Below are 140494 nucleotides of genomic sequence, written 5' to 3'. Positions count from 1 at the left end.
GGCGGTGTTATGGAGGGCACGATTATATATTTGCAGCCAAAACATGTTAGTTCTAGAAAAGAGGTAGCAAACTAACGCCCCATGGCACAACGTGGCCAAACTCGCCACCTGTGCCTCTGTGCTTTACCAACCCGTTCACAGACATCAACAGCACCTACAGGCAGGCACCTACAGAGTACCACTGACTGCACACTCCTCGCTCTGTCTGTCTTTCGCTGTCCCTTCACAACAACTGAGATCAATATTACAACCCAAGAAAATGTTTTGGTTTTAAAACGTTTGTAACCTGATCACAAAGCACAAAAACACCCTGACTTGTGTAGCATGAGAAATACAGTACGTTTATAAAAAATACAAAAAAAGCACTTGTTTTTTTTTTTTTACCATCAAGAGAAGCATTTTATAGGGACAAGGAATGAATAAAAATAACAAAAAAGAAGTTGCATGTGTTTTTCAAAACTTTTTAAAGTGTAGAATCTATTTACAGTATCACGTGGAGAGCGGAGGGAATATGAAAGCACAAACACAGAGTTGGGGAGGAGGAAGTGACGAAAGATAAAGCAGGACAGTAAATTGTTCTTCATAAAAGAGGTGTTTTATTTAAGCCTACTGTCGGTCTTGAGTCAAAATGACAAGCTTTCAAAGAGTTCTCAGTCCTTCAGGAGACCGTGGGAGGGGTTAGTCTAGAGCGATGATGTCGTCGTCGTCATTGTCGGTGGCGGCAGCTGCTGCACTCGATTGCTCCGTACGTGGGCGCTTGGTGGAGGACTCGCCGGTTTCTGCGGCCGAGTGCTTCCTCTTGGTGCCGCTGCTCACCGCTGCTGCAGAGCTGGACGACACCGCTTCTTCCTCATCAGAGTCAACGATCATGAGATCATCGTCCTGTGCAGGAGCTGAAAGACGGTGGACAACAAGGTTTACGCTCACGTTAAAAAGCAGATACTGTTTCTACAAAAGACGGGAGCCCTAAGCCTTCGAAGAAAAGCGGCTCTGACTGCAATTGGAGCCTTTGTGTAGTTTAAAAAAAAACCTGCTGGTCCACAGGTCAGGTCAAAACATTCATACTGGGAAAACCTAACAAAAGAAGACCCAAACTGACACTGTGAAACAAATATTTTGGTGTTGTTGAGGTAACAACGATAAACACTTCTTGCGCAAATTAAGCCCAGTTAATATCCAGCTACAGAGCTACAGTTTGAAACCTCCAGCTCTTTAAATGCAGTTTCAGGCAAACCTACACCACCCACTGGGAAGAAGAATAACAGCAGCAACAGTTCAGAACAGCCGGTGTATTGCAGACATGCAGATGCACTTCTGCTACTGGCAGATAATGAATGTTACAAGAGCAATTTTTGTTGTTGTTGTATTATTTTACATTTAAAAAAATCTGTAAAATACCAGTACCTGTGTCACCTGGTACCCATCAACCTAGATCAAGAACGTCTTTCAAAATTTTTATTTTAAACCGCATTTGCATTAGGAGGCAACTGATTGCAAACAGTGTTCCATCTGAGAAACAGATCTATGAGTCTAAAAACCTTAAAAACACTTAACAACACATAATAAGGAAGGAATTTACAACTCTGAAAATTTATTGAAGCAACAATCATTGTCTCCTTGCAGGGTTGCTACATAGTGTTTGCCATAGTGTTACTACCTGTCTGAACACATTCCTCTCCTGCTGCATCTACTTTTCTTTTACATGGGAGAGGTGATGTACAACTGGCATGACAACTGCCCCTTCCACAGAACCTACAGCCTGTTAAACACGCTCGAGCTTGTGATACAAGCCTGTTCAGTCACATGTTTCACATGATACTTAGGAATCCAGATACCACCACAAATGATGAAAGCCAGCAAACAGACACTCCAGATCACTGACACAGTGCAGCACACACATCCCTGCTCGTCTCAATCACTCTCATTCAATAACTGGATCATTTAATACACAGACAGAACTAAATTAATGATGAGTCTAACTGCGGCTGACCTTTAGAGGAGGTGGACGGCTGGGCGGAGTCCTTGTTGCCGTTGGTGATGCTGTTAACCTCTTCCTGGTTACTCTGAGGGGGCGGGGCTTTGTCAGGGGCCTCACCTACTACCTCAAATTCCACGTCCCGCTCCAGTTCCTCGCTGCCAACGAAGACAGACGCCAAACACGTATCATTTTCAGGTTCACTCACCGGAGAGGCATCATCAAAACAAAACACACAGCCACATTCATGTGCACAGACCCATGTACGCAGAGGGACATACGTGTGCAGGACGTTAATGAGGAGTGTGTAGTCTTGCAGGAAGTCATCAGCTTGCAGACGGCTGCCGTTACGGATCCCAAAGTCAGAGAGAAATTTGCTGTTGTTGGCTGTAAAGACAGGATGAGTATTACACCCATGCGTAACAACAAGTATGTGCTTGTAGTAGAATACACGTGGGGACAATCTGTGCCTTTATTTCCACTCCCTGACACCCACGAATGTTTTAAAGATCGTAAACCATAAAACATAATAAGACTGTTAATATCTGATTTTTATAATAATTTTAATTTGTAAATTTAGGCTATACTTGAATGAATGAACTTGACTCCAGCCAACAACTATAGAATATGCACACACAAACATCCAATACATAATCTTCTTTTGATTTCATTACTCAAAAAATCCTCTGAAATATATTCCCCCCAATGTGTATCTCGCACATGTTGTGAGTGCTATGACAACTACCACAGCACCCTCTCCTGTCCAAATGGAGACTCACTGCACTTCAGTTTCCATTTTCACCAAACCACCAATGACCAAACATATATTTAATTAATATATATTTTCAAACGTCTTACAGAATGATGGCAAAGAGGTCAAAGTAAACATCTTGAAAGGTTTGTAAATTGTATTGATGACACACTGTCATTTTTGCCCTTACCTTCTGTCTCTCCCTCCTCAGAGGAGATGAGTATGGTCCCTTTTCCATCCTCTATCTGAACATCTGGAGCCACCATGCCGAACCTTTCCTTCAGGATCTGAACAAATATACAAAAACATTAAATCCACAACCGGTAAACATCTCACCCTAACATGACACCATTTAGGTCCACAGCAACATTTATAATACAACAACCCACCCCCTCCCATGTGAGCCACAGGGATGTAGATTATACACATCTTCAGGAACAGTTTTCTACTTGTATAACTTGTATTAACATGACTTTCACTGGGACAGAGGGATGAGAAGTACAGCTTATTATTATTATTACCCTGTCCTGCAGAGAGAGGACCATGGTTTTATGGACGTTGAGTTTAACTGTGACTTCGGGTTTGCTGACGCAGACGTAGCAGTTGGCGCTGGGTGGGTCCAGGATGCACGGAACCAGCAGCTTCTTCCTGAGGTTGGGACACTTGTTCAGGAAGATCTGGAGAGAAGACAAAGAACGGTTTAAAATGCTGGAGGGTAATGCAGCTGGCAGAAAGGACGCTGCTCTGGACCCCGTTACTCTGGTAACATGGTTTTTGTTGTCGACACGACTCGGCTAACATCGTGCTCTATTTATAACAAACCCTGTTGGCTTATTCTGATATTAACCAGGCTACTATGGCACATGGCAAAATCTCTCACCTTTCATTTTCCATTTTTACACTTACAAACGTCAGCTACTGGAGCATGACACTGGGATTATTTCACATTGATACTAAAAGTCAAAGAGAAGGCGTTGCACATTTTTTTCTGTTAAATGAAATTTTCATGAGTCTGATGCATTTTATGAAACATGACACCACAACCATCTGTGATCTGCATCTGAGCAGCGCTTACACATTGGTTTTAAGAAATGGAAATTTAATGCTGTTTTTCAAGACGGCTGTATGAGGAACACACAGGAAGAAATTGGCATTGCTTCTGACCAGGAATCTGTCTACAGTAAAACTGGAAAGCTGATAGTGACGCTGGGATCAATGATCAATCATTGGAGATACTGTTAATAAGTATGAATAACAGCTGTGTATGAGGATTATACTTTATTTAGGACTGACACAAAAAATGTGTGGCAGCAGAATTAACAGCTACATGGACCAGTTTAATCAGACAGTGGTTGAACTAACCGTGCGACAAGATTCCAGTTCCCCCGACAGGATCTTGAGCCCCTCCAGCACGATGAGTCCAGCAATGACAGCGTTGGTTGTGGCAATAGCTGGGATGATGTTTCCTGCCATGGCTGAAACAAATTAACAAATAAATACATTCATACTCTCGATTAGAGACATTCACACTTTTGGTGAAAAGTTTCAGAACACCCCGCGAGAGGGCCAACTTACACTTTACATCAAAGCGGCTCTTCATGTTCATGCTAAAGATGTGCATACGCAGGTTTGCTGCTGCCGTAACAAAGTCCATGGCTGGAGGATCATCCTGACAACAAGGGGAGCCAGTGAAGGCGTTAAACTCACACAAAACACATTCAAAACACAGCACGTGTATATGTGTGTCACTAACATTTCACTATTGTTGTGTATTTTATAGAAAGAAAACTGAAATCATCAACAACTCAGACTTGAAGTCTTTTCTTTCACAAACAAATGACAGATTTGTATGTATCTCTCAGTGTTTTATGGAATAACAATTTATTTATTTTTAACATTCCCTCCAGCTCTATATTAGTATGTGTTAGTGTGTTACCTTGTCCCAGACCAGCTCGGCACCTTCTCCCTTCTCCTGCAGCTGTGAGCGGAGAGTCTCCACGCTTTGCCGGAACAGCTGGCAGTAACCCCAAACACCCAGAACCTGCTGGTCCTTCAAACCAGAACCTGGACTCTCCTCCTGAGGACACGCTGGGACACACAGAAGTATGGATAAATATACCAACAAACAAATACACACAGTCAAGAGAGGCAGACACTCAATGGCTACGCTGAAATGTGGCTATAATAACATTGTACACACACTAACACTTTACTAACACAGATCAGCCATGACCCGTAAGTCCAGTAAGACAGCTGACGTAAATATTTAGCAGACATACCACTGTTCTCTAGCTGCTGCCAGTCCAGGGGTGTTGGTGCTTTCCTCTTCTTCCACAGTTTGTCCATGGTCAGCAGGTACATGATATCATCCTTGAACAGCTGGAGACGAAAGCCAATCATAACCATAAAAGGCAGCATCAGAAATGCAAAACACAACATTTAAAACAACCTGAAAACCTGATCTCAAGCTTTTCATTACAGAAAAAGTTTAACAATACTCTCAAGTTTCACAGGAAAGCTGTACATGAAGCGAGTTACAGAGTCTGCATCGGAAATAGCCCTACAAGTGTGACAGTCTGACTGATACCTTGTTGAAGAGTTTGACGGGGTCGTATCCAGTGGAGCGGGCCCATTCCTTGGTGGAGACGCGCTTGATGTCCCCGTCTTTTTCTGAGGCTGTGGCACGAGCCGCCGTCTCTTCAGGGTTCCCTGTGCACAGAAAACAAGTTTTAGACAGGATAGGGTGCTTGTGTATTTCTACCTGTATCACTAAACATCAAATTCTGTCACAAATGGCATGAAAAAAAGAGCTGAGGAAAAAAATCTCATCAGATGAAACAAACGTAATGACACTCTCACTCACATGCAGCCTCTGGGTCCGCTGTGTCAGGTGACACCTCTTGGTCTGCGTCCTCTTCTCCAAATAGCTGACTGTTGGTAACAGAGAAACAATGCAAGATGAACAATGGAACACAGCATATGCACCTCTGTTGTTTCTGAAATATTATGGCCCTTTTCCCCGTTTTAGCACCTTTGAAGAATAATTACAGATATTCTTCAGTACTAGTGATTGTTTTTAAAGTGCAGGGCCAATCTAGAGAAGGATTATTGTCCAATATGCCTGTGTTTGCATTGTAGTCCAATTAAACGGCGCTAGAACTTAGTTAAGCCTTACTTGAAGAGATACTTGGCCCAGACTATGCAGTGTATGGGCTCAGACGGCGTGTTTCTTATGGTACATCCTGGGAACGTCTTCTGGGAAGGCTTAGGTTGGCACTCATAGCACTCTGTCATTCCCTGGAGAAGGGAGGAAAGGAAGAAATAAAGGAAGGAGAAAAAAAGAGGAAAGATACAAACTAAAATGAGATATTCACTGATCTACTACCTCGCCTAAATATGTGCAGAGAAACAATATGTTTTCTGGACAGGATGGTATATCAAAAGGTTTTAGGCTAACCAAGATGTGCATGTCCTACCTTCTTGATGACTGTGACTTGTCCCAGGTAACCAGCTGTGCCGCTCTCTATCAGAGGAATATCAGCCGCCAAGCACATCCTGTTCACATGATTGCGGGCCGCTACAGAGACAAAGGTGTTTTATTTTTCCTCATAACTGAAAACGTTGGCAGTCAGGAGTAAAGAAAAGTTTAAATCATTGAGGTCAGGTGAGGATACCTCTGTTATCCAGAGCATTCATCACAAGCATGAACTTTCTGAAGAACTCCACATTGTAGTCAGGGCTGTTGGAAAAATAAAAGGGCTCACAATCATGGTGATCACTCAGGCTTCACCGCAAGAGTATAGATAAAATTGATTTGTTTATTAAATGAGTGAAAGGGACAAGAAAAAGGAAGAAACTCACTTCATGATGCTGTCATGGTAGGCAGTAATATTTGCACTGGGGCAGAACTGCAAGGCGCTCTCCTTGGCCACCTGCAAAACAAGAAAGAAACAGAGTAGTTGACTGAGGCAGAAATGCACAAACAGCCCACAGAAAATGGTTTAGTCTATGGTAAAGTGTTACAGAAAGCACACAGATTTCAAGGTGTTTTACAGAACACAGTGTCAGCTCAAAGGAGATTTTTAACAACCGGTGGCAGAGGTCAGTTTCCTCCTGTTTACATACCTGTGCTTTAGATTTGCCAACATGCTTCTTCTGAAAGAGGAACTGACGATTCAGGTTGCTGACATCAATTGTGTCCAAGTCAATCTGCCAAAATCAATAAGGTTGTAATGTCAGTTGTGTGTACATGTAACTGAATATATATGACACCAATCAAATTACCACACACAAACACAACTTCAGACAATGAAATTTTGCCTAGTCTAATTAGAACAAAGATATCTGCTGGTGCACATGATAACAAATATGGACAACTAGACGATTTAAGGATTCTGGACGAAGGCCGTCTGGTTATCTACTTGTAATATTTTCACCAGCTCGGTTGTATTTGCAAGTCCAGGTGGACTGTAAGTCCAAAATTTGTCTCAAACAGACTCATAGCTTTTGTTATGACTGAGGATTATAAAAACAACTACCCGTACAAAGTGAAGGTCAGCAGGGCGAAACTTAGGTCAACAGACCGGAATAATCGTCTCACGATATTCATCAGTAGAGCTCCACTACTGACGCTCCCAAACTACCTTACATCTCATACAAAAAAAGTATAAACTACAAACTGCCCTCAACCTACTGTACCTTCTTTCATTCAAGATTTTAAAGATTTCCTATCTGATATTTATTATGATCCCTTTATTAATTCTACTTGTCACTTGATTGTTGGTTGCACAGATGGGTTGTTCTTGTACATTGGCTGTGTGACTATAAATGTTTTTGTTTTCTATGCAAAAAATATTATTATAGTGACAATTAGTATATCTGAATATATATGTTCTCAGAGTCGCACATACATTCCCTGCTCGTTTTTATTAAAAAGGAATAAAGGTGAACATGAATCTGTCGCTGAGTTTAGCCTGAACCCCTGTCTGATACCCGGTGACAGTCACAAACGCTTAGCTCTAAACATCTGACTGTTGACCCTTGAAAACCAAAACAACCACTACTCTTACTGTTAGTACAAGTGCTGCACGAACAGGCGCAATTTTCGTCCAGTGTAACTATACCCTGCGACAGTATTAACTGTATAATATAACCTAACACAGCTAAACAAAGGGTTTTCCAAGTGTGTCTGTTTTGGCAGTTAGCCATGCACCCGGCTAGCTAGCCGTCACATTACAAAGAAGTTACCGAGCTAACTTAGCGGTGTTAATGGCGCCAAATGCTTCAGCTACATTGCTACGGCAGTGATCGTATTTTTTCTAAATCACGTCCGGGCCTGTCCATTTAACTATGCTCTCAGGGACAGAGAAGTTATCACCTCGTCCCCGAATACTTGTGTGTTTTACTACTTTGAATGCCACGTCTTAGGAATTAGTCCGAGCCCGCACACCTCCAAATGCAGTGTGTGCAGCACAAAGACCTAGCCTGATAGCCAGCTAGCTAACACACACACACATACACACAAACAAACATAAATGTGACGGACCACTTCGATGTTTTTGAAGCCGGTGAGGACGAGGTTCTTCAACAACTCGCAGCCAATCCCCCCCGCTCCCACCACCAGCACCTTGCAGGTGGAAAGGGAGTCGGCCAGCTCTTTTCGGAGGGCACCCACCAGTTGGACCATGTCGATCGGCTAGAGACAGAACCAGAGCCTGCAGCACCGGGAGGCTAGCGGGTACCTTCTTCTGCAACAGAACCGAAGTCCCGCCTACTTCCGGGTCACTCGACTTCTTCTCCTTTAGGATTCTGAGGCGTTTTTGACCAAAGTGTTGTCGTAGCGCCCTCTTCTTGATGGTTGGAAATTCAACTCGTAGATTTGAACCAATTTTGGTGGACTTTTCAAAACAGTTTCCCACTAATTAGCCTTCCCACAAATTAGCCTCCCACACTAATTTAGCTTGTTTACATAACCTTGGTAAAAAATCTTTTGTCGGTGTTGGCATCAAGACACATAAATGTAGCCACTTTGTCATGCGTTTTCTGTCCCAGTTGGCACTTGGCCTGGAAGAATAAATAATGTAAAGATGAAAAATACACAAGACTAAAATGCATGCAGCATCTCAACCTATGCAATCATATTTTTATAAAAAAGAGATTAAAAGTTGTCTCACATAAGTGCTACAGGAAGAGCGCAGCATGTTGAACATGGGAGCTGTCCCCAGATTCATTCCCTCCCAGGCATCCTTGAAAAATTCAGGCAACTTAAGAAGGACGCCTCCGTTGGAACTGTGGAAAAAGGTCTCTGCCTGTGAGTCTCTTTCAATTCTGTCTTGAAGTCGCCCATAATGCTGCAACCAGTCATACTTGTGGGGACAGCTACTAATTAAACAATAAATATACCTAAATATACCAACTAATTAAACAATTTTCTACAGTTTTTTGACTCAGTGGGTTTCTTCTTTTACAAACTATTTCCCCAGCCTTGGAAAAAAACAGTTCAGACGGCACAGATGAGGCTGGGGTGTGTGTGTGTGTGTGTGTATGTGTGTGTGTGTGTGTGTGTGTGTGTGTGTATGTATTTGAATCTATGTCTCATCTATATCTAATGTTTTTTAGATTATATATCTATATAACTCTTTATCTATATCTAATTTATATATTATATATCTATTGCTCTATATACACTGACTTATACGTTATCAACACTACTGACTCTCAAAACACCTAACAAACGCAACAAACCGACATACTCTGCAAAAAAAAAAAAAAATCAAATGACCGCGACTATACAGAGCTATTCTATCTCTGAACACACTCGATCCCGCCACGTGATGGCGAACCAATCGGGTGATTCCTATGACCTCCGAAGCACTCACGTGCTTCTAACCACACCTCGGTACAGTGGTTCAATACAACTGCCTCATGAGCTACCGCGCATGTGTCGGAGCCTCGAGTGTTAGAGGACCATGACAAGGGACGACTCCCACACTCTTCCAACCTAACCACCACCCTGAGTCAGGGTGCCGTTTCTACATGCATATGCTGGTGGTGCATGCTGGGAGATGGGGACGGCGCCAAATGGCCAATTTCCCCACACAGTAATATGATAGATAATAGAAAACAGCTTAGCGGCGCAGACGATTTTCTTTTTACGTGGTTGTGCCGCCCACCATGTGATGCCGCCCCGGGCGGCTGTCCGGTTCGCCCGTGCCAAAAACCGCCACTGGCAATGACCTTGTGCCCCACTTACAGTGGCCAAACATGTACCATGCTCTGTAGTAACCTCACAGTTGAACAAACAGAGTGAACAAACAGAGTGTATTCCTGTCAGGATGTTGTCATTCCCGCCGTCACTCTCAGCTAAAGTAGCTGCCATAAAATAATTTTTTAAATGTTCAATGTATTTTCTGTCCCCAGCCTCATGAAACAAACGCGACTTTGTGAGACGCGCCGGTTATAAAATGTCCTAATTAACAGAAAACGGTTGGAGCATCAGTTCGCTGATGAAGCCTCTGGCGTTGTCGCGACTCTGTATCCGTGGTAACCGCGAGATGTGGTGACGTTTCAACAAGTTACCTTCACGTGATGTTTCAAGTTTTGAAATTTTGTTTACAGAGTTGTGTTTAGTGCCTGTTGTGACCATAGACCCAGGCAGGTTTAATGGTACATGCAGGGGCCCACAGAGGATTAAGGTCTTATCAGCAATTCACTGTTTTAATCACTACGTATAAACATCAGTATTATCAGTATTGGCCATGAAGAGCAAACTAAGGTCCGTATATTGGTTTCTGAAACAAACTACCAAAAGCCGAAGATGTTATTCTATGTGAGAATGATGTGATAACTTCACCTGTGTTGTTGTTGTTGTTGTTAAGTGTTATTCATTTCACACAAAAGGTCTTGAAGTTCTGGAGTTTACGAGAAGCCTGAAGGGAGCACCAGCTGTCCGGAAACTTGTCGCTGCCCGGACACTCACAGCTGGATTCTGCTGAGTGTGAAGGGAAGAGGAGGCTTTGGCTTTGAAGTAAGTGTTTTTTCATGCTAATGTTTTTACTGCACGACGTCAGTTTATCATCTGTTTTACTGAACTCGGTTGTGTGGGGCTTAGTAGGCCTGTGAATGGAGCACTCACTGATAATCTGTTAACAATCTGATATATTCTTTTGTAATTGTGTGCGTTGCACGACGTATATATCAGGCACATATATTACCATTTTACTAACCTGTAGCTGCATCTTTTAACGTTTTATCAAGATCAACATGTTGATTACTGTGTCTTATTATTGCTTCTCCACGTCAGAGCCAATGAAACAAAACATGCTTGTGGCAAGTATTGCTTGCATGTCGAAATGGTTGCTGTATTACTGTAATATTGGTTTGCAGCTTGCACCTACATCATAACATTAAAGTAAATAATCATTAACAAAATATGATTGTATTAAATTGATTTAAAAAATGTTACTAAATAATTACTTGTTTTTTGAAGAAACACGTTTTTTGTGTGTCAGAAAATAAATCATTCACTCCTCAGTGCTCTTTGTTAATCATTTACATTCAGCTGTGTACACAAATACGTATGATTTGGAAGAATCAATAGGGGGCAATGGGTAACCTGGACACGTTTTATTTGTCCCTGCACGTGTACGTTTGTCCCCGTGAGTGTGCGCGCGTGGGCTGATAAATGTGTGATTCATCTTTCTCTGTGTAAACCAAGTGTTTCGGAGATTAAAAGTGGCCCATGGCGCTAACATGTTCATCTCCACTCTGCTGGTCAGGAGTGAATGTGGTTTTCCCGTAGAACAGGTAATAAAGCCAAACGTCGCCGCTGTTCTGACCTCACGTTTTCTGGCCGGCCCGCCTCTCCCTCCGCCTCCAGCAGCATTCAAACCGAGGCACAGCTCTGTCCCACAGCACAGCTGGTTGAAGGAAACATGGGGTCCGCTGGACATCTCTGCTCGGTGCTGCTGGTTGTATTTCTGCTGGGGCTCCATCACTCCTCAGGTTTCTGGGTCGTCAACGTTGTCTTCCCACCCAACGCCAAACCCAGAGTCCCAAGCAACAGCACTCCACCGCTCATCATCGGTAAGTGTAGCTGAGGAATCATAAAGTTGTGTTGTTGGAGAATCTTAGATGCCAGAGTAACACTCCTGCAGATATACCCGCATACTCAGAATCTAAAATCTGCCAGTCAGGACCAAGCCTTGATGTCCAGCTGGGCAAAAGGGACCTAAAACTCCATGGGTCCCCAAAAGCATCAGGCAAAATATGTGTCTCCTGGTTGGTGCTAATTTAATCATTTAAATTCATGTTCCCTCATCAGTCTACACTCAATACTCCATAATGACAGAGCAAAAGCAGAATTTTTGCACATTTTGTAAAAAGAAAAAAAATGAAATATCACATTGACATAAGTATTCAGACGCTTCACTCAGTACTCAGACCTTTAGAGTCTCGAGTCTTCTTGGGTGTGACGTGACAAGTTTTGCAGACCTGGATTTGGGGATTTTCCTTCCATCCCTCTGTGCAGATGCACTCTGTCTGGTCGGATGGGGACCGTCGGTGGTTTCAGGTGTTCGGCTGGGTTCAAGTCCGGGTTCTGGCTAAGCCACTTAAGGAAATTCATGGAGTTGTACCAAAGCCTCGCCTGTGTTGTCTTGACTGTGTGTGTTCAGGGTCATTGTCCTGTCGGAAGGTGAACCTTTGACCCAGTCTGAGGTCCTGAGTGTTCTGGACCAGGTTTCCCTGTCCTGTTTATCTAGGTCAAACTGAGGCTTTTTAGGCACAAAGGACCTCACTCTGTACTGGACCTCCACACTTCAGCCGTAGGGGTTTTACTCTGTCTGGTCTTGTAAAGACCATGAATTTCTCTTAAACAACATGTCATTGATGTTTTATTATAATATTATTTTGTGCAGTATGAGAAATGCTCTTTGTTATGAAACAGACTAAAAGAGTGATCCTCTAAAGCTTCACCACAGCTTTGTTCTCAGAGTCTTGGAGTACAGGCTTTAGCATAACTTGACATAATGATGCTCAAAACCTTCACTGACATGTAGCCCAACAAAATACAAGAAAAGCTGCTAAAGGCTATGTATGGTCTGTGCTTGGTGGTCTTTGTCTCTGTGTGGTAAGGGTTCTCCTGATCAATCTAGTTGCCCAATAATATGACTCCTCTGGGCCTAAAAGACCCAGCTACATCAGTCTCTACCTGAAGAAGAAACTCAAGGTTTTCTTTGGTTCTGATCACATGAACAGATGTGCTTGTCCAAGCTTCATGTTAGATCCATAAATATTATAAGTAAGTTTTATGTAAAAACTATAGAGCATTTAAAGCATGTGCACAAAGTGTATTAATTTCAGCCTAGATGAAAGTGGTCCAACACAGTTTACTGTCACACATTCTGTCAGATGTTGTGAAAAACACTTTTGAGCAGTAAAGTGTTTTAAACTGATTTCCACACTTATTTTCTGGGTCTTTTTGGCAGATGATGTGGTAACAATTGGCCAAAAAGTACAGATTCGGTCATGAAATCAAGGAAGGGAGCTGCTGATGGTGACAAACCCACAATTAATGCACAACTCTGCTGTTTTGGTATTGTGGCCAGGAAACCCCTCTCTCATCAACCTCTCCTCCAGCCAGCTGCTTTGAACAAACAAGAGCTAATAAACCAGCTGCACACGACCTACCCAGATGCCCCGAAGTGTTATTGAATATGTGTCTTTTATTTCCTCCTATTCCATTTATTATCTTGTGATTAATTGAATGTGTTGGGACACCTGTAGCTCATTTGAATGACCTATAGTACATTTGTACACATATGTACAGTATATATTGTTGCAAAGTGATTGACTGATGTGATGTGTATGTGTCTGTTTGTGCGTCCAGTACCCGGGAACTTGGGGAACCGTCTGGAGGCTAAGATAGACAAGCCGACGCTGGTCCACTGGATGTGCTACAAGAAAACTGAACACTGGTTCCCCCTGTGGCTTGACCTCAACATGTTCATGCCTATAGGTGTAGACTGCTGGATCGATAACATTAGGTAACACTGATCCACTATCTGTATTACCTTTCACAATCAAACAGCGTGATGACACCCCTTTCCCTTTGCTCCACATCTCCGCCTAACTACAGGTGTACAGCAGATGTTGCTACATATTTGGAAAATATTTCCTGATCCTTGGTCATAAGTTGAAGGTGTAACATTTTCATGCCATGTTCTCCCTGTTATATTTTGAATGGCGAATCCCAATTACAGTAATGTTCACACTTCATGTCATGTCATTACTGTACATGATGAGGAGCCTTGGATTATTTTTTTTACTCCGCTGTCATAAATCTCCCAGTCTGGTATGAGCAGACAATACCAGAAGGAAAAAGTTATCCTGGGGAGACCAAAATAATTTTGTTCTTTTTCAGATATTATTAGAGTCACATTAGAGAATGTTTTGATTAACGGGAATGTCCATGTTCGTGCCTCAGACTTGTTTACAACCGGACAACTCGGCGGTCATCCAACTCACCAGGGGTGCAGGTGCGAGTGCCAGGATTTGGGCAGACCTATCCCATTGAGTTTCTTGACAATAACAAACTGGCTGGTGAGAGAAATATTACCGTACCGGTGGACTGTGTAGTTGAGATTTATGGATTCTGTCATATTTCCATCCATTTCTTTGTTGAATGACAGAAATATCCAAACATTTCATGCAATGATACTACTGAATTTATCCAACATGCTGTACAGGTCTGTGCTCAATACCTGCCTGAGGCAGATGATGACATTACATGGACTTTGTAGCTCAGCAACTTGTTAACAGATAAAGCAGATCTGGACTCAGACATCTGGTATTGATTGAGTCTGCTGCTTCTTTCTTTCTTTCTTTTTTTTTGCAGGTTATTTTTACACTATGGTGCAACATCTGGTCAACATAGGCTACACCCGAAATGAGACTGTTCGAGGAGCACCGTACGATTGGAGATTAGCCCCTAGTAAGTAACATCAATACACCCTCACCCTCACATACACACTGACATTGTAACTGGTTGATTAAAAGAGCTTTGTGCAGTGTATCTATCACATGGTCATAACACACACTCACCGGTGGGATTTTTATCTTGAGAGAGTATGTAAAAGAATAGGTTTGGCACTTTGCATGTGTTGGCTTTGAAGTATGAACAGTACATCAGAAGGGAAAAGGAGCCTGCATCCCAATTCAGTTTGACCTTTTTAAATAATAATAATGTCCCGCGTAGTTGGTTTTCAGGGCCCCTTTCTCTATGATGGTACTGAAGAGTGAAACAACAGAATTAGAACAGAAGAAGAGTCGTTTTGGCCTCCAACAACTCCTGAGGGGAAACATTTGGCTGTGTAGTGGCAAAATGCCCCACTATGTTCACCAACTAGTTGCTAATGTTGTCTGCCTGTCATTTATTGCTGGAACAGTAGTGGGTTTATTAGAAAACAGCTGCCTTTTACGACTAGAAACAATGTTAATGAGAGTAGTAGGACTGAGCCAAACCAGTAAAGTTGCGGGCTATAAAATCTAAACAATGAGCTGAAAGAAGCTCAAGTGTTCTGTAACCTTAATTAGAGCTGATAATTCTCTGTAGGTTTGTAACGACAGGTGATACCATTCATGCTACAAAATGTTATCTGATGCATTAAAAATATGGAACTATTGATAGGTGAAGCTTGCAATGGGAACTGAAACGACTACACGTAAGGTGAAAAGGATCACTGTTGCTGAGAAACCCCCAGACAAATATCACCCAACTCAGCTCCATTGAGTTCTTTAGCCTCTTTTAGGTCATTGTTTTGTTTTGATTGCAGGCAGAAAAAGTAATTGGCTGGTAACTAAGGTCAAATGTGTTAAAGACAACAATATGGAGACCAAAACAGAGATAATGATTGTGACTGTACATTACATGCACGTATACAGACACTTATTAAAGCCCCTGCCTTTAGCGTGCAATTCTTCTGTCATCCCTCCTCCCATAGATGAGAATAAAGAGTATTTCACACAGCTGCAGGACCTGGTTGAAGAGATGTACAACCAGTACCAGCATCCTGTTTACCTGCTGGGACACAGCATGGGTTGCCATTACGTCCTCTATTTCCTCAACCACCAACCTCAGGCCTGGAAGGACAAGTACATCAGAGGCTTCATTTCCCTGGGAGCTCCATGGGGGGGTGCTGTTAAACCACTTAGAGTCCTGGCATCAGGTAATGCAAAGCACCTAGAGTGAACTACTCACTGGATCTGTACCTGACACTGTCAATATAACAAAATATATATATATATATATATATAAATTCCTCTTCACCCCCATATATTTTGTTATTAATAACAACATCAAAACAAAGGACCTGATTTGATCGAGTATTTCATATTTGATCCATTCAGTCAAGCATGTTCTGCAAAACCCTACATCCTTGCTTCTCATATTTGCACATGCAGGTGAAAATGACGGCATCCCGATGATTTCCAACATCAAGATCCGCGAGGAGCAGAGGATGACGACGACGAATCCCTGGATGCTGCCATCTGAAAAAACCTGGCCGAAGGATCACGCGTTCATCTCCACACCGACTTTTAACTACACCAACCAGGACTACCAGCGCTTCTTCAGAGACATCAGTTTTGAGGAGGGCTGGTAACTATCAGCTTTAATGTCATTACACAGCCTTGATTAACAAAAGACATGCCATTTCCCACTTGAACTCTAGCTCAAATGCTTTGTAAGTTTTAATTATTCGCAGAATAGTGACTATGTAGTATCAGCGGTCTCACCTCATAGCACATGAGAACCTGGACGGTTATGTAAATTACTGTTAAGTGTACAGAGTCTACATCATGTGTCTCATTTAATACTACCACTGGGGGTTGCTAAAGTGAGAAATTTTCAAGTCCACACTATAGTCATAACCCTCCAGGATAATCATCATTTTTTTGCCCTCTTGTTCGTTTCAGGTACATGTGGGAGGACACCAAGAACCTCACTGGTGATCTCCGCCCACCTGGTGTTGAGGTGTGGTGTATGTATGGCGTGGGGCTTCCAACTCCTATAACATACATTTACGATGAGGAGTTTCCCAATGTGGATCCGGTGGACTTTATTTACGCCGATGGGGACGACACGGTGGACAGCTTTAGCATGAGTCTTTGCAAACACTGGGCGGAGCAGCAGGAGCAGCCTGTCCATATAACGGAGTACAGAGGGCTGGCCCACCTGGACATAGTGTTCCACGAAAAGGTGCTCAACCAAATCCAGCATATCCTGGAAGGCAAATCAGAGACACCTCAAGAAGTTGATGTCAGATTTGGAAGCATTTAAGAGTTAAAAAAACATTGAGAGCTGGATTTTTACATAGTTGACTTTTGAGTCAGTTCAGGTGTTAAGCAAAAAACACATTCCACAAGGCTCCAACACTGACTAGCGCCCCCATCTGGACCCAACAAGTGTAACAGTTCCAAACCAATCTGGACTTGCAAGTAACCTAACCCTGAGCCCTCAGCCCGTAAACATGACCTTCTTATCAAAACTAAATGCTGATGACCTGCCTTATGGGTTAACCCCGATCTGTTTATTTATATTCTCGGGCTGTCTGTTTTGTTGTGTCTCCCTCTTATTTGATGGTGATCATGATGAGACATATGGTGGTAATCATGGCACACATCAATAGTTACAAACATAGTAATAGTGATTTTTATTATTATTATTATTATGATTCTTTTGATGTTGTAACCTGTGTAGTTTTATCACAGTTCATTCAGGAAACTTCAGTTCCTGTTACATACATCTTACAAAAAATATACAGTTCTGTTTTGGTTACTTTTGATGGATGATTAATTATCATCATTATTGTATGAAAATATACACATGCCCAGTGACAATATATTGTTATATTATGTGGGTGAGTGAACAGACAGCCTGTTCTTATTGTGTATGATATCACTGTAATATTTCTGGTACGATTTATATATTTTTAGATATCCGTAAAATACATTCTCTAAAAATGATCATTTTGCGTCAGGCACAGGTAGTAGCTTGCAGCTTGCAGCTTGCACATGAAACTAATGTTGTAAAATGATAAGGATATTTTATATATTGCTGTGTTAACATGCCATATTTGAATGTTTCCACGTATAATAAAAGCATCTATGGTAACAAAAGTCACGTGTCAAATGATTAGCCCAAGTCAAAGTTTATGTCTGTGGATCCGTTCCACTACATCTGAGCTCTATTACTTTTGACTTGATTGCGGAAGTAGCGTCGCCGGGTAGATTGCTCTGTTATCTGCTGGAGACCTCGTGATCATCACCGTCTTGTTCACCAATCAACGTCAACGGTTACATTGTGTTCAACGGCCAGAGGAGAAAAAAAACTGCAAACCGGACAAACTCCAACACAGAGCTACACACACCGCAGACACACAACATGACCGTTTGGCTATGAGACATCAGGAGCCATGGCGGGTTGGCACCGGATAACTGCATTGTCTTCGCTGCTCCAAGTCGGTTTGTTATTGTTGCTGTTGTCGGCTCGGAGCAGCGGGAGACCGCAGGGGAAATGTCTCGGCGACAAGTCTTGTCAGCCCGCAAGACCTCCCGTGGTCCTCAGTAAGTGTTTTCCTCTGTGTTTTACAGTGTTTCTAGGCTTGCTCACCTTGCCATCTGTTACCAAATAATTGCGCAACTTATTGTCACTCCTCAGTCACCTCAACAGCTAGCGACGGCGGCGATATTCAAGATAAGCCAAACTCTGTTCAAAATATAAACAATTAAACGTATCCTTGCTTGTCACAAATGTTATATAAAGCTTAAAGTAAAATCCGGAGCTTTTCGAATGACCCCTTGGTAAGTCTTCAATTCGGCTTTCGCATATCCGTCCAGTATGTATATACGTGAATTATATTTTAACTTTTTAAAATGTTTGGCCTCTCGGTCCCATTATCTTCCTCCATCAAAACACCCCGCGACTGATCGCAGACAGAGGCGTGTACCGGGGGTTACGTTGAATTGTAGTAGTAATTACTATATTTGCCATGTATCGAAAGCGTGTCTCCGCCGATTCCGAAAATATACTTAGTCATCGTCTGTCGAGGATTTACTTTCGGCTTCGGAGAAGGCGTCCTGTCGGCGTCCTTAGATCGCTGTGTTCTTGAACGGAGTTCAGCTGGAAGTCAGTTTGGAGGATTATCACAAACATAAAGCATTTACCACAACATTTACCTTACATTTGCGAGATAGAGTGCATATTTAACCACTGTGTCCGTAGACATGCTTCTCGTTTTTCTTTAGGTGTGTGTGTGTGTGTGTGTGTGTGTGTGTGTGTGTGTGTGTGTGTCTGTCTGTGTGTGTGTGTGTGTGTGTGTGTGTGTGTGTGTGTGTGTATGTGTGGGTGTTGAGGGTGATTGTTTACACTCAGAGCAGTCTCCTGATCATATGACTGAGTTGGAACAGAGTTTGACTTTCCAGCTCTACAGGCAGTTAAGTTCTTGGGATAGACTTTTCTTAAAAGAAAATGTGTGACTTTTATGTAAATGTAAATTTCAATTCGTGATCCATGTTAAGAGTAACAACACAACACCTATTGCCAGTGTAAATTTAAATTATAGGAATCTTACCTTTGTTTGGTTCCAACCACAGCCCGTCTGTCTGCATAAGTGTGATAAGTCTTTGTCACAGTGATCTCCTGCTGTTTGTTTGGGGTTGTAGTATAACAGCCAGTGTATCAATGGATGTACCATGTGTAAATTTATTCAATTATTAACATATATCACCACATTATAAAGTGATTCTCTACAAATTTTCACCAGTTCCCTACCTTCAGCCCGTTAATAACTCTTACTGAACAGCACACACCGTAGTGCTGCTGATGCAGATCCAAGTCCCTGTTATAACACACAAATCAGTGTGACCCTAGAAAAAAAAAATGTGTTTCCTTTCCTTCCATCTGTCCTTAGCAAGATACAACTGACTGTCTTCTGATTTTACATTGCTGATTTATTTCTACACACAAACTATGTAATATCACAGTTACAGACAAAGGCCTGTGTTGACTTTTTGTAAAGATGTTACACTGACAGTGAGGCAGCCAGAAGAGTCTGTTCAGCTCTGTAAGTATTTCAGAGTGGGACAGAAAACTAAACAAATAGCACGAAGAGGCCAAACACCGACCACTGCAACTTTTAATGTCTGTTCATAATTGAGTTGAGTTCACCACAATCAGAAAGACAGATCCCATGTTGTATAATATGTGAATCATGCTGATTCATTCTGCAAAGCCTGGTGCAGTTTTGTCAAAAAAGGAAGTAGCCAGGGAATCACCAAGTCAGTAAGATTCATCCTCTTTAACAGTCCAGAAGACCTTTAATAGCTGTTGAGATATTTCAGTGTGGACCAAAGTGGTTGATCAGCTGACTCACGCTGCCATCCCTAGAGCCACGCTGCTAGCATGACTAAAAAGCAAGAGGGCAAAACTTGCTTAGCCTAATTAGAAGATTACTTGTCTTTTTCTTCAGCTATCGGTAACTGTAAAGATCAGAAATGTTATAACATACTGGCAGTGTATCACAGGGACTTGGCAGTAACTCTTAGCTCTCATTGCTCGTTGCAGTTCCTGGGGATCTGGGAAACCAGTTGGAGGCAAAGCTGGATAAACCCAGTGTGGTCCATTACATCTGCTATAAGAAGACTGACTCCTTCTTCACTCTGTGGCTCAACCTGGAGCTGCTGGTCCCTGTAGCCATAGACTGTTGGATAGACAACATACGGTATGCGTATGACGTGGGTGTCTCTGTTTGCGTGGGTCTTTGTGGTTACATGCAGACATCAATAAATGGCGGTTTGTCGGTCACTGATGAATTTCTCCACCTCAGCAAATACACAAGATGAATTGTCTCTTGTAGATTTATTTTTTATTTAATGTCCCATTTCTCCAGTCTTATAGCATCATAGTAACAGGAACATCTGATGCCGCCATTTATAAGAATGTTTGAGTTTTGTGAAAACATGGCGTGGTCCAAACTCCAGATTTCATTAGGGAGTAGATAGACGGGTTCAGTGACCTGGCTGACTTTCTATGAACACTAATCAACCTACACTGGATAAACTGACCTTTGAACTGTCCATTTATGCACAAGGTATGGAAGGAGACAGAGGTTAAGACCACATTCGTTTAACATGTCCATCAGCTATCAACTAAAAAAAAAAAAAGAAGGAAAAAGAGTTGCATGACACAGCCTGTGAGCCTGTGTTTTCAATTTAGTGTGTTAATGTTTTACTTCAACAAAATCCTGTTTTCAGAAAATACATACTGAATATTTTGTTCATTTACAGATGACAACTCTAAACTGCACTAACTTGAAATGAGAACTTTGTCTTGATTCAATTAAACAGCGAAGTCAGAGGATTGATTTGTTAATCTTGAACAAAGCTATCTTCACTCATGGTGTGCTCTTATTTTGAAATGAAGGCAGCAGGAGTAGATAGTGGAAACCATCATCAACACTCACATAACTGATCATATGATTGCACTTGATTGGCTGACATCACTGTGACTATAAACAGCACTTTTTATTGAAGTTGCACAACAGTCACTTTAAAGCTGAATAACCACCATAAACATGTTCTGATATTTAGTTGAATTGATCTCTTTTTGCTAATAGTATCAAAAACTAAACTTGGACCAGATCAGCTAACCATTAATAAGTTTGGTCTTAAAGCTAGCTTAGGTAACTTTTTAATAAGTGGGCTCTATGTCTGGTGACTTTTAAAAGATAATGTCTAGATGTCTGAGATAATCTTTATACATCTCACCCAAAATCCGGGCTAGTGTCAAGACAAATCAAATCAGGATAACTGAGTTAGAGAGTCCTATGAAGAACAAAGCCCTACAGCTCTAATTCACGTATGTTAAATTACCTAGTACCTAAGCAACATGAATGACAGACTAAAAAGAAAATCTTGGTGAAACATGAGAGTTGTGCTACAGGTTCTTACTTGCTTAGGATTATAGAATGTAGAGTTTTAACCCTCATCGATTGAAAAAAATGATAAAGCTGAGTATCTTATCTAGCAACCATAGATTTATGTCTTTTTGAAAACGTGCCAAAAAGGTTTTTAAATGTTTTCTGTAAGTGTTCAGTTCTGCTTGCTAAACCCAGATATCTCCTTTCACATCTTCAGTGGTAAATTAACAGTAAATTAAAACAGGAAGCGTTGCCTCGCAGTAGGATATATTTGTGAGTGTGTGTGGTTTACCACAGATGCAGAACTAATATTGTTTGAATTCACGTGTAACAATTTGTGTATGTGTGTAGATTGATCTACAACAGGACCACACACACCACCTCGTCCCCTCCGGGTGTGGACATCCGTGTCCCGGGGTTCGGACAGACATATTCACTGGAGTATCTGGACCCCAGCAAACGCAGTGTGGGTGAGTTGAAGGCACAAAACCAAACAGTCCCTCAGAGAAGAAGGAACCGATCAGAATATCTTCTGAAAATGTCCTCACAAAGACAAGACTCAGATTTGTACTTTTGTCACTGCTCATGTTTTACGGCCACAGACTGAAACGTATGGTGCTCATTTTTCTTTCTTTCTTGTGTCTCTGTGTGCGTGTGTGTGTGTGTCTCTCTCCTAGGCATGTATTTCTTTACTATAGTGCAAGCACTGGTAGACTGGGGCTACACCAGAGACGACGATGTCAGAGGAGCTCCTTATGATTGGAGGAAAGCCCCGAGTAAGCAAACTCGCACAAACACACTCACTGAACAACAGACACACTTACAACACGTGACACACGCAGACAGAATGCATTATTGTGATGCATCTAAGGAATTTAGAGCATCACTTTGCAGGCATGTTAAACGGTTGGCAGGCCTTAAAATGAAGAACACGTGAATTTTTGGGTCTTTATTTTGAAAAGGGTGGGAAATTATACCCATCAGACCACATTTTTCAACTGGTCCACTGCTGATGTTCATTCTTGGAAGTCTCCACCCTGATATCAGAAATGCAGAGAATGTGACAACAGGGTCAGTTGGAGGAAATGTGTTTTCTCATCTTCTCAGTCGTTCCTCGTTTCTCTTCCAGATGAGAATAAAGAGTATTTCCTGGCACTGCAGCGGATGATTGAGGAGATGGCAGAGAAAGCAGGTGGGCCCGTGGTGCTCATCGCTCACAGTATGGGCAACATGTACACCCTGTACTTCCTCAACCAGCAGCCTCAGGCCTGGAAAGACAAATACATCAAAGCTTTCATCTCCCTGGGACCACCGTGGGCCGGGGTGGCCAAGACACTCCGCGTGATCATCTCTGGTAAGAGATGGAACCGGTGTTAAGGAAACAGTACTACTCTGTATATGTTGTGGGTCTCACTCTGTGTTGTACGGTGGACAAGGCTCAACGATTCCAGGACTTTATTGTAAGACTACATCATAACCTCCATGCAATAGTAGAAAAACACAGCATTCACAAGGTGTGGTTGCTTAAATGCTCTCTGTGCCTTTCTGTGTGGAAAGTCCAGAATGAAACAAGGAAAGACGAGAGCTCACTATACACACTACCATTACAGAGATAAATAAAACTCTAATAAAATAAAAAACAACCTAAAATACATTAGAAGAGATACTATGGAATATGTATATGTGACACGTGATAAAGTGCTGTTTAACTAAGATGTAAACTGGAGTGACTTTAAATAACGTTTTATAGAAATAACACAACATATCCTCACTTGCAAAATGTCGCAGATGCCTTTACACACAAAGTGAGTGATTTACATAATTTACAGCTTGTGTTCGTCCACCCTTTGTTCCTCTACTAGATTACTTCACAGCTGCTAAGACCAAATTGCATAAAGAACTGTTACATCAGGTTCTTTATGTTGCTAAATATACTCAGGATTAAAGAGTACAGTGCAATACATTGTACTGTATGTGTTTACATGTCGTGTTTGTGTCTCGTGACATGAATTTTGTTCTTCAAAAAAGCCACGAAATGAAACTCTCCTCGCTGGCTTTTGGACCCTGGTCTGGAAGTTCTTAGCTCAGTTTCAGTTCTCTGTCACTGGTTCCTTTTCTCTGTCTACAGGTGATAACAACCGCATCCCAGTGATCAGCCCATTGAAGATTCGCTCCCAGCAGCGTACTGCTGTCTCCACCTCCTGGCTGCTCCCCTATGCCCACTCTTGGCCCAAAGATGAGGTCTGTGTGTGTGTGTGTGTGTGTGTGTACATTTGTGCATGTGCATTCATCATTTTCTTTCCTACCTGGGAGACTTGAATTCCCTCCTGTCTGTCTTTGCCTGTTGTTCTTTGTCACATTCAGTTTCCGTCTTTGTCTCTCTCTCCTTTTTATGCTCAAACTCTCCTAGCCGTACTCATGAATATTTTTTCTTTTTTTTAAGTAAACGTGTAAAGATCCAAAAATTGTCCTCAGGAGTTGGTGGAGACCAAAAACAGAGCTAAAAGGAGAGAGAATGTTGGACACACTGTGCAGTAGTCAAGCAGACAAAAACACAACTCAGAATGAATGTAAATACAACTGTTTGCTAACATGTTAGACAAAACAATTTTACAAGGTAACAGTTAATGCAGCTTTAAACTGACGGTAAACCTTTTAAACAGTTGTCTCTCCACATGATTCACTATTTTACTACATGATACAAATGTAATGGTGTGAACATAACTTCAGTAGCATCTGGTAGAAGGAATCAAATCAAACAACTGAGAAACATTTTTTCCCCTCAACCTTAAAGGTCCTGGTGCAGACACCCACCACCAACTACACTATGCAGGACTACAAACGGCTGTACTCAGACATCGGTTTTGAGGATGGCTGGCTGATGAGACAGGACACAGAGCCACTCGTAGCTGACCTCACGCCCCCCGGCGTGGCCGTCCACTGCTTATACGGCACCGGCATCAGCACATCTGAGGCCTTCCGGTACTCCGACAAGTTCCCAGACGTGGAACCCACAGTGGTGTTTGGTGACGGGGATGGGACAGTGAACCTGCGAAGCGCCATCCAGTGCAAGCGATGGGTGGGAAAGCAGAAACAGCCCGTGATGTTACAAGAGCTTCCGGGGAACGAACATGTGAACATGTTGTTGAACTTCACGACCGTGGCTTACATCAAGACCGTGCTGTTCTCGCCCTGATGCTACCAGACACTCAGGGACAGGCTGGCAGGGAGACTCACATCCACTCACATCCACTGTAATATTTAAACTTTATACTGAGACACACACACAACCACATGAAGGACAGACAGGGACAGGCTCATCTCGTCTGTCTCTCTGAACATTGACTGCCAAAATACTCCCCTGTACACGCTGCGTCGCTCAAGAAAAAGTATTAAACTTTTGTAGTAAAATTATAGAATCAAAGTTTTAAATTAATTTTATAGCTGTAATTATATGATTTATGTTAATGTCAGGTTGTTTACTGTTGGACAAGCCTAAATACGATGACTTTTATATTTGTCTCAGATTTTTAAGAACCCAGGATTTTACCTACTAAATCCATGTTACGATAAAGGACATATCAAAAACCAGGGATATACTGTGTGTGCCACTTTCTGAACAATTAAGAGAAGTCAGATCTGTTATCAGTGTTGTGAAAGAGATTTCTGAACTCCTCCAGTGCAACAGGTCACATGTGGCAGTTCTTGGCATATATTTGAATGAGTTAACAAACCTCAGCAGACTTTTACCAAAAACAACTTCATTTTTTGTGCTTTGATTTCATTGGATTTCTAGTGAGCCTCTTGTTGATTTTTTTTTTTTTTTTGCATGCAGACAAGCTGTAAGTCCCTGATGGTCCAAGAACTTTTTTTAAATTTTTATTATGTTGTCCATGTTACATGAGTCGTGTACTGCAGGACCTGGGATATGGAAGTTGATGTTAGTCATGTTGAAGCCACTCAAGGGTCAAACAAGAAGATTTTTCAGCAGTTTCAGAAAAAAAAAAAATCTTTGCTACTTGCTAGCTCTCTCCGAAGCTTTGAGCTGCATCTCATGGCCTTAATCAGTGAAAGTAGTTGGCTCCAGTCATTGAACTTGAGCTCAGTTGCTCACTTGATGCAGTGGTGAAGACCAGGAAACACAGTTGAAAGCTTCAGAAAAAGCTAGCAGTTTGACCTTGAGAGACTTGAAAAATCTCCTGTTTGACTAAGTGAAACAAAAAGGTTTTGAAGAGTTTGACCCAAAAACCTGAACTTGAGGACAGCTTACTTTTCAAAAAGACTTTCAACTGCATCTCATGGTCTCCATCAGTAAATGGAGTTTTGATTAGTTGTCGTGGAGGTAGCTCAGTTGTCCTCGCACGACCTATGTATGGAAATTCAGCCTGAGCTTCAGACCCCAGCTCCAGTGTTAGGTCTCAAGATTGTTGTTGTTATTTCTCTTGGTTTCAGCAAATGAAAATGATTGTTTTCTAATTTGTGAGAGTTAGAGTGAGAGTTTTTTTTTTCTTGAATTGTTCTAAAACTAAATTTCCCACTACACTCAGCATAGGAATGCTGCTGTTTACGTCATAGTTCTGTACATATGTTTGGCCCAGGTTTGGTTTGAACCAGGTGCCTCTACAGGCAGGATTTACACAGGCACAAATGAGGGGACTTTTATTACTTTATGGTAAAGATCAGATCTTTTCTTTGATGTTTTATTATTTGTGCTTTCCTCTCCTTTCAGACAGACGTGAACATTTCAGACTGCTGTTAAACAGTTTATAACGTGACTCCGTGTCCTTGTGGAAATGCAGCCAGAACCTCTCTGACTTGAGTGATTGTACTGTGCCATCCAGGCCTCAGAGGGGTGTCACATCTGCTGTGAACTATCATACGATTATGTGTCAAAAACATGTGTTGCCTTCTACAGAGTAAAATATGTTAAATATTACATTCAGGCACCGACTTTCTTTGTTGAGTTAAATCGTCCTGATAAAACCTTTCACCTTGTTTTTGGACAGTTCAGTTATTCTCTGAACAAACACAGGACAATACTAATTTTAACCATATTAAGTGATAACAAATCGCTTCCTCTGTGAGATTAACATTAACTCGGGAGGTTTCGATACTGATTTAGGTCCACAGCTTCCTGTTAATGAGGCCTTTACGTTTGGTCACGCTTCTCTAAAAGCTTGTTTCAGTCACACATCACCCTTTCTGAACCCTAAACACAACTCGTAGTATTTGTATTCTCCCATGCAGAAGTCTGTAAGTAGCAACTTTATTTATATTCATATTAAAATAATGAAGAAAATAACAACAACATATATATATATATATATATATATATATATATATATATATATATATATATATATATATATATATATTGGACATTCAGCCTTGATTGTCTTTGTCAGCAGTTATTTAAGGGGATTACCAAAGGCTGTGTCATGACAGCTGTCATATGGTGAGTCCTTCTCCTTGACTTGACACAAGAGGTTTAGGTCCTGTCTGGTTTCACGGCTCCAAGGGGAAGCGGAAGGTCTTGTTTCCAGTCCTGCAGCGCATCTCCAGCGCATCCAGCCTCAGAAGAAATGGTCCCTCTTCATGTTCGTCAATCACACGCTTCATAATGAAAATAATCAGAAGAGCAGGGATCAGACGGAAAATTCTGTGCAAGCCTTTCTTAAGTGTAAATATGAAACCACACACTAAGATGAATGATATCAGTTCATTTTCATTTCAGTGTTGAGAGGACGGACAGAGACAAGTTGTCTCAGTACCTGCAGCTCCTGAATGCATTTCTTCATCTGTGCTGTCAGGTCTCCAACACACCAGGCCAGACTCACGTGGAAAGATGGATCCTAGAGGATGCATCAGAGGTGATGGGGTTAAGACCTGAATGTGCACTCCTCCAGATTCTTTTAGGTGACCTGTTCATAAATAATTACTTCAAATCATCTGTCCTATAAGTTTAAACCAAAATTAAAATTAAAAGAGTTGCTACAACGTAAAAAAACATCTCATTCACAAATTAAGACCCTGTTTCTACCCTGGGTAAAAACAGATTCACTGTTATAAACACAATAACAGGAAAAGGTTAATTTGCACACAGTAACACACAAAGCTCACAAGATAATATTTTAGACCTTGTAGAAAGTGTCAAGGCGAAACTCAGTCATCGTCCTGTCCACTACTCGAACCAGGTCCAGTAACTGAGCGTGCCCAGTACACACTTCCATACCCAAAAACGTCCTGCAGGGGACAAACGGACAGAAACACATACAGGCTGTCAGTCAACTTTTAGGATTTTTAGTTATAGTATAGTCTAGTCATATATTTGGACTATGAGAAAGGGAGACAATTCAAAGCTTTGACTGTACCTCGTCCTCTCAGCATTACAGTACACCTTTAGTTTCCCTGCTGTGCACACAAACCTGGCAACAAGAAACAGTTTTCAGTGAGAATTAAAACTTATAAACACTATATTCAGCTCTATAATTATTTTTTTACTATTCTACTTGCTCTAGTGACCTTCTAAGCTGCTCCTACAACAAATGGGGTTTTAGTCATATTGCCTTGGTACGTTACAGCTGTTTCATTTGTCTTTTTCTTGTTCTCTAGTCTCGTCTTTCTTCTTTTTCCTCTCTAATGTATTGCTGGTGTGTGTTTTACTCTTTACTCTCTAATTTGTATTAATAAATTCCTTTGGTTGCATATGTATGAACGCAACTGATCACCAACCAAAGTTGGACCCTTTGATGATCGTATTCCACACCTGTGTAGGAGCTATATGTTTTTTTTGTTTGTTTGTTTTTTTAATGAAACAAAAATAGTCTACTTCCTTTCCCACCATCCTATTTTAAACTGACAAATCATCATGTGTATACAGGCCAGGGGCAGATAAACTAACCTTTTGCAGTGTGCCAAGTCTGCTCGGAGGCTCTGTGTAAAGGGCTGGATCCAGTGGTGCCTCAGCACCACTGTCTGAGACAGGCTGAGGTGGAACTCCTCCTGTTGGGTCAGAACCACACCACGGGTCCCTGCAGCTGAGAGCAGCTCCTCCAGCAACTCCCTAAAGTCCTCCTCAGGATGGTCTGATGTGGAGAGGAGACCACAGGTACATAAGAAACCAGATGTGAGTAATCAGGATTCTGCTTTGGTTGACGATCAATCATCATTACATGGTCTTACATGGCAAATAAACATATGTGGCCCAGTTTCCTCTTTCATGTTTGAAAGAGCGGATCCGTCCACCATGAAGAGCGCTGTCCTCAGTCTGTGTGTCCACTTCATCTGGAAACATGGCCAGCAGGCAACCAGGGAGCGGCAGCCTGCAGGGAACACAGTGACAGTGTCACTCGATATGTCGATTTCATTTAAAAACTCACATATAAGACTCCAATTAAGAAACCTATATCTTTTTTTTTTTTAAACTCCTGGGCTGTCACCAGAAGTTAATACGGTAAAATTACATGTCAACAGGAAGTAATATTATGGAAGTATATTATATAAATTTAAGAAACATATAGCAGTAGTAAGTACAGTTGCAAAAGCAAATGTACATACATTAAAACTCATCTGACAGAGTTCACCATTTTTACCATATTGGGGTTTTTTTTGCATTTAAGTTGAGCACCATGGTGTCAAGCAGCTCGTAGAGTAATCAAACCTCTTAAAAGATCTTACCATTGCTGTGATCTGGAAAAAAATAAATAAATACGTTCTGGCTCAGTCACTAGGATTGCAGCTATGTTAAATTAATGAACAACTTTTCATAAAACTTCCTTTGGCCAGATGGCTCTCTAAGCACAGGACGTGGTCATGGGAGAAGAGTTTTCTATAAATTTTATTCCATTCTACTTATTTACTTTGAACTGTACATGTATTTTTTTAGAAGCCCATCTTGGGACAAGCTTTGCAAATGAACTATAATAACATACTTTAAACAGTTCAGTGAACATCCTATGCTGTGCATCTGTATCGGTTATGAACGAAGACGCTCCTCATTTCACTGTGAACCGTCTGTACTGTCGTTTTAAATCCCACTCAGCCCAAAGAAAGCCACCGCACACCGATAGTTGCACACACCTCGCTTTAGTAACCTGTTCCTCAGTTTTGGGTTTCTTCCTCACTGGGCAGTCATCGTTGTTATCATCTTCCTCTTGACACTTTCGAGAGCAGCTTTGCTTCAGGTCAGTCGCCTCCTCGCTGTCCTCCTCCTCCTCCTCCTCCGAGCTGCTGCTGCTGCTGTAGCCAACCAACATCCCACAGGACGTGCTGTGTCAGGACATATCAGACGTTCATTATAATGGAAATTAAGACTGAGAGGAAGTCCCGCGGTTTATATGGAAAACTAACGTGTTTCCTTGGCTTCAAAATGTGTTTTCTAGCGGCTTCAATCACTCAGCCTGTGTAGGTTCCGCTCTGTCCTGCGCTTCCGATGTAAACAACCTGTTGTAATGATAATATACGTCCCAGTGAAACACGGCCACTACCGCTAATCAGTTCCCCATTAAGAGGTTTCTTATATTATTTATATATATATATAGGTACCTGAACACTGTTTTTTAATGTATTGTGATCTAGGCACCTTAAAGGATTTCTTTATTTGTCACAATTGTATTTGTGCCATGAGAACAACAACATTTCAATGAGGTGAACGGTTTAGCTGAAACTGGTATTTGTCGTTATTTTTAATCACTGAATCAATTTGACTCACAAACAGCCACTAACACATTTTAATATTTACGACACCAGACACACAGTGTTAATGAGAATACTTTTATAAGAGTGTTACATTAAAGCCAACACACACTATGTTCGTATGTGTATGTATGTATGTGTGTGTGTGTGTGTGTGTGTGTGTGTGTGTTGTGAGCATGCCAATTAACTCTTGGTTTATTCATGTTCCCGTGCGCGGGTAGGTTCTCAGAAGCTAGCCGATAGCTAGCTAGCAATTTAGAACAAAATGCACATCTTTCGGCCAGCCGAGAGGATGGCTTAGGAGTCAAATACATGTATACGTGAAACGGCAGCGTTTATGGGGAGATCTGGGAAATCGCGGGAGATTTTTCGCCAATTTTAATGACCCACAAATCCCAATTTCTTCGGCCCCCGGAGCCACAGCGCTCGAACAAGAGAGCACCCGGGCAGCGTTTGCGGATGTAAAGGGGGGACCTAACGTTATTTGGAGGAGTAGCTATCCTGTGATACACCGGCATTACATCGGGAATACTCCACAGGCTTGACTGGACGCACCAGGTATGAAAATGTGGACTTTCTCGTCGCTGTTTACATGCACTCCTCGCTAACAAACGTGTCGCCGCTGCGGCTGCTACCTGGCTATTATTTTTTCCCGTGGCTAGCCCGCTAACGTTAACACTAGCTCTCCTCTGCGCCTCTGAGGCTGCGTTAGCAAGCGGCTAGGCTAGCTAGCTAACCTATCTTGATTACAGTGATCTTTGCCTGGAGACGAAAAACGTTATGATGCGCAGACGCTGCTTTCCACTTTTTTCTTTTTTTTTAACCGCGAATTGTTGAGCATTTGGATTTCTGCATAGACACGGGCGCAACAACACAACCAACAGGACAGAGATTTAAATGAAAGATTTAGCATTAATTGGTGTCTGAGTGTATATGATAATGAGACCTCACTTGCCGTGTGTTTCTGTGTTCACGGATGTTGCACATCCTCAAGTATCCCGTTGTGTGTAATTATATTTTATTTAACTGGGATGCTTTAAGCAATGTCAACATAAAGTACAAGGCGTCGTAAGAATGCTCAGGTCCGTCCCATTCATGTACACTTGACTCTAAAAATAAATACGACTTATGAAAACGCTGTCACCTGGGGTTCATCTTCTGTGAGAGCAGCTCGTTGAGCAGGGATGCGCTCTCTCATATTTAGTGGGGGAGGCTGTCTGCGTGGTCTGACAGCCAGCTGTTGAAAACCTAAGATTGCGACATGTCCTACGATATTACAAATCCACATTTTGAATGGCTCTGTTTCAGCTGAATTTACACAGGCTGGTCACAAGGTGCACAGACTGGTTGCTAAAGCTTATGTGGCAGGATTTCAGCAGCAAGCTTGCATTTGCAAAGCAATGCTTTATAAGCATTTTGTTACACAGGTATTATTTTTCAGCCAGGATGTGCTGTCTGTTGGATCAGTGGACGATGCAGACGCAGCGTAAACATGATGGAGTTTTTAGGTTAAACCCAAAGATAACTTGTTATTGAATAACCTGTTTCTACTCATTGATATATTGACTTACCTTGGTTTTCTTTGTAATACAGATAACACCTGAAGGCCAAGAATAAAGTGAAAGTATGGGGTCTTCTTAGATCTCTCCACACAGGCGTTCTCCTCTGCTCATCGCTGTTCCTCTCATCAAATCCTCCGTCACGGCCCCTTCACCAAGCACCCTTTCCAGTTCTTCAGTGCACCTTGCTGAGATGGAGTAAGTTTTCTGTCCTGTTTTCTTAACGTACCCTGAAAAGTGTAGCTCATTTTTTAAAAACGTGTGCCAATCTCCCTTTCTCACTTCAGTTGGGCCACACCAGCTGCCAAACTGAATCCTTACACCCGAGCCCGCATGACAGAGGCCTGGCAGCAGCATGCTGTCGCTCCACCTCCGGTTGTCCACACCATCCCTCCAGGAGCTGAGAACGCGTTGGGCTGTGCTGTGTATGGTATCGTACTGCAGCCAGATGCTACGTCTCTACAGCAGCAGCAACAGACCCAGCATGGGCAGCACGGCCAGCACAACCAGCAACACAGCGGGGGTCAGCAGCACGGGCAGCACAGTCAACAGCAGCACACCACTCAGACCCAACAGACCTCCCTACAGGTGGGGACAGAGGGAGGACACAAGTGCGGGGCCTGTGGACATGATATCTCTCACCTGGCTAACCCACACGAGCACCAGTGCATGGTGAGCCAGGACAGGTCATTCCAGTGCACCCAGTGCATGACGATTTTCCACCAGGCGACAGACTTGCTAGAGCACCAGTGTGTTCAGGTGGAGCAAAAGCCATTTGTGTGTGGGGTGTGTAAGATGGGATTCTCCCTCCTCACCTCTCTAGCCCAGCACCACACGTCACATAACAGCACCAACCCAATGAAGTGTTCAATATGTGAGAAGACCTACAGACCCGGCTCTTCTGGCAACGCCACACCAAACTCAAACAACCCCCAGCAGCCCAGCAGCGACAGGGCATCAGCCTGCAGCAGCTCGTCCATTCTCCCTTTCCCTTCGGCCCGAGACCGGCCGTACAAATGTTCTGTTTGCCAGAAGGGTTTCAAACACCTGTCAGAACTCACACGGCATGAGAGGGTGCACACGGGAGAGAAGCCCTTCAAATGTGACACATGTGACAAGGCCTTCAGCCAGTCGTCACATCTACAGCACCATCAGCGAACGCACAGCAACGAGCGCCCGTTCAAGTGTGCTGTTTGTGAAAAGAGTTTTAAGCACCGCTCCCACCTTGTGCGCCACATGTACGTGCACTCTGGTGAGCACTTGTTCAAATGCAACTTATGCGAGCTGCACTTCAAAGAGTCATCGGAGCTCCTCCACCACCCCTGCCACCCGCAGGGTTCCCGCCCATTTCGATGCGCCACGTGTGGTAAGGGTTTTAAGCGGCCGTCGGACCTTCGCCAGCACGAGCGCACGCACTCCGAGGAGCGTCCCTTCCACTGTGATGAGTGTCAGATGAGCTTCAAACAGCACTATGCACTTGTGCGCCACAGACGCACACACAAAGACCCAACTGACCGGCCGTTCAAATGCAATCTGTGCGACAAGGGTTTCATGCAGCCCTCTCACCTCCTCTACCACCAGCACGTCCACGGCATGGACAACCTGTTCAAATGCGCCTCATGCCATAAGGAGTTCAGTCAGTCAGGAGAGCTGCTCAGACACAAATGTGGCGAGTCGTCAAACACCTCACCGGACAAGCCGTATAAGTGTGACGTTTGTGGCAAGGGCTACAAGAAGAGTTCCACGTTACAACGTCATCAAAACTCTCACTGCCAAGAGAAGCCCCTCAAGTGCTCGCTCTGTGACCGCCGCTTCCTGTCCTCGTCGGAGTTTGTCCAGCACCGCTGCGACCCGTCACGGGAAAAGCCGCTGAAGTGCCCGGACTGTGAGAAACGTTTCAAATATTCATCAGATCTGAACCGACACCGACGCGTGCATACAGGGGAGAAACCGTACAAATGCGGCCACTGCAACAAGGGCTTCAAACAGCGCGAGCACCTGACCAAACACCAGAGCACACACTCCAGGGAGGGCCAGTTCAAGTGTGTCTGGTGTGGAGAGCGTTTCAGTGACTTGGGCTCTTTGCAGGATCACACAGTGCAGCACACGGCCGATGGAGGAGGTTACCCTGTGCCGCAGTGCATATGAATCCCTGGAGACTTTAACCCCTGAACAGACGCTTCCCTAAACTCCCTGTTTTCTCTTCTGTGCCCTGTAGGCTCTACTTCAATTCGCCTTCAGCCTAACATTCATCACATTTTCAGGACAGCCTAGGCTATTACTATTGCATTCATTCCCACCAGTGCAACATCAGGTCTCCTGAGGAGCACTTTCTCTCTCCCTTCTTTAACCTGTTCCCTATTTCTTTTTTTTCAGCCCCACACTTGATAACATTGAATAGGCTACAGCTACTTAATTTCCATCCATCATACTTACTGCCAACCAAGACCGACTGCTGTGGACAGAAGCAGGTGCCATAATGCAGGTTTATTGAGCAGATCCTTCCTAATTTCCTCTTCCCCAGAGAAGGAAAAAAAAAACTATCTTGGCAAAATCAGACAGTCGTTTTTTAAACAGATTGTCAGTAAGTATATTGTATCGAGTCTCCATTAGTGCTGCACGATTAATCTAATCGCAATCGCGATGTCACGCTGTGCGATTACGTAACCGCATAAAAGACCTGCGATTTGCAATTTAATGTAAACCAATGTGGAGTAATTGACGCCACATCCACACGCTGTGGGCAGCCACAGGTATGGTCACGTGACTACCCCGGCTTTCAGCAAACGGTAGTGACCGACATGGACGCTGAGGAGGAACACGAGGGACAAGCAGAGTTGGTGGCGAAAATAAAAATGCTACTTCTGTTGTATGGCCATACTTTGGAACAGCAAGACGTGCTGTGTAAAACCTGCAAAGCTAAAGTCGCTACGTCCCGAGGTAATGCGACCAATCTCTATCAACATTTGAGACAACAGAGAGAAAAATTCGACGAGTGCATGCAAATAAAACGTGAAAGATAAAACTGAAAACCGCCTGAAGGAACCACAACGTACAATCACGGATACATTTTGAAAATATTTATTTTAAAACTTTTTTAATTTTTGATATTAAGTTATTTGGAACAAACAGTCTGTAATCTTCAGGTTTGGTTTGGTTTTTTGCGTGTCATGTGTATGTTTTGAGAAATACACAAACTATCATTATTCTGTGTTGTCCCTGATATTCAAGCAAGTGGACTCGTGACACCTTTCATTTATAATATCGTAATCGCAATATTGTCCACAATAATCGCAATCGCACGTTTTCATCAAATCGTGCAGCACTAGTCTCCATCTAAACTGATCAGGCCAGAAACTGTATTGATCGCTTGACTGTCCACTGGAAGGACATCACTCCCTTGTTTTTTTTTTGTTTTTTTTTTTCACCATCTGTCCTTCGCTCCCTCCAATAACTCCTTTTCCCCTCTCCTCAGTTTCCCTCTTTTCTTTTGCATCCCCCTCTCTGCCTGTCGCTGTGTGGTATAAAACGAAACAGAAAGTTTTACTAACCCCTCAAACACGCATGCACTCACATTCATTCGTCTGTGGTCAAGTGAAGGATGATGGAAGGAAGTTTATCGGTCCTAACACCTTCCTTCCTCATCACTGTTTTACTTATTTATGAAGTAGCCAGTAACGCTCTCAACATATATGAAGGGAAACAGTATGAGGGTAGTTTTGGGCATTTAATAATTCTGGTAATAAAATGTCTGTGAGTGTATGTGTGGGCCATGATGGTTATGGCCATACCTGCTTCAACTATAACACCAGTATAAAGCAGCAGCTGATCCCAGTGGTGTGTAGACTAACCAGCCAGCCAAAATTCACTATCAGTAAAATCCCTAATGGTTTATACCAATCTCATCCTCCAGTATAGACATATATAGAAATATATATTTCACACTAATATACTCCTCATATTCCTGCAGAGGTCAGTGCTGTTGGACTAATGTGTACTGAAAATGTCCACATGTGAACATTACACGTCCTCGCTCAGCCTGTACATACGATGGATGTGTGAGTGTACTTATCCAGATGGGTTGGAAATGTCTTTCTTAAAAAAAAAATGTATTGAAGAACTGTTTTTGTATTCTTGCTACTTTCTACCATGTGAAATGTTTTGACAAATGCTCTTTTGTTGTTTTTGTAGTTCATGTAGTGATTGTATTGGTATGTTGCAGGGAATCTCAAAGATCACCCTGTGTATGTGTGTGTGCGTGCGTGTGCGTGTGTGTGTGTGCGTGAATCTGAGTGTGTGAATGTAAATGATATTCTGTCAAACAGGGAAATTCAGACTGAAGAGAATTGTATTGGAAACATTTCAACAGACCTGCGCCTTTTTTTTTTGAATTACTAACCTTACTGGTCTGTCAGAAAGCTGTTTGTTTCTTGTTTTTGTTTTTTTTCTTTGCAGGATGAACCTGCACCTTGTGTTAAATATTATCCATGTTTTGAAAGAAATATTAATACTGTTTTTCCTGTTACATGTTTTGCGTTGAGCTCGACGTTGTGTCTGCCAGGGTGGGTTTATACCAGAGTGAATGACGCCTTCCTCTTCTTTGAATGCTACGAGATTCTTAAGAAGCCTGTAACACTGGTTGGTTTACGTGTCAGCTGTGATCGCTATTGTTCCTCTCTCTGTCCGTCTGGGAAGCTGTTCCCTCCTCTCTCGCCTTCCTCTCTTTCGCTGTAGGTTTTGCAGTTTGAGTGCAGTATTGAAAAGTATTTAATACTTGGAAAGAGGCCAAGGAGATGGAAGTGAAATATATTTTTTCTAAATTCTGGCCTTTAATTTTTCTTTTTGTGTTAGCCTTATGGTGGGGCCATGGTACCTCTCTGCCTCCTCTTCTTCTGCTTTCTGTCTCTGTCCTTCATCATCATTATCATCATATGAGGTCTAATGGTTGGTCCCATCAGCCATTTTATTTTTAATTTCTGAATTTGGCATTATGAGACTTTGAGAACAACTTGGATTTAAAGTTTTAAAAAGTACTGTATGTTTTTCATGGTTTCACATTTGTTCATTTTTTTTTTTTTAATTAATCTTTTAATTGATATGAATATCTATATTCTTGGAGGGAGAGACCAGGGCCTTGGGAAAGGTTTGGGATAAAGATGGCTGTATTTTTTTTTTTTTTTTTTTTAAATTACATTTGCCAGTGTTGTACTCAGCTTTCACAATCCAGAGTTCTGTCTAAGTCCAAATCACAGAAGAAGACTTTTCACAAAGATTTCTGTGGTGGTGTAAAAAAGGTGAATAAGTACAACACAAACACTGTTCATGTTTGCCAAGAACTACAAGTGCTCAAGGACGTGTTAATTGGTGCTGACACATCATCAGATGTGCATAATAAAAAAATAGACACTCCAGGTGCAAGACAGAGACCTCACATACTGTTTAGTGCTGACAGTAGACTTAACATGTATGATCATAATAAGAATGATAATAATAATAATACAAGTGTATGTTCAAAGCCAAAGAATAATTCCAGCCCAGAAGCACTAGTATAGTAGTTAGTATTAGTGAGGGCGACTGTCTGCATTTGTCCTGCGTGTTATAGATTGAACTCTCATAGTAACAGTAAACGGACCAATCTGAGAATGCAGCGAGGAACCACCTTCAAAGTGGAAGGGAACAATGTCACATCTCGATCAAATCCCACATCCAGCAGGCAGGCGAGGAAAGGAGAGGAAAGTCTCCGGTATAAGCACAAATGTAATAATTGGGCCCGCTCTGCATTTTAACTGCTGGTTTGAATGGAAATAGTCAGTTCAGGCACCAGTTTACCCACCAGCCATCCTCTCTCCTCTTCAGTTCCATTAAATAAGCCCATCAGACCCTGGTGTCTCTTGCTCTCTGCATGCTTGCTGTGTTAGTTCCTGTGTTCTGTCCCTGGGAACTGGTGCCCCCACCCCTCTCCCCCTCCTCCCCTCCCCCCCGGCAGCACTGTTCCCTCCTATAGCTTTTTCAAATTGTACTGTAGTTTATGTGAATGATGTTGATGAAAAAAAAAAAAAACCTTTAAAAAGAAAAAACTTTGTGACAACGTACAGTACGTGTACATTCATGCTAAGATTATCTGTATGTATGTAGCATTCAATTACACACAGCACTAACAAATAAAACTTTTTTCATTTATAAACTTACATGAGTTGTGAGATTCTTCAAGCAGGGATTCAGCTCTAAGAACTTCAGATGTTATCTGTCTAACATTGGTTCTTGATGTTTGTTGGTCTCTTTGGCTTGTAAAAAGTTTTCATTTGAAAAACACACAGTTCTAACAGTTGTTTCTACCCTTTGATAATATTTATGATCATGTGTTAATAGTTAACGACAGTGTGGCACACATTGCAATTTGCCCAGCAAAGACTGGCGAAGCACATACTGTGAGTTCTGCCATCATTTAGTTCCACGAGGCCCAAGGCAAGACAAATACTGGGAACATGAGTCATGTCATGTCATCATCTGCCGCTTATCTGGATCCAGGCCCAGGCCGCGGGGGCAGCCCGCCCAATTCACAATGCACCGAAAGCGTATGGCACCTCCACGGGTAGTGAGAACATGGGAGGTGGTGCCCCCCGGAGTGGGATTCAAACCCACGACCCTAAGAGGTTAAGTCTCATGCTCTACCAACTGAGCTAACCAGGTGGGAACATGAGTATAATCATGAATATAATCATTACTGACCAACCAGACTTCTGGTTGAATCGAATGTTGAAGAATATCACACACTGTTAATTTCATTTTATTTATCACATTGGACACCTGAGACTCAACCACAAAAGGAAAAAAAAACAAACAACAACAACAAAGTGGTATATGAGACTGTAGGCACGACAGGGTATGATACACCAGAGCTCAGTGTCTTTAACCTATCACAGTTGTCAGTTTACTGTCAGCTGATCAGCACTCTGGAATTTATTTCTCTCATTTAAACTTTATTATTTTTGATTTAATTATTTGCATATTTATTCGTTTTATTGTTAAAGGCATGACTTGTGATTCAACATGGACAAAGGGTCTTAAAAGTACCATGGATGAAATTATTACATCCACTGAGCACACGTCAACAGGTCCATCTCCATGACACCTGCTGAAGATCATGTCATATGGTTGAAAGCCCATGGAGACGGTAGTTAATATTTTGTCATATCAACAAATTTCTGAGGTTTATGGGAAAGTCTTTCATCAAATAATGGTCTAATCTGTGACAGAAAAATCCTCATCTTCCTCAGCATCCTCATCAGTAGAGGGCGCTGTCTCTCGGCTGCTCGGTCGAACATCACACTCCTCATCTTCACCCCGGCAGACGGCGGCTTTCACATCCGGGCGGCTCTCTCGCTCCTCTTCAATCGCAATCCGCTTCCCTTCCCTGCGCTCTCGACCGGGGAGGTCCGTGGCTGCAGAAGAAACCCCCGAATTCCGGGCCCCTTCGTCGGCGTCTGGCACCGGTCCCTCCCCCGCCCCCCTCACGAGGCGCCGCTTTCCCGCACAGCCGGTCGCACATGACGCGGGCTCCGCCGATGGTGGTGCACGGCGCCGAGCGCTCCCCGTCGGTGCGACATCTCCGCGCTGAAGTAGCATCGCTGGCTAACGTTAGCTAACAACATCGATCGCTCTGCTACTCCACCCCCCCCCCCCCCTCTCTCTCCGGTCGACCCCCGCTACCGATCCGTCACATCAACAGCTGATTGATAGCTAACACTGGACCACCGAGGGCATTCCCCCTCCCTCCCCGACCGTCCACCGCCTAGCGCAGGAAGCCCACCCTTTTTCTGCCCCGATTTAGGGCCCACAAATACAGTAGCCTCGGAGTTTCAACCCGTGATATCTAGACCACCAACCCCCTTTCCTCCTCCTTCTCTGTGGCCTTTTTAGGGGTCCCCTTCTTCTCTACCTCAGCACCCCGATGCCTCCCCGTCCTTGTGTGTAACCTCAGCTGCTCTCTCACTCCGACTCCGATCAGCCCCCATCCGAGTTCCACCGACGCCGGCTCTGCTGCTCCTGACAATCCGACCACGGTGCACTGACTGCGGTGAACCTTGCTGGACGTACCCGGGTCTCTCCATCCCCGCCTCCCTCTTCGCTCAGTCTGGCTGCAGAGTGGAGCTAGCCGGTCGGCCTGTTCCACTTCACACCCACACACACAGACACACAGTTACGGATCTACCCCTACAACCCCCCACCTCCCCCAGTCTCCAGCAGATCTCCGTGACCCACGCCTCGCAGCGCCCGAGCCACGGGTCTCGCCATGCCGGGTCCGGTGGCCGGTAGCAAGTCCCGTGTGTACGCAGACGTCAACACGCTGAAGAGCCGGGAGTACTGGGACTACGAGGCCCACGTACCCAACTGGAAGTGAGGACATTTCTGTTTACAGCAGGTTTCTCTAATTACATGCATGTGACTCCTGGTCACAGCAGTTAGTGGGTCTCTGTGTGCATGTGTGTGTTTTTATGGAGTTGCAGAGAGAGAGTGGCAGATGGGTGTCTATTATTATACATATAGCTGTGAGGGTGTGATGACACTATTATAGTGCAGTCTCTCAGTCTCCCAGCCCACTCCCCTGCTGCTCTGTCCTGTCTGACACATCCCTCCCCTTTGCTTCCATGTTCCCTCTGACTGCTTACTTAAACAACCTCTTCCCTGGAAATCAGGAGCAAAAATCACTTCATTCCCCAAGGCAGAGCTTCATCTCAGTAACACCAACACTTAGCAACAGCTCACACACTGACTTAGTTGCACGCTGGCGCTGAAAATATTTTCTCCTCCCTTCCTCGCGCAGTCACGCATGTGTTTCTCTGTCTGTCCCTATAGCAACCAGGAGGACTACCAGCTGGTTCGTAAGCTGGGCAGGGGGAAGTACAGCGAAGTGTTCGAGGCCATCAACATCACCAACAATGAGAAGGTGGTTGTTAAGATCTTGAAGGTGAGCAGTTGTTGGGTCTCTCCAAGTAAAACACTGAGCGTGTGGCTCAGAGATGTCGGCTGCACGTGGAGCACAGTTAGGCACATGTGATGTTTTTATGTTTATAATGTGAGTTGTTTAAATACCTGAAAAGTGACACTGAGTCTGGATAAAAGAGTTTGTCTCAACACTTGCAATTTCTAAGCAAAGCTACAACTTTGAGTCGAGTAATTGTTTAAGTCAAAATGGCAAATGTTATGGTTCCAGCTCTTTAACAGTGAGGGTTTCCCACTTTTATTTTAATGTATGTGATATTTAACTGAATAATAGATTCAGACATTTTGTGATTAACAGTTCCAAACTTTCTCAAGTTCTAGCTGCTCAGTTTTAAGGACTTCCTGCTTCTTTGTCTTATTTGATCGTGAACTTAATCTTTCGTCCGCTAGTAAGACAAAACGTTTGAGAATGTTTGGAAACTGTAATACTGGAGTATTTTTTATTATTCTGACATTTTTTTTTTATCATGGATTACCCTGTCGGTGAAATGAACAGTGAAATATTTCCCTCACTAGTGTTTTACTAAAGCTTAAAGTCATGTCATCATCTTGTTTTGTCTGACCAACAGTCTAAAATCTAAAAATATATATAAAAGAAAATAACTATAAAACAAGAGAAGAGAAGGAAATTTGATTTGAGAAACAGGAAACAACAAAAGTTTGACATTTCTGCTTGATAAGTGACCTGGAGGATTAATTGATGATCAGCACAGATGCTGATTCATTTTCCTTTGATCGACTTATTGTTGCCGCTTCAGGTTCATCCATAATGGCAGTGAGAGTTTGCTGCAGGCTGAAGGCAGCGAGCACACACCTGCTGCTGGAGTCTGAGTGGAAGATTAAAAAAAGTCCCCCCACCTCTTTTCTTTTCTCCTCACAGCTCAGACTCTGTTCAATGAGGACGTACTGTTCGTGTGTCAGGTGGATTTAATATCTCAAACGGTGTAAATAAATATATTTACAAAGAAGTAAATATATTTATTGTTAATATATAGATATATAATTGCTTAAATAAATACATAAATAACAAATAAATTAATATTTTAATGGATAAATAAAATAAACAAATGAATAAAAGCTGAAATTAATATACAGATGATTAAATGAAAAAATCAATTTTGGTAATTAATCAGTAAACAAATAATTTATTTCTACAAATGTACAATTATTCATTTCTCTATTTCTACATTGTTTTTGTTTTACTGCATTTTTATTTTAAGATGTTTAAAAATATTTAACGTTATTATTATTTAAAATGTATTTATTACAGTGTCTTTGTGCTAACGAGGTAGGCGGGACTAGCCACACTCTAAAGCAGGATTGGTCACAGGAGTGTGATTGATTTGCCTTGTTGGTGATGAATAAGCTGAGTTGACTGGTGAAGCTGCTGCTGGTGTTTGGAAGCTGCTTAGCGATGCTTGTTCATTTATTTCAGTGTATTTATGTGTTTGTAGATCTGTTTATTCATGAATAACTTATTTATTGTCCTCCATAATAAACAGGCAGTAACTCTTTCTGTCCACTCAGAGGACTCCAGAGTTACACGTAATCATGTCGTTTTTAATAATAATCCTTGTTGAGTTCTTCACAGTGAATAAAAACACAGTTCGTCCACTTTTGTTCTGCCACAGTCTGAAGCAGCAGCTAAAATGAGACAGTCCTCGTCAGGATTTCTTCAGCATCAGTCAATCTCACTTCAGAGACACATGGTGCAGCCAGGACACTAATAATATCCACCTTATTTTTTATGAAGTGGTTATAATCTCTGTTGTCACAGCTGAACAGATGCTGGTGCAGCAGGAAGTCCTGACGAGGACTGTCTCATTTTAGCTGCTGCGTCAGACTGTGGCAGACTCTGCTTTTACATCTTGACGGGACGTTTGTTTTTTTTTTTGTTTTCTCACCTTAGATCCTTAGACCTCTCTGTTTAACCTCTGTCTTTGTTTGTCTCGCTTGGTTCCACCTGTTGATTCAGCCGGTCAAGAAGAAGAAGATCAAACGAGAGATCAAGATCCTGGAGAACCTGCGAGGAGGGACCAACATCATCCGACTGGTGGACACAGTCAAAGACCCAGTGGTAGGCTCTCCAATGTCTCTACAGTCCTTTTTAAATTAATGAATTAAATGCAGAGTGTGGGGACTGAAGCCGATAGGGCCTCATCAGTTCACTGTGAGACAGTGAGACATACAGTAGCTGGGGACACTCTTGTGAGACTTCAGTAGCCTTTTTCTATTTGTTGCTCTGACTTCCTTGAAGGATGGACAGACGGACTCAGGATGACAGTATTTGAAAATAAGTGACATAAATAAGTCTCACAGTGACAAATGAGAACAAAAACGGAAAACAATGGATGAATGTTAGAACCGATGTTTAAAGGACAGATCCACACATTTCACACGTCTGTCTGAGATCTTCAGGCGTCCACGTGAACACTGAGGCAGGTTTTCCATACTGTAATCATTCCTCCCGTTCGTAGCAGCCAATAAACAAGGCCTTCCTAATGTGCTTTCATTGCAAGTAATAGCGGACAGAATCCATATCTCTCATCCTGTGTGAAAATGTATTTAACAGTCTACAGCTAATATAAGACCCAGTCCGCCTTAGACAGACTAACCACTGTCCTCCATGTAGCATCAGCCAGAGACTGTAGGAATGTGTTGAGACACAGGACGAGGACTCTGGATTTCATTAAGCAAAACCTGTGTCGGTGTCCATGTGATCACCTGACGATTGCGTGACCTTCAGTAAGGTCAGTATGTATCGAACTGGTGTGTCCCAGAGAGTCACTGCTTTGCATTAAGATTTTATTTCTCTACGATACAGTCCAGTTTCACACCTGAGCTGAAAACACAGAAGAATAGGAAACAGTTCTTGGCTGTATTTTCTTTTTTTTTTCTTCTTTTTTTTAAAATCAATCCTAAAATCGTCTCCTCTTGCAGCTGGCGGTCGAATGGCTACCTTGTGGATATTAAAGTCACAGTAAGAATCTGCCAAATGGTGTCAGGAGTTTAAAGGAATGATGGGTTTCAGGAGTGACCACAGGGTTGGCAAATGACATAATCACTTTTAGGAGCCACTGGCTGTTGATTGTGGATTATGGGTGTGATGATTACGGCTGCCGTGGAGGGTGAAAGCTGTCGGCATGTGGGGAAAAACAAACGTCGTAATTCTAATTCTGCTGTCACGCATGGTTTGATTATTTTACTTTGTGAGGCTGTGGCTCCCGCTGGTCCTGGAATTTGTGGAATATCTGAATTTACAGAGGCTTAATCCAACAAGTAAAGTCAGAAAATTTGATAAATTATCTGGAGAATTGTGGGGATACTTCATCAGGGAGTTTTACAGACGGGCTACTTATTTGTGTATGCCTGTATATTCTAGATTTTTGGTCATAAGTCTGTGTGGGGAAACCAGACTTTTTGAAGTCTTTCAGTGCAATGGTGGGCGCCGACCCTGCTCGTGCGTCTGTCGAGCGTGATGCAGATTATTTTACTGTATTTTGAATTTGGGTCCGGTTCGCTTCCTGCAAGGTAAGCCCACACACAGAGGGGCTGTCAAACCTGTGATTAATCAGGTGACTGAATCAATAACGAACCTCATCTTATCATCGTTGTCTATGATTTTGTTTTTCTTTCTTGATTCTGACTCTGCTCTCTGCTCTCTGCTCTACTCCACCCCTCCCTGTGTCTCTGTGGTGGCTGTACAGTCCAGAACTCCGGCGCTCGTCTTTGAATGCATCAATAACACAGACTTCAAGGTACAGTCACCACCTCTCGTCTGCCTGCCTCTGTGGGTCTCCTGTTCAGTCAGCCAGCTGCCTCTTTGTCACGTTATGGTCATTCAGAGTTCAAATCCTCACACAGGTCTGTGTTTGTTTCCAGGAGTTGTACCAGAAGTTGACAGATTATGATATCCGTTTCTATATGTATGAACTACTGAAGGTGAGACATGTTTACGTTACGTACCATTAACACATTAACACCTTTTTAATAAGCAGAATTCAAAAAAAAAAAAAAATTGATGTGTGAGCCCATTGTTTTGTAATGAGCACCCAGTTTATTTTCTTGGCAATGTTCCCAGGAATTCAAAAGACTGTGTGAACATGCTGGTATCTTTGTCTTATACAATACACACCTGTCTGTGTGTGTCTGTGTGTGTGTGTGTGTGTGTGTGTGTGTGTGTGTGTGTGTGTGTGTGTGTGTGTCAGGCTCTGGACTACTGTCACAGTATGGGAATCATGCACCGTGACGTCAAACCCCACAATGTGATGATCGACCACCAGTTGAGAAAGGTAGGTGGTGCCCTACATAGTGTTTCTTTTTTTCTTTACACACCCACACACACTCTGAATGTTCTGTCTCATTCTGCTATTTTTTGCCCTGCTGTTTCTCTCTCACTGTTTATTTCCTCTCTGGTTTTCTCCCATCCTTTCATCTCGTCCTCTTTTTTTTTCCCCCCCATATTCTTTATTCCCCCTTTTGAAATGGAGCCAGATTATTGTGAGTTGGTAACACACCAGCTTAGGCTCATTCACACAGAGTCCCTGTAATATGTGTGAGTACATTAGGAGTGAGATTCAGTACATATAATTTCCTTGCTGCTCTCTGTTGGTGAACGCTACACAACGGTTCAGTTCGTGAAAGCTTTTATTATTATCAGCCACTTTGAACATTTTATTAAAAAAAAAAAAAAAAAAACAGCAACAGCTGAGTGTGAGCGGTGACGACCGAACAAAGTAAAGACTGCCACCTGCAGAAACATCTCAGACCTCTTTATTTTATCGTTCAACATCGAGCCAGGACAAGTAACAGAGCCGTCTGTGGTTCAGCCAACTCAGTGGTACTCCCAAGTTTCTGATTTTTTTTTTTTTTATTTATGATTCACCACCTAGTTAAAAATAGGGTACCTGTGTTAAACTGGTTGCAGCAACAAAAGTAAAGACTTTCCATCATTCATCACAAAGATTTTTTTTTTTTTTTTTTTTAAATACATGATCTGGTATTTTTCCTTTTAACCTGTATCACGAGTCATCTCAGTCACAGAGAGCAGGACAGTCTGTGGTCTTTCAGCAATAAACACATTATCACAATTATCTGTTAGCATCATTTCCATCCACTTAAATGTGATACAAACTATATTCTGATGTGAGAGTTACACGAGTGATGGAAGTAACTGAATCCATTTACTCAAGTACATTTTTGAGACACTTTTACTTGAGTATTTCCATTTTCTGCTACATTATCACTCTGTTTACTCCACTATATTCATTTGGCCTTAGTTTGTAGTTATTTTGCAGATTCTGATTAATAAACAAAACAATAATCATGAAGTGAATCATGATTATTATTAGGGGGTAAAACAAGCTAATGACTTTATTGATTCCCACAGGGAAATTCTTAAGCTACCCAGCAGTAATACAGCTGCTAAAATTAGCCCCAGTTAAAACACATTATTCTGAAACGGGCCATTCTCCTTTAAAAATGTATCCTGAGTGGAAATGGCTCATTTGCATTCAGTGTCTGAGCAGTGACGTCTGCTTATATGCACAGTGTGAGTAAACAATACATTTATACATTTTTAATGCATGTTGGGATTTTTGTCAAACATCACTTTAAAAAAACGGAAAAATCATGTAAATGGAAATAAATATAACCTTGAAAGTTTATCCAGTTCCTACAGGTGACCCAACGATAACATCAACTGTCTGACTGTACAAAGGCAGTGTTGGAGCAAACTGTGTTACTACACCCTCTGATGTATTATTAGGGCAATATTGTACTGCAGGAAGTAACAAAGGAAGACAGACTGATTGGTCAGGGCTTCATCCTGCAGGTGGATAATGACCCAAAACTTTAGAAAATAAGAACTAGACATTGGCTTCACAGACTTCCAACCTTGTCCAGCAGGGGGCAGCAGGCTAATGTAAGTGTGAATCACTCCTACAGGAGACTGCAGGTACACGTTCTGCCACAGGATGCAATGCTAATCGACAGGCGATGTGAGGTTACAGCTGATGCCGCTTTGTTACACGTTGAGAATATTCTGTCGATGAACCTGTGAAGCTGATGGAGGAGGTACTGTGTGTTTCCACAGCTACGCCTAATAGACTGGGGTTTGGCAGAGTTCTACCACCCATCCCAGGAGTACAACGTCAGAGTGGCCTCGCGATACTTCAAAGGCCCCGAACTCCTGGTGGACTACCAGGTAACACGCACACATATTTAAAGACTGCGCTTAAACACCCACTGATGCTGTTCCAGAACCAAACTTTATAAAAACCCTCTGTGTCTCTCTGTGTTGCTTTTACATTTACACACCATAAAAACGAACATTAAACACACACCTCTCTCACCGCAGATGTAAAACGTTGCCAGTCACACATGCATGAGGAAATGCTGTGATCACACGTGGGTAATTTGGATGTCTGTGTTCTCATCATCAGCAGCGCTGTTGGATGATTTTGTGTTTCAGATGTACGATTACAGCCTAGACATGTGGAGCTTGGGCTGTATGTTGGCCAGTATGATCTTTCAGAAAGAGCCCTTCTTCCACGGACAGGACAACTATGACCAGGTAACGCAACACGTGCAGCTTCCTGCACATCAGAGCACAGCAGCAGCATTTTTTAAATCACACTGTGTAAAACACAGAAGGAAATCTGAATCAGCTTTGTCTTTCGCCGCACACCACAGGGCTGTGTGTGGCATCCTATGTCTCGCTTAACCACAGGATATCCTAAACATGTAATGGAGATAACCTGGATTTGTATCCTGGAGCTTTATCGGATGTTATCTGTAGTGTTTGGGTCTCCAGTGTTAATGGTGATAACAGGAAGAGGGCGGTTTCATTCAGGAACTAAAGCTTTAAGAGTTTCTCACATTGACAGAGGGTGGAAGGTGTTAACGTCTGATATGAAGAAGCAGTTCAAACAAACGTGTCCTCTTCCGTTAAAAGCGAGAAGGAAAACAAATCAGAGAGAAGAATTGGCGAAGTGAAAGTGCCGCACAGAGTTTGAGCCCACGTCTGCTGTGTTTTCGTTTTAGTTGGTGCGAATTGCCAAGGTCCTGGGGACAGACGAGCTGTTCGGATACCTGCGTAAATACCACATTGAACTGGACCCGCGCTTCAAAGACCTGCTGGGACAGTAAGTCCACTCAGACTCTGCCTCAGGGACTCCCATCACACCCCAGTTACTGTGACACTGCTGTACAGCTGCTTCTGAACCTACTGAATCTTTACCCAGGTTTTCTCCTGCGTTACCTTAAAACCACAGTGACCGCTAAACCCAACACTCATGCATGTATCCTCCTCTGGCTGTATCCTGTACTCTTCCACTGATAAATAAGGAACAACAGAGTGGCATTAAAAATATTAAAAGAATATAATATTTTTTATTGATATTTATTTAAAAGAAGGAGGAAGCAGGAACACAGGGAGTCTTAATTATCCATTTCTGATTGGCAGAGCCTTTTCCACTACAGGGATTTAACATCTCCTAACTTAAGATGTAGCCATTATCACTGGTTCTGCTGATGTCTCTGCTGCGGTCCGCCGGGTTTGGAGGCAGGTTTTCTTACGTGACACCTTTTTATTTTGAGTATATATCCCTAAAGTTCTGTTTCGTAAAGAAACACGAGACGGGATCTGGAACCGAAGCCTTAACATGTTCTTATAAGTTCAATAAGAAACATGTTATCCTGAGGACAGAAGACAAAAGAGTCTCCGTCCAGTGATCAGTACAGTACTGTCATTACTGCACCAGTATCAGCAGATGCCCCTTTAGCCGTGGTGGTAGTGTCAGACGACCACTGTGTGTCCCCGCAGGCAGAGCAGGAAGCGTTGGGAACAGTTTGTGCAGACGGAGAACCAGCACTTGGTGAGTCCTGAAGCTCTGGACCTGTTGGACAAGCTGCTACGCTACGACCACCAACAGAGACTGACCGCCACAGAGGCCATGGAGCACCCCTACTTCTGTAAGCAAAACACACACACACACACACACACTACAACACAGTTTACACAGGTTAACACACTCAGGAGTGCAGTGAGACATGGTGTTAAACACACAGGAAATGTTTACCTCTGGTTCTTCTAATACGAGGCCTTAACTTCTTTTCTGTAGAAATAGATTATTATTTAAATATATACGATGTACAGCATTAATGTTTGGCGTCTAGGCTCCGACCTCGCTGCTCCCCACAAGGAACCAACGATCTCAGCTCAGCGGGGAGTTGGAGGAGACTAGACTCAGAGACTACAGGTGGATGCTGGGGTGAAGGTGGAGCTTTTGAAATGCTGACAGTAGCAGCGGCGTAGTTTTTAGCTGAGCGGTGTGGCAGCAGGCATGCGGCAAAAGACTGAGCAGCGTACCGATGGCGTGAACACGCCGCCATGTTTGAAGGCTGTGTTGTATATGCGTTGCGGTGAGAGGGGTGTGTCACATGAGTGTAGGAGCCGGGCTCGAGTTTGGCTGCCTGAACTGGCTTTGCTTTTCTTTTTTTAATAGCCTCAGTGTTTTTCCGAGGTTTACATGTTGCTCCTCTCTCCTCCTGCAGACCCAGTCGTAAAGGAACAGTCCCTGTCAAACTCTGACAACAACATGGTTTCCAGTGGCAACACTACAGCGCGATGAAACACAGGTAACAGCGACCTACTAGACTACTGCCTTTTTTCTTTTCTTTTTTTTTTTAATCCCATTCAGTCTTCAAAACTGAGTCTACCATTGACACCACCTTGCTGTTACATGCCATATAGAAGCAGTCAGAGACACAGTGATCATCAGATCCATAACCCTTAATCAGCTGTTTCCTGTCACACATCTGTACTTCTAACTGATCATTAGAGGACATGATGTTCACGTGACTGTTTTCACAGTGTAGTACACACAAAAAAAATCTGACTGGAGAGTCAGTTAAATCCCATGATTCCCTCTGCCTCACTCTCTTCCTTGTTGCTCTCTGTCTTTTCGCAGATGTGGAAGAAGAAGGATGTTTGTTACCTCAACTTTGTACCCGGTTGTGACAGTAACTTTGACAAGTGTACAGTGACAATGGATCAAAGTAACTCTGACCAGTTACACACTCACAGATATGTGCATACGGACACACACACACACACGCATCAGTGCGAGCACACCTACATACACATACACACACACACACACACACAGACATGTATACATACACCCTCCTCCTCTGTATCAGTCTGTGATTGGCTTGTACTGGTTCCCTGTCCAGCAGCCTGACCAATGAGCTTGAAGCTGCTCCCCCATCGTCCCCCCTCAAATGGTCTTTGTCCTCCCAGCTCAGTCTCATGTAGGTCAACAAGGACAAACTACTTTTAAAGACAATTCAGTCTCTCCTCCTCTCTCTGTCGTCCCTCCATCCCCTCCTTTATATCAGCCCCTCTTTGTTTGCATCAGCATGGAGAATGATCAGGAGTGTGAGCCTGTACAAGTCCCCCCCACCCCACCCCAACCCGTTCATCCATCTGTCTGTCTGCCCCCTCCTCCCTCCTCCCTCCCCATCATATACCCCAACAGACAGACAGACGTCTTAGCACTACTCCAGTTCTGAAAGTGGCATGGTGGACTCTCTCTAGATAGAATGATGATGATGATAATAATAATATTAATGAAAAATAAATGATTTTTATTTAGATGAACTTTGCCTGTGACTGGAGTGAGTTTCTTGCTTGTTAGTTTTGTCTTTGGAAGGAGTCACAAAACAAATGCAAAGTGCTACTGGTCATATTTGTATAATTCCACCAACATTAGCATTACGTAATCATAGCCTTCAGAAATTTAACAAGGGAGAAGGCTGGAATATAGTTATTATCATTTGCATTGTCATAGGAATAACTTAGAGGATTACAACAGAGTGGGTTTTGAAAGGTGAAAATTTGTTTGTGCTCTGTATAGATTTTTATGTGAGGGTGGGAAGACTTTTAAAATGGCCTTTATGTCAACAGTGGTCAATAAAAACCTCCACTTTCATTAAATTATTGAAAAACATAATAAATTAATAATATAAACATAGAATCAAAAGAAACATACACATAAGAGAGAGATTAGGACAATCCCAAGAAAAAACATGTTTTTAAGGTGAGATTGAAAAAATTGAAAGTTCAGAATAATGTGTGAGCTTTGCTCCCCCTCCCACACAGAGAGACGTGACCAGTAAAAACTTTCCACTGGTTCTATTTTAAACCAAACCTGTAACCTGTACCTCGTCCATAGGTGCCGCAGCTCACGCTGAAAACAAAAACCTAAAACTAATATGTTCCAGGAGACGCGTCGACCGCTGCAAAGCCGACACAGTACAGTGAGACATGTGCGGCTACAGCCTGTGTGATGGCAGAGCAGAATGCTGAGCAGACACTCAGCCTCTGTAATGAGAGTGGTGGAGAATGAAAGCTGAGCCTGTTGTGTAAAGCTGCGACAACTAGTTCACAGTCAGTTAAAATGATGGATGCTGCTCTCAGTGTGTTACGTCTACAGGTGAGGTAGTGAACCTTACAGCACCAAAGAGCGGCCAGATAAAATGAACAGAGAGCAGGTGCACATTGTGCAGCGTTCATCAGCGAGAGCCAGATATTTTGTCAGGAGTTGGTGGTATCAGAAGGTGATATCATGCAGGAGTTATTTTTACATTGCTCCCTAGTGGCAAAAAAAAAACCCCTCACAGTTCTGTAGCTGCTGACTGCTCTGCGTGTTCTCAGCTGGGTTTTTTTGCTGGAAATGGTGAGAACAGAGTGAGGGAATCAAAATATTAAAGATGTGGCAGGAAAACCAAAACACTGAGATTAAAAACACTAAAAAAACCCACCACATAGCTGAGAGGAACTGCAGATTCATGATGAATTATCTGTGGGTCACTTTGAGCATCTATTTTTCACCGTACATGCAGTATGTAAATAAAATAAAAATACACATTAGAGCAGCTTTACTTTTAGATTGTAGACAGTTCATCCACAGTGTTACTTAACCTAAACATTATCATCATTAAGACACATCCAGGTAGAGCTTTGCATTAGGAGTAATAAAGAACAGATTAACATTTCCCACAGAGAAGTGTAAACATACCTGCCTTTAATTACAGTTACGTTGGCATTTATAACATGTTTTGTTTTCAATGTGACGCTCGGTTTGTTAGAAAGCAAAAACAGGAAAAGTGAGCTTTATTTGCATCTTTCAAAATAACAGTTCCTCATTTTGCAGAACTGTCACAAAATCTGATCTACACATTTTTATAATTAGATCTTAAAGAGACAATGAGGTGTTTGCCTCTGTACATGAACTGACAGTGTTCACTGTATAAGATTTATATATTTTTACTAGATACAGTAATACAGGCATGACTGGAAATAAGAAACTTGTTCTGGGAGAGGTCAGGTTAGGTCCAGTGTCGATGGAGGCAAAGTCTACACCCTCTGCTGGTTTCAGTGTAAAATTCTGAATCATGTTTCATTCTGTGATGGCCCTGAAATAATAAAACAAAACCAAACGCGTGACTGACATCTGAAGTAATGCCAACATGTTGTTATATGTGTTGTCAACACATTGTTAGTGCGTCTTTATGGCTTCTCAACATGCATGAAATGTTTGAGTTAACCTTGTGCAAATGACGTGTTGACAAAGGCGTGACTTCAGATGTCAGCTTCATGGGGTTTTGTCCTCCCTGGCTTTCCATACAGTGTGTCCTGCCCATAAAGCTTGGCCCTCTTGCTACATACTGATTAATGCACAGAGTCAGTAGAAAAAAAGCTGGATTCTACAGTTTAATGAATCATCAGTGCATCCACATGAGGTGGAGAACAGTGAAACACAAAAACCAGCACATTTACAGTGGCTGGAGACTCAGTTCATGTCCTGCTGCTGAGAAATACTTAATTAGCTCATGTTAGCTCCATCAAGCAGGTAATATTTTCACCTGTATCTGTTCATCAATCCACTAGAATACACTTTATCATATTACTGCCTGTTGTTTTGTTGTTTGTTGTTTTATCACGTTGAAGTGTGTAGACTATGATTGATTTCAGTGTATAACATAGTTCTCCTTTACAGGTCCCTAAACATCTGTTGTTGTTTTTGTTGTTGTTATTGTTGTTGTGTGTGTGTGTGTCTGAAGTATCATCTTCCTCCTTGTATAGAAACCAGAGCTTTGGTTTCCTGTTCTACAACCTGACTCCTCGCTCACGTTCAGGTACACTCTCTCTCACACACATACATATAGAAAGGCACATATATACACACACACACTCGAACACTGCGTTACCTTCTTAGCATGGAGGCCATGAAACATTCAGCAGCCAGCTGTCTGATTAGTCGTAGCTACTGTCCGGTCAGGGTCAGAGAGCCCCTGGTCCCCAGTCTGTCTCTCCTCACCACACACACACACACACACACACACACACTGACACACACACAGACACACAAGGCTAGCTCTCTGTTTTCTGTGGGCAAAAGTACAGGTGAGCTGTAGTTTCCACAGTAATTACTCAGCAGATGAATAATTCTGGGCAGTAAACAAACTAACTTCTAGACCTTGTGGTCCTTTTTCAGTAAGTACTTTTCCATCTGAGCACCTTTCCTTTGGTGCACATGATACACGCTCATCTAAAAGCTCTTTTGGTGGCTTTATGTTACACACTGTAAAGTTATACTGTACAGTTTTTTTTTTCAGTGCGTATTAAGAGATGGTAGGTATGTGGCACATTTGCTTATTTGGTAAATTCAATAAACAAAGAGCTGAATGGGGACATTTGCAAATTACAGTTCTTGAAATACTGTGCTACACTTTATGAAGCTTATTATAGGCTTTTTTTTTCCACATGTACACATGTCATACATGTACACACGTAATGCACCAGTGAGCCACTTCTACAGAGCCAGCATGGTACAGTACCCTGGATGTGGTTCACCTTGATGGAATGCAGCTGTTGTTGCTGTTATTATTTACACCTGTGCTTTTCCTGCTGCGACATGTCACCTTATCTGCTGTGGAATAGGTCTGTTGATCATAATCAAATATGTGTCACACTTCATCCAAATATTCAGTCCTACTCACAGCAGAGCTGTAAACAATACGTGTAACGATAGCAGAATTTTATTTAGCTGCATCAGGTTCAGGTTCCTGGTACTGTGCATGCTGGCACACTGTTACACTGTCATGGCTGACTGGGCACGAGAACAGAGTGAAGACATCGACACCTGTGCTTTTTTTAATTATTATGTCAGGTCAAAATGTCAAGATGAAAAAGCCAAGGTTAGCAAAGTTCTCATAATCTGGGCTGGGCTTCCAAGCTCTGTTTCCAAACTCAGTGTACACTACCCACCTGGCACCACATGGCAGACAGACAAAGCTGGTGAATAACTGGTGAAGAAGTATGTGGCAGCTCAAGAGTCAGGTGGCCAGGGGGGGGAATAAATAAATAAAACAAAACTGCGCAATACCAGGTAATAATATGTCAGAGCTGTGTATTTTGTGTTACTTTTTGACACCACCAAATTTGATTATTCTAATATTTTTGTCTCTGAGATGTTCAGATAAAAAGAATCTGAGTCCTTACAGAAACATTTTTTTTTATAATTGAGTTTGTTAAATTTTATTTCACATTTAAGAAACACAAAAAAGAACACTGCATGCAAAGAACAGAGGGGGCAGTTGCCAATTCATTAATTTGGACTTTAATTTTAGCTGAATTGTTAAATGTGACCACATCTGCCAGATACAATCGTATCTTTTCCAGTGTGTTACTACAGTGAACAACAACAACAACAAAAAAACACTCAGGAAGCCATTTAAAAATGGTAGCTAAATCTTTTTTCACTTAAAAAAAAAAATCTCAAGGGAGAGTCCACTTTCCAAAGCAAAGGGTGTTTGGGAATAAGGTCACACCATCCTCTCCTGACAGACCGCAAGTCAAGCGAACACCATCCTCCCACGTCCTCAGTCACACTGCTAGGCTAGCTGTCCAAACCGGAGTAATCTGAATTAACTTTTCCTTTGGAGGTGATGATCTCCAATCACTGTCTCTGTCAGAGCGGTAACCGGGTGGCAAATGGGTATCTGCTGAGGGTCAAAGGGTTGTCTGCGGCCCGCCCGGGGCTCACAGGTCAGCCGACACGTTTTATACAGCGTTTGTGTCTGAGACAGCTCAGGACGCATTTCTTCTCCGACTTGCTGCCAGGCGATGCTGGGGTCGGAGATGCAGATCCTTGCTTCCTGTGCAGGGGGAGAAACCAGACACAGAGGCAGAGAAATGAGAGGAGGAAGTGTGATTGAATGTTTGCTCCGGCAGTGACATGAGAGCACTTAATTATTAACCACGGGCTCCTGTGGCCTCCGCTGATCGAAGCACCCGTGTGATCACAGTCCAGTGTGGGGCAGCCAAGACCAGCACAAACAGGCTGCTTATAATCCTCCCCAAACGCATCAATAATGTAAAGAGAGTAACTGTATTGATGGATGGAAACACAACTCTCCACCCCCAGTCAACTCAGAGTAAGTTTCCCTAAATAATCACTGCTTATTAACATGCTAACATTTGTGTAGGGTAATGTAGCATCAGCCCTTCCACACATCAACATCTGAATATGTTCAAACACCAGTGAAACATCAGTATACTGTATAAAACTAAGCAAATCAAAGACAAAGCACCATTACAAGTTATGCTTCAGTCAGAGTTAGTAATGAATGACAGCAGAGCATTGAGACTGTAGGTCTTATGTATTGGTATTTGCACCAGCTTGTACAAGTTAAGTGCCAGTAACTGCAGCTGTTCTTGGCGATATGTTAGTTACTTTGCAGGGGAGCTGTTCCTCACCTGGTGGCAGCGGCGGCAGCAGCAGCAGCAGCAGCAGCAGCAGCAGCAGCAGCCTCTCTGTTTCTGACCTGCTTCATCATCTTCAGCATGCGACAGATCTGCCGCAGGGTCATCCTGGGAGCGTGGCATGCCAGGCGGGGTCGCGGGGTGCAGCGAGGGCCCCGGTAAGTGAGGAGTGACAGATAGTTGCCCCCTCTGGGTCCTTTCCCGAACAGCTGCAGGGGCTGAACGCTGGCATAGCAGGATGCGAACTGGGAGAAAAGGAAGGAGAGAGAGTACTTTGAGTTTAAGGTGTTGTGATCAAGCACAGATATATTTGTACTTTTCGCAGAACTCTGACTTTCAACATACACAAATGATTTTTCCGCATGGTCCCAATCTTCTTCAGTATGTTTTATACATGTGTGATAAACCGTGTCTCACAGCCACTTAGTTGACTCAGACATTATAATTTTCCTCTGGTAATTTTCCCCAAAGAAGTAAATCAAACAGTATTTGTTATGTGTGTAACACAACAACTACCAGGCTCTGTTTGAAACAAAGGAAATCATTTGATCACTGATGCAGCTTTGGAAAGACTGATAATGATTTATTTACAGATTGCTATTAGTGGCCCCCCCAGACATGTTAATCTACTGGAGCATAATAGATTCTGTCGACAGACGCTGTAGCTACAGAGAGCAGAGCAGAGTGACGCCATGTGAGCAGCTACAGTCTCGGCTGTGTACCTCTATCATTCACACTTCAAATGTTACACTGACACACACATATCACACCATTTTAATTAGCATACGAGCCACTGTCTTCCTCTCACAGACTTAATCACCCGCTCCATCAGAAACCCAAGACACACACACCCACCCACACACACCCACACAAAGGTTTGATCTCACAAAAAGCTGTGCAGATTCATTTACAGGACTGACACTTGATCGTGTAGCCTTCCAACAGTTTACTCATGCACACACACACTCACACACACTTGTACACTACAGTATAAGTGTGTGTGAGAGACCTACCACAGTATCTCAGAACTGATATGTACAGAGAAAACAACACCCATGGATCATACCCAATATCTACAATAACACAATTACAATCGACAAATTAATTTTTCAACTTGTTACAAGCTCATGCACAAAAAAAGTGTACGTGAACGTAGGAGGACAGAAATATATCTCATCCAGGCCTACTGATGTTTAGAGTTCAAGCCCTGTAGGTCACCTCCACTGGGTCAGCCTTCACCTGCTGGACCACCTGATGACATCTAACACTGGCCTCAAGTCACAGATAAAACTGTGCACTGCACTGCATGAATGATACAGAACCCAGAGACAGGACCGTTTCTAAAGTTTGAGATGGACATGCAAACAAACACACACACACACACAGCACACACTCCTGTAGATACTTACGGGAACAACCGTAGCCATGGAGGACTGTTAGAGCTCTGTTTCTGAAGAAATGATAATTAGTGTGTGAATCGTTGCCTTCTTATACATGCCGACATGACCAGGCCAGACAACAGGCCAATCACTCTTCAGAAAACACAAAATAACCCCGCCCACCTCTGACATCACCACAGTGAGGTTAATCTCAACATCAGACACGCGCACGCACACACACACACACACACACACACACATTTGCGTGTTGCTTCAGGTTACAGGCATTCACATGCAGTCTATTGCTGAGGACTCTTTTGTTGTACAGGGTATATTTAGAAGCAGCTGTAATTCTGGGAATGAGAGGAAAAAAACTAGGTGATAATTAAGAGAGAAAGAGAGGCAGGCTGGGGAGCAGGAGATGACAAGAAAGAAGAAAAAGATGACAAAAGGGCTGAAAGTGGAGAAAAAGACAGCGATAGAGAGAGAAAACAGGTGGACAACAAAAGAGCCAGTGTCAGGGGGAGGGAAGCAGGCGTCAGACAGTGTAAGGTGACCTGCCCGGACAATGCGTTATGCACTGATGCGTTGTATATCATCAATCAGCACAATATCACACACCACTGGTGGGAAGTGACAATAGATGATTGGACACACACTCACTCTGATGTGTTTTCTAGTCTGTAAAGAAAAGAAACAGGAGAAGGGCTGAACTGCCAACACATCACACTGTCATTCAAACCCACTGTCTCAACTCATCATTCAAGCACATGCAACTCGGCCCAGACTCGTGCGGCAAAATACAAGTTGAACTCGATGGGAAAAACTCACATGGATTTATGTCACCCCTGCGAGCGAATGACTGCTGACTGCAGCCATTCCAATGGAGGGAAATTCTGCTGTGTCAAATGTTGAGTTAAAAGAATTTCATATGAAAAAAAGCTAAAATAAAGAATCACAATATTTGAGAAATAAACATATGTATATATATTTTCTCATCTGTTTAACTCTTTCATCATCTTGCAGCCCCTCAGATTTATCTCAGGGCCCCTCGGTGAGTCCCAACCCACATTTTGGACATTTTCCACCTGTTGCATGGGTTTTTGCCTGTTCAGCTGATCTGCAGTGCACTGATTAAAAAGCTCTCTTGCACTTAGCTGATTGGAGGAGAACTAATTGATCTCTATTTCACCAATTAGTATCAAATCACATACTTGTTTCCAGGAAACGTATTATGAATTTGCAGTTATTCATTAGTTCCTTTCCTGGAAGTTAAAAGGATTCATTTGAACATGTGAACATTTTTGTCAGAATATTTTGTGCAAAAACTTTTTCCTGACTTCTCCTATAACAAACTTAAGAGAAATTTAGGATGAACAATTTATACTGATCTAACAAAAAAAGGAAATGTGTGTGTATAGATCAAAAAGTTCTTATAATAACACATACACTCTTGTTTCTCCTCTCTAACATACTGTACTATTGTTTAACAGAGAATGACATCTCACTTTGCTTTTAACTAAATAGCTATAGAGAGAGAAATTATATGAACTGAATTTGTATTAACTGAGAATTGACAAAAATGTGATATTAATGGAATGGGGCCACTGTTAGTTCCACCTGTTGCATGGATTTTTTTGTATAATATTGATGTCCATTGAGGGCCCCATCAGTGTAGCTTACACAAACGTTCAGATTAGGGCACTTTATTTATTATTAATTAAGGGAATAGTGAGTTATAACTCTGTCACACCCTGTCTCTGCAGGTGCAGAGCTAAAATGAGGTGTGTGTGTGTGTGTCTCTCTCTCTCTCCAATCACCCATCACCCACTTACTGTATGTATACTTTGGTCCTTTTCTGCCCCCTGCTGTTTTCTACATCACTCTACCTCCAACGGGTTAAGAAATATCGCAGTGTTGTATTCACTTATAAGATAACGTACAGTTTCATACACATTCGTCTGTAATTTTATTTTATTTTGTTGTAGTTTGCCATGTTCTATAGCAATGTTGTATTTTGTGCTATATAATATTCTATTCAATACTGAAAGTTTATGTATGTGTGTTTTGCAGTTAAACACATGTGGATCTACACTGGGTGTGATTTGCCAATAGGTCATAGAAATACCTGAAATAAAATTATATTTAAAATTTAAGTAAAGTGATGTAAAGTGATCCTGTATTGTAAACAACCAGAAAACCAGAAATGGTGACAATAGCCTATTTATTTTTTATGTTGACAGCACGTAGTGATATTGCATTTTGTGATTATTTTCTAGTAAATATTGAAGTTTCATAAACAAAGGGTTTTGGCACGCCTATCCATGGTACTGAAAGTGGGGCTTAATTCTGGCATGTGACATGTCACGTCAGCATTTAACCTTTCGCAGTGTGGGATCACCTGTTCAAGCAGTGACCTTACTTTTTTCTTGTATTTGTTGATTTATTTGTTTTTTTTTTTTCCACATTACATATTATTAATATTCTCGTTACATTGTGCATCATGGCGTTTACAGCACATCACCTAAACACGCAGGGCGGCGCTGTTGGCTCAGTGCTGGGTCTCCCGCTGCTTTCACAACTTAGTTTTGAAGATACCACGAACCCATCATCAAGGAAGTTTCCGAAGTGCCAGGCTCAGCAAAGATTTCTGTTATGAACTCAGGTTTTGAGAAGTGAGCTGAGTTAGTTATTAAAAATGTGTCTGGCTTTGCAGTTTATTGCCTCACAGTTATGGACGTGGACGTATCTTCTTGATCAGGAAGTAATGACGAACTACAAAGACAGTACTTGTCACGCTTCAGCTGACGTCTGTTATTAACGTTAACTTTAAAAAAAAATAACGTTGAGATATTGATTTGCTTATAGACTGCAATTAGATTATTAGATAATTATTATTTTGCTCCTCGGAACAGACTTAAGTCGATAATTTCCTATATTTAGACACTGTCGCCCCGAGACAGTTTTCTCAGCAACAGGTGCGAGAGGATGCAACGTTGCGTTCAGGGAATATGAAGGAGTCGGTTGTCCTCTATCGTCCTACGTAAAGCTTTTCTTTTCTCCGTGTCAAGGTGAATAATTGTTCTAGAAAACGTAAATTCTTTGTTTTTAAAACAAGAATAACCGTCCAGGGAGATTTTTTTTTCTCACACGTGTAAAGATTTTAAACAAACTTTGGCCGCTGTAACGGTAACACCCTGGAATCCCAGGGTCTTCTCCGTGGTTGTGAACGCCTCACAGACCCCGCCCCTCTCGCCTCTGTCCTCTCGTGACCACTTCAGAGTTTTAGAACCGCTGGGTGTAAACGGCGGAGCTGAAGTTTCAGTCCACAAGTCTGGTCGACGGCCCTGTGAGGAGGTCTCTCTCTGCACCCCTCCCTGTATTCAGTTTTCGGTTCAGGTGGACGCTCCGCATCTCCACTGTCAGGATGTCTCCGTCCACGTCCCCCAGGTTCTTCACGGAGAGGGAGGTGGCCTGCCACTGCACCAAGGACTCCTGCTGGGTGCTGCAGGGGACCAGGGTGTATGACGTGACCGCCTTCCTGCGGAGGCATCCGGGCGGCGAGGCGCTGATTCTGCGCCGGGCGGGCAAGGACGTGAGCCAGGAGATGGAGGGACCCCCACACCGGCACTCGGAGAACGCCCGCCGGTGGATGGAGCAGTACTACATCGGGGAGCTGGACAGGGACAGCGGCACCGACGAGGCACAGGTGTGTAACTGACCCACACCTAGCTAAGGCTGACATCACTTGCCAAACAATAACTTAAGGCAAAGATACCGGAGAAGAAAAACCTGTTGCTTAGCTGAGGGTCGTCAGGGTGTCTGTCTCTGCCGACTGTTGGACACAGACAGTGTCTTCATTTTTAAACAAGATTACACAGACTAGCTCACCGTTATGTTGAAAGTTCTGTCATTTTTGGAATCTGTCTCCTGCTTTGGGAGGTTTTCCCACGCCCTACAGGTGTAGACAGAAACAATGGCCTGAAGACAAGGCTGTGGCTCCTTGGGGATGAGAGCGGTTTTCCATTATGTAAACAAAATTACACAATTTTAAAATCTTTTTCTCATATATATATATATATACACACACTCTCTCTCTCTCTCTCTCTCTGTCTGGAAGTTTCTAGTATGTTTGACACTCACGTCACTTGTCGAGCAACGGCACGTGTGTTTGAAATATTAACGGCTCTCCTAACGTCTCTGTGAAACGGTCAGAGGAGGAGACATGTCCCCCCCTCTGAGCTGAGCCTGCGGCGCTGAAGATCGCGCACGGCCGTGGCGTATCCTGGGTCAGTAGGTTTGGAAGTGTTTCTCGGTTGAGAGCAGGTGCAGCGACTTTGCCAAACTCTTTCAAGTAATAGTTTTTTAGGCTTTAGGTTAGAAGGCCCATAGGGACTTGTTGGCTCAGTGAGTAACAGGCGAATAATTGTGTCTCTCTTGACTTTACTGGGCGTTTTCTGCGAGGCAGCGAGAGAAGGAACTCCCTGTCCTCCTCCTCCTCCTCCTCCTGGATAGTATTGATTATAGGGGAGGGAGTGAGGACTTAGTGGAAAAAGACACACAGGGAGTTGGAGGAGTGGAGCAGGGAAGAGTGTACAGGTGATAGTGTGGACCTGAGGGCTTGGGGTAGGGTGGGTGTGGGGAGTCAGTGGTGTTAATGAATGATTCAACAGGTGTGTGTGTGTGTGAGAGAGAGAGAGAGAGAGAGGGAGAGAGGGTGGGACAAGAGACAAAAAACTGGTTTGTCTTGTCCCACTATGCACGGAGGGGACTGCAAACAGGAGAGATTTGAGGGAAACTGAAAACTTTCCATCACTTGTTGTCCGATCAATCCCCACCCAATTCAGCTCTCACCTGTCCCTGTTTCTTCCCTGTGTGTAGACGGAGAAACAGAGAGACTTTGCATAAATCTCTTGAACACAGAGTTGACATTTACATGGCTTGCCCACTCTCATGTGTGACCGCGTGTCTGTTCTGTCTGTCCCGCGGTTATTTTTATTTTCACACAATTACAATTAAAGACGTTCTTCTCTCACAGTTAGCGTTGTCAACATGGTTTGACAGTGAGTGTAGCCTACACGTATTTTCACACATGCTATTTGCAGTTTGAGAAGTTGGTGTTTTTTGTTTTTCTTTTTAGCTGTTATCATCACAACATCCAGGCAAAGTTATTTGCACTTCTTCCTTTTCTTGTTTCAAGTTCAACTTCAGCTTTTGAACACTGAGGTCAGCGTGTCGCAGGGTGTATCAGAGGACAACCATGGAGTAAAACACTGATATTAGCAAACATGTTGAAAATTGGTTATTAACATAACATCATCATCACATTATTTTACTGAAAGATGATAAATGATGCTGTTGATATATAACTCAGCCCTACTGAGGAAATCACACCCCAGCTCTGAGGTGTGAAGTGTTACAGTAGAGCTCTTGAGGCTCAGGTCGGCCCACTGACTGAGTCTCCAGGACTCTGAGTCACTAGGACATTCCAGCTGTCAATGAAATATCGCCCCTGCATAATTTGTCCTCCAGGTATGGCTGGAACATATAATGCTCACTCTTTCCTCTCACTTTCTCCTGTCACTTAAGCACCTTGGTCTAATAGCAAATGTCAAACGTAGCCCACATTTTGTTCTTTAATCATTAGCCTGCTGGCTTTAAATGACCTTTTCACCAAGTAGCCAAATGCCAGAGCAGTAACAAGATAAATCACCTTCAAGTCACACACTGACTTCAAGGGGAATTTGGTTGTGCTCGGACTGCATCCAACAGAATTAATTAATTACAGAGGTAATATCATCATGTCAGATTTTGTAGAACAAATGGAAGTTTAACTTTTGTTTTGTGGTTTATAAATAATAACTTGGTTATTATATATTCATTCTGTTGTTCCCTCATGGACCAGCTGACAGTGGGACTTGTTGGCAATGTTATCAGACGTCACATAGTTTGCGCTGGAGGCACAAATCTTGGCCCGTGCTGAGTCACTTTATGTTCAGATTACAGGATTGTTGTGATGTGTCACCAATACGGTGCCTTTAATGTCATGAGGAAGAGGCACTTGATTCTTGTCGGAATACAGTTTCACTTTCTATTATGGCCGAAAACAAGCTCCCCACGTGTAAATGTTGGTGTGTGTGTGTGTGTGTAGATGTTGTAGGACTGCAACTAGTGATCATTTTTGTTGTAGGTGAATCTGCAGATTATATTCTCATTTGATGAATGTGATTGTTACAGTTTTCTACAGCCCAGCTTGTCAGTGGTCAGTTTCTCTGATCAGCATACTGTGATATTTGACAAAGAAAACCAGCATCTTAAGAAGCTGGAGTTAGGGAGTATTTGGTGTTTTTCTTGAAAAATAACCAAAATATAATAAATCGATTATCAAAATCTTTCTAAAGTAGACGATACGCATGTGTAGTTTGATCTGTGCTTTGTAATGATTTGGCCTTTTTAGCAGAAACGCCTGATGGTCACATTATTGTTATAATAGCCAAACTACAGCCATAGTATAATACTGCTCTGGCCATTGCCCCTTTAAACCATATTTAAAGGGGCAACATGCTCAGACCAATCTTTTGCCTGTTTTGCTATTCAAATTTCAGGTGTAGATGGATGATAAAAAGCTAATGTGGTCTTTTCGAAACAGCAGGGGCCAGAGCAAGCCATAATAATGTAGCACCCTAGTCCCATTCTTTAAGGGAAGACCTGTCACCCAAAGGGTTAAGCCCTAACAAGCAGAGGGAGATGCAGTCTACGGTTTTCAGTGTCTTAGGGGAAGCTGCCCTCCAGTGCTCTGCCACACAGGACAAAATGTTTGAACTGACTATAAGCATGGTATCTAGAGAGCTTGGTAGACAAACAAATTACATAGCTTATACAACACTCTGAGGTTGCCCGAGAAGGAGATTAAGGGGGAGATTAGAAGATGGTATAGAAGTACATGTAAGTAGTCAGCATGCACATGTCCTTTACTGAAAAAGGGAATCTGGCATTTTTCTGTTCATTATTTCTTTGTTTGAATTTATCTTCCGGCTCAAGATTTTGCCTGCTCTCCTAAACAAGTAACAAGGGCCATGATTTCCCAAATGCATCGCTTAAATTTTTTTTTTACCAATGGTCAAAAATTAGTGTCTTTTTGGAAGTGCCACTTGAGGTGCTATTCGAATCAATCCATGCCTCAGATTTTTGGTGTATTCTCATTTTCTTCTTTTCCTGCTAAGTACTGCATTAACCACAGCTGCAGAACCCTCGAACACAACGTTGTGTGTTCTTATTGATTGTTCATTTTCATTTTTAGATAGCACTCATAACCTAAAACAGGATGTGATCTCACACTGCAGACCTTAGTGGTATACCAGAGAAGAGGGTCTACTGGAAATGAATCTGCAGGAGCTGAAAGGGGACAAGACTGTAGCTTCTAGAGTGTGTGTGTGTGTGTGTTTGTGGGTGAAGGGCTTACATGTATGTGTGTTTGGGAGCAGGTTTACAATCAAACAGAGGTGCTGTTTACACCGTCAACAAATCAAACTGGTTTGTATTAGATGCTGATTACTTCTGTTCGGAAACGGTGTTTGTAGGTGCTTTACCCCAGTGAAAAAACAGAAATTGGCACAGTTTTCCCTTAACAGACCAAGTTTAATATATAAATTATTGCTCATCTGTTTTCTCTGTCACTTATGTCCCTTCCTTTTATGTTACGTCATGTGGTATTTGTGTTAAAGACACCTGGTTTGTGCTAGGACTTCACAGTATGACCTTGTGTACAAGAAATTATACATTCCTTGTATAATGTGCTCTGGCACCTATTGTTTTGAAAGCCACCTTGATTCAACACACAAATAAAAGAATGAGACCTAAGGAAATGCAGATGTAGTAAATAGAAAACCCAAGGGAAAGTCATCACAGTAGAAGATACACTGTGGTCCAGAGTTGATCAGCAGGACTGGAATTAGACAGATCAATACCTGCTCTCTCTACATATATTGTACAAAATAATATGGGACAGCCTACAAAACAGTATAGGAGATCTGTCTGTGCAAGTTCTCATTCATCCAGGTCAGGTGGGTGACAGCAGGTGTCTTAGACCAGCCCCTCTGTTCAGTGATGGATGTTCGGTTTTGACATAGATGTCCATCTACGTCAAAACCGAACATCACGTTTTTTTTTTAGAGCCTCCATATCTGGTATGGGCCCACGTCTTTCAAACTCCACAGCCCAGTTTATATCACTGTCTGTCTGTTAAAATTTTGTTGTGAACAAGCTGAGACAAACCTGACGACAAAATGATGAGGTGCTGAGGGTTATTTTTTTCAAACTTGACGAAGCTCTTCCAAAGCCACAGGGGGACCCCGTACTGTACAAGTGTTTTTGTAGGCTGAGCAGTGGTCCCGCTGATTTCTAAACTGCTCTTCATGATTAAAATCGTTGCTGTTCCCTTTTTATCAAGCAAGAAAATACAAATAGAGCTCCTTATCAGTTGGCATTTAGCAAAGTATTCAGGTTGGGATCAGGGACAAAAAAGATTTAAAATATGGACAGGAGAGGTGCAGTGTAAAAGAACCACAGACATGAATGAGACGAAAATTTCAGTATAGTACTGAAGCTGTTTAAGGTGTTTTGACAATATTGGTCCTAAAGTAAAAAAATTCACGTGGAGTCTGTCATGAAATGTACCTCCAGCAGCGAGCTATCTGTCCAAGCCCCAGATTAATGGCATGTGCAGACATTTTTCATTGTAGCTGTAGTAAAGACGGAACTGCTTATCCCCTTAATCAGCGTGTCACTAATGGGTGCACCTTTGTTTGCTCTGTGTTTCTGCTTTTGAGATGGAATTGAACCAGCATGGTTTATCTGCCTCTGAACATGTTGTGGAAATACCCTGTTCAACACTCACTGACACTGTCTTCCACTTTCTCTGGGTCGCTTTGTCTCTCTGTCTCTTTCCATACGTGGTGGACTTGGAATCTAAACAAATTCAACAGGGGCAAAGGGCAGAGGCAGTCGAATGTATGCACCAATGTATGGGAGAATGTAGCTGGGTAGTCATGAACTTGGGAGGATAGTACACATATTGTTCAATGAGTGAATTACAAATAAGTGAGTGTGCGTGAATGAATGAATGAACAACAGAGATAGGATGGAAAAGCTCAGCTGAATTGGAACAGATGGCAGAGATTGGAAGTGAGTAGAGCAGTTTTTAAAAAATAGAATAAAAGAGACGGACATTAAACAGTTAAGCATTTTAATAAACAGAAATATGAATTTGAAGCCAAATCTAGCACAGAGATAAAAAAAAAAGGAAAACAGTGTAATAAGAGTCGGAGCTGGTAGAGCAGAGCGGTCATGGTGCTGGGTGCTGATAAGTTTGTGGATGGAATGCTGCAGGGCGAGCGGGTCGTACTGGCGGAGCGCTGGAATGCAGACTTTCATCTGCATGGATCTTTCTCTGCTCAATGATGTGATTGTCTTTCATCAGAGGGCACAGGGAGAAGGTGGGTGGGGGGGTCAGAGGAGGGATTTAGTAGAATGTTAACATTAAGTTCAATATTCTGTTCAACACCTGCTAAGTACCAAATGTTGGCACAGTTTAGACTTGGCAGCATGCTAGAGTCATTAAACGGTGTTATTTATTAAAGACTTTGTCCCTGCAGGTAAATATAGACTCTCACTAAATATGAGATAATCGCATCAAAGCAAATTCATGGCACAGTATTTACTAATATCCTGGTCAGTGCTTTGTCCGTTACCTTTCAGCTCCACTGTGTCTCCAGTGGCCGTGTCATTTCCCGACAAGCTGTTCAGGTGAACCACCTCTTTTACAACTCATAAGAGCTGCTCTGAGTTTGTCACCGTGGTGATACATTACCCGGCACATTGTTTATCTTTGCTACCATAGAGACTGCCGACGCGGCAATTAGCACTCGGGTGCGGGCCTCAGGTGGCTCCCGTCATCGCCACGGAAACACCTGGAAAAGAGAGAGGGCGAGGCGGAGGGAAACTAGATGGACAGTCAGAGGGGATGGAGATGAGCATATGCTTGAAAGGTGCAATTGATTTGGGCAAAGGTCTCACTGGGGTGCTGCTGAAGCCGGCCGTTCATATTTTCTCATTCTCGTTGTTTGTGTTGAGCCAGAGGGGGTAATTTTTACCTCCAGTTCATTTTCCGGTGGTATTGTTCATCGGCCTGTTGTGATCCCACAGGGTGTGTGCTTGGCTTGAGAGGAATGTTCATAGAGAAAAGAACAGACAAGAGTATGTAAGACTGAATTTCAGCTTAACTTCCTTAAAATATTATATCTTGTTCATCCTGTATTACAGAACAACTTTTGTGATAAATAAGGGTGGGGGGGGCTTTTGTACATAATAAATATTACAGTTAAATAAAAAATATTTTCAAATCAAAACTACACATGAAAGATACAATTACATTGTGTAAAGGAGGTGGGCTAGTGCTTTGTATGTGTGCTTGTAGTCTGCGATATCGGTCTGTAAAATTCCTCCCTTCTTTCATTTGTTCATTCACCCCACCTTGTTCTTTATTCCATCTGTCCATCATGGTGGGGCTGTGTGTATACAGTATTTGCGGCTGCAATAGGTTGGCTCAAAGCCCAGGGGGGAAACCCAACAAACAAACACACACACACACACACTCAGAGGTGTGTTGTTGCAGAAAAACAAACGGTTGTAAGGCGTGGGGAGGAGAAGACAAGATTCTCAGACGGTCTCAGACGAGGGGGGAGGAGATGGAAATAAAGGCAGCCCGAAGACGTTCAGCAGAACTATAGGGGTTGTGTGTCCTGCTGTGGATATTTTACATACAGTATAACATGGCTGCTGGTCAAACTCTGGCTAAGGTCTTTAGATGAAGCTTTGTCTTTTTAAGAGACGCATGAACTTTTGTGCATGTCCTCTCCCTGTGAAACTTCTCAGCGTCTGGTGAAGAGAGTCAGCTGACAGTGATGCACAGTTGGAACTGGAAGCAAGAAAAATATGAGAGTGTGTGTGTGTGTGTGTGTGTGTGTGTGTGTGTGTGTGTGTGTGTGTGTGTATAGACCTGGGGAACTAGCTCCTGTCTTTGGCTCCCTGCTAAAAATAAAAAGGAAAGCTGTTACTGTCGCAGTAACAACAACAGTCCATCCCTCTGTTGGTCTGGGGAAAGTGCAGATGGCGATAGTTGGTTTCAGACTGTACATTGTCAGTTTTAATATCGTACAGGTAAAATTTAATATAATTAGCGCTTGTAAATTTTAGCCCTGTACTGTAAATGGGAGTAGAGATATGTCATCACCTTGCATCATCTATATCCACCGCTGTTGTGATTTTAAAATGCAGAACAACGAAAAAAAAGCCTCTTCTTTATAGTCACAGATGCGTAATAAAAATTCTGTTAATACATCCATGACTCTAGAGGTGCAAGGTAGGAAGAACTATTTTGCTTTTGGTTTCTGGGTCATTTGTTGACCTATAACACTGTGTTCTGTTAACAAATTCACCAGCAAAGTGTTTTGAACTTGCTTTGGCATGTCCGACTGGCCTCATGGGTCTATATTATGTTTCTATATTAAGTAACATGGAGGATATTGTAAAAAGAGCACCGTCACGGTTACAGTCACACCATTCTTGTGCATATGTATTTGTCTCTTACTGGCCACGGTACGTAAAGGAAACAAGGACAGGCTGTTTAGCAGACCTATGCAGGAGAAACTGTTCTTTCTGTGTTGAATTCCTGTGGGTGCTCAGTGAGGTTAATTCATTATTAATTGCCCCTTTACACTGAGTGGTTGATCTTGAAGTCTTTCAAATCAGAGGTCAGTTTTACTGAGTATCTTGCTTTATGTCAGTTTTCATCAATGAAAAAAAAAATAAATTAAAATGTGTTCAGAATGTAGGAGCATTGTTTATATGGCACTTAGCTCACCGGCTACTGTCTGTATGGTAACGTGACACCTTCTGCACAAACTGGGTAGCTACACAAAGCCTCAGATTCTTCTACACACACACACACACACACACACACACACACACACACACACACACACACACACACACACACTCACACACAAAAACAAGTACAGAGAGAGAGAGAAAGAGAGAGCGAGCAAGGCTGGAATCTTGAGTCCTGGTCCTGGTCATTCAGGTCTGACTGGTTTTTGTAGTTAGTGGGACACGATTGATTTTGTTATCTATATTAACATAATGCCTGAACCTGAACCCTAAAACTGAGTCTTAACCCTCAGACAGCCATTTAAACATGTGGGGTCCAGCATTTTGTTTCCCGCAGAGTATTTTTTGGGGGGGGCTTCTGGTGACAGGAATCCACCTGTTATCACTATAATCCATCTTTTCCATCCTCATTTCTCTGGTCGTGTCCTTGTGTTAAATAACAGTCACACACCTACACTGGGTGTGTCCTTTTCTGCTTGGATTGGATTTCTCTGATACCAGATTGATTCAGAGTCGAACTAAAGGCTTTGGCAGTCAAACAGCAGCGCCACTGTAACACAACATGGATATGACTTGTATTGTGGATGGGTTGCACCGTAGGAGACACGAGTATGACTATTTGTCGTGCATCCTTTGTATATCTGAGGTATTGTTTACACTCTGTTATTTACCTTGTGAAAGAGATAGATGACAGAAGGGTTTGTATATGGACTATGCCAGCTGGCACATCTATTACAAATTTGTCAGGCCAGTGAACAGGAGGTGATTGTCGTGCTGAAATCGTGTGTGTATATTCTGTTATTTACCTTGTGACAGTGAATGACATTTGCTTTGAGGAGAAAGTTTGCGCTGGAAATGGTTTTCTTAGATGAGATTATAAATTTGTCAAGCGTTACGGAAAAGGAGAACGTTACCGAGGCTCTCTGCAACCTGCTTCATACTGTCTCCGCTGTCAACAGCCTCAGCAGGCACTGGAAAAATAGGTGGGGGGGGGGGGGGGGGGGGGGTTTAATTGAAAAATTACTTTACCAGAACCTGTGATAGCTATTCATGTGATAATCATAACAACCATTGCACTCTGCTCTCTGTGACCCGCTAAGACATCTACACACGCTGCAGCCCGCACATGTCACCAGACCATAGGTTTGGCCTCATTGATCCTAATCCGGGCGAGTGGTTGGCTAATTTGGGAGCGGTGAAATATTTTAGCTTTGTGCAAATGTGCTGTTGTGCAATGACATGAATACCAGATGGAGATATGATTATGTCTGTGGCTGAGTATAAGGAAAGGAAAGGTGTGTGTGTGTGTGTGTTTCTATCTGTGCCTCATCGAGCTGAGTGTGAGCCATGAGAGCGTTCAACCTTTACACACAATCATGTGATCTTCCTGCTGACACCGATGTCATTGTTATCAAATCTGGATAGCACAGCATGGCAGTAATGTATAATTGAGTAACAAATTAACAGTGTGATCTCAAGTTTTCATGCCTGTGGTGTTCTTGATTTAGCTTTTTTTTTTTCCCCCACTACCTCTAACTGACACATGGAGCTGCTTAATGTAGTAAATCTTTATGCCTGTTATCAGTGTATTTGGCTATCAGCACTTTCATCAGTGTTTTAGTAAGAGCTGATAAGACTGAACACAAAATATGTAGAGGTTGGTTCCAACCAGATCATGTCTTAAACCTAGATGAGATAATCAAGCCTTCCTATTGTATTGACTCATGGTTTTAAGGATTTAATATGTCAAATAGATTTGTAACAGACTTCAGTCAGTCACTACTGATGGATTAGTAAATAAACAGTTTTCTGTTTGATTTTTCTGTAAAATGTATGACTGATCGATGTATAACACGTGTGTGTGTGTGTCTGTGTGTGTGTGTGTGTGTCATGGCCTTTAGAGTGTTATCGAACTTTCCTCGGTGTTACTGAACTTTAACCCTGCTCTTTCCACATGCATCCTGCCAGGGAACCGCTGCTGACACACCCTGACAAATATGCACAGCATAATTTTACATAACGAGATAATAGCAGATGTAAAAGCGTTATTTTAATGATAACTACTGACACATCAGGGGTTTTTTTTATCAGTTTTACGCATGTTTCACTCCTTTGTCCTCCCCTAACACATCCTAACACATTGCATCCCACGTGGGTCATGCATAGTGAATCATAAGATATGTGTGTTAGTGTATGTGGGCTCCTCCGTCCCCTCCCTTCATTGACAAAGCGACAAAATGAACACTCTCTGTTAATGCATCTTATTGTAGATGTATGGATAGTTTTGGCACACCAGACCTGCCTGCAGTGAAACTGATGGTCCACTTATGATTACACAAGTTTGGAGTATGTAACCCCTTATCATGAAAGGACAGAGTGAATGCATATCAATACGTGTGAGACTAAATGTTTTTGGTGTTGAGCCAGCGTCACTCTTTCAAAGGAGTCATATCAGTAGAGGAGTAATAAACCGCGTCAGCCTCCTCAGGTTGACTGACTGACCGACCCTTCTCATCTGCTATGTAACCGGAGACCAGAGGGTTTATGAAAGCTTTTCCTAGCACCAGGGTCACCTGCTGCTGCCTTTGTATGTTTACTAAAATCCAAGAGGAATCCTGAACTGTACTGCTTTAGTCTGTTTGCAGCATTGATTGTTATGCAGAAGGTAACCAGGATTAAAGTTATTCAGTAGTGGTAATTAACCAGAAATGCTGGTTTTGGCACACAATGCAGGGACAATGTTGGGCAAATAGAATTTGTAACTGAGACAAAATTAGTGTCTGTATGGGAGATGTTCTTTGGATTACAAATATTGTTTGATTTTAGGGAAATAAAGGTCAGAGTTAAGCGACTGCCTCGTTTCAGCCTGTGCACCAGTCGTCATTCTTTGATCACTAAATCTCAACGCCACAAACCAACCACGACCAAGTCTGCTTACATAGTGGCAGCCCAGAGGGCAACACCAGCTCAACCTTTGCCCTACACACCATTTCTCCACCCTTAGTCCCCTATGACGAGTCATAAACAGCACAGTAAAACAGTGCAATGAAGGAAAGACACACACACAAGAGAAAGTAATCGCAGTTATGGAGGTGGAATAAAATCTGCTTAATTCAAACTTATTCATGTTAATTGTTCAGGGAGTAAAATGATTCACAGTGTAACCTGCAATCATCAGTTATAAGTCAGTGTTTTCAGTGAGGTAGTTGTGTTTGTGCTGTGCATAATTTAGATAATACGTTTGCTGTATTTTAGATTATATAGACATATATACATACATATATGTATATTTTACATTGTATTATATTGAAATCTGAAAAAAATAAATTGGTTGTTTTAATTGGCTGACTGTTGTTAATCATAAAGGCTTGAGGCACAATGAAGGGATCCTGGATGATGTTTATGCTTATAACTAAAACACAAGTTTGATATTTAGTGGATGACGAAGGCGTTACACTGAAATGCTGATTCACAGATGAAAACGTTGCATAAGGTCCTTCCCTGTAGTTAAGGCCCCATTTGCACTTATCATTTCGAGTTTGCCCGTCCTCTAGATTAACACAGAATCCTCCAGAGCCTGTGGGGCAACCTCGGGCAGTTCTTATAAAACCCGTTAGCTACCCCACTTGGTCCCGGGGCTGAGCTTGCTCTTGCCTTCGTGACCACGTGGGTCTGGGAGTTTGCAGCACTGTCGGGTGACTATGGAGCGGTGTCTCACCAGGTGTAGTTCCTGAGTACTCTGTCACTTGCACCGTCTGCATGCATTTCATCTTGCCCTGGTGGATCTTCAGGCCACACAGGTTCTTACACACCTTGCCACAAACTCATTCTGTAGTCACTGTCACATTTCTGTATCCGTGTGTCAGTGTCCTTCGGTCCATCTGAATGAGATCCTCTTCCATGAATTAACTGCAACTGCAGTCTGGATCACTGCCCATATTTAGCTGCTTCTTTGTACGTGTCCTTAACTGTTGAAGCACCAACTGGTTGTCCGTCATACTAGCCTAAATTGTCACGTCTCGGGGACCTTTTGTCTCATTGTGATCAGAACCAAACTGTCCCTTGTTGTCCTCTGCCCTCAAAATTTTGCTTTATTCCTCTTCACAACATTCATTTAACTCATCCACCCTCATTGTCTTCCCTCCTCCTCCTCTTCTCCCTGCAGAGACTGAGCATAGTTTCTGTGTTGTGATGGTACCAGGGCACATCGCCACCTCACTCTAACCATCTCCTTTGTTTTTTGTCTGTCTCTCTTTTATATTTGTCGTCCTACAGGGACAGAGCCCTCTTATGTTATACTTCTTAAGCTTCTTCTCTTCTGTAAAATAAGATTATTTGGTCTCCCTGCATGTTTTAACAGGGCAATTTGAAGTGTTTTCATTTAATTGTGATATATATCGCAGTATTGATTCAGAAGTGTGCTAACCTGGTAATAATCTTAAGCTCTTTTTTGCAGTTTTAAATGTAATTTGTGACTGAATATTGTGTAAGGCCATTGCATGCTTTAACCACACTATGATAAGGCATGACGAAAGGTCTCAGAAGTGTCTCTCCTCAGTATAATGCAGTCAATTGGTGTCATTCTTGACATGACAATGAGCTGGCATGGGGCGAGAGCAATGTCAACAGCACAGGCATACCACCCATTGTCTCAGCTCAGCCCTGAGGAGTGTACACAAGCACTCCTGGATAGACAGAAAAACAAATGAAGGCCAACTCTGAGTTACTGAACTCTCTCCTCCTGCTCTCAGTGTTTACTTAACAACATGCAATTTAACTTCCATTAATTTGTTCTTTATCCCTCTGGCTTTACATTTAGGCTATAGTATAGAAGATGTGTTAGAGCAGGTGACTGAAACCGAGCTGACAGCAGCACGAAAGCTAGACTGAAAGAAAAAGACAGTGAGATGGAGACTAGTGTGAGCAAGAGAGGACAGGGGAATGGGGGTTACCTAAGTCCTCACCTCCCTTGGACACTGTTGATAGGTTGCCATGGCAGTCTTTACCTGAGTTACGACACCTTTAGTTACCTTTATACAACATGCAAGCGGTGTCACAGAACAGCTGTAGTGCTCAGTTTAACCAAATCTAATGGAAATCACCATAGATTTAACACAAGCATTAATGATTTAAATGACATTATGAATACACGGTCCTGCTTAGAAAACACAAAATAACATTTACTGTGAAATCCAACATAGTTTGTGTCCAACTCATGATTTCATTTTTTGATTGTAAATTTTGAGACTGTAATTTGTGGAGTTACACCTATCAAGCAACCATCATTTTAAGAATACTTCAGTTAGTGTTCAGTTTTTCAGTCTGATTCAAAAAATACAAACTCCCATAGTCTGTTTGAGACTGCTGTTCCTGTTTGGTTATGCAATTGTTATGTTCAGCATATGTCATCACAGATTTTTTGATATGATGGTTCAGTTGGGCCGACTTTAGAGCTGTTACTCTGTTACTCAAAGGTTAATGCTCTTCATCGTGTTTCTCTGAACTTGCTCTCATCCTGGCAGTTAAAGGCTAAAGGCAGCAGCACCGCTAACACAAATGTGGCTATTTTGCATGATTATGTATTTTACGGCTAATACTTAGGCCTTATTTGGTCTTATTTGAATGAATAACTTACTTGTATTGCTGTTTTACTTACTTAAACATGTTTTACTTACTTAAACATTTCAGTACACCTTCCACCATCATGCGTTCCTCTTTTGTACAAATATTGACTTCCTGCCAACAGATTGTCAAGTATCAGGTGTGCTATTTAAAACAAAAAAAAATCACAGAAATCACTTGTTACACAAATCACAACAAACGCTGTGTTATTATAAACTATACTTTTATAGACATACATCATCTTGGAGGGTGAGAGAGACCTAAACCAAACAGTGCACCTTGGTTTTTCTGCCATATCACGGTCTTTTATATTGTTCAAAGGTGAAGTTGTATAACTATAAATGAAAATTCTCACTAAGGCCGTTGTTGAATTACTTCCTGACTTGGTGATTCCTGGCCAGGTTTGTGACTGCATCAAAACTTTGGTGCCACAATAGGTGAATAGATTGATGAACACCATGTACCCATGGTGCTGTGGCTTTGAATTTTCCTAATGAGATTTGTTTCTTTTCAGCCAACTCACCTTTGTACGAGCCACTACAAACTAAAAATAATCTCTGTGTAAATAATATGTAAAGCTTAATCAGATGCTGAAAGTTCATGTGCACCTAGTTATTGTATGCTACAGAGGTGGCCTTTGCCAGCTGCCACATGATACCTTCAAAGGTAGATGCAAAGCCTTAATGGCTTTAGGGGTTGACACGTTTTTAGTGTCTGTGTTTGTTATCTTGAAATGTGAAGATTGCTCCCGGTTTAGTTAAGGTTTAGCACCAGTTAAACCTTCTGTAGTCAAACTTTTACATCAGCTAGTAAAATCAGCAGACTTTTCTCTCCTAAAGTGTAATTGCAAAAAGGGTGAAAGACTAAAATCGTGAAGCAAGAGTTTGCCCTAAGCTACCAGGAGTGGTTCAATAGCAGACGCTGCCACGTTTGAATTCCTCATACATGGTAAACAGGAGAATTCCTGTCCTGACCTCAAAATTGTCTGTATAGCCAGCGAACAATACATAGTCCTATCATTGTAGCTGGTGGTATTTGCTCTGTTAGGGGGGGGATATGTCACATTCCTTCCATAACTATCAGGTTATGGGAGACTTGTGCCACAGTTGCTAGTCTGTTGGTTCGGACCAGACGGAACTGCCTTTGTTGAGAATTGATGAAGTACTGGTTCGTAGTCTGTCCTTCCTCGGATCACTTTCAGTAGGTGTCACTGCCGACCAGGATCACCTCATCTGCCTTGCAGTCATCTGTCATCTGGCCGTACAAATTTTGCATTCGCGTTGACTACAAGAACTGACTGTTCACCTACTGTCTAATATATCCCACCCTTGACATGGGACATTTTTCTGAGGTAATTTGCGTGGTCATAGAGTGGTTATAATGTTTTGGCTCGTCTGTGTGCGGTATACCAATGTATTGTTTCAATTCATTGTTTAGTCCATAAAATATAAAAGATGGAAAAAATTGCTCTCACACGTTCCCGGAGATCATTGTGTCACACTTCAATTGTTTATTTTGTCTCAAAATAGTGTAACCCCTAACCCCTAACCCAAAACCCAAAGGAGTTCAGTTTATGTTCATATAGAGAAAAGCTGCAGATCTTTGTGTGCAGAAGCTGAAACCAAATGTTTGCAATTTAATTCTGGAAAGATAAAGAGGAGATTAAACAATATTTTGTACAAGTTACTATCAAATGTTTTGGGGATGTGACTCTGCTAGAGCCTCCGTGAATCAGCAGATTCAACCGATCTGTCCTTTCAAAGTTCTGCTTTCAGTGCATTGCATTTTTGAAGAATGTTAATGTGACTGCAGTTGACCGCACCAGCAACAAAAGAGATCAGGTCTCATTCTTAGATATGGCTCAATAATCCACATGACAGAAGTCGGGCAGTCTTTTTTTCGTTTCACGCTTTATGTTCCTCTTCTCAGAACCTGCTGACACAGTCTGTTCCCTTTAGCTAAGTCATGCAGCATCAACAAACACACAGACGCACACAAACTCGCAGGTAACTATTGGTGGATTAAACATCAATAATAAATCTATTGTCAAAATTATAAACTCTATTCAACTGTTTCATCGTTACCGACTATTGCTGTTAATTAGGTAGTACGTGATATTCATTACAGTTAAATTGATTGGAGCACAGATTTTCAGAAAACCACCACTGAAATTTGTGAGGCTAATTAACAAACATGACTGTTTCTTAGTTTTTAAAAAAACAGTTTATGTCCATGGAGAATCAGTGGGGTTTGTTTGTAAATGAAACTTGCTGTTTCGGAGGATTATTGTATGGAAAAAACAGGAGTAACGTCCTCACTGTAAGCCACTAGGTCAGAATCAGATGAGATCGACAGTAACTGCTCTAACTCTGAACTGGCAGCTTCACCACATGAAGAACTTTAAAAACTGGAGCATTGTCAATTGGAGTTTTCCTTCTATTAATACCTCTACAGATACTTATCAATACTGACATGAATACTGATGCTTTTCTCATTTTTATTGTAATGTAAAATGAACCTTAAAAGCCAAAGTTTATTTAAAGGACTAAGCAAAGTATTGTGTATTGTTTTTTTCCTGCGCTCTCCTAATGGATTGATATGATCCATGTGATTGCAGGTCCTGTTTACGTGTTTGTTTCCATCGTCAGCTCCTTGGAGAGTAAGCCTCCGTGTTGCGCAGTGGGCATGATGTGCTTTACGAGTGCATTATGCAACGGAGGGTGCATATTTGGGGTGTGTGTGCCGTCTGTGTTTAAAAAAAAGTGGTATGTGAATGCTTGTACATATTTGTCGAGACGAAATCGTGAGGTGAGCGTTTGCTTTGCCTGTTTGACAAACGCATTGACCGTGACTTGAATATGAAGTAGGAAGTATATTAAAATGTTGGCAGGTATTGACACATCCGTGGCGAGGCTTTGCTGTGGAATCAGAGCAGCTACGTTAGCGGATCTGAGGTTCTGTGGAGAAAGAGCATTTTTATCAGGTTCTCTGATTCACATTCTGAATTATGTTTCATACGTTTCTGTTTCACCTGTCAATGTGACATCAGGTTAGTAAAACTTTGCATGATATGACACTCACAGGAAACATTTTAATTTACCAGATTTCATAATACAGCGTGATTAGCACATTCCAGAAACACAGTGAAGGTGCTGAAGGATTCAGGATCATCATACTCGTCACTGCCCTGTGTCACCAAATAATGATAAGCTGCTCCTCCTCTTTCCATTAAAACCTGGTGGGATGTTCTTATTCCCAGTGCTGACCACCCCCCCCCCCCCCCCCCCCGCTTCAAACACACCACACCTGCAGACTTCATTCATGGCACAGAGCTCCGGTCACCTTAAACTTCAGAATCACACATTGGTCACAGGCTCACGTAGGCCATGGCTGCTTACTGCTGATAGAGAGGGTGTGTCAGCTTATTGCTTTCACCAACATAAAACTATCACGCTGCTTGTTTTGGTGTGTGTGTGTGTATATATGTGTGGGCGAGCCTAAAGCATCTGAGTATGAGAAGAGGCCAGTTAAACAGAAAGTGTGTGTTGCAGTGCTACCCTAGTTTGTGTTACTAAGTCTGATTGTTTTGATATCAGGTCTGAATCACCATGTGCAGTATCACCCATAACAACACTAAACAAAAGCATTTTACTGACCGTACAGCGGATACTGGTATTGGTCACCCTCAGGATTTTGTGCAGTAACATGTATACAAATATGGTTATTAATAACTGTGGATACCAGATAAAGCACTAAAGGTAATTCTTGGCAGCAAGACACAAGATTGCTACCTGCTAAAGGGTTTAGCTTGTAAGTGTCTGGATTTGTCATTTTATTTGAGAGTGTATTGTATTTCCTCTTAACCAGTAAACAAACCATTAGTGAAAAACAAAGACATAAAGGAAAATTATTATTATTATTGGTAGTAGTAGTAGTAGTAGTAATGATAGTACATAGAAGTAAACAAAGTTCTTCCTGTCAGTATTCTAGAGGCCTGGTAATACAAGATCACTATGATTCTTCCAATAAAAACTGGATTAAAGAAGTATTGATCTCATATTACTGGACGTCAGAGTTCAGAGTGAATTACAACATCAAAGCTATTCTTCTAAGAAGGACGGGACAGGTTAATGGTCCCTTTGTTTCCTTTTTCTTTTTTTTTTTTCTTTTTCTTTTTAGCACAGTGTGATAATGGAGGGTGTAACATTGCCTCTGCAGGTGTTGAATTGCCAAGGTGATGTCAGTAACAAACCATAGGGGACATGTGTGCATGTGTGTTGCATTTTATGTCCATGTGTGTCTGAACCCAGCCAGCTGATAAATATTTCACTTGACTGGCGGGAACTGACAGTCAGTGGCAGACTCAACAGACGAGCAGCAGCAGCCAGTTGCAGATCAGAGAGGGGAGATGATTATGACTTTCCTAACACTGAATTTGTGTATTCAGTACTTAGTCACAAATGAAGGGGATTCAGACAAAGGGATGTTTCACTGTTTCCTGTACTGCAGTATGATGGTGGTAAAAATACAAGCAAGAATCTAGCTGCACTGCCACTCAGCGTGGGTTAGAATAATTCTTCCAATTCAAACATCATCATTTCGTTTCACAGTAAAAAGTATATGTATGTATATTTATGGCCACTTTTCAAACTACTCTCGCAGCATAACCCACTTCTCCCCTGTCTGTTCACCTGTACAGTTACCCAGAGCAGTGACAAAGTGTGTGTTAAGTCATATTTTGTTGAACTGGTAAGTGGAATCAGTGGAATGGGCAGGTTTTCTGAGAGAAACTGCGTGACCTTAGTAAACCATTGTAATTGACAATGAGTTTCGCACAGCCACTGTTGTTTGTGGAGGACGGTACTGGCAGTTTAAATAACCACCTTCCTAACCTACATGGAATTACTGTTTAATGCTGAAATGGTATATTTTAAATGGAGTATTGTTTTAGTGGAGCTCATGAGAACAGCAAGCGTTCGCTCAAGTTGAACCGTTTTCAGTACAAGCAGACGTGTATGGTGCCGTATTTAGTTTGTGGCCAGCAGAGTTCAGACTTTAATTTTTAATTTTGGACCATAATCTATTAGAAAAAATGATTTTGCACATTTTGTTGTAAAACATTTAAGAAATTTCTAACACAGATCTCAAACTATTTTTAAAATATTGAGGGACTTGAGTTTAACTGAATGATATCGAATGGACACCACACAAAACACCATGTTGTGTCCTTATTTATATTTCACTCTTACTGTGGAAATCAGTAAGGAAATCTGATTAGGACAACAGTCAGTGAATATTTCACCTTTTGTACAAACAGTGAAGGAGAAATAACGGACTGCACCTTTTTTTTCCTCATATTTCACAATATTGCCCACATGTTCTTCTTTCCAGCTCTAACCCATGTTGCTGAGTGCAGGCCGGCCATAGCCTGTAGGATCATGTAGATTTTACAGGCCACAGTTACAGTGTGGACTATGTGGATTCTGTCATTTCAGCTATAAAAAAAAAGTTACAGGTGCTGTTGTTTAGGTGCATTTGAGAAACCTGCAACAAAATCATTAAACACACAAGCCAACAGCGTGTCAGACTAATGACTGATGAGTGTTTAGTGCTGAATAAAGTACAGCCCACACACCTGTGGAAGTGGTGACGGAGACAGGACAACTGTAGGTGTTTTTCAGCCATACAAAGGTGTTCAAAGGTTGAGGATTGTAAATGTAAAGTGTTATGGTATATACATCACATGAGGCCAAAGCCATTTAGTATGTAACATAGTGATGAGGCTGTTACATTCAAAGAGCAAAGGACAGTTATACTGGAAATAATGTACTGTGAAACTTGCATTACAGTATAAATGTTCATCTTTTACAAATTACAGTTTGAAACAATTAATTCAAAGTATTATCTGGGGTGTATTGTATTTCCTCTTCACCAGTAAACATTAGCTAAAAATAAAGAAATCAAACAAACAGACATGATTACTAATCTAATCTCCTGTCTGTCTGGGAGAAAGGAGACATCTCCCTGTTCCTCTCAACAGCCTGATCATCAGTTTACCTTTCTCTTGTTAATCATGTCCATTTTTGTCTTGTTTTTCTTCAGACTCTGAGAGAGAGGACAAGGGCCAGTGAAAAGACAGAAGGAAAGACAGCAGAGGAGACGACAGACAGGAAGGTGAAAGAGGAGGATGAGAACTCCCCGTACAACCGCTGCAGCTCTGTGGACCTGGATAAGGTTTGTGTGTGAGTGTGTTTGTGTGTGTGTGTGTGTGTGTGTGTGTGTGTGTGTGTGTGTGTGTGTGTGTGTGTGTAGCTGGTGATGGGGGTAGATGCAGAGTGAACGGTCATCAGGTTATTCACCCTGCCTCCCTCCAAAAATGTCCTTGTTTGTTAGTACATCTTTAAAGTTCTCACACTGCTAGAAACGAGCATCTAAAACATGCAGAGACACACAGACATGTTAAAGATGATAATTTCCGACCTGACTGAACCAGGTCAGTATGTCTTACCACACAGTTTATGGTCAGACCATACACTGACCCCGCAGAGAAGTGAGTTCCCTGTCTATCCTCGTGAACAGTTTGACTTTGTAAGTGTAGAGATCTCATACATTCATTCATTCATCCATTCATTTAAATCATGCCCATGTGATTGAGCAAATTGACAAGTGTTTTTCCACCATCTGCAGTGTTATCAGCATACCAGGTCCTCACACAGCACAATGTGATGACCGAGTTAACCAGTCCGTCTTGTTCACTCTGTTGCCAGGCATCAGTGTATTGAGTAAGATTCACATATCTTCACTGTTTTTTCATTGCAAAACCAGACGTTAACCGGCCCGTAACTCTTAACAGCGTTTCTGTCTCTACAGCTACACCAAGTCGCCGAGTCATTCCAATAAAACTGACGGTTTAACCCCCCGTACTGCTTCGGGGGTCATTTTTGCCTCAGATGCTCCCATCAGAGCTCCACTGTGGTTTGATTTCAGTAACCAAGTCTATGTGCCAGACACATGGGGTGTTTGTTTGAGTCACCACACTCGTCTCTACTGGTTAAAAAAATAAATAAATAAATAAATAAAAATAACAGGAGCAACTTCATTCTCATCATAAAAATGTTTCATGTTTTTATGAACTGTTAAACTGTAATTTAATTGTAATTATTGTGTAGAGACAATTATTCACACCAAATGATTGGAATGGTGATCTGATCTGATCTGATCACTTAAGTGCTTTAGCTCAGTGTGTTGCTTCATGTGAAGTCACCTTGTTCAGTTAAACCTTATTTTTTATACTGTTGTATTGTTGTAACAGTTCACTTGTTATGGACCGACTGTGTGGAGGCGAACTGGTAAAGCAGTATTTAGACGCTCACCTGTTGTTTCAAATGAAGCCACATGAAGTTTCCACAACAGCGTGCGTGTGCGTGTGCGTGGGCATGAGTGAGTTATCACAGGAAAGTGAAGCATGCTTCCACACGTACATGTGGCCCAGTTTCTTTTGTGGCGTCTTGACCTGGTAACTTTAGATACGTAAACCAGGATCTTTATCTTTGTTCTTATGAGCAAACTTCACCTGCCACATTTTAAAAAAGCATTAGCATGACTGACATTTGGTGATATTCATAGCAAACATTAATGTTTATTAGGAAGATCGACAAATGTCTGATAGCGATTCATATAACATGTTTCACAATGGTTTCGACGCCATGTTTTCTTCAGTTTACTTTTTGCTTGCTAGCTAGAGCGTAGTTTAAAGACGTGTACAGATTACCTGTGTGATGTTTGTCATGTGAAGTGGTCGTGACTTACTTTTTAAGCTCAGTCATTTTCTTCAGGACAGTGGATGCTGGATTTTAAAGTGACTTTTTCCACCTTGTTTCAAAGAATCATCCCTCGTGTGCGGGAAGTTCCTGCACTAGTCACAAGTGTGATTATCCTCACCATGTGACAGGCAATTTCACTTCTTTTTTTTTTTTCTCAATATGAGACTAAACATCTTATTTATTTATTTTAAATTCAGTCTGATAAATGACGGAGGTTAAGTTATTTGGCAAGCAAGTGATGCGGGTGCCAAGCGGGTGCTTGCGTTTTCTGTTTGACAGATTTGAACAAGAATACCAGGGTTTGTTGACAGTTGCGACTTGTCCAGTATGAATATCTGGCAATAGCTCTTAAGGTCCCAGCTGATCTTGGTGCAGTTGTAGTTTAATGCTCATTTTACTTTTTCCATTTTTGATTTTGTCCACGTTTAAGAAGGCAATGCTAAAGCAGTGGAGTACTCCTATGTATTTTTCAGTTATTGTTTTTTTTTTTTTGTTGTAGCTAGATACATGTAGTGTACAGATTTACCTTCTATCAGCACAAAAGCAGAGTGCACTGTTTTAATCACTTTGTTTGGTGTGAACGGAGCTAAGAAAGGACAGAGTTCAGTGTCTGTGTGAATGAATGTATTTACGTGATGCTTGTTGTGGAAGCGGAGATGTAAAACATAACGGCTACACATTGTGTGGTGGCGCACAGATGTAGAGGAGCTGCATCGATCTCATTTGGCGGCGTATACATATCTGTATCTGTATTTATTATGTTAATATTGGCAGTGTGTAGGTCTTTGCCTACACTGACATTTTCCCAAAATAAACAATATAAAACTAACTACAGGATCCAAGTTAAAAAAAAAATGACCATGGTTTATTTATGCTCTGCCAAATCACAGCAGACTGTTACAGGAGAAGCCTGGTTGTATTATTGGAAAGCAGCTGTAGGCACAGGTGAATTTAGAGACTATAACATAGCAAAGATTGGAAGTGATTAAAAACATTTTTTTTAAAGTCTTCGGAGCACAGCTGAAGGCAAATCATGTTTCTGGAGCAGAAGGAGAAAAAGAAGTTGAGATAGTGAGCCTTGGACCTTGATCCCTCGACTGTAAAGCCCACCCTCAGACCACTAGGTTATCATCAGATACACGTTGCAGGAGGAATTTTTCACTGAGTAAATGTCTTCTTCAGGGACAGCCAAGTGCAGTTGCGTCCTCATAAAAACAATTAATTTTAAAAGACAAGATAAGGTGGTCATATTTTCAGGCCAATCAATATGTGATCCTCCGTTAACTGTACAATTCACATCTTACAATCAATAAAGACAGTTAGCTGTCTATAGCCTTAGTTTCCACCCCTTTCAGTGACAGACTTAAAGAGGTGGAAACTAACTTTAATCCTCTAAATCACAAAGACAACACAGGTTTACAGCCCAACAATAGCAAACACTGGTCATTGCTTGAGTGAAAATAAAGGCGATTAATGATATTTTGGGATGTGAAAGCAATTACAGAAAGAATCTGGTCACGGCTCCTCTATATTTTTGGCAGTATAATACCATCATGGTATGTGATACACACATTATCACCTGGGCGGCAACCTATAATTGCTTGTAAATCAACCTCAGGTGATTGTGTCAGTGCGTGCCTGACACCAGTGTCTTCAGAGGGGAATCATAAGCGAGACACCATCACCTGAGCAACAGTCATCACTTCTTAAATAATCCGCATCGTTTAGAAACACAGAAGCTGGGATCATAGGATGCTGCAGAAGTAATGCAGCGGAAATTAAGATTGAAGTGTCAACTGTCTGCTTTAACCTGATGTGTTTAATGTGATCTTTTCTACTCTGAGTTTGGTTTTTTCATCATCCCCACGAGTTTCTCAAGATTAGCTTTCCCACTCGCTTTCCTAACCTGAGACATTCCTGTGGATATTACAAAATTGACCACAGATCAGTTTGAAACTTGACTGTACTATGTTCACCCACACCGCAGCTGCATGTCTCACATGTAGCTTTAGGCATGAAGACCTTGTAAAAGCTTGTAAAAGTAGTAAATCTTTAATTATTGCTGGCAGCAATTCAGCTACACCAAAGTAAACCTGCAAAAGCTCGCGCAGACACAAGCAAATATGCAGTGACTTCCTGGGCTGTGCAGCTCAACAGTTGTTAACTCTCTGCTGCCACCTGCTGGAGTAAACTCATTCTCCACTTCTCTTGAAACTCTCCTTCTCCAGCATGTTGATTATTACTCATATAGAAGACTTTGCACTGATTTGTTGTTGTTCATATCTTCACAGGATTTGGTGGACTGGGGGAAGCCCCTGGCGTGGCAGGTAGGCCACCTCGCAGAGAAATACGATGCCTGGGTTCACCAGCCCGTTGACAGACCAATTAGACTGTTCGGAAACCCGTTCCTGGAGGCCAGCACCAAGACTTCCTGGTAAGACAGGACACCTTTTTTGTGTTGTTTAAGACACTATAAGAAAATGTTGCTGTTTTTGGTTAAACGAATAATGTAGAAGATAACATAATCATGATGTATATCCACTCATAAATATGTTTTGCAGACTTACAAACAAAACAGGCATGTTTTCACTGCGTGTAACAGACGTGTGATTACAACACTACCTCACTGCAATATGCATGATGTATATAATTAGTATTGTTGTATTTCATGTGCAATTATCAGATTATAAAAAAGTAAGATCATAAATGTATAACATGAAGTCTGAATGCTCTCCAAATACATTGTTTGTATCTTTAAGGTTGATAAAAATGTGTTGAATGCTTTTCTTTCCTCATAAAACATTTGTAAATCTGATTTTTCAAGCATTTTAACTTGAGCACTGTTTACATCTATGTTGACTTGATATCAGTCTTCTTCTTACGTGCCTTTGTTGGCCTATCTTGGCGTATTACCTTCGGCAGTAGATCAGTGGAATAGTGTGAACCCATTGGCAGGACTGTGATTGGAGTCACCTGTGTGCTTGTGTGTCCTTGTGCATGTGCATGAGATAAACAAAACAGGGATCCACTTCAGCTTCATAGTGCTAATTAAGGTCCACAGGGTGCCTTTAAGACATTAACAAGGAAAAACAGAGAGGGAAAAAAAACCCACATAAACAGAATTTTATGGAAATTAACTGAAACTGCTCCAATTTCCACAGAAAACTGTGAAAATAGTTCCCCAACCACTCGTAGTAACAAGCTGTTTCAGAAAATGGGCTTTCAGGGCCTTTAAGCCAATGAAGTGCAGCAGTTTTTCTTGTCTACGATCAAAGAGCTGCAGCTTGAGACTGGCTGACTATGTTATTAGATCTATTGATTGAACACAATAAAGTCAGTAAGTTATTCCTCAGCCTTGATCACCTGCATATAGTCGTACACACTCACACTCTACTGAGAGGTAGTTTCACTGTCAGTTGTCTCAGCTAGTTTGAGGTCTCTGCTCCTTGTATGTCTCGGATTCTTCCTATAAAAACAACATCTAAGACATTTTTATTAGAAGATATAGAGTGTTAGTGTTTTTAAAGTTGTTTAAGGATCTGATCTGGTCTCTTGCTACAGGTACTGGGTACCAGTGGTGTGGCTTCCTATTGTGTTTTATCTCAGTTGGTACTGCTACACCACCCTGGCCAAGGGCACCACAAGGATAGTCATCACTTCAGGTAACACACACCTGCCACCTTATGCACTGCACACACACACACACACACACACGCATCAGAGACTCTTGCACGCTTCGCATTCTCATCCTCATTTGCATATGCTCACAGACATACAGTACAGAGTACCTGTATTTGTTTTCATCAATTTCATCTCCAGTCAGTGTGTGTTTATGTCTATGTCAACATCTGTTCCCAGACTTCTCTGTCCCGATCCATAAATACGTATTCCCGCTGCTCTTTTTGATGGGCTGGTTCTTGTGGTCGTTCATCGAGTACTGCATTCATCGCTTTGTCTTTCACATGAAACCGCCAGCCCATAATTACTACCTCATCACGCTACACTTCCTCCTGCACGGACAGCACCACAAGGTACAAACACACCACCGCCGAGGCCGGGGCAGGTCTAATGATCATAAAACCGGTTTAATCATGAAACTCATATTGGTTTTATTATGTTGTTCTTTATGGCACTAAACAGAGCTTATCATTAATGATATTCCACATGTAGATTCAGTTTGTCATGAACTTTTCTAAACTGAATGCCTATTGAGTGTGACTCGTGGCTCTCTTTAAAACAAACATGACTCTTAGCTTTTGAAAAGCATAAAAAAATATATGCAACAATGTGAACTTGTGTTAATGAATTCAGTTTTTTCTACAGTCTTATGTCTCAGTGCATGACACAGACTTCTTTTCTCCACAGTCTCCGTTTGACGGCTCTCGGCTGGTCTTCCCGCCCGGCCTGGCCTCCATAGTGGTCGGAAGTTTCTATGCAATCCTCTACAACACGCTCCCAGAGATCCTTGGGACATCTGTGTTTGTCGGAGGACTGTGTGGCTACGTCGTGTACGATATGATCCACTACTACCTTCACTACGGCTCGCCAAAGAGAGGCTCGTATATGTACAGCCTGAAGGCCTACCACGTCAAACACCACTTTGAACACCAGAGAGCAGGTGAGCACTGAGGAACACATGAAACTTTTGGGTTTGATTTTTCTTTCTTCCTTTTTTTTTTTGCGATCAATCTTTATTTTTCTCTCCAGGTTTTGGAATCACCTCCACGTTCTGGGACCACCCCTTCAACACAGTCATCCCTGATGAGAAATTCTAACGCAGAGGTGGCTCTCCTGAAGGGCCACGGGACTTGTCAGCCTCCTTCTTTAGTAACCAGGCCACTTGCCTTCGCCACCCTGACACCATTATTTCAGTCTCTGCAGCCATAGCTTCCACAACCAAGGAGGAAGATCCACTTCTGAAGACTCCTGGGCCACTGCAACTAATCCATCCTTGTACACGTATCACCCTGCTTTTTCATATCAGCCATCAACGCATTATTTTCTTCTGCTTCGTTATCTGCGTGTGTGTGTGTGTGTGTCAGCCAGTTTGCACTACTTCCTCACTGCAGTGATATCTGCACAGTTGTAAGACCTGTCTGTGTCATTTTTTATAACTAAACCAATACGCTTTCTCACTGCACTGACCTCAGGAGGTGGACCATAGAGAGGAAGAGAGGGACACACAGACACACACACACAAACAGACATATAATCCAAACTTGTTCATTTGTGTCTTATGTTTCATTTTCAAGGTTTATCTGTAGAATACAGACCATGTTCAAAATCATACCAAGAAACTAAAAAAAACAAAAAAAAAAAAACAAACTCAAAACACAAGCTGGTTTTCCTGGTTTCTAAACATTTGCCAACAGCATAACACAAATGTGCGCACACGCTCAGGCACTGTCCGAGCTTCCCTCACACAGGGAGAGAGGGTAAAGGAAGTGATGGATGGTAGGTGAAAGTGGAAGACGGGCAGAGAGAAAAGGGGATGAAAAAGTGACAGAAAGTGTGTGACAGATAGTGTGAGTGAGAGAAGTGAAGCCCCAAACTGTATCATCTCACCAGGTGAACTAACTCAGGAAAAAATATATATCTTTTGCCTTCATGCGCACTATCTGCAGCTTGAATATTCCTCGAATTCTTCTCACTGTCACAGCTCTCTGCTCTGCAGGCCACTCAGCTACGCTGCTACACAGTGGGACAGTGCATGTTTTTAACAGTCAACACAAGTTCCCTCCACCATGTTTGATCTCACTGTAGTTTTTTTTGAAGCATCTGCTTACAGCAAACATTTGGTTTTAGATATTCTGAACACCCTGGCATTCAGTTGACAGTATAGATTTAACTTATTAATGATCAGCAAAGCTGCAGGAAGGAGATTATACTGTAGTGCTCTAATGCGATATTTTGTAAAGCAGAGTTCTAAATGTTTGAAACCACCTTGGAGATATATTTTTGCAAGTCTGTTGTAATATTTGCTCTGTGAACTTTTTTTTGTCATTAATGATACAACAAAGATGTAAAAAGATATTTTGTAAGATGCTTTGTACAGAAGAAGAAATTCTTCATCAGCTTTATGTTTTCAGACGGAGCGGTTGTGTTTTTTTTTTTTTTTTTTAGACGGAGCAAAACAGTGAATGCATCTGTGGATAGAAACTGTATGTGTGGATGCATTTAAATGTAAAGGTGGATAGATGGTAGAGTGTTGTCATGGTGACAGAGGGACAGAGCTGAAGGCATGAGGCCAGCCTGTCAGACTCCCTGCTGTGAGAATCTCGGGGTCAAAGGTCACAGGGTCAGCTAAGTGACAAGAGTTGTGGGTTTTCATGTGGAAATTTTTATTCTCAAAAGTAATTGGTCTTTCAACACAACTCATCAAAGCCTGGTTGTTGGAAGGGTGAAGGTAAAACCCTTTCAGGGGGTTCATCCTTCTTAACTCTTAGGACCCACCTTTGGGCCTCACTCCATCCATTTGAAGCCACCGGTGTCTTTGACCCCGCTGATCCCGACAGGATGACGATCAATGGTGATCTGACTGGACAGCAGGAGGTTTTATGGTGACTGGCGGATCCTCAAAATGTCTCTTCTGAATGCCCGACAGCAATACTGATAACTAAAGCAGAACAAAGTTAATTCAAACAATTTCCATAACTAATAGAACAGTGAGAATATTCTGCTACTGCCGAAAATCATCAGCATCAATCAACATAACATGTAGGTAGACATATTCATACACATGTAAAGTAACATCTGTTTCAGAGAAGTATAACCACTTTTTGAAGAGGAGTAAAATTTGACGGTACAGTACAGTGATTTACATTTGCATCGATTTTTGTTCTTAACATTCAGTGCAGCAATAATTAAGTCTTCAGGTAACCCGTGAAAGGGCTGTGTCACCAAAACTCTGTTTTAAATACGTTTCTCTAGGGCTTGCAGGGTTGTGCTACAACTGATTTAGTACCAAAATGTGTCATGTTTTCTACAACGCACCCGTCAATTAATATAAAACCATAACACTGGTCTGTCTTGCACAGTGCACAGTTTGTAACATGTTCAAGATGTCATGAAGAAAGAATTCAGACTTTGATATAATAACCATGCACCACAAAGATGTTGTTTCAGAAAGGAACCAAAAATAAATATTTTTGATGTCTTTAATGATGGTGGAGATAGTTATGACTGTAATATTGATGATGATGATGAGTGTAATAATATATATTGATCATGATGGCCGCTCGGCAAAGTGAAACGATTCCACCTGCTGGAGGACGAGCACAGAGATCTTATTTATGTATATTTATGTGATAAAGATGAAAAACAACGGCTTTAATTCAGACAAGTTTTTCTTGTGCTAAATTATGCAGCGTAAAATAATATTTCCCAAATCTGTTTACTATAATATTTTATCTTTGAAATTTTAAACGTCTATGCAAATGCAAACGTATTTGTAAATAAATATCTGTATATTTCTGATGTGGGTCTGTCCTGTACTGTTTATGTGATCACTGTTTATTATTCAGGTATAACTCTTTGTTTTTTTTTAAAAGGGGCACGCCAACAATTTTATACTGATAAGTTTAATGTGAAATACTAGTCAACATTTGAAACCAGCTGTTTAATGTTTCCTGAGGCTCTGGAGGAGCTTTGTCCAGACACAAAATCACAAAACCTGTGATACTGTCAGATTGATGCCATCAGTGTTAACTACACTTGGGCTTAGAGACTTCACATTTTGAACAGAGAGCCTGCTTCACAAACTGGGCATGGAGTTTGAAAGATGTTATTAAGTTGGACCGTGAAAAGTGTAGCATCCAGTAATTTCGAGTCCTGACAGATAGTAAATTCTGCTGCTTCAGTGTTGAAAGTTAATTTTAATCTGTCTTGCAAGTTCATAAACTTTATGAAAATGCATCTCTTGAGTCATGATATCAACTCCAACTATTTAGGAAATAAATTCAATCCAGTACCACAGCACAAAGTAAGGCCTCAGAAATGACTGCGGTTGAATCAAGCATTTGATAAAAGATTACAACATTGTATGACATTATGAAATGTTATAAAGTGTTCTGTTTCTACCTTATGATTACCCTTTATATGGATAAGGGGGCATCTATATTTATTACTTATGAATATGACTTAACACGCAGAGATGCAGTGAGCAAATCATCAGCCTGTGAAAACATTCATCTGGTTTAGCTGACATGTTTTAGACACAAGTAGCAGTAGTGTTCAGAGGTTTCAAACCAAACTGCACTTGCCCAGGTGTGTGTGCGTGTGTGTGTGTGTGTTAACGCAGAGAAGCAGAGAAAGGTTGTGCAGTAGGACCCTGGGCTGCAGCAGCAGCAGCTGTAAAGCACTGAGCAGGCAGGAGGGAGGAGCCTGAATATAAACCAAACAGCCCTCCACACCCTGCAGCCTCTGGGAAGTTCCTCCGCATTCCTGCTAAACACACACACACATACACACACACACACACATATATATACATATATATGTGCTGCTGGGAAGAACCACACACTCAGGCTGGGTAAGTGTTTGCAGAGAGTGAGAGAGAGTGGTCTATTTTCTGGAGAACTGCATAGATGTTGTTGTCTTCATATTCCTCTGTGTGTGTGTGTGTGTGTGTGTGTGTCTATCCCAACAGGAGTTTGGAGGGGTGTGGGCCTGCTGTAGGACTGGAGACCAGAACCTCATCATCAGCGCTCTGTCAGGTGTTGTATTTCCCGACACATCCTCCCTTTCACTTTACGTGACTCTCTCCTACTGTCACTGTCTGTTTAAACAGCAGCTCAGTCACAACAGGAAGCACTGAGCCACTTTCATTTCAGCGTCTTTATCAGTTTAATCCTGTCTTCTACGAGTGTCCTCAGGCAAAGTTATACAGTTCAGTTCAGAACAAGAGGAAGTTCCTTTTTTGTTTTTTTAAAATCTGCTGTTAGGCTTGAGTAACCACAGTCTCCTCCCCGAGAAACTACAGGATGCTGATCACTGGGAAATTATGCCTGAAATTAGTGCTTGTTCGGTCTCACATGCAAACTAATAGCTCCCTAACTTATCTAATGTAATAGCTGTTAATGCAAATGCAAAAATGAAAATAATAACTGTCTGACTGCACTCAAATATGTAAATGATGGATTTCTAGTGGTTGGTGGCACACGAAGCTTTAAACAGGGAGCTAAGTTCTGACTTGTTCCGACCAAAATTGTTTTTTTTCCATAACTTTATGGCTGTTAATCTGCTTGTAACAGGATAATACCCTAGTCACGTTATGACATTGAACTAAACTCTGTCCTGTACAGGTTGAGTGTCTCAGATCTTCAACTTTTTCATGTATTTTCTTCCACATTGTAGCATTTAGCTTGTAGCTTTGTCACATAAACTGGGGTTTTACTATAGTTTATATTACTAGCACTTTTCAGTCTTTAGGTTCAGCGTGAGTTAAGAGTGTCAGCCTGTTGGATCTTTTAACTCAAAGCTACACTGTCAAGTAGAAAAAGTGTGAGAATGAGACCATGAGTCTATATCCATGCTAATATGCTCACAGCGACAATGCTAACATCATGTTTAGCAGGTATAATGGTTGACATTGTTAACCTTATTTTAGGTTTGCAAGTTAGCATTTGCTAATTAGCACTAAATACAAAGTACAGTTAAAGCTGATGGGAACATCATTAGCTTTGTAGGTGCTTGGGCTAAAATCATAGAGTCAGACAAATTGAAATTTTAAACTGATGATTATGCTAGGTGAAGAGATAAGCTCAGGGATCATCATAATTATTACAGTTCATGCTAAGAGAGGTCATGAATGTGATTGTTGTCGAGACAAACTGTTTTTGTGAACGTCTTCCCAGCCTCACCATGAGTAAGGCAGGAGGTGATGAAGTTGCTGGCGGCAGCAGCAGTGAAAAAGCCCAGCAGCCGGAGGATGAGACTCCAAGCGGGAAGGTCCCGAGTAAACTGAGCGCGACCACCACCGGACCAGGCTGGACTAAGGTCAGCTGCCCCTGCTGTGTGTCGGAGCAGGTCGAGCCGTTGGTTCTGGTGAAGCTTGGAGAAAAGGTTCGGCCTGAGACGAAGAGGTGGCTCATCAAACTGATTGGAGCTCCTCAGAAAGATGGAGGTAAGGGCTCAAATAACAGTGATGAGCTGCAGGAGTAATGCAGAGATCGGTTTTCTCTCTCCAAAGATTGCCGCCTCTCTAAGAAATACATGCAGCTCAAACATTTATGAGCACTTCTTTCTCTCTGATATTGGAAATCTATTGAACATGAGAGCCACTGTCCAAAAGGTCTCTAGCACTGAAACATTTGATTGCATTTGTGTTTACAAGCCAATTGGCAATGAAGATATAGATTCCATGTAAATGTGAGCCAGAGATGATTTACATCCAACTAGGACTGAAAATATATGACATTAGCATTTTATTTCACTTCATTATTGTAAGAGATCTGTTCATCTCTCAGTATATTTAGCTTAGTTAGCTAACTTAAACTATTTAAGTACCAAAATCTCTGCAGAAAGGTTCTGGATAAAAAAATAAATTTAATTTTTATTTAAATAATTTAATAACACTGGTGGCAAAGTCCAAACAAAAGTAAACACAGATGTTAGCCCTGAGATTAGCGATTGCGGCTAACTGCTCATGGATCAACCAGCTCAGCGGTCGGCGACCCGCGGCTTCATCCCTCTGCTGTGGCTCCCTGTGACTTTGGAAAATAAATAATGAGCATTTCATTTAAATGTATTTTTTTTTTTTTATTTTAGTTCGTTCGTTTTTAAAATGCAATTCTAACTGTGAAGATTGTGGTGATCTTGTAACATTAAAATAAAACGTTTTTAATTTTTTGTCGCTCAAAATATGCGTCACAACCGCCGATGTGCGACACCCGGCGGCAACATTTACTGAGCTTTTCGACCCTCGGTAGGTAAACGATGGATAAATCCAAGAAAAGAAAAGTTTGACAGACGACAGATACAGTCCTGATGTGGACACGCTGTGCGCTGAAAAAAAATCACATTAACCAGATAAAATAAATATTTGAAGTGGCTATTATTTTGCAAATATATTTTTCGCGTTGTTAAGTTCAGGTTGACAGCTGACTGCACGCGATAAAACGATGACGGAGCACAGACGCAGACGGCGTTTTTGGTTCGCTGCAGGTGGATAATTTAAGTTAAATCCAGTTTAATGTGTTTTAAACTACTGTTTATCGTCACCCATTTGATAGCTTTTCTTTTAGCTTTTTATTTTCCTAATTTCCTTCCCTGTCATCAGACATTAATTTGCTGTGGTTCCTTTTCTAGCCTTAGATAGAGTCTTAGACTGACTAACTGATCCTCTTCTCTATACTGGCCCAAAAGTTTCAGGTGTCTTTGCTCCTGTGTCCCACACCCAGGTGCTGCATTGCTGGCCCACCCGGGCGAGGACGCCAGCGGCGACATCATTGCGGTCTCCGCCCCACGCTGTACGTTACTACGAGCCACTGAAGAGTTGGGTCTGTGTAAGCCTTACCGCAACGGGGACATGGAGGCCTTCTCCTACAACGACAGAGACAACTTTAAAGATTCAGGTACAGCAGAGCAGCTTTGAGTGTATTCATAGACACACACACAGGAAGGTCAGTAAAGGTCACAGATTACTTGTTGTTCGTTTAAAACATTTTATTATGTCCCCCGATCTAACAGGAGCATTGTGTTTCTAAGCCATAAAACTGAAGCTTTTCTTATATGTTAAATGTTATAGCAGTAAAACAGTGTCATCTTTGTCTTAAACTGGGATAAATTTCTTCATCCACCTCTTGTGCCCATTAGCCTTGAGTACCTCTTCATAACGCTGTTATTCTCTTTCTCCGTCCTCTTTTTCACTGAGGCTGTGCTCTATGTGGGAGCAACTTCACCGCCAAGCTTCTATGCTACAATTTTAAAGTTGTTTTTTTGAAGTGTGTACTTCATATGGATACAGGTGTGAAGCAATGGCAGCTTAACATCCTCTTACTGCCCACATAAAAACACAGACCACTTGACCTGAGATTTAAGTAAATTTTCAGAGTCAGTAGAGTCGTTGTTGTTATTTAGTTCCAGATCTGATCAAGATCAAACTTTTCTGGGCGTGTGTGATGGGTGTGTCTCCAGGATATGCTGGATTTGGTTGAGCAGCTTTTCGTGGAATACTATATCCAGGTGGGGCAGACCTGTGTACTCTGTCACATGGACAGGTCTGTCCTGCTGCCTTTCATTAGGAACAAGACTGAAAATGTTGTGAGCAGAAGACTCTGATCTGAAGTGAAGATTTAGAAATCATTTAGAAATCATTAAGAGTTAAGTAAATGTATTTGAAGTTATGATCATTGCAGTGCAGTGGAGACAACCTGCATTGTTGTGTTGGATGAAGCTGTTGATAGTGGAGCAGTGCAGTTTGGTGCACTGTTAGGTGAAGGTGAAATTTTGGTTCAGTGGGGAAATGTGTGACCCTGTAGCTGTTCCTTCAGTTAACCAAGATAAATGTCCTTTGTCCATGAAATAAGTGGTGTCAAGACACAGCTCTAGTAGTTGGATGATCTAATCCAAGTTAAGGTTGGTTCTGTCTCTCCAGCTGGCAGCTAAACTGACAGCAAGGTTACCAGTCTATGTGAGGAGGGGAGCACGTTTCAGATTTCTTTTGTGTGTTTGTGTTTATGCATCACTGGTTATAGTCGTGTTGTCTGTATCTGTTCATGTGTGTGGCAGACAAAATGGAAGTGTTCCTGACTCTGGCAGAGCGACAGTACATCGTGAAGTATGAGCTGGACGGTTTGCGAGCTCAGAGGGACCTGAGGATACCCGGACTGTCTGACAGCTACACGCTGCAACACCGAGACAACATCTGTGAGTACTCTTTGATTGTGTTTTCAGATTTCATATCAATATGGAGAATAAATAAACAAATCACTGGTTTTTGGAGTAATGTGAAGACAGGCTACCAGAGAGGGAGAGGATTGTTGTTTTCTGATTTGTTTTTAATTCAATTTTTTTATTGCCTTGAGAAAAAGAAGGAAACACACACACAGTCAGCAGCTGAAGATCACCACTTTGCAGTATAAAGCTGGTATTATTCTAGCTTTTATTTACTGTCAACAAATATCATGAAAGACCAAAACCAACAGTGTGTTGGTCTGTCTTTATCTGACTTCTCATAATGAAAAAATGAATTACAGTCATGATAATGAAGCAACATGACACCCATTAAAATGGTATGCACTGATGTTTTTTAATAACCTTTGGACAACAGATTTGTTTATTTTCACATATCAACAGTCACGTAAATGTTTTTAAATGGAAGACACCACATTCTCATTCAGGATCCAGCTGTACCATGTGCATCTATACGACTGGCTGACCTCTGCTGTTCTTCTCTCCTCACATTCAATCATGAAATTGCTTTACTCAGCATCACTTTCAGTGCGTGTGGTACATATATATATGTGAGTGTATGTAACTGTACATGTATGGATTAGTTATTGATTCATTTCAAAAGTGGCTCTTCTTCACCCATGTTCTAAAGTCACTTTGGTTTGAAAGTGTTGTGTTCATGCCCTGTGTGTAAAACCGAGTGTTGTTGCAGGGCAGAAGCTCGGGTCGGCTCGTGTGATTGTGGACACGCTTCCCCTCCACAATCCGGAGCAGCTGAAGAATCTCAGTGAGGCCTGGTACTGTGGTAATCAGCTGGCTCAGCCACTGGGTGGGTGGAAACATGCATCACTTGGCTGGGTGTGTGATAGCTTCTCAGACAGTGCGTACACTTACATCTGACACTTCTGTCTGCTGATTTATCCAGATTCGGTCAATGGTTATTTCGGAAGCTCTGTGGCTTTCTACTTCAGCTTCCTTGATTTCTACACCTGGTCTCTACTCCTGCCGGCAATACTGGGCCTGTCCATTGCATACTTCTCAGGTAGGTGTGTGGATTTATCATTTTATTTTCGTTATATTTACATGGCATTTATGAAATATTTAGCACTCCAAAACATTATTTTACCATTAAGAATGGAGAGTTTGCAAGCTACTGCAGTACCTTCATCAGAAATGTTATCTCAAGAACATAGTTTTATCCTGTTATCCTAAGAGAACAGCTCTGATTTCGTGATATAGCGAGTTAATTCATTTATGATCTTCAGTCATTAATGCCCAGTCCACAATGCACCGCGCTAAAGGTAACATACTAATGTTTGGATGTTATCGTGCTATCTGTGAGCTGTGTTTTTGAGGATGAGCTGCTTGGCCTTACTTGTAAACTTTGACTGATGGATGGAAAAACAAACTAACTTGCCACAAGGCTCTGTTTTCCCATCCCAGGTGAGGTTCAGAAGGAGATGGTGGATTCCGTCTCTGCTTCAGGGGTCACACATGTTGAACATGACTCAGCGGTCAGCGGTCACATGATCCTGGCCGTGTTCAGCATGCTCTGGTCCACTGTGTTCATGGAGCTGTGGAAACGTAGGAGCTCCTCTCTGTCCTACCGCTGGGGAACCCTGAACCTCGCTGAGCGCTTTGCAGAGCCCCGGCCTGGTTTCCACGGTGAACTTGGGGTCAACCCCGTGACGGGTCGTGTGGAGCCCCTGTTTCCTGAATGGCAGAGAGACCTGCGTATGGCACTGGTGTCGGTCCCAGTGGTGGGGCTGTTTCTAGGTAGGAATCAAGATATTGATTAGCTGCTGTGAGGCGTCTTGTAAAGGATGAAATATCATTAAAGTTTTCTAAAGATCAGCTGAGCAATGAAACATCACATCTGTGTCGGCTGAAGATGAAGTGCTACACAAGTGCATGAAACACATGAAAGCAGAAAATTGTTCTCTGCTCTTTAAAACTGAAAAAACTCTTCTCAGCTCTGCCTCCCTCCTCACCTCTCCTCCTGCAGGGCTGGTGGTACTGGGTATGCTCTGTTTCTACTGGGGAGAGGCCCAAGTGCAGCAGCTCCACAAAGACTGGGACTCCCTTCTGTCTCAGACGTTGCTCTACATGCCGTCAGTGCTTCACATCGTCTATACAAACATGTTAGCGACTGTTTACAAGACAGTGGCACAGTCTCTGACTGAATATGGTAAGTGAGATGGAGGGAATGCCAGAGGGACAATGAAGACTCAGTGGAGATAATATGTATTTTTAATATAATGATAAGTATATGGTGAGCCCTCAGGAAACTGCGACACAGATACAGTAAAGATCTTATTATGTCCTCTTAGAGAACCACAGAGAAGAGTCAGCCTACGAGAAGCATCTGACAACCAAAGTTTTGGTGGTTAGTTCCTTTTCCCCTCTCCTCATAAACAATCTTCTCATATGTGCTAAACAAACCTAACAGGCTGATTTACTTTATTCTTTTATCTCTTCTCCCTAGTTCACCTTCTTTAACTACTTTGCCGTGCTCTTCCACATTGCCTTCTTCAAGCAGGATGTGCCTTTGCTTCGTAAGGTAACAGCTCAGCTCTGTCTTCCTTCAGGTCTTTAAGGTGGTACTCCAAAAATTCTGTATCGCCTGAAACCTGAAACTAAAGCAGTGCTCTTTATAAATAAGCTGATCCTCAGGTGTAAAATCGGTGGAGTGTCCCTTTCAGAATGAGTTGAAATGTGACCAAATAAAGTCAGTGAATGAAATAAAAAACCTTCCACAATAACCTCACATTCATTATCCTCTTCCTCCATCTGTCTGAAGCGTCTAGCGTCTTTGCTGATAGTGACCCAGCTGGTGAACCAGGTGACAGAGGTGGTCATACCCTTCCTGGTGGACCGGTTCATCAGTTCCCCCCAAAGGGCAGAGAGTGAAGATGACCCACAGGAGGACAAATTTAGGAACCAAAGCAACCTTCCTGCTTTCCCTGTGTGTATACAGTATTAAGAATTTCTTGAAAGTGCAGGTCAAGGCCAAACAAACACCTGTTGGCAGAGTACAACAACAAGCTTCTTGTTTTATTTCAGGGTCTGTTTGCGGAGTACATCGAGCTCCTGGTGCAGTTTGGGTATTTGAGTCTTTTCTCCTGTGTGTATCCTCTGACGGCGGTGCTACTGCTCATCAACAACCTAACAGAGATCCGATCGGACGCCTATAAGATCTGCAAACTCTTCCGCAAACCCTTCTTCCCGCCTGTGGCTAACATGGGCGTGTGGCAGGTCAGCAGAAAACACAATACACAATAGGAATGAGATGCACCGAGTAAGTCACACTCAGCCAGTTATGAGTGAACAGCTCATGCCATTGTCCCATTTTTTTCAGACCGCTTTCGAGGTCCTGAGTTTTGTCTCTGTCGTGTCCAACTGCTGGCTGCTGCTGCTGTCACCACGGTTACAGGAGCTGTGTCAGGAGAATGGGATGAGCAGCACAAACATTCTGCTGTTGGCCGTGTTGGTGGAGGTAAGGAGGAGGATGGAGAGATCATTAGTGGGAAACAGATGTAAAATGATCACATCTGTGTGTCTTCCCCTAACGACTTTACCTCCGTGTGTTTATGCAGCATGTGCTCATCTTAGTTAAGCTCATTTTGGCAGTCCTGATCCCCGATGAACCGGACTGGATCCGAAAGAAGAGAGAGCATATTGAGTACACATCCATGCAAGCTCTGAAACAGCAGGTTAAACCCGTCCTCCCATACATTTCATTATTTAACCTTCTGGTGTTCTCCTTCATCAGTGTGGCAATTTTTCTTCCTTCTCTTCCAGAAGATACAATCTGAAGAGTCCTGATTGTGTTTCAGGACCATTGACGTGGTGCTTTGTGTCATGTTGTGCTGGGCTGCTACCATCAGAAGATACAGTACCATCCTCAGTGTTGAGTGGAGCTCTGCAGCAGGGCCCACAGTGCATCCTGCTGAACCCCCACTGCTCCCTGTGTATACTTTTAAAGCCTTACTGCTGTGCTCTCTAACTAACAGGGCGCTTCTGCAATGTACACACTTTGAAATGCACCTTCATATTATTCTACACGCAGACTGCAAGTGCACTTGAAACAGCAGTTACAGGGTGTTTTAGACAGCAAGTGGAATGTATTGGTTATTTGTACATATGCCCTTTAAAAAGATTGTTGCGGTAAAGGAGGTTTTCACATTGTTTGTTCAGATTTAATGAGAGAAAGCTGAATAGCTCTGGTAAAATCAACATGGCCACAGCATGTACAGTCAATATTTAGTAAGGGACGTACAGGAAAGAGTATTATAGTACTCTATTATAGTCTTTCAGGAGTGTTTTTGCTCAGCTCTGCCACCTAGTGGTAAGCTACAGCTGGTGTTCAGGATTCACAACAGGTGGGCTTCACGTGACGTCACGACGCAGCGGCGCAAGGGCGCCAAATTCAGATGGAGGGCAGGAAGTGACTGACACACTGAGAATCTACCCTGTGGAAAAATACCTGTTTTGTGTAGTTTACCGGTGCTCAAATCGTCCCAATAGAGAAAAAGAAAAAAAGTTATTATAGGGTACCAAAAGTAGTCACCCACAAAGGAGAGACATATAAAAAAACTTACAGGACAACGCTGTAAATGGTGGATATTAAACCTACGTCTGCGGTCGGGAGGAGCAGTCTGCTGATCCCCGTGTCTGCAGTGACCACTTCGTCAAAGGTATGTTAGCTAGCTGTAACTTGTGGCTGTGTTTATATCATTAGGTTGTCGCTTAATGCTCATTTACATAGTAATAATTATTGAGTTGCCGGTAGTCTATTACGGACTTCGTTGGGACTTTTTAGGCTGCCCTAGCGTTTTAGGGGACGTTGACTCAGTAGTCCAAATGCTATTTCGCTGTCATGTCATACATTAGTATTTATATGTAGCTGATAAATAAACCCCCTTGTATCCCTGTAAGACGTGTTTGTTGACATTATAGCCGCTATTGCTAGCTGCTAGCTTATACATAACCAGTATAAGAATAAACACACACCCTGGCAAAGACCAAACGATAATCGTCTTGGAGCCGTTTGGTAACAAGGTTGTGGACCCACCCGTTCACAAAAAAAAGTTATATGCCTCCAGGCTTTTGTAGGCTTTCATTTGCTGTTTCGTATAATAAGAGGTCTGAAGTTCGAGATAATTGGTGATCTCAACAGCCTCGATTGTCGGCAAATCTTTAACGTCCGTTGAAAACTCGCTCACCTTCGTCCAACATACTGTTTGGTCAATTGTGTGTAACTCCGCCTCGACACGGGATCTAAACCCGTACAATACGGACTCTCTGCTAATATTTCCTCCATTGGCTTTGACATGTAACTTACTTCCTGCCTTCCATGTGAAGTTGGAGTGATTAACAGAACGGTGCAGTTCCCCTCTGCTGAACATTTTAGCATCTTTCACCTCTTTGTTTTGGTTTTATGGCTTGCAACTTTACCGTGAACTATTTTGGTTAATGTCTCTTAAGTTTGCTTAGTCTGGATAAAAACTAAGGTGAATTAGCTTTTAGTAATGTGTTGTAGTTATTAGGGGTGGAGTGCTGGACTGTTTTCTTGGCCTGGTGAGATATGACATGTTAATTAGTTTAAGAGGCGCTGGTACAGCTGGAAGATTTTTGTGACCTTTGGGTACAGATAGGCTAATTGTTTCCAGTGTTTAATCGAAGTTAGCCAGCTGCTGGCTATAGCCGCAGGGCAGTGTGTACTGTACTGATATGAGAATGGTATCAACCTCTCTGTGAGGAAACAACTAGAATTTCCCAAACTGTCGAACCACTGATTTTCAGTAAATGTTACTGAAGTTCACATTCATTTTTATATTAACTATTACAGTTAATGGCTTACACGGCAAAAGTCATATCCTAATTTTACTTTGAACAATAATGTCTAAATTTATGAGAAACAAGTTTGTTTCTGATTGAACAAAAAAAAAAACATGTTTTACACTAATTCCACCTCCACTGATGATACTGTCCTTTCCTTATTTTCCCTAAAGTAATCTCACAATGGCTATAGAAACATGCTTAACATCAAATATAATCTATAAAGTTAACACGGTCAGTTGTGTGCCAGGATATAAGATTTGCATTGAAAGCGATGGGCAGCAACCAAAGAACTGTTTTCTGCTTTGTTAATAGAAATATATTATTTTTTTAATGTGTGGATTTTAGTTTTTACTCACTCGCCTAAAAGAGTGACTGCTCATGTTCACTGTGTTGCAATAACTAATTCATCTTATACTCTAACAGTTTACATTGATGCTCTGAGTGTTATTTCATTGTTCACTCTTCACTGACAGATTATGACTTAATATAATGAATATGCAGATGAAGCCACTGGGGAAGTCCACCCTTCCTTTCATACTTGCTGAACAGTGATGTATTGTTCATTATATAAGTTATTGTTCTTAGGAGTTAGTATTCTTTACAGCCACCAGGAGGCACTGCACACTTCTCATTTTATTCAACATGCAGCTTTTCACAGGCCCTGGTGGCTGATTCAGCAAAGAGTCAGATGGATGGTGAGACGTCCTCAGCTGGCTGCAGTTGTACACTTTCACTCCTGACATTAAGCATAAACCTGTGTCTGTGTGTGTGTTTGTGTTTGTGTGTGCGTGCACTGTACTGAGGACTTGTGATGAGACAATGAAGATAAGCTTGTAGATAATCTGGTCCTCGGATCAGGATTTCCTGTCAGAGACAGAGGTGACAATGTTTGCTAGTTGTCCTAAAATAAACACACAGAAGGAAACTGGTTGATTGTTAAGTTTGTTCTTTCAGAAAAGAATTTTCATGTCATGAAGTCATGCTGAGCATTTTACACATTTACAAAATACTTGAATACTAAAATAATATAAAACAATTGTTAATTGCAGCTTCATACTTTACAGGTTAAAGATACAATTATATAATGTAAATACTAATATAATATTGACAGGAGCCGTTCTGCTGCATACTAACTATTGATAAAGTACATTTTCAAACCTCTGTAAGTTTAAATAAGATTTTGAATTCAAGCCTTTCACTTCAGATGGAGTATTTTCCATTGTGGTACTGCAGCTTGTACTAAAGACTCTGAATACTTTTCACACCATGATTGAAGTGCAGTATTATTACAGTTCTCTGGCCCACAGTGTGTTGGGAATTTAGTCAGTGCACGTTGTTATTCAGCTTCCTTCATCCTCACATCCTGCTCATTATCATGTATCAGAGTAGCATCTCCTGAGGTCCTGAAGGTGGAGAAGGATGGGTGGATTAATACACTGTGGGGCAGTGGTGGAAGAAATACTCAGAAGCACCAGTACATACTATTTTATGCTCTTTTAAAATGAAAGTCTGGAGGTAGAGAAGGTGTGTTAATCGCAGGGTTGGCAGATTAACCCCCAAATGTTTACGGGTCCTTGAGCTTTAACAGTACAAAGCATTTTATACATTTATCATATGTCTACATCTTTACTTGAGAAGTAACTGATGAATAATTGTAATGGAGTGATATTAATATTAATGTTTCCTCTGAAGTAAGGTGGAGTACATGTACAAAGCTTTGTGAAGACCAGGATATTTAGTTTATGTGTATTTAGTGTATGTGTCTGTTAAATAAACACACTGAACACATCCATCTTTTTGATTTAATCCATTTTAATAAATAAATACAGAAAAATAAGTTCATGGCTCCATAGAGATGTGGTCCTAGTTATAATGCAGGTCAGTAGACACAGACACACTGAGGAGAGACAGGCTGCAATCACACAGGAACAAATAATGGGATTTTATCCCTCTTCTGCACAGATTTTATGCTTCCACGGCTGATGAAATATGAGCAATTAATCAGATTTCACGTGACATCCGCTCCTTATATAGGCACAGACTGGCCGCTGACAGGTCACGAGTGAAAAATCCAATTTGTTGTACCCATGAAGCTGCAGTGACTGACAGGAATAAGCTCTGTTTACTGAACTATGAGAGGAGGATGTAGCATATTGTACAGCTTTGGCCTTCTGTTACTCTACAAAACCTAACACTTCATGTCCGAGGTTCAAAAGAAGAAAAACGCAGCATGTTATGTGAAAATACAGGAACACACAGAGGCATTATATGGTAAAGTAATACCATGCGGAGGGACTCCTCAGCTACACTATAACATGTTACTCTTATTTGGTCCTAATGACAAATAACAAATCTATCCATCAACCCCAGGACACTGCTTGTAGAAAGCTACCTGCTACAACAGCTGCACTGTGTGCAATTCATCATTCAGTGGGTTACCTCAAGGTACAGTTACACAAGAACAATGTCCTGTCAGATCCAAGACACAGGGAGGTATATTGTGATAAATAACAGTAATAACATGCACAAAGTCACATATCTCTTCAGAGAATTAATGTCTGACATTATAAAAAAAAAAAAAATCAAGGAACTTCATATCTGCACATCCAAAATAAAACTGTTATGATCAAATATTAATCAAATGTTCAGTATAATCAAAAAGAATAGATTCAGATACCATGGAAGACCTGCATCCCAATCAATAATCAATGGTCCTATAAACAGTATCATACAGTGCGTTAGGACAAGCCAATATATTAATAAGACTTTAGGATCAAGAGAACAGAAAATCATATCATCATCTCAGTCTCCGGCATATTTTTTACAGTATATCATGTCATATCATAACAGTCTCAGTCTCTACATTAAGAGCTTTTAAACCAACATGAGAAACAGATTGTGCAAAGCGAAGAGGAAATGAGTGCTACTCTGTAGCAGAAGCTGGTTTAAAGTTTATTCTGATTCACATGTTCTAAGATATGAAGTGATGGATGTACTGAGTGAGGGAATGTGCCAGAACACTGAGCCTCAGAGCTTTTTACAGTCAGAACCCAAACGACACAGTGGCCACATACAGTATGAAACCCATTTTATCATTGTAGGCACCTTTTGAACAAAACAGACTATAGCTTATTCAGTAAAAACGGTTGCGGTCATTCTGTCTGTCTGTCTCTTTCTTTCTTTCTTTCTTTCTTTCTCCAGTCTCCCTCTTTCCTGTACAGGTAGGTTCAGTATTGTTTCTAAGCTACACATTGGACAAAGTCTACTCATTGCAGTTCTATGGTTGCTCCTGTACACAGCAGCAAATGGATGAGGTTCTACTAAGTCCGACGACTGTGCTGTACACCACCTCTAGCTTAAAACAATGTTGATTATGTGAGCACGATGCTATAAACCGAGTGTTAGTAGGTATGAATCTGTACACATCCCATCCTGTTCACCTGGCGTTAGCATGCTGAGGGCCTTTCTGCTCTCATGCCTTCAGGTCCCTGCAGCAGAGACGCTCAGCAGGGAGCTCAGAGGTCTGCCACTTCACAGGGTTTGTGCTCATTAGTCAGCCACCTGCCGAATGCTAAACAGCCTGCGGGTCCCGAGTGATGGGGCAGCACGTCGCAGATAGCACCAGGACTGGTTTCGCTTACAGCACATGGCAGCAGTTGTACTGAGCCAGTGGGAGGATCTTGGGCTTGTTGTGAGTTGGTATGTTGAAGGCCAGAGCTTTCTCACACAGAGGGAACTGAAAGAGTCTCTCACGCAGCTTTATGCTGTGTCGTTTCCCCTGCTCCACCCTCGGGGCAGCCTCATCCCGGGTCCCGGTTGCATTGTGGGTTTGCGATCTGTCTGTTAAGAGGTCATCTCTTGCCCCTTCCTCCGTTTTTTCCTCTTGCTCTCCTTCTCTTTCTGTCTTTGGCGCCTCTTTACGGTTGAGGCTGAGTCTGGCAGAGGATGCAGGGATGGAGGGAGGGGGTTTGTTGGTGTTGTTGTTGGGTTCTGTCTCCTCGTCCTTTCCTTCCTCTGTGGTTGTGAGGTCCGGCTGCCCCTGACAACAGGGGACTCCCAGACCACTTAGAGCTGATGGTGGGACTTCAGGAGCCTGACTGACCGGCTTGTCTCCGTGACTGACTGGCTGGTCTGAAATCACACACCCACTGTTGTTTTTCTCTTCTTCCATCTCTATCTCCACTTTGTCCTCCACTGCCTCCTCTTCCTCCTCTAGTTTCTCCACTGAGCTTCCTAGCTCTTCTTCTCTTTCTTCCTTTTCTCTGCAGACTTGATCAGCTGCTTCATCAAGCGTCTCCTCAGCTTCTTTCTCTGGTTCTGCTTCTATCAGAGATGCTGAACTTTCTCCCTCAACCAAACTGCCCTCCCCTTCCTCCTCCTCCTCCTCTTCTTCCTCCTCCTCACAGATCTGCTGCAGTGCAGGCAGGTTCTTGGGAGCTGGAGGCTCCTCAACTGGAGGTGGACGAAGGGTGAAGCTGAGACTGGGCTGCCAGGGCCCAGGGAAAGCCTGCTGAGGCTGGGGCCTCGCAGCAAGCAGGTCCCCACACTCAGGCAGTCCCAAGCGGGGAGAGCTGGGAGACAGGGCCCCCAAGAGCCAGTGTGGTGGGGCCTCTGGGCTGAGCAGCGCGTCATCCAACCCCTGCAGCCAGTCATGAGTCTCGATCTCCTCAAGTGAGGCGCGGCGAGAGGGATCCTTCTGGAGCATCCTGGAGATCAGACTGACAGGAAAGAAGACAGAGTTATTATTGTTTTATGAAGAGGGGAGTTGTTTCAGCAGTGAGGATCATTTCCGCGCTCAAAAAGCTGCAGTTCCTCGGCTGCTGCTGGGGGCTCTTTTTTTTTTTTAGCGTTTTAGTGTTATTTACGCTTAAAGTTCTTACATAAATTAGGCATCGGCTGGGCTAGGCGGCTACATCCAGAGGCCTCCGGCTACCTCCAGCGGTTGATGGGCTGCAGTGTCCGTGTTTGTTTGCCAATGTTCGGATAGGTTTTTGTGACAATATGGCTTGTTGTAGTGTAGACTGTACTAACCGACTGTCGAAGGAGTCTGTGTTTTTTCGGTAAGTAAATTTCTCAGTATTTTACCTGGACGTTTGTACAAATTAGCATGTATTAGCATATTTTGCCGCTGGCTTGTGACTTCATTGCCGATTTATGGTCGCTGCTGATACAGATAGAGGACCGGAGCAGCTAATGTTAGGGACGCTGTCGCGGTGTGTTCCGTGCTCTCAGAGTCCGTTTGCTTCTCTATCTGAAACAGTCATGTTTAAAACACAACAGCATTATGATCTCTGTTGTATGCTGTGTGTCGCGGTTACACAGGGTCGAGCTAGTCGGGTCGGACTCGGGGACTGTCGTGTGGCGGATGTAGCTGCGTGTAGCTGCCGCTAAGCTTGTTAGCCTAGCTGATTAGCCTTAGGCTAGCTCGGTTGCTCCGAGTTAAGTGGCCGGGTTCTCGGCCGGCTGATCCGTAGAGTAACCGCCTCTTCGCCAAATATGAAAAGTACACTCACTTTTTTTTCGGTTTTAAAAAGGCTCTGTAATTTCCAAAAACAAATGGGATCTGTAGATTTTAGCAAGTAATTAAACATGATTAAATAATATGTTCTTGGTCAAGTCAACAGTGAAACCGTGGAAGACTGTGTTTTAAGTCATTCACATTCAGTAGTTTAAACTCTCCTGATATTTACTCTGCTGTCCAGTGAGCTGAGGACAGGCTGAGGCGTGTGTGTGTGTGTGTGTGTGTGTGTGTGTTTTGGTTGGAGGTGTGAGGAGTGAAGGTTAAGTGAGAGGACACATGAGTACATGTGAGTTGTATTTTGTTCCAGTGTGTGTTCGAGTGCCTCTGACAAGACTCAAACACAGTCCAAGGCTCCAGGCTACAGATATTTTTATAATAATGAAAACAATAACCAGATTTGATAGATGAACACGCTTTTTTCCTGCCCAGAAACTTTTGGTTAGAGCTGTGTTTTGCAGCAGGCTGGAAAAGCGCCCGAGACAACTGGGACACTCCAATTATCCAGTGAAACGTGAGTTAATGAGATGATTTTACAGGCAGTAGCTCGTTAAGACGGGATGAGCCACCAGATCTATTCAACAGCAGACAAATCTCTGGGAGAGAGTGCGTCTTTAAATGAAGCTGTGGTCAGACAGGAAGTTGTATGTGCAGTATGTATGATTACTCCTCCATACTCACTCTCTGCAGTCGCCTGAAACATGCTCGGGGATGGAGTAGCGACAGTCCAGAATCATGACGAGAGTCTCGCTGTCGTTGGTTTCCTGAAAGGGAGGGACTCCACACACCAGCATGTACAGGATCACCCCCAGAGACCAGATATCTGGAACACACACACACACACACACAGGGAAAAGCACCAAAATTAGCCTTAAATAGCAAATCATCTCAGGCCTTAAAATAGCATCCAATCCCTCTGCTCTCTGATCATATTTAGAAAGCTGCGAGCTTCATGGTCCTTGAGGGATATTTTAAAATATTTGTCCCTTTTGAGATTGACATGAAAAAACCCAGCGGTTATTTTCTGAGGCAGCGAACAGACGAGGTGAGGATCTGATTCTGTCCTACAAATCTGCATAAAAGGATCAGCTCTGGATCGAGGTCAAAAAAATAGCAACCCAACAGTGAAATTCTGTTTCATCCCTCCTCCTCCTCCTCCACATCCTCGACAGAGAGGTCAGAGGTCAAGGTGAGCCGGGTGGGACTGGTCTCCGTGCTGAGTCCTAAATGAGACTACATTAAGTTATTGCACAGTTAAGTGAAAAAAAATGTAAGAGGAAAGTACAAGAGTAATGGCTGGATGTCCGGTTTTACATGTTTAAAGTGTGAGGCATAAGCTGCAGACGGCTGGGCTTGGTGCACATTTTCACACACTCACACACACACAGGCTTCCTGGTGCTGACCAACAGCGCTGACAGTGTGCTCTTTTCCTGTCTCCTCCCTTTCCTTCCCCTTCTCCCCCATCCCTCCACCCTCCCCTCTCTCTCTCTCTCTCTTCTATTCATGCAGACGCAGTGAGAGGAGGCCCATGTGAACTCAGAACAGCCTGAACCCAGAGAAGACAGTGTGGCTGGTTCAAGGAAACACACACACACACGCAGAGGGAAGGGAGCTGAGGGCTGAAGGCCACAACAAACAGAGGGCTTGTTGTGGTGCTGTGCTATTCTGAGAACGATCTTCCTTTCCTTTTTTTCTGTCTCTCCTTGAGTTTCTCCCAAACTCTGTAAGTAAGAACACCACACTCCCTGTTCACATTGTGTATTAACACCGATGTAACACTAGAAATCTAACAGCTCACTTATCTGATAAAGTGCTGCCGCTGCTAATATCACATTTGTTTCATGAGTCAGATAAAGAACAAGTCCAACTCCAATATTGACTTTGGTGTTTCTCCAGCTTTTCCTATCAACTGATTGTTTAATCACAATCAGTTTTGTCATTATAGACTTGTACAGGGGGAACTGTACTGTCAACCTGTCCCCTGGCTGCTGGTCTGCTGTACTCAGGTCAAACAATCTGGATTTTAACCTTAGAGCTTTTCTACACACTTGTGGAGCATCTGCATCTTTCTGTACTTTTAATATGTATTTTTTTTTTCCATTCAAGTGGTGCAGCTCATAATATCACAACTTTTAAATGCACAGATCTAAGAGTTTGTACCGATGTTTTCCTCTAGTGCCAACAGCTTGTCAAAGTTTCAACTTTAACCCATGAAATTTCTCAATGTCTACAACATGAATTAGCGCTAAGTTCAATGCAGACATTCATGATCTCCAGAGGATGAATCCTAATGATTTTGGGGATTCCTGACTTTTTCCTCATCAGGCTAAGTTTATATCTATAAGCAGATATCTGCTTAGGATCTTATCTCAAAACACAATAAAGATAACAACAGTGTAGTTCATTCATTTCACATCTATCTAGGGAATCTCACACGTACCAGTCCCATCATGTGTGACAAACATTTGGCTATTGTCCCACATTATATTCATGATGGTCCAAACAACAGCCCTCAGTCCTCACCGTACAATGGAAACTCACATGCACGCTCACTTCAGTCTAGAGAAGTGTTATGCAACAGGGAGGAGAAGCCACTGACTGCTGGGAGTGTGCTTTTCTCTGCTCGCTGGGGAATATCACACATTCTCACCATGCATTAGTGTTCTGCTGACAGTACAAACATCAACACACACACACACACGCAGTATATAAGAAAGAGTGAACGATCTGGTTCTGTAGTTGAGGGGCCGCCTCCTTTGAAGTGCGCATTTCAAGATCAAAAACGTCATGAAGGGTCAACAATGCGGCCCCGTTCCAAAGGGTCCTCTGAGTTCAGGCTAAACATGCAGCCCCTTTTCTGCCCACATTTGGAGGATAAAACCAGAATATCCCAGCATCCATTGCATGGCCGCCGCTTATTAAATGGCGCATTCAGATCATCAGTCACTGATAAACATACTGTGTTGCATGAACTGGACCAATTATGAAGCCATTTATCATGTGATCTTGACAAATTTCATTATTGTCGTATGATTATCCTGTAACTGATGTAATGATGCTGATAAAGCTGCGGTGTACATGCAGAGGACCATTCTGTAACTGATACAGGCATCACTGTCCCTGCCTGTCCTTCTAGTGACTTACAACTTAACACTCCTCTCTGTATAACACTGCATTACTTCTTGGGAATCAGTGAAACATTGATGGATAATGTTGGACATGTTTCATGTGTTTAAAATATGTGGACACCTTTCTAAAACCTTTTCTAAGAGGCTGATTTTTTGAGAGCTAAAGGGGTATTTCAGGAATTTAGTATTGCCATAAGGTGAGATTGATTCAGCAGAGGATTAGATTTCCTCAATTTCAATCTCCAGTGTGAATTTAGCCCCATAAGCACTGGATCTTACATTTTCCATGATGCAACGTGAGTCTTTTGTTAGACAGACAACATCTTTCAAACTGCTGCCCCGGTTAGTAATGCAGGTTTTACATTAAAGGTTTGGAGTCTCCAACTCCCAGAGACAGCCTCTGCGACCTCTGGGTCATCTTTTTTGTTTGTTTTCACAACCAAAGTAATACCGACAATGACAAATAAACTGACAGTGTAAAACTGGTGGCACGCCAGTTTGAAAATGGGAACTGAATGCAACTCAAAGCAGCCAGAATTTTGTAAAAAAAAAAAAAAAAGAAAAGAAACAAAAGCAATTGTTTGGAGTAATGCCCCTTTAAGTCTGAAGTGAGAATCGGTGGACAGTTTTATGTCCTCTTTCTCATCTTCAGAAAACCTTTACGCACGGGGACACAAAGCACTCACTTATAATCAATGTTGCGCAATTTTTCTCCCGAAGTGATGTGTCTGTTTTTGGATGTCGTTGCTAAGAGAGATGATTTGTTCTTTGCACTATTATGGTTTCCAACACGCCTGGTGGTGGTATGCTACATCTGGGCCTTTTCAAGCTTTGGAAAAGTCTCTGTTTATATAAACAACCCTGCAACCTTCAGGTTGGTATGAAAACACTGACAAAGGGGTTTTGTCTGGAAAACGTCTCCGGCTATGCAGCTATTCCTTGATCTAAAATAGGATGTTTGTTGGGGGGGGGGGGGGGGGGGGGGGTCCTTTCAGTGAGCGGCCATCCGCCCTGCAGCAGAGAAATGGGTGGTGTATATGATGTGGTGGCCAGTCAAACAGGAAGCGTATTCTAAATTAAACTTTCTGCTGTGGTTCAGTACATCACAACACGAGGACACCGGACATCACATCTCAGACTTATTTTAAAGAACGTGACTGACACCAAAACACCATTTATTGTTTTAGAGTTTTGGAGGGCGGATTTTTCACCCATCAAAATTAATTTTTGTGGCACTGAAAAAAAACATAATAAAAGTAATGTTACATTATCTGCTGGCTCAATTCTGCAAGCAAATGAGCCAATGAGCCAAATTTAGACCTTCCTCCCCTCTTATCTGACATTTTACATAACTTGCTGCCAAGACCGACTTCTCGGTCATAACTCATTCACACGCACTGAGACTGTAATTTGTGTTGTCCTTAGGCTGTGACAAATTATATTCAGCCAAATATTGAATGTTTATCATCAAAAAATTACAATTCTGGCAAGAAAAAGGACAACACAAACATCTACCATTAGCAGGCTCACACATACTGCAGCAGTGGTGATGATCTTCCACTAACACGCAGAATTCAGAAACTGTACACACATGCATGCACACAGTAGCGGACAGATGTTATGTAATTGTAGGCAATGTTTATCTTTGCCAAAGGAAAGAGGCCCCGTGGACCTTCCTGTCTCTTCACCACATCATATGACTATCATCAAACACAAACACTGTGTCCTCAAACAGAGCACACATACAGTATAATAATATAAGACTCCCAGAAGTGAAGGGAATGCAGAGGATTAAACAACAGTCTGTTTATGGGAGATGAAAATATCAAAGAGACACAGAGAGCAGTCTATGTGTGAGTGAGTGTGAGGAGACGGGTTTATGAGTCACCTTACTAAGCTGAGATCACTTGGGGACATCTCTTCCTCTCTGCAGCTCAGGATTACCACACACACATTTATTTATGGGTGTGTGTGGGTGATGGAAGTGTACATTTCTATCAAAGTGATGACAATAATCATTTCTACAGGTTGACTCATTTTAGAGTAGAACAGAACAGAAAAGTGCACTTGAGTCAAAGTGAAGCAGAAAAAAGTCTAGGAGCTAATAATCACACGCACATGGATTTAAATGGACGTCCTTCGTGTGGACGCTTTTAGAAACAGGAACTAACGTTAAAAAAAAAAAGAGGAACTCATGCAACTCATAAGTCATGTTGAAGTTATGGATGCATGTGAGCAATGTTTCTTCATCGCTGCCCCTTTTTATACTCGAGCCGCACCCTTGGTTAACACAGAAACTATCCCACCGGGACACACACCGATTATTAACAGACAGTGTAAGGTAATATGGAAAAAAAGAGAGAATTCAATACGTTTAGTTTCTTAAACTACACTTTCACTGGCTTTGACCTATTTGCAACTCACTCTTAGTCTTGCCATAGGCAGTATTTCCTTTAAACAAACACACAGGCTGTAGATGTCCTTCGACAAGAGCGGCCTCTGATTGCAGCTGGGATGCATTTGTATTCAGTGCAGATGCATTTGTAGTTGCTGTAATAACAAGTCACCCAAACCCTGCCAAAACCCAGCCTAGTCCAGCTTAGCAGATAAGACCACCGACCTCCCTGAAGCGGACATGCTGCGTCTCCCCCCCCATGAGACATAAGACCAAATCCCTCAGTTTTCCTGCTGTTTCTATAACGTCAAATCCCACAGGCTATCTGCCTACCTCACCTCTAATGTCCCACCGTTCCCAGCAGTACAGGCCAATCTCTCTACTACAGATAAATAGTGATGCATGGTACTTTCTCTTTCTGCTATGTCTTTGTCTTCTTGCCTCCCTCTCTCTCTCTCTCTCTCACACACACACACACACACATACACATACACACAGATGTACAAATGCTTGCTATGCAGTGTAAGAGCCCAGTGGTGAGCTGCAGTGTTTGGTTCCACTGCAGAACGTGCCCAGTTGGCTCATGACTGGCTGGCTTGCTTAGACTGACCCAGATACACGCACTAATCCTTTACGGATACACACACACACACACACACACACACACACACACACGTACACACAGGCACAAACAGATACAAGCAAGGGCATACAGAGCAGCAACCCCCACACACACTGAGATACAGGAGTACATACACAGGGTCAGGGGGACACTCCACATACAGAGGTAAGTGAGTGTGTGAGTGGAAGTGTGAATCTGCACACTCACACACAGTCACTTACACATGGGCTCATGCAAACAAGCACAATTGTTTGCATGAGCATGAAACAGTTGAGCAAAAGTGAGTTTTATCGTTTTAAGCCTGTTGTGACCAGTTTAACAAAAGAGTGATTTTTTAGCCTTGTATTATATAAATTGTTCCCAGATGCAAAATAAATAAATAAATCGACATTTTCTCTGTTTCTCACCGACAGCTGGAGCATCATACTCTTCTCCCAGCAGAATCTCCGGAGCGGAGTACGCCAGCGACCCACAGCTGGTGGCCAACATTGTCCCAGGTTGGAATAAGTTGCTGAACCCAAAGTCTGTCAGCTTCACCGCCCCCTGCTGGGGAAAGAACACCACGTTCTCCGGCTTCAAGTCCCGGTGCACCACGTGGAGTTGGTGGCAGTACGCCACAGCGCGCACTATCTGGGCGAAATGGCGCTTGGCGGTGCCCTCAGCCACGCCTCCCTCATGGCGGAGGATGTAGTCGTAGAGGTCGCCCCCCTCAGCCAGCTCCATCACCAGGTAGAGGGTGGTGGGTGTGTCGATGACCTCGTAGAGGCGAACCACATTGGGATGCTGCACCAGCCTCATGCACCTGAAAATAATTAGTAATGATGGTGAGATCATCAGAGTAATCCAAGGAAGTTCAGAATTCAAGATTTTAATAGATGAAATATATGAATTTGCTTTTGTTTATTCTGACTTCAATCTTTTCTTCTCAACCTCTGTCTTTCAGAATAATTGTACTCTGTACCTCACTTCCTGTAGGAGGTGGCTTGTTGCCAAAACATCAAGTTTTGTCTTGTCGATCATCTTGACAGCCACCAGTTGGCCGGTGTTGACATGACGAGCCAGTTTAACCACAGCAAAGTGGCCCCTGCCCAGCGTCCGACCCAGATGGTACAGTCCGCTGAGATCAGAGCGACCGGGGCTGCACCTGGGGTTGAGATGTCCGTCCTGGGCTGCAGTTATCTCTCCAGAAGAGTCCATGTTTGAAACAAAGAGGGGATTTGGAAGGGAGGAGGGTAGAGGAGGGACTGAACTGGAGGGCTCCAGGGGCTGGAGGGGAATACAGAAAGGTGTAAAAGAAAAGAGGAGTGGAAAATAGTTGTATCAAGGTGTCAAGGTGCGGGGAGCTGCCTGGCATGACAAAGAAAAGACAACACAATGAGACAAAATGACCGTGTTGATAATTTTGGCCTTTGGCCCACAGGGAAAAGGGCTTTAGATAAAGTTAGCTGCTGCTAATGCCTCATCCCTTCAGGCACAGGACCAGAAATAGACTGATGTTTCACATCTTTTCTCAAAGACAGAGAAGACAGGACGGGTTTGAATCAAGCAGTGAATATCATATAGGATTTATAATACAGTGTAAAGTAGAGGGTAAAATATTCTTTGATTGTCTGTGATGTTGAGGAGCTTTGTTTATCTCTATCTCAAATAACACCCATCCAGCACAAATGGCACGCCAAATCAATACTGTAACAGGAAACCTTAATGTATGTGTGTGAGTGTGTGCGTGTGTGTGTGTGTCATTAGTTTTGCTAAGAGGGTCAGTAGGTGTCATTAGACCTGATGATGTCATGATCAGATCTTCCCCAGGGTAACTAGTTCAACTGCCATCATCATCCTCATCGTCCTATGTAACTATCACTGTCAGCTTCACTGTTGTTTTCTTTGGCATATTCACCATTATGACCATCAACACTGTCAACACCTTGTCCTCCCCCTCCTCGTCTTCATCATTATCACTACTTCATCACTATATAGCAGCATTAATGGTATCATTAAACACAACATGTTTAAAGCCCCTTTCGCAGCTTCACCGGGCCAACTGGACCCTCGCAGGCCTAACCGTGTTATCATGCGCTGATGCCGTTGGCTTTACAGTTTTATCTGATCCAACACGCTGCGTACTCTTGCCAACGGGCTGCTACACTTGTGTTAAAGGCCAGCTGTTCTATACTTGGCCTCAACTGCAGTCCCGAGTTTGGCACATACGCATGTAGTCATCCTCCCGGCTCCTGCTCAACATCTCCAAACAAACGCTACCAACAACCTCGCTGACACGCACAGCGCCACGGGAACACAACGCCGCTTGCCGGACCGGGCAGTCGGCTATGAAAACACAGTAACCTCGGTGCTAACTTACCATTGTTGCGCAAAACACCCCGTAGCTGCGAGCTGTTCAGGCAGCGGTTCTCTCTGTCACTCCACGGTCTCGCACTTAATGTCACCGTTGAATTCAGACGTAGAAAATGACCGCGCCGCCTTCTCCTGTTCTTTCATAATACTCCATACTCGCGGTCCGCGAGCGCACATACCGTACTTCTCGTCATGACTGCGTGCCTGCCTCAATTCATCCCAGAGAGACTCGAGCTCTGTGACCGCGCGCCCGCTCCGCAAAGACACGCACACACGCACACACGCCGAGACAGAGTAGACGGAACATCTCGTGGGCGCGCGTGCGTGTACACACGCGCGCTTGTCCAGCTTCCTTCTGACGTCAATGCATTCCAACTCGCTCCCGCGGCGCAGCAGCCAGCGGCCGCGAGCCTCTCGTACGCAGCGGAGAGAGGAAAATGAGTGAATGAAGGCTTCTCAAGTCCAAGGAATTATATAACTGACTAATGTGTTTTTCTCTCTAAACAGCAGGGAGGCACAACGAGCGTTGCCATAACATACACAATAACTTGCATTCCTAACATGCTCTTATTATAAAGTCTTTTGCCACACAGAGCTCACACAGAAGACTCGGGGGAAGGGAAATGACCAACCTAAACAAAAAAAAAGTTGTTTCCATTTATACCCTCAGTTTGCCCTTAGAGACTGGAATGCCTTAAGGAAAGTTCAAATAGCTTTCCCGAGGGTTATAGGTAGTCACAGTATGTCAGGTAGGCTTAGCATTTACTAATTATTTATCATGTAACTGTAAGTTTGTTTGTTTGCTTGTGTGTGTTTGCTGTGTGTGTGTGTGTGTGTGTGTGTGTGTGTGTGTGTGTGTTGGTCTATTTCTATGCCCTTCACACTGACGTCATCATTCTTGAATGGAAGTCATTTAATGTCTTTTTGGTTTTGCCAGTAGGTTTTAGATTTCAAGCATTATTATACTGTAAAGCTACACCAGTCCTCACAAGCTGACCTCATCCCAGTTGCTCTTTGTCTCATCTAACCAGACAACCAGCAGAATAATGGGGCCATCTAGTGGGCCAGTCCTTTGTATGTTTCTTTCAACAGTGTGTCTACCTGCACCCAGCAAGATGTCAGGTTATAATTCTACCTGTTAGGCAGAGGTTTAGGTAAAATTAACAAAATAATTTGGTCATGTTTGAACCATCTGGTCAAAACTGTGTATTTACCACACATTACTTCTTGAAGGAAAAGCTTTGCAGTTCTGGTAGATAGCCAGTGTATATACTGTAAGTTGTCAGGTCAAAAATGTTGGCATTTTGTTAGTGATGTTAATGTGGGACAGTTTCAAATATAAAACACACCATACAGTGATAATACACTCCTGCTGATTTATTGAAGAATCAACAAGAGCATGGAGAGCATGTCAGAAGCCATTTCTTTGGCTTCAGATTAGTTGCAAAGGGAAATGGCAAAGAATAAGTAGCTGGAAATCCATATCCAAAAACCGCAGAGCAGTACTTGACTTTTAATACTATAACAGCTGAACAGTGCAGTATTTATTTCCATCTTAAGGTATATCAATGTCATGTTTTTATTGTGTTATTCCACAACTGAAACACTGACAGATGTATTTTTATTGCTCCAATCTGAAAATGACAAAATACATAATTTACATATAACAAATACTTTCTTACATTATAGTGGACAGTCTGTACAAATGCAGAGAATTATGCTTCACTGCGTGCAATTAGTGTGTAACCTTTCGTAATCAACAAAAAAACACAAATATTCACAGTCTATATTTCCTAAGAGGATGTAAAACTTGGAAAAACAAATAAAAATAAACAAGTAAAATAACTTACTTAAGACTTCCCAGCCACTTATTTACACAATTTCTATCAGTGTTTTCACTATTTCACTAGGAGGCATTAATACTTGATAAACCCTTCAGGTTTACTTATACATAGGTACACAAGCAGTAGTTACAAAGGCTGGTCTTTGGTCAGCCATTTGCTAAGTGCTATGATGATGTTAAGGTTTCCTTCAGTACAGACACTTAACATCACACATCACTTGTAGCTTCTTCTCTTGTTGCTCAGGGCCTCTGTCAGCTTGGTTTTCATAATCTCCTGGGTTGAGTATAAGGGCAGCTCCAGGCCAGAGAAACATGTGTGTGTCTCGGGGTAGTACTGATCGTTGGAGAGGTCCCCAACTGGTTTAGGCCTGACTATCATCTTGATGTTTTCCAGGCCGTGAATGGGCACTCTTTCAAAACCTGTCACAAACCCTAGTGAAGAGAAAGTGAAAGGAAATGTAATCTGTTATGTATATGGGGGTTGGACTGTTTGTGTGCTTGTGCTTTGGTGCCTTTTCCCTCTGCCTCCTGTGGGAGGTTCCCTCCTTTTTGAGTAAAGAGGCGTGTTTTCCTGCTGACTGGAGGCTGACACACCTGCACCTCATTTCCTGTGATCACAGGAGCAGGAGCAGGGCTTCACTTCGACGCTGGATTGTCCTACCTTCAGTGGTAACTCTCTCGCCGTCAAGCAAACTGTTCCTCTTAAGAGTTTCTGGTGAACTAACCTTGTGCTCAGTCAAGTGACTTCTGCTCTCTGCTGTTCTCTTTCAGTGAAACCCTCCAGTGTTCAGGATTGCTCCTCCAGCCAGTAAACTGCCTGCCACGCCATTCTGCCTCCACTCCTATCAGTCCTGAAAGTTTTTGGACTCGCTTTGTGTTTATCCTTATTAAATCTACTTTTTTTCTCTGCCATCAGCCTGTGGTCTGCTTCTGGGTCCTCAAAAAACACTCTGACCTAACACAAACCTAACAGTAATCATTGAGTTTGTCACTTTTTAATTTGCAAATTTTTGTACCGTAAATATAAATACAAATCATCTAGGTTGAAATATCGTAGCTCTGGGTGATAAAGCAATGCTGATAGCTGACTTAAATAGATTCCAATTATTAGTTGCTTTCTCTTGATTCAGAGCATATATAGCAAGCCTAATCTAGCACATTCGCAATATTATTAGAATGTATATGTCAAAATTGTAATAGCAACACATTTTTATGTTTTAAAAGAACACAGAATACTTACAAAGGAAAGCTTTCTTCTGATCCTCAGTTAGTTCATCAAAAACCTCCCAAAACATCTGTATGTTGGGATGGTCAACACGGTACTCTCCCTCATAGCTTGTGTTCTATTTACAGCAAAACAGACATGTAAAAATGACATCTGTTATTCGTAATACTGGAAGTGATAAATCAGTTTCAGTTGCAGAGAAAACTAGACCACGAGGAGCTCTTTTATTGGACTGTACCTGTTTCAGCCTTTCCCAGTCATGGAAGTCTTTGCCCACCAGCACTTTGCGCAGCTCCTTTGGCTGGAACAGCTTAACTAAATCCCGGTCACACATCTGGAAGAAGCCTCGCTTGAACTCCTGAAACACACTCTCCACGGATGTGTTGAAGGCGTGATTCACATAGGCATCCACAAACGCCTTCCTGTTTAGAAGACAGAAGTTTTAATTCATCAGCAAGGTGCACACATCTGTCAAATGGTTACCTGTTCTTTTGCTGTAGGCTCTGTTCCACTTAATTTCATGCAAGAATGGTTGAAATTTTATCTCAGACATTTTTCTGTGGAACTTGAAATGTCACAGGGTATATTTATATGTGATACCCCAGATTCTGTGTTACATAATATATTCAAAGTGTTTGTGTACACATTTCATCATCTACAAAATTTACTTGTGGTATATCTCAGATCAATTCTGGAACCCATTCTTTTTTGTTTACATGCTTCATCTTAGTCAATATTTAGTAGACATATCAATTCATTTCTTTGCAGATGATTAACAGTTATATCTTCCTGTCAATTGTAATGGTAGGAGCAATGTATTTGCCCAAACGGATTGATTGTAGGATATTAAGTTTTCAATGACTTTCTCCACTGTAACAAGGATAAGGTAAATGCTTCAGTATGTTTGCTGATAATTAAGGTCCGAGCACGAAAATCATGCTTGTGAATTTCTGTGGAAATTGAATACTCTGTAAACCTTATTTTGTAATAAAATATCAAAAGACAATTACTGTTTAAAGAATTTTATTTCACTTCTCATCAGGAGGAAAGTATTTTGAGGTCAAAAAAAGTTTTGACTTTTTATGGCCGATTTTGACGCCTTACTTATACTATGACGTTTTTATGACATTTTGAGGTCAAAAAATTTTTTGACTTTTTTTGGCCGATTTTGACGCCTTACTATACTATGACGTTTTTTATGACATTTTGAGGTCCAAAAAATTGTTTCACTTTTTTTGGCCGATTTTGACTCCTTACTATACTATGACGTTTTTTATAACAATTTGAGGTCAAAAAATTGTTTCACTTTTTTTGGCCGATTTTGACGCCTTACTATACTATGACGTTTTTCATGACATTTTGAGGTCCAAAAAAATGTTGACTTTTTTTGGCCGATTTTGACGCCTTACTATAGTATGACGTTTTTTATGACATTTTGAGGTAAAAAATTTTTTTGACTTTTTTTGGCCGATTTTGACGCCTTACTATACTATGACGTTTTTTATGACATTTGAGGTCAAAAAAAATTGTGACTTTTTTTTGGCCGATTTTGACGCCTTACTATACTATGACATTTTTTATGACATTTTGAGGTCCAAAAAAATTTTGACTTTTTTTGGCCGATTTTGACGCCTTACTATACTATGACGTTTTTTATGACATTTTGAGGTCCAAAAAATTGTTTCACTTTTTTTGGCCGATTTTGACGCCTTACTATACTATGACGTTTTTTATAACAATTTGAGGTCAAAAAATTGTTTCACTTTTTTTGGCCGATTTTGACGCCTTACTATACTATGACGTTTTTCATGACATTTTGAGGTCCAAAAAAATGTTGACTTTTTTTGGCCGATTTTGACGCCTTACTATAGTATGACGTTTTTTATGACATTTTGAGGTAAAAAATTTTTTTGACTTTTTTTGGCCGATTTTGACGCCTTACTATACTATGACGTTTTTTATGACATTTGAGGTCAAAAAAAATTGTGACTTTTTTTTGGCCGATTTTGACGCCTTACTATACTATGACATTTTTTATGACATTCTGAGGTCAAAAAATTTTTTGACTTTTTTTGGCCGATTTTGACGCCTTACTATACTATGACGTTTTTTATGACATTTTGAGGTCCAAAAAATTGTTTCACTTTTTTTGGCCGATTTTGACGCCTTACTATACTATGACGTTTTTTAATGACAATTTGAGGTCAAAAAATTGTTTCACTTTTTTGGGCCGATTTTGACGTCCTACTATACTATGACGTTTTTTATGACATTTGAGGTAAAAGAAAATTGTGACTTTTTTTTGGCCGATTTTGACGCCTTACTATACTATGACGTTTTTTATGACATTTTGAGGTCAAAATAAATTTTGATTTCTATTGGCCGATTTTGACGCCTTACTATACTATGACGTTTTTCATGACATTTTGAGGTCCAAAAAAATGTTGACTTTTTTTGGCCGATTTTGACGCCTTACCCCCCCATGACGTTTTTTTATGACATTTTGAGGTCCAAAAAAATTTTGACTTCTTTTGGCCGATTTTGACGCCTTAGTATACTATGACGTTTTTTATGACATTTTGAGGTAAAAATTTTTTTTGACTTTTTTTGGCCGATTTTGACGCCTTACTATACTATGATGTTTTTTATGACATTTGAGGTAAAAAAAAATTGTGACTTTTTTTTGGCCGATTTTGACGCCTTACTATACTATGACGTTTTTTATGACATTTGAGGTCAAAAAAAATTGTGACTTTTTTTTGGCCGATTTTGACGCCTTACTATACTATGACGTTTTTCATGACATTTTGAGGTCCAAAAAAATTTTGACTTCTTTTGGCCGATTTTGACGCCTTAGTATACTATGACGTTTTTTATGACATTTTGAGGTCAAAAAATTTTTTGACTTTTTTTGGCCGATTTTGACGTCTTACTGTACTATGACGTTTTTTATGACATTTGAGGTCAAAAAAAATTTTGACTTTTTTTTGGCCGATTTTGACGCCTTACTATACTATGACGTTTTTTATGACATTTTGAGGTCAAAATTTTTTTTGACTTCTTTTGGCCGATTTTGACGCCTTAGTATACTATGACGTTTTTTATGACATTTTGAGGTCAAAAAATTTTTTGACTTTTTTTGGCCGATTTTGACGTCTTACTGTACTATGACGTTTTTTATGACATTTGAGGTCAAAAAAAATTGTGACTTTTTTTTGGCCGATTTTGACGCCTTACTATACTATGACGTTTTTTATGACATTTTGAGGTCAAAATTTTTTTTGACTTTTTTTGGCCGATTTTGACGCCTTACCCCCCCATGACGTTTTTTTATGACATTTTGAGGTCAAAAAAAGTTTTGACTTCTATTGGCCGATTTTGACGCCTTACTATACTATGACGTTTTTCATGACATTTTGAGGTCCGAAAAAATGTTGACTTTTTTTGGCCGATTTTGACGCCTTACCCCCCCATGACGTTTTTTTATGACATTTTGAGGTCCAAAAAAATTTTGACTTTTTTTGGCCGATTTTGACGCCTTACTATACTATGATGTTTTTTATGACATTTTGAGGTCCAAAAAAATTGTGACTTTTTTTGGCCGATTTTGACGCCTTACTATACTATGACGTTTTTTATGACATTTTGAGGTCAAATTTTTTTTTGACTTTTTTTGGCCGATTTTGACGCCTTACTATACTATGACGTTTTTCATGACATTTTGAAGTCAAATTTTTTTTTGACTTTTTTTGGCCGATTTTGACGCCTTACTATACTATGACGTTTTTTATGACATTTTGAGGTCAAAATTTTTTTTGACTTTTTTTGGCCGATTTTGACGCCTTACCCCCCCATGACGTTTTTTTATGACATTTTGAGGTCAAAAAAAGTTTTGACTTCTATTGGCCGATTTTGACGCCTTACTATACTATGACGTTTTTCATGACATTTTGAGGTCCGAAAAAATGTTGACTTTTTTTGGCCGATTTTGACGCCTTACCCCCCCATGACGTTTTTTTATGACATTTTGAGGTCCAAAAAAATTTTGACTTTTTTTGGCCGATTTTGACGCCTTACTATACTATGATGTTTTTTATGACATTTTGAGGTCCAAAAAAATTGTGACTTTTTTTGGCCGATTTTGACGCCTTACTATACTATGACGTTTTTTATGACATTTTGAGGTCAAATTTTTTTTTGACTTTTTTTGGCCGATTTTGACGCCTTACTATACTATGACGTTTTTCATGACATTTTGAAGTCAAATTTTTTTTTGACTTTTTTTGGCCGATTTTGACGCCTTACTATACTATGACGTTTTTTATGACATTTTGAGGTCCAAAAAAATTTTGACTTTTTTTGGCCGATTTTGACGCCTTACTATACTATGACGTTTTTTATGACATTTTGAGGTCCAAAAAAATTTTGACTTTTTTTGGCCGATTTTGACGCCTTACTATACTATGACGTTTTTTAATGACATTTTGAGGTCAAAATTTTTTTGACTTTTTTTGGCCGATTTTGACGCCTTACTATACTATGACGTTTTTCATGACATTTTGAGGTCCAAAAAAATTTTGACTTTTTTTGGCCGATTTTGACGCCTTACCCCCCCATGACGTTTTCTTATGACATTTTGAGGTCCAAAAAAATTTTGACTTCTTTTGGCCGATTTTGACGCCTTAGTATACTATGACGTTTTTTATGACATTTTGAGGTAAAAAAATTTTTTGACTTTTTTTGGCCGATTTTGACGTCTTACTGTACTATGACGTTTTTTATGACATTTGAGGTCAAAAAAAATTTTGACTTTTTTTTGGCCGATTTTGACGCCTTACTATACTATGACGTTTTTTATGACATTTTGAGGTCAAAATTTTTTTTGACTTTTTTTGGCCGATTTTGACGCCTTACCCCCCCATGACGTTTTTTTATGACATTTTGAGGTCAAAAAAAGTTTTGACTTCTTTTGGCCGATTTTGACGCCTTAGTATACTATGACGTTTTTCATGACATTTTGAGGTCAAAATTTTTTTGACTTTTTTTGGCCGATTTTGACGCCTTACTATACTATGACGTTTTTTATGATATTTGAGGTCAAAAAAAATTTTGACTTTTTTTTGGCCGATTTTGACGCCTTACTATACTATGACGTTTTTTATGACATTTTGAGGTCAAAATAAATTTTGACTTCTTTTGGCCGATTTTGAGGCCTTACTATACTATGACGTTTTTTATGACATTTTGAGGTCAAAATAAATTTTGACTTCTTTTGGCCGATTTTGAGGCCTTACTATACTATGACGTTTTTTATGACGTTTTGAGGTCCAAAAAAAATTTGACTTTTTTTGGCCGATTTTGACGCCTTACTATACTATGACGTTTTTTATGACGTTTTGAGGTCCAAAAAAATTTTGACTTTTTTTGGCCGATTTTGATGCCTTACCCCCCCATGACGTTTTTTATGACATTTTGAGATCAAAAAAATTTTGACTTTTTTTGGCTGATTTTGACGCCTTACTATACTATGAAGTTTTTTATGACATTTTGAGGTCCAAAAAATTTGGACTTTTTTTGGCTGATTTTGACGCCTTACTATACTATGACGTTTTTTATGACATTTGAGGTCAAAAAAAATGTTGACTTTTTTTGACGCCTTACTATAGTATGACGTTTTTTATGACATTTTGAGGTCAAAATTTTTTTTGACTTTTTTTGACCGATTTTGACGCCTTACTATACTATGACGTTTTTCATGACATTTTGAGGTCCAAAAAAATTTTGACTTTTTTTGGCTGATTTTGACGCATTACTATACTATGACGTTTTTTATGACATTTGAGGTCAAAAAAATTTTTGACTTTTTTTGACGCCTTACTATAGTATGACGTTTTTTATGACATTTTGAGGTCAAAAATTTTTTTGACTTTTTTTGACCGATTTTGACGCCTTACTATACTATGACGTTTTTTATGACATTTGAGGTCAAAATAAATTTTGACTGTTTTTGGCCGATTTTGACGCCTTACTATACTATGATGTTTTTCATGACATTTTGAGGTCCAAAAAAATTTTGACTTTTTTTGGCCGATTTTGATGCCTTACCCCCCCATGACGTTTTTTATGACATTTTGAGATCAAAAAAATTTTGACTTTTTTTGGCCGATTTTGACACCTTACTATACTATGAAGTTTTTTATGACATTTTGAGGTCCAAAAAAATTTTGACTTTTTTTGGCTGATTTTGACGCCTTACTATACTATGACGTTTTTTATGACATTTGAGGTCAAAAAAAATGTTGACTTTTTTTGACGCCTTACTATAGTATGACGTTTTTTATGACATTTTGAGGTCAAAATTTTTTTTGACTTTTTTTGACCGATTTTGACGCCTTACTATACTATGACGTTTTTCATGACATTTTGAGGTTCAAAAAAATTTTGACTTTTTTTGGCCGATTTTGACGCCTTACTATACTATGATGTTTTTTATGACGTTTTGAGGTCCAAAAAAATTCTCACTTTTTTTGGCCGATTTTGACGCCTTTCCCCCCCATGACGTTTTTTATGACATTTTGAGGTCAAAAAAATTTTTGACTTTTTTTGACCGATTTTGACGCCTTACTATACTATGACGTTTTTTATGACATTTGAGGTCAAAATAAATTTTGACTGTTTTTGGCCGATTTTGACGCCTTACTATACTATGACGTTTTTCATGACATTTTGAGGTCCAAAAAAATGTTGACTTTTTTTGACCGATTTTGACGCCTTACTATACTATGATGTTTTTTATGACATTTGAGTTCAAAATAAATTTTGACTGTTTTTGGCCGATTTTGACGCCTTACTATACTATGACGTTTTTCATGACATTTTGAGGTCCAAAAAAATTTTGACTTTTTTTGGCCGATTTTGAAGCCTTCCTATACTATGACCTTTTGTCACATCCAGCTCCTGAGTCATGTCCTGTTTTACCTTGAAAATGCTAACCCCTTGTCCTTTTTTTTTGTAGATTCACTTCCTGTCCTCCTGTGTTCCCGCCTCAGTGATTACCTGCCCTGCCCCTAATTTGCTACACCTGTGCCTCATTGTTTCCCTGCCTTCCAGTGTATTTAAGTCCTGCCCTCTCCTTTGTTCTCTGCCAGATCGTCTTTGTTCAGTCAAGCGTTCCAGCATTCATTCCTAGTGTTTTCCCCTGTATGTTATGACCTGGTTAGTTTCTTACGGTTTTTCCCTTTGCCTCGCGACTTTGATACCTCTGCCTGTGTTTGGACTGCCTCTCTGTGTACCGACCCTGTTTGGATTAAAGACCTGTGTTTTGCCTCTCATTCCTGTGTGCTCGAGTTGTGCATTTGAGTCCTCGTCAGAGCCCTTCACCTTCGTGTCACCTTTTTGAGGCCATACTAAAGTATGACATTTTTTGGCCAAAATTTGAAGCCTTACTATACTATAACGATTTTTATGACATTTATGTTCTTATGATGACACACTCATAGCGCCACTTGCTGGGAGGGGGCCATCGCTGCTTGTAGCTTTAATGTAATGTTTTTTTAACTGCTGATTTTTACTAAGTGACAAAAATCAAGAGTGAAATGAAAGCAGCAGGCTGCTGTTTTTATCAAAAAAAGTTCAGATAAACCCACTCTATGGCAGACAGAGACAGTGACCATGAATATATTACTAAATTGTTTTTATAGGACCCTATACCAGCCCTTTACTTTTCTGGGTTTCAGATAACTTCAGAAAAACAGTGTAGCACAGGTATGCTTATATGTGATACTCCATATTCTGTGTTACATAATGAATTCAAAGTGCTTGTGTAGTTAAAGTGTATTGTGTCCCCATATATTATTGCTGATTTCACATAGTTAAATAACACAACACACAAAAATGTCATATAAAATTTGGGCATTTGGTCCTTACTTATTTTGACTTGTCACTGGCTTTTCAGGATTTTCTGGATCAAGGCCAACCTTGGACCCATCCCAGTCAATCTATTAAGAAAAAAAATAGTAATGTCACTGCTTTGGGAAATAATAATAGTCAGTTGGAAATCAGAAAGAATAAATAAAGTTATTGAGCACCTACCAAAAAATCCATGGACAGTCTTTTTAGGTCATCATCTTGGTAGTCTTCCAGGATGTACTGCAGACTCCTTTACACACAATAAAAGGAATAATATTTACAATATCAAAGACACTGTACAATATTTACAGCATGCCCTGAGAAATCAGAACCTAAACCCACAAATGTATGTAATTTAACTTCACATTAATTTCCACTTACTGTCCAACAATTGGACTGAATTCCATCATATCCTCCAGTGACGGCTGTACACCAAGCAGCTTCTTGAACAGAGCCATTGGGAAGGGTAAGTGTATGATGCACTGGCTGTACAAAGCCAATCCACACAGAACCCCAAACAGGAAGTATCTCTGGTGCTCCCGTGTAGGCTGTCATTGATTTTAGAGACATTGAAAATCAGGAATCATTGCTTGGATATAGAAATGTTGATTAATATTATTATGAGTTAGGACTAAAAATCTGAAATGAATATTGTTTCATTCTAGAGTCTTACATTGGACGGGAACCATGCCAGTGTTTCCGAGTCATTGAACATGAACATCCCAGATTCAGCTGACAACAGCTCATGAAAGACCTCATAAAAAAAGTCTTTGGTGTGGACGGCATCAATCGTACGGATTGCGTCAAAACAGACCTAGAAGACAGAAGGATACAAAGTAAGTTTTCCAGCTAAAACTGTGGCTTATACAAGAGTATCGTGGTAGTGGTGGCCTAACGGTTAGAGAAGCCGGTTTAATCCCCAGACTGGCAGTATGAAAATCTGCACGGGAACGTGAAAAAAAGTCGTGCTCACCACTTGAGTAATGCCCTCAAGTGATTTGAGCACCTACACCCACACTGTTCCAGTGCAGGTCAGACTCTGATCGTTCCCGCGCCCAGGTGTGAATACTTCTAACTATGTGAATGTGATCAGAGTGTTCTTGTAAAAGGTTGCCTCTCAAGAATTTTTGCGTGACTTTGGCCATGCAATAACTATCAGATCAAAACTTTTTGTTTACCACAAGTGGCCTCTTGAAGTAATTGTGTTGAGCAGCAGCCAGTTGTTCAAAGGTGTCGTCCAAAATCGATGCTCGCCTCAGATCCAGTACAAGGTACACGTGTTGTGGATTTGGTTGAAAGAATATAAACTCCCAAAACAAATCCTGGATGATGCCCCTCACTGTTTCAATCTGCAATAAAATTCAAGATTTCAGTTCTTGTTGCTTATTTTACCATTTTTTTGTGTTGTGTATTTTCATTGTTAAATTCATTGTTTCCCACACTGAGAACATACATTCTATCATACTGCAATGATACACACTGAGAAACACAGGATTTCTAGGCCCTGACAGTTTTGTGTGTAAAGGCTAGTTCTCATGAGGCACAGCTCAAATCTTCAATTACCTTAGTGAACTCAGCATTCATGTCAAACACCAGTTTCTTTGACTGTAGATCCATCACAATCGGAAAGCTACAAAGGATCAGTGGCTCAGTGTGCACACTCTAAAAGGAAAAGAAGGGGTACAGAAAAAGGGATACAGGTCATTTCATTTTAACAATACATCTGTATGACAGTCATTAAAGATCAAAGTTTTTTGTGTTTTTTACATAATAATAATAATCATAATGATTAACCATTTGTTATTTTTACCCTGAGTCTTGACCGTGAACGCCAAAGCTGTAGGTCCTCAAGAAGAAAGTTTTCATCAATCAGCAAACAAAAATCACTGTCTGGCATCCTTCGAGATTCTGCAATCCTGCAGTTGACCTTTAAAAACAAGTGTTTCATTTATTAGGTGAAAGTTTCAACAAAGTAAAAAGCTTTATTTTTGTAGTAAGAGTGATACCAGTTCAGGAGTAAGCTCGGAGAGATATACAGAAGTAACAAATGATACTGACATTGTACATATACTGGAGGACTTGTAGCAGATTTCTGATTCCAGAGTTGCGAGGAACAGGCTTAAACGACAGGATGACTGACAGGGCCTTCTTCCACACCTTAACATATTTAACCATGGTGGAAGCCGACAGTGAGGACCACCAGTCCCCTGAGAAAGACCACATGGAGATTTGCAAATCTCAGTGACAATTTCACAACTGAGCAGGTGTCAAGGACATACTATTAAAGTTATAATCCTTAAGATTTCAGTTTGATTTGGTGACACCTGTAGTGACCAGGTTGTAAACTTGCTGTGGGGCTGAAGGTGTGAAGCCTGCAGCTCGTGATCTCACAGCTGTGAGTGCTCCTCCTTCCTCCATTTCTCCCTGCAATATTTAAAACTGCTCTGCTGTCAGAGAAAGACGAAAACGACCTTTGTCTGGTTTTGCAGACACATTTTTGATAGGTGATCGAGGTCAGTGCTTCACACTAAAACATTAACCATATTTCACCTGTTGCATGCGTTCAATGTGAAGCAGCAGCAGTATGAAATATTCTATTTGCATTAGCAGTAATTTAATACAGCTCTGATATGGTGTAAGGAGAGTCTGACTTTGCTATCAGTGAGATAAAACTGAGCTGGATAACACGTAGGCGTTGTTGCCTTGTGCTTAGGTAGGAAATCTGAATCCAGCAGACTCCACCACTACTAATAAAGCCTGCTCTATAGAGAGGAGACAACTGAAAGGAAAAAAATGGACAGTCTATTTCAGAAAAAAAAAGGCTAAAAAAATAGGGTTTGATTTCATTAAAATCTTAAGGATTGTAACTTCAATGTAATGCACCTTATTAAAAATATAAGATATCTCACTGGTGTTAGGATGTTATCTATTAGTCACTGTACCTATGACCTGAATGCTTTCATCAGGCAAGCTTAGCACAGCAGCAGCCACTGCCTCAGCAAGCTTTGTGCTCTGTTGCCGTTTGTGTTTCTGGATCACATGAAGAAGCTCATTGAGAAGCAGGAAGATCCTCAGTCCCTCCACTCCCACTGGTTTCTTTTCAATGGACTGAAGCAACTGCATGACTGCAGTCTCAACCTGATAGTTTGAAAAAGATTGCAAGGGTCACTCACTAACAACAGGGTTTAGGTATGTAAAGTGCAGGCTGGTGTGTAGAGACGTGTCAGCAGGCTTATTCCAAACACAGTTAACCGCACCCACCATTTTAACAGTAACAGTAACACAGATATTCAAAGTAGATCATTCAATTACATATATCTCAGTTACGTACCTCTGCAAAAACATCATCCTTCTTTACAAGTTTCTTGAAAGCAAGTCGTGCAAGTGACAAGTTCAAGCCAGGGTACTTTGGTGAGGTCTGGAAATGTTTATCTTTTCTAAAAAGACAAAAAAAAAAAAAACCCCCATTGAGTTCCATCATAGACAGTATAAAACATGGATGTAGCACCCGTGACGTCACCCATTGGTTTCGGGGAGTCGGTTTTGTGACCAAACCATGGGCATTTGAGCTGCGCCATCTTGGATTTTAGTGGGAGTGTACTTTCCATATTTGGCGGAGAGGCGGTTACTCTACGGGTCAGCCGGCCGAGAACCCGCCCACTTAGCTCGGAGCAACCAAGCTAGCCTGAGATAGTTCAGTCAGGACCAAAGTGTATGAAGTACCACTGTCAGCTGTTACTTGCCACCCCAAGAGCCACAGTGGTAGTCTGGCTAACAAGCCAACGTTATAATTCACCAGAGAAGAAGAAGTGATGATTATGAGTGTGTTTACCTTAGCTCAAGGAAGCTTTTATTCACACAGGATGCAGAGGAAAAGGTCCTGTGGATTTCCCTGTGAAGAATGTACATTTTTAATCCAGTGCACTGAGGAGTGTTAGAAGCTTTGGATCCAAATGAATAATTACAGTCATAAAACATCAGGCTATTCAACTAACTAATTACATGTTGAGAAAATGAACAACTGCTAGTGCATTATACTTACTGTTTTGTCTTTTTCCATGACTTTGAATCACATTGAGAGGTCCATTTGTCAATCAGGTCATCAAGACACTGCTGTGTTACATTACTGACACTGTCAGTGTTTGACTCCGCTTCAACTTCCTGAAAAAGAGACTAGTTAAGCTGATGTTCATTATTATTATCCTTCCATCATGGTTTGTATTGTGCGTTTAGTGTACCTCAACAGGTGTGCACGTTGCAAATGAACAGTTTCCTCCAGCGAAGATGTTTCTAATTTTGGGAACGTTCCCGCTGTCTGAAATGATAAGTAATGTTGTGAAAACGTCATCTCTTTCATCCATCAGTTAATTGCATCCACATCACTTTATTTCATTTGTACCAGAGATGTAGTTACCTTGTGGCAGTTGAACAGGTAGTGGGACAGACGGATGACTCTCCTCTCCATGTCCCAGCTGCCCTTGCTCTCTACACCCAAAGGAGTAAACCTTCTTGGAGTCTGTCAGCACTAATGTGTGATGTCTGGGTACATAATGTATTACAAACAGTGTATCATTAGAGACGCAGAGTTAGTTTGATCCACTACTTTTCTTTATATAGTTTTCATTGTAGCACGTCCCAGGCTTTTCTATTAATAATAAGAATAAAGTGAAAAGGTTTTCAAGACAGGCTTAGACTTATTGCAGTATAAAAACCAGAGGTATACTGTACCGTCCACATGCAATCTGGGTGACATTTGCCCCCAAGAGCTCCGCAACAAGACGAGGACGAAGTTCATGACTGAATGAATTGTGCCCAAGCTGTCCATAGTGACCAGAGCCAAATGTGAACACTGCACCGTGCTGAGGAAGCAACCACACAGCAACAGTTTAAAGTCCCACAGAAACTCAGTTAATGCAGGTTTAAATATTAGATTGATAAAACTGACATCCAAGAGAACAAATTTGTGTAATGTATTTTGTTACCAGGTTTTTTTCCTTACCTTTGTCAAAATGGCAGTGTGATCCACTCCACAGGAAATGTGAACCGTTTTCTTCAGGTTCAAGCAGTGAACAGAAGTTGGTGTGTGTCTGTCTGCAGAACAGAAATGAACACTCATGTTTGATCGTCATGGAGATAGTCTACATAATAGGCACGTTTTAAATGCTCCTACTTTTTGCTATTTTTGTGAAATTCACATTTAAATGTACATAAAAAGAGACGACTAATTTCACCACACTGCAGTTTTACCTTGACATGTATGTAAATAAACACACAGCGTAGCTTAGTGGAACAAAGACAAACGCAGCACCTGTTGTGTCTCCCAGCCCGAGCTGTCCACAGTCGTTCCTGCCCCAGCCGAACACACCTCCGGAGAAAGAGAGGGCGAAGCTCTGCTCTCCCCCTGCAGCGATCTGAACCAGGGGGATTGCTGACAGAGAACTGAGGTGTTGGGGCGAGCAGGCTCCGAGCCTCCTCTTTCCCAGACCCAGCTGGCCCCTGGAATCCTGGCCCCATGTGTACACCTGACCCTCTGTGGGGAAAGGGCATGACTCTGTGAGTTCCAGTTTTATTATATGTAATTTTTAAATGCACAAATGAAATTTTAATTTTCTTCTTTTTTTTTTGTGGTTGAGGCAGAAATCTCAGACATAATTATCTCCAAACCCTGGACATGTTACTGTACCTTTGGTCAGGGCCATTGAGTGCTGGCTCCCACAAGCAACCTGAGAGACAGGTATGTTACTCAAGGTATTCAGTGGGCTGAGAGAAGAGGAAACAGAGAAGAACCGAGCTGAGCTGAATGAAGATTTTACACACTTCAAGGCAAATGGTAATAAAATAATGAAATCACATCGAAAATCTCTGACATTTTGCAGCCTATTGCTCATTTGGTTGCAAATTTAGGAAAGCATAATCTGTGTTTGTCTGTACCTTGGATTGAAAGGAGGTCGAGTTGTGTCCACAGAGTAGACTCTGCCTCCCTCAGAGAGCAGTGTGACCATATCATCACCACAACTCACTGCCTGAAACTTCTCTTTACACTTCACAAACTCTGTGAGTACACAAACCACAGACACACAGCAGGTCATAACACAGCTGGGCGTATGTCACCGTTAATGCCATGAGTTTGGGAAGTTAAGAGGTTCAGTCAGAAACAGAACATAAATCTGATGCTCACTCTGTTTTCCTCTGACTCTTCTCCCGTCGTTCTCGTTTGTGCGAATGATGAAGGCTCCCCCATTGGTTTTGGCGAAAGCGAGCACATTGAGACCCGCTGACAGGTCCCTGATCTGATAACCGAGGTTTAGGTGATGGACTCCGTCCTCTGCTGTGCTGCAGGTGCCCGGGCCGTCCTTCAGCCTGAAGCCCCGCTGACAGTCCTCTCCCCACGAGAACATGTTGCGATAATGTCTCCGCAGGACCGACAGCGGACTTTTATGTGGCTCCGCTGTCAGTGAGAAACGAAACTCACGGTGAACGAGAGCTCAGCTGTGAGAGAGGGAAAACAAAACCTAAACACGCACAGAGCAACAGCTGGAAGAAACGAAACCACAACCACGATCACGCTGAGTAAGAAAAATGAAAGCGAAACTGTGACTCAGTATTTTTTATTTATTTATTTATTTTTCTCAGGAGTATCTTTAACGCTATAATTCACCAGCGTCTCACTTCACTGCTCCTGTATCCTGCTGACAGTGCGGCTCAGTTTATGTTTTGTTAAACAGCTGTTCTGTTTGTTTCGTTTCACAAACATAAGGCGGGTGAGGAAGGGGCGTGTTTTTAGGATGATAACTTCTGAGTTACCTCACTTTATCAGGTGGGAAACAAACAAACAAAACTGTAGTAGACTAGTAACTTTTTCTCAACCAGCTGTTGCACTTGAAAGAAGTAGGCTGACCACCAGGTTAGTAAATATACTATATATATATCAACTGAGCAACTTATCTCTCACTCTTTAACCTGTTTAGATCTGATTCTAGATCTGATTAGATTCTGTCTATGAGTCTAAATCGCTTTTTTTGTCTAATTTTTACAACCATTTACAAATTAACTAAATTCTCATCCTCCTTCCCCAAATCCAACTACCTGTATGTAGAAATATGTTTAGTGAAATATTACGTTAGTTAAAATAAAATATATTTACTTTTAAAAAATAAACAACATGTTTTATGATTGATACGCCTGCCCAAACTTTCATGAACAACCAGAAAATTTAAAACAACGACTGAGGCCAATAAATATCTGAAGCTCATTTCAGTGAACACAGGTTGTAAAGGAGTTGTGAGAGAGCAGATGGAGGCAGCTACAGCAAAGGAACAGCTTCGTCAAATTCAATTTTAAAGGAGCATCATGACCACGAAGACCTCGAATGATTATCACACAAAGGAATTTCAGAATTTAATGATTCAAAGAAGATTTAAAGAGGTGGTGCTGACGCAGCAACTTTAGCTCTAAAACTCTTTGCAGGAGTTGGGTTTGATCTTACTACGTTCACACCCAGAGACAATGACAGAGGTCAACCACAAGGTGGAGCTAGAGACTAAGTTTCTCTCCAGTGTACCGCATTACTGTTACTTGTGTCCACACAAACCTGTCAGTGAATGTTGTTATAGAACCACAAGAAGAGCATTGGTCGCACAAAAACCTGTGGAGCTGTAGCACCAACCCACAGATGAGTCAGTCTGACCCAGTACTACAAAGTTTGCTCTGTGGATTATATGTTTTTATATGGCTTTAGTTGATTGTTTTTATGTATTTATATATAAAGATTTTTTACGTTTGTGTAATGCATAAAATATTATATCGACTGAGCTCTAGACATTTGTTTGTCCATAAAAAGAAGTGTGTAATTAATTATTTCACCTTAGTGGAGAAAAATGTGTGCAGAGTGTTGAAAGTGTCCTTTTACTGTGAATGGAAAAAAATGACGAGAGGAAAAAAAAACTTTTTTGTTGTCAGTTCAAAAAGGAAATGGGAAGAGTGAAGGAATTACATGAGGTCACCAAACTTCATTAACTCATAAGAATGATAAAGGGGGCAACATCTCCGCCCTCGCAGCTGCAACACAGTCTCCAGAAGAAGCAACATGAGTGAAAACACCTGTGGGGGCGTAGCGAGGGTGTGTTGGGCCCCGAAAGGCTAAAAATAACTTTAATTTAAACAGCCCACTCGTCATAGACATGTAGAAAATTATAAGTTATATTTTCCAAATAGTCTTTGAAATGCATCAGCATCACATTTATGTTCATATACAGATATTTTTAATGTTTCTTGTATATCAGTTTAATAGCAAATATATAAAATATTTGATGCTAAATAAATGACAGCAGTTAAATGATGAACTGAATTTACATTTAGCCTTAGAAACAGTCCAAAGCCAGTCAGTGTAACATGGTCATGACTTACGTGGGTGGTATCCAGGCTGGCAGCAGCAAATTTGTGCTGAATTTATTTATAGTTTTCAAGCATTTATTGCTAGTCTGTCTCAAAACTCAGACCACATTTAACAGCAATAAGATTTATCGTACGCTCCACTTCTTGGAGCTCCTTCATTGTTCTTTTGGCTTTACTGAAGAGGATAATCATGTTGGAAGTGATTCCTGCATCAACCTTTCACTCTTTTCATCCACCGCTGCCAGAAACTGTCAAAGCTTTAGCTCAGTCTGGGCTGGAGGAACATCGCCTTCTTCCTGTTTTGTGCCATAGAGCAATAAAACAGATTTCCCTCCAAATCCAACCCAGAGGCACAAAATGTAAAACACAGAGTGGAGCTGCTGGTAGAGGCTGCCAATCGGCCATCAGTGACATGTGTTTAACATGGTACTGATTCTGAGATGAGATTGTTAAAATCAGCATTAGAGGAAGCAAAAAGACAAATACCAACAAAATGATAAATGCTCATATTTTCTTACTATACTTTCTGTTTACTCAGCACTTACTCTGCACTTTTTGATATTAATCTCTCCTGCTGTGGCTTTGCTGTACTCATGTCAGAATTTTTATCCTCTTGAAGCAACTTGAGTCTTTGACAGTAGGTGAAGGAATGCAGCCTCTTGAGAAACAAACGGCACTGAGCACTTTCAGTACTGTGTGTGTGTGTGAGTGTGTATGTGTGTGTGTGTGTGTGTGTGTGTAGCTTCAGGAGAAGGAGTTGTGCTGATCCGTACCAGGACCTAAACATCCACAGTATCATCTCCCTTTCTCTGCTTCCACAGATCCCAGAACAACATGACCGCAGAGGATGTCTATGTCTTTTTTTCTTTCACTCTTTCGCCCAGTTTCCTTTCACTCTCTTCTACTCTGCTGCTGTTTTCTTTCATAATATTGCTGTTTATCTGTTTTACTGGGTCTTTGATTCTTTTGCTCTTTTGTTCTACTTTGGAGAAAAAATAAGGATAAAGACATCACAGTGAGTACAGTGCCAACACCAGTACACTGGCTTAACTCACTAGGGGGCAAAATGACTTGATGATGAACCAGCTCTACAGCTTCATGCCGACAGATCCTGATAAACACCCAACGAATTCATAAAATTAGACAAATGGCCATCACACTACGTTCCACCGGGGTGTGGCTCTCTCCACCCTTGCTCCACCCATGCTCAGTGCTTGGCCACAAAGTCACTGTGATTGGCTGCTCCACTGGAACACACACCACAGTGATTTGTTGCTGTACGCACTGCTGTTCCTTCCCTTTAAAATCACTAATTTTACTTCAGAGGAAGACGAAAAGCCAGCGTGAAAAGAGCCCTGTGTGAGATTTGGGAATTTCTCATTAACGCACAGGCTACATAGTTAGCATGCTGTATGTCACTGAGACCACGCTAAGCAGATTAAAGTAAGCACAGAAATATTCTGACTTGCAAAGTTGTAAAAATGTTGACATACTGTCCTCAGGCCCTCAGGACATCCTTGTATGTGATATTTCTCTCAGTGTTTTGCAAGGGGCCTAATCCATGTGTTCTCTATCTGCTCTAAATTGAACCTTTAGATAGAACTTCTGCTTCTGACGACTGAGAGTGGACGAAACTACACTTACACTGACCAGCTATCTTTCTTAAAAGGTTCTTTTAGCGGCAGGAGGCAGAGACAGAGATGAAACACCAAAACACACACACACACACACACACACAGAAAGAGAGAGATGAGAGATATAGGCCTTGTCAGACAGCTGAGATATAGCACAAGAGCCCTGGGGAGTTTCAGGGGATTTCCACCGAGGGAATTGGACACGTTGTCTGATTTACACTAACACTTTGGCTAAACTTATGATAAAAGTTCACATAAGAAACATTGCTGTATCTGTCTTTATCCATCTCTGCCTCCATATGTCTCTGTCTCTGGGTTCTGCTCTGCTCCCTCCTCTTTTTCTCTGGCCACAAACACTGTGGAGGCCGTCGGTCGAGAGCATTTTAAAATCGTGAATTGTTGTTTCCAGGTATGTGAGAGTTGGCGGCTGCCATCTTTCTGAGGATATTTCTTAATGTATTTCTTAATGTATTTAAAATAAAAAAAGTATTTTCAAAGGTTATTGTGAAGGTCATGAAAGCGATACAAAGAAAGAAGAAAACAATGGATTTTTACCTAGACAAAGGAAAAGAAGGATGAGAGACATAAAAAGAAGCAGGATTAGAGAATGAAAGAGAGGCTGAAAGAAAACACATCCATTTTTATCTGCCTTTACTGCTCCTTTTTTTACTGAGAGCCAAGGAATGCAATGAGGAATCTGGCGAGAGATTAAGAGAAGAAAGTGGATGGTACTGTACTGTGTGTGTGTGTGTGTGTGTGTGTGTGTGTGTGTGTGTGTGTGTGTGTGCAGCTGTCTGTGTCTATTAGATTGTGCACTGTAGGATCTAAAGGGTCTGAACTTTGTTCCTCTTTCTTGTCAGTCACAAGCCTACTCTCTGATAATGTTTAATTTGGTTTTTAAATTTAAGAAATGTTGTTTTGGTCTCAAACAAGGCAGGATAGGCTGGACTGAAGAACAAAACCTCCTCTTGAGAATTATGGGATGGAAGCTTGGTCAAGGTCAGCTGATGAATTGGCTTAATATTTGCATATATTTCACTTCGAGACTTTTATATCTATTTTTCACAAGATAGTGAAACTTAAAGCTAAGTTGCGTATTTCATGTGTTGCAATTACATCCTCATGATGATGGAAATACATGTAATGAGTCCAATAGTATTTCATAGATATTACTTTTTGTGTGTGAAGAGGAGTTCATATTTTAACATCTCACAGCTTTCAGGGCGGAATCTATTATGTGAGCTGTAAAATCTAAGCAGTACATTACTGACTAATAAATAAAAGTTGACTTCATATTAAAGAAGCAACAAAGAAATGCTGAAATGAATAAATAAAGACCAAAGAGACAAACAGTTACTGTATCAAAACAGTCACAATACATTTACACAGAGAGAAACCATCATTTTCAATTACCTCACACTTTGTAGTACAAAACGTTTCACTGACATTTGCTGCTTTATGACTCAAATATTAATACACATCAAAGAAAGAAAAAAGAAAGTATAAACAGTTCCTGGATCCATCCAAAGAAAGTCTAAAATATATCAGTTAAGTTACATGGTTCTCCCCATGGAAAGAGTTCAGTTCCCATGGTGAAGAAGTATTATTTACATCTTGACCATAATGTCCCCGGCCACAGAGCCAGTGTGACCCAGCAGACATATTTTAGAGCTTGCAGTGTCTAAAACACTGCCAAAGTCCAGCAATATTTACACACCATAGAGACAAGGGGCTCAGACGATTTACCTCCAGGAGCGCTGAGTACAGCTAGAAAAAATTTCCCATCTTCACATTACTGAAAAACAAAAAAAGTTCAGCTTTTTAAACATGACCGTAAAGGCCTGTTTGTGTTTGCAAAGTACGTTTTATGTTGATCAGACAAAACACCAAACGCTTCCTTTGCAAACACTGCACAGTATCAAATTGTTTACTTAATTTGATCTTTGCATATTAAAATCATCACAATGTTTTATTGCTGAGCTATAAAAACTTTACTGTAGGAAGAGGCAGAGAGGGCTGTCCTGTACGTGAGCATGGGACGCTGAATGACACCTCTCTCCTTTTAAATCAATCCAGTGAAAGCAATTTTTGCCCATGAAAAGATAATAAATAAGCCATCCCAAAGTAGTTCAACATGAGAGATATTTACAACAGCTGAGAAGGTGCTGAGCTGTGACAGAATGATTGTGGCTGACCATAACTTTTGACCTCCCTGTACGCATGGTGGTGGATGCTGGCCATGAATGAAAAATTACATCAAAGTCATGATGGCGGCATTTTTGTCAGATTCCTCGGATCTTGATGTGGAAAGACTGATCAGTTACGAAGTGCTGGGCCTGAGGGCCATCTAATGAGGTTTATTTTTATATTTACATCTGCCTAACACAGCATTTTATACCAGCAGGAAATATTTTACAGTTGTGAATTCTGTTAGGGAAACCTGGAAGAACTCAGGCACTGACCTACTTTATCAAATGAAAAATCAAAAATAGAGGAAAGGTTTATTTATTTGATAGAATCTGGTTGGTGACGTTCTGTATTTTATTCACTGTCAACAAATCTAGTGAAAAGACCAAAAACCAAGAAAGAACAGATTCTACTAACAAGCACTGTCTGTGGAGCCAAAGCCTAACAGGTCTTATCCCTCTGTACCACAGACACCACAAACAGTCCCCAACAAATGCACCATTTACTCCTGTTTGAGAAATGTTTGCTAAAAACCACATTACCTAACCGTTTCAGGAAACAATTAAGCCTTTTAAAAATATGTATATACTATGTATTTTGACCCATCTTATATCATCTACATCTTCAACAGGAGCAAATTCAGCATTAAGACCAGAGACAGTCCTGTCTCTGTCTCAAAAATACAGGACGGCCTTAGTTCGGGGGACAGGGACATGTCAAACTTAGTGAGCAGCATGAAATTGACGTCAGCACGGTCGAGGTGCTGAGATGTTACCAGGTCTTGGTGGAGAAAGACGAGCTGATTGGATTCTGCGTTCGGACTAAAGAAGGGGGAAATGAGAGGGCAAAGACACAGCTGGTCCAAGATGGTCTTCAGGACACGGCCACACTCCTCTGCACTGCCTTGGATAAACACCTGCTCCAAGCGTCTCTGCAGACAAAGAGAGGTGTGGGCGTGTTGGGCGATGTCGCAGTGTGTCCTCACAGGAGAGCACCTCAAGTGGCTGCATTGGTGAGGGCTTTTTTTTTTCCTTTGACGACATGATGAGCTTGAAGGATTATCAGCTGCACAAACACGGCACAGCGTTTAGGTAAACAGTACAAATGTAAAGCTATCTACCAGGAATGTGTGCTGGTGGCTCCACAAGTGTGGACCAACTTTTTTGCAGACAATGCCGTACAACCCAGTGTTTTTTTTTTTTTCTTGGAGCTCCCCATAATCCGACCATAATGCTGCCCTGTCAGCATTATGGTCGTTTGACTGAAGGGCTGCAATTTTTACACATTATTGGTTTTGGTCTTTTCATGGGATTTGTTGGAGTCAACAAAAATAGAGAACATTGTCAGCCTTGTCCTTTAAATTCCACTCTCTAAAAAACACCCAGAGATGTTAGGATTCTTCATGACTTTTAGCCAGTTTTGATTTTGCCTCCAATGATGTAATTAAAATTTAAATGATTTACACCTAATATTAACTTTATAATGGGGCCCATTAGGACTCCCCTGGACTTTACAGAGGCAGGTTTTGCAGGTACAAAGGGGGGTCATCAGAAAATACAAGCAGGTGTAAGCCAGATGTCTACATTCAGAACTGGGATGTGGGCTGGACACGGGTTCAGATGGCCAGCTGGAGCTTGGAGAGGTTCCTCTGGTGCATGTTGTGGTGTCGCACCAACTCATCGCTCCGGGCAAACTTCTTCTGACAGTTTGGCCACCGGCAGTTAAATGGCTTCTCACCTGAGAGAGAGCGAGAGGAGGAATGGATGGACAGAGGATGGATTGAAGAAGACATAGAGAAGGGTGGTACGGTGATGAAAGGAGGAAATGAAAGAAGTATTAGAATATTATCCTGATCATAAGCTGAATGGGAAGATTAAGTGGACTGAATAAAGATTTTTTATGTAGACCATAACAACATTACTCAAGTATATAAATATTGTCATACACTCACTGAGGACTTTATTAGGAACACCTGCTCATTAATGCAGCT

General features: G+C 41.7%; 11 protein-coding genes and 1 non-coding gene across 33 annotated transcripts in view; 6 read left to right on the top strand and 6 right to left on the bottom strand.

The window, feature by feature from the left end:
* uba2 (ubiquitin-like modifier activating enzyme 2) overlaps nucleotides 1-8497 on the bottom strand; it is a 9030-nt gene extending 533 nt beyond the window's left edge. Inside the window, exons 1-17 of the mRNA XM_041037700.1 lie at nucleotides 8272-8497; nucleotides 6852-6935; nucleotides 6588-6658; nucleotides 6401-6465; nucleotides 6203-6303; nucleotides 5902-6023; nucleotides 5590-5657; nucleotides 5314-5435; nucleotides 5006-5105; nucleotides 4663-4814; nucleotides 4302-4395; nucleotides 4089-4201; nucleotides 3248-3403; nucleotides 2917-3013; nucleotides 2257-2362; nucleotides 1991-2133; nucleotides 1-893 (exon numbers count right to left, since the gene is read on the bottom strand). The exon at nucleotides 1-893 is cut by the window's left edge and continues 533 nt beyond it. Coding sequence (XP_040893634.1) covers nucleotides 679-893; nucleotides 1991-2133; nucleotides 2257-2362; nucleotides 2917-3013; nucleotides 3248-3403; nucleotides 4089-4201; nucleotides 4302-4395; nucleotides 4663-4814; nucleotides 5006-5105; nucleotides 5314-5435; nucleotides 5590-5657; nucleotides 5902-6023; nucleotides 6203-6303; nucleotides 6401-6465; nucleotides 6588-6658; nucleotides 6852-6935; nucleotides 8272-8412 — 1950 coding nt within the window. The 5' untranslated portion in view covers nucleotides 8413-8497 and the 3' untranslated portion in view covers nucleotides 1-678. The remainder of the gene's footprint in view (nucleotides 894-1990; nucleotides 2134-2256; nucleotides 2363-2916; nucleotides 3014-3247; nucleotides 3404-4088; nucleotides 4202-4301; nucleotides 4396-4662; nucleotides 4815-5005; nucleotides 5106-5313; nucleotides 5436-5589; nucleotides 5658-5901; nucleotides 6024-6202; nucleotides 6304-6400; nucleotides 6466-6587; nucleotides 6659-6851; nucleotides 6936-8271) is intronic.
* Nucleotides 8498-10142: 1645 nt separating this feature from the next.
* On the top strand, nucleotides 10143-17898 carry lcat (lecithin-cholesterol acyltransferase). 7 transcript variants are annotated; one of them, XM_041037727.1, is made up of 9 exons: nucleotides 10143-10268; nucleotides 10626-10752; nucleotides 11608-11810; nucleotides 13615-13771; nucleotides 14212-14327; nucleotides 14623-14718; nucleotides 15728-15952; nucleotides 16188-16383; nucleotides 16701-17898. In XM_041037727.1, exons 3-9 carry the CDS (start codon nucleotides 11660-11662, stop codon nucleotides 17062-17064), a joined length of 1305 nt encoding a protein of 434 aa, XP_040893661.1. In that variant the 5' UTR covers nucleotides 10143-10268; nucleotides 10626-10752; nucleotides 11608-11659; the 3' UTR covers nucleotides 17065-17898. The 7 variants fall into 7 exon arrangements, with proteins under 7 accessions (XP_040893661.1, XP_040893662.1, XP_040893659.1 ...); XM_041037728.1 differs by having other exon boundaries at nucleotides 11605-11810; XM_041037725.1 differs by having other exon boundaries at nucleotides 10144-10268; nucleotides 11504-11810.
* Nucleotides 17899-18053: 155 nt separating this feature from the next.
* On the top strand, nucleotides 18054-25835 carry pla2g15 (phospholipase A2, group XV). The gene is made up of 7 exons (XM_041037745.1): nucleotides 18054-18350; nucleotides 20350-20506; nucleotides 22055-22173; nucleotides 22381-22479; nucleotides 22833-23057; nucleotides 23832-23944; nucleotides 24498-25835. Exons 1-7 carry the CDS (start codon nucleotides 18200-18202, stop codon nucleotides 24897-24899), a joined length of 1266 nt encoding a protein of 421 aa, XP_040893679.1. The 5' UTR covers nucleotides 18054-18199; the 3' UTR covers nucleotides 24900-25835.
* Nucleotides 25836-27077: 1242 nt separating this feature from the next.
* usb1 (U6 snRNA biogenesis 1) lies at nucleotides 27078-30127 on the bottom strand. Its single transcript, XM_041037755.1, has 7 exons — nucleotides 29783-30127; nucleotides 28886-29025; nucleotides 28605-28788; nucleotides 28075-28128; nucleotides 27841-27946; nucleotides 27475-27555; nucleotides 27078-27316 (listed from the first exon to the last, which is right to left on the bottom strand). The coding sequence occupies exons 1-7, from the start codon at nucleotides 29956-29958 to the stop codon at nucleotides 27209-27211; spliced, it is 849 nt and encodes a 282-aa protein (XP_040893689.1). The 5' UTR covers nucleotides 29959-30127; the 3' UTR covers nucleotides 27078-27208.
* A 499-nt stretch (nucleotides 30128-30626) lies between these two features.
* On the top strand, nucleotides 30627-34823 carry znf319b (zinc finger protein 319b). The gene is made up of 3 exons (XM_041037709.1): nucleotides 30627-30955; nucleotides 31991-32154; nucleotides 32244-34823. Exons 2-3 carry the CDS (start codon nucleotides 32150-32152, stop codon nucleotides 34102-34104), a joined length of 1866 nt encoding a protein of 621 aa, XP_040893643.1. The 5' UTR covers nucleotides 30627-30955; nucleotides 31991-32149; the 3' UTR covers nucleotides 34105-34823.
* A 3750-nt stretch (nucleotides 34824-38573) lies between these two features.
* trnal-uaa lies at nucleotides 38574-38646 on the bottom strand. The gene has a single exon. It is a non-coding gene; the product is annotated as a tRNA-Leu (tRNA).
* A 1559-nt stretch (nucleotides 38647-40205) lies between these two features.
* csnk2a2b (casein kinase 2, alpha prime polypeptide b) lies at nucleotides 40206-50623 on the top strand. Of its 2 annotated transcripts, XM_041037749.1 has the most exons (12): nucleotides 40206-40353; nucleotides 40813-40924; nucleotides 42935-43036; nucleotides 44667-44717; nucleotides 44842-44901; nucleotides 45168-45251; nucleotides 47054-47164; nucleotides 47432-47533; nucleotides 48004-48104; nucleotides 48785-48933; nucleotides 49516-49599; nucleotides 49932-50623. In XM_041037749.1, the coding sequence occupies exons 1-11, from the start codon at nucleotides 40250-40252 to the stop codon at nucleotides 49590-49592; spliced, it is 1053 nt and encodes a 350-aa protein (XP_040893683.1). In that variant the 5' UTR covers nucleotides 40206-40249; the 3' UTR covers nucleotides 49593-49599; nucleotides 49932-50623. The 2 variants fall into 2 exon arrangements, with proteins under 2 accessions (XP_040893683.1, XP_040893685.1); XM_041037751.1 differs by lacking the exons at nucleotides 49516-49599; nucleotides 49932-50623 and adding an exon at nucleotides 49138-49459.
* Nucleotides 50624-60199: 9576 nt separating this feature from the next.
* On the top strand, nucleotides 60200-87934 carry fa2h (fatty acid 2-hydroxylase). Its single transcript, XM_041037747.1, has 8 exons — nucleotides 60200-60242; nucleotides 60453-60880; nucleotides 80842-80973; nucleotides 84854-84996; nucleotides 86124-86224; nucleotides 86421-86593; nucleotides 86928-87180; nucleotides 87270-87934. The coding sequence occupies exons 2-8, from the start codon at nucleotides 60599-60601 to the stop codon at nucleotides 87335-87337; spliced, it is 1152 nt and encodes a 383-aa protein (XP_040893681.1). The 5' UTR covers nucleotides 60200-60242; nucleotides 60453-60598; the 3' UTR covers nucleotides 87338-87934.
* Nucleotides 87935-90960: 3026 nt separating this feature from the next.
* ano10b (anoctamin 10b) lies at nucleotides 90961-103027 on the top strand. 2 transcript variants are annotated; one of them, XM_041037699.1, is made up of 16 exons: nucleotides 90961-91092; nucleotides 91210-91276; nucleotides 92417-92685; nucleotides 93962-94135; nucleotides 95292-95429; nucleotides 96166-96282; nucleotides 96379-96495; nucleotides 96897-97229; nucleotides 97459-97641; nucleotides 97784-97839; nucleotides 97939-98013; nucleotides 98254-98418; nucleotides 98517-98708; nucleotides 98812-98949; nucleotides 99050-99166; nucleotides 99255-103027. In XM_041037699.1, the coding sequence occupies exons 3-16, from the start codon at nucleotides 92424-92426 to the stop codon at nucleotides 99276-99278; spliced, it is 2091 nt and encodes a 696-aa protein (XP_040893633.1). In that variant the 5' UTR covers nucleotides 90961-91092; nucleotides 91210-91276; nucleotides 92417-92423; the 3' UTR covers nucleotides 99279-103027. The 2 variants fall into 2 exon arrangements, with proteins under 2 accessions (XP_040893633.1, XP_040893632.1); XM_041037698.1 differs by having other exon boundaries at nucleotides 96379-96499; nucleotides 96877-97229.
* A 747-nt stretch (nucleotides 103028-103774) lies between these two features.
* Nucleotides 103775-115572, bottom strand: snrkb (SNF related kinase b). Of its 3 annotated transcripts, none has more exons than XM_041037704.1 (5): nucleotides 115321-115572; nucleotides 113923-114227; nucleotides 113369-113763; nucleotides 107497-107638; nucleotides 103775-106015 (listed from the first exon to the last, which is right to left on the bottom strand). In XM_041037704.1, exons 1-5 carry the CDS (start codon nucleotides 115321-115323, stop codon nucleotides 104935-104937), a joined length of 1926 nt encoding a protein of 641 aa, XP_040893638.1. In that variant the 5' UTR covers nucleotides 115324-115572; the 3' UTR covers nucleotides 103775-104934. The 3 variants fall into 3 exon arrangements, with proteins under 3 accessions (XP_040893638.1, XP_040893639.1, XP_040893640.1); XM_041037705.1 differs by having other exon boundaries at nucleotides 113923-114308; nucleotides 115321-115571; XM_041037706.1 differs by having other exon boundaries at nucleotides 113923-114304; nucleotides 115321-115571.
* A 1143-nt stretch (nucleotides 115573-116715) lies between these two features.
* Nucleotides 116716-132723, bottom strand: herc5.1 (HECT and RLD domain containing E3 ubiquitin protein ligase 5.1). Its single transcript, XM_041037690.1, has 23 exons — nucleotides 132468-132723; nucleotides 132221-132341; nucleotides 131973-132049; nucleotides 131598-131819; nucleotides 131289-131380; nucleotides 131018-131148; nucleotides 130704-130828; nucleotides 130528-130604; nucleotides 130332-130450; nucleotides 130122-130181; nucleotides 129621-129726; nucleotides 129232-129427; nucleotides 128348-128496; nucleotides 128100-128216; nucleotides 127853-127951; nucleotides 127468-127638; nucleotides 126963-127103; nucleotides 126671-126837; nucleotides 126473-126539; nucleotides 126308-126378; nucleotides 118620-118803; nucleotides 118397-118499; nucleotides 116716-117588 (listed from the first exon to the last, which is right to left on the bottom strand). Exons 1-23 carry the CDS (start codon nucleotides 132685-132687, stop codon nucleotides 117371-117373), a joined length of 3033 nt encoding a protein of 1010 aa, XP_040893624.1. The 5' UTR covers nucleotides 132688-132723; the 3' UTR covers nucleotides 116716-117370.
* Nucleotides 132724-140086: 7363 nt separating this feature from the next.
* The window catches only part of wt1a (WT1 transcription factor a), a 19323-nt gene continuing 18915 nt past the window's right edge, over nucleotides 140087-140494 (bottom strand). For all 12 annotated transcript variants that reach the window (XM_041037737.1, XM_041037734.1, XM_041037733.1 and 9 more), the window contains one exon: nucleotides 140087-140241. In XM_041037737.1, the coding sequence (XP_040893671.1) occupies nucleotides 140120-140241 (122 nt within the window). In that variant the 3' untranslated portion in view covers nucleotides 140087-140119. The remainder of the gene's footprint in view (nucleotides 140242-140494) is intronic.

This window comes from Toxotes jaculatrix, chromosome 5 (genome assembly GCF_017976425.1).
Source record: "Toxotes jaculatrix isolate fToxJac2 chromosome 5, fToxJac2.pri, whole genome shotgun sequence".
Lineage (NCBI taxonomy): Eukaryota > Metazoa > Chordata > Actinopteri > Toxotidae > Toxotes > Toxotes jaculatrix.
Note: the sequence above shows the minus strand (reverse complement) of the source record. Positions and strands in the feature narration are given on the sequence as shown.

Excerpts from the sequence above, each read along its gene's own strand:
- lcat (XM_041037725.1), top strand. The coding sequence starts at position 11,510 with ATGTGGTTTTCCCGTAGAACAGGTAATAAAGCCAAACGTCGCCGCTGT. Across the intron at positions 14,328-14,622 it reads TGACAATAACAAACTGGCTG|GTTATTTTTACACTATGGTG; the intron begins GTGAGAGAAATA and ends TTTTTTTTGCAG. Across the intron at positions 14,719-15,727 it reads CGATTGGAGATTAGCCCCTA|ATGAGAATAAAGAGTATTTC; the intron begins GTAAGTAACATC and ends CTCCTCCCATAG.
- pla2g15 (XM_041037745.1), top strand. The coding sequence starts at position 18,200 with ATGGCGGGTTGGCACCGGATAACTGCATTGTCTTCGCTGCTCCAAGTC. Across the intron at positions 20,507-22,054 it reads TGTTGGATAGACAACATACG|ATTGATCTACAACAGGACCA; the intron begins GTATGCGTATGA and ends GTATGTGTGTAG. Across the intron at positions 22,174-22,380 it reads CCCCAGCAAACGCAGTGTGG|GCATGTATTTCTTTACTATA; the intron begins GTGAGTTGAAGG and ends TCTCTCTCCTAG.
- usb1 (XM_041037755.1), bottom strand. The coding sequence starts at position 29,958 with ATGTTGGTTGGCTACAGCAGCAGCAGCAGCTCGGAGGAGGAGGAGGAG. Across the intron at positions 28,789-28,885 it reads CACATATGTTTATTTGCCAT|ACCATCCTGAGGAGGACTTT; the intron begins GTAAGACCATGT and ends TCTCCACATCAG. Across the intron at positions 27,317-27,474 it reads AATGCATTCAGGAGCTGCAG|CGTGTGATTGACGAACATGA; the intron begins GTACTGAGACAA and ends TTCATTATGAAG.
- csnk2a2b (XM_041037749.1), top strand. The coding sequence starts at position 40,250 with ATGCCGGGTCCGGTGGCCGGTAGCAAGTCCCGTGTGTACGCAGACGTC. Across the intron at positions 40,925-42,934 it reads TGGTTGTTAAGATCTTGAAG|CCGGTCAAGAAGAAGAAGAT; the intron begins GTGAGCAGTTGT and ends CTGTTGATTCAG. Across the intron at positions 44,718-44,841 it reads TCAATAACACAGACTTCAAG|GAGTTGTACCAGAAGTTGAC; the intron begins GTACAGTCACCA and ends GTTTGTTTCCAG.
- fa2h (XM_041037747.1), top strand. The coding sequence starts at position 60,599 with ATGTCTCCGTCCACGTCCCCCAGGTTCTTCACGGAGAGGGAGGTGGCC. Across the intron at positions 84,997-86,123 it reads GCCAGCACCAAGACTTCCTG|GTACTGGGTACCAGTGGTGT; the intron begins GTAAGACAGGAC and ends CTCTTGCTACAG. Across the intron at positions 86,594-86,927 it reads TGCACGGACAGCACCACAAG|TCTCCGTTTGACGGCTCTCG; the intron begins GTACAAACACAC and ends TTTTCTCCACAG.
- ano10b (XM_041037698.1), top strand. The coding sequence starts at position 92,424 with ATGAGTAAGGCAGGAGGTGATGAAGTTGCTGGCGGCAGCAGCAGTGAA. Across the intron at positions 97,642-97,783 it reads ACAGTCTCTGACTGAATATG|AGAACCACAGAGAAGAGTCA; the intron begins GTAAGTGAGATG and ends ATGTCCTCTTAG. Across the intron at positions 98,014-98,253 it reads ATGTGCCTTTGCTTCGTAAG|CGTCTAGCGTCTTTGCTGAT; the intron begins GTAACAGCTCAG and ends ATCTGTCTGAAG.
- snrkb (XM_041037704.1), bottom strand. Across the intron at positions 107,639-113,368 it reads GTATGATGCTCCAGCTGTCG|ATATCTGGTCTCTGGGGGTG; the intron begins GTGAGAAACAGA and ends TGTGTGTTCCAG. Across the intron at positions 106,016-107,496 it reads GTTTCAGGCGACTGCAGAGA|TCTGATCTCCAGGATGCTCC; the intron begins GTGAGTATGGAG and ends CTTTCCTGTCAG.
- herc5.1 (XM_041037690.1), bottom strand. The coding sequence starts at position 132,687 with ATGTTCTCGTGGGGAGAGGACTGTCAGCGGGGCTTCAGGCTGAAGGAC. Across the intron at positions 131,149-131,288 it reads ACACTGCCATTTTGACAAAG|CACGGTGCAGTGTTCACATT; the intron begins GTAAGGAAAAAA and ends TTGCTTCCTCAG. Across the intron at positions 127,104-127,467 it reads ACTTCAAGAGGCCACTTGTG|GTCTGTTTTGACGCAATCCG; the intron begins GTAAACAAAAAG and ends TCTGTCTTCTAG.